This window comes from Mytilus galloprovincialis, chromosome 9 (genome assembly GCF_965363235.1).
Source record: "Mytilus galloprovincialis chromosome 9, xbMytGall1.hap1.1, whole genome shotgun sequence".
NCBI classification, from domain to species: domain Eukaryota; kingdom Metazoa; phylum Mollusca; class Bivalvia; order Mytilida; family Mytilidae; genus Mytilus; species Mytilus galloprovincialis.
The window spans coordinates 8826596-8961638 of record NC_134846.1 but is presented as its reverse complement, the minus strand read 5'-3'; the positions used below and the strand labels follow the sequence as shown (position 1 = coordinate 8961638).

General features: G+C 31.7%; 2 protein-coding genes and 1 long non-coding RNA gene across 3 annotated transcripts in view; all 3 read right to left on the bottom strand.

Annotated features, from left to right (window-relative positions):
- Positions 1 to 20399: 20399 nt before the first annotated feature.
- Positions 20400 to 110691, bottom strand: LOC143044367 (uncharacterized). The gene is made up of 21 exons (XM_076216322.1): positions 110666 to 110691; positions 107843 to 107895; positions 106711 to 106836; positions 98686 to 98814; positions 97521 to 97646; positions 96036 to 96161; positions 94218 to 94343; positions 93541 to 93666; positions 92211 to 92336; positions 50138 to 50266; positions 48926 to 49051; positions 47427 to 47552; positions 46719 to 46844; positions 46040 to 46165; positions 44707 to 44832; positions 32154 to 32294; positions 31098 to 31223; positions 28481 to 28609; positions 27568 to 27696; positions 23177 to 23308; positions 20400 to 20615 (listed from the first exon to the last, which is right to left on the bottom strand). The coding sequence occupies exons 2-21, from the start codon at positions 107889 to 107891 to the stop codon at positions 20578 to 20580; spliced, it is 2388 nt and encodes a 795-aa protein (XP_076072437.1). The 5' UTR covers positions 107892 to 107895; positions 110666 to 110691; the 3' UTR covers positions 20400 to 20577.
- On the bottom strand, positions 52887 to 67394 carry LOC143046615 (uncharacterized). Its single transcript, XR_012969185.1, has 3 exons — positions 67274 to 67394; positions 56733 to 56859; positions 52887 to 53021 (listed from the first exon to the last, which is right to left on the bottom strand). It is a non-coding gene; the product is annotated as an uncharacterized LOC143046615 (long non-coding RNA).
- A 21628-nt stretch (positions 110692 to 132319) lies between the features above and the next one.
- LOC143046475 (uncharacterized) overlaps positions 132320 to 135043 on the bottom strand; it is a 4922-nt gene continuing 2198 nt past the window's right edge. Inside the window, exons 3-5 of the mRNA XM_076219633.1 lie at positions 133941 to 134069; positions 133312 to 133440; positions 132320 to 132459 (exon numbers count right to left, since the gene is read on the bottom strand). Coding sequence (XP_076075748.1) covers positions 132320 to 132459; positions 133312 to 133440; positions 133941 to 134069 — 398 coding nt within the window. The remainder of the gene's footprint in view (positions 132460 to 133311; positions 133441 to 133940; positions 134070 to 135043) is intronic.

Here is a 135043-nt window from a genome sequence, read left to right as displayed (position 1 = left end):
AACTAATAATTATAACCATTAATTGATCACGTTGATTTGACTATTCATTATATAACTGCAGTTTAAATCTGTAAAAATACTGTGATCGTGTGTGTGTGCTATTTCTTTTTTGTAACGTCCGTTTAATGATATTTTTAATTGTAAACTATATTCTATCAGGATGATGTATATGACCTCTAATAAACATTTGAATAGTTATCAAAGGTACCAGGATTATAAGTTAGTACGCCAGACGCGCGTTTCGTCTACACAAGACTAAGACATCAACATGGTTAAAAAGTTAAAAAAAAATTTAATTCTGGAAAAACAAAATTATCCCCAAAAAGAACTCAAAAACAATTAAAAAAATTCTATAAGTGTCCATTACGTATATAATAAACCCTAGGGAATAAGCAGTTTTAATTTGGAATTAGTTTGACCAGTGTGTATATCCCGCTGGTTTTACAGTATATTGATCATTATTAAGACCGATTAATGTGATTCGTTAAACTATGGAAATAACTTTGCATGCATGAATGATTTCACAACTAGCTTATGTGTTTGACTGTCCCTTTGGTATCCTTCGTCCCTCTTTTATGAAAAGATGTTTTTATGATAATTTTCAAAAGTGTCAATTGCTACAGTAAATAAAATATATTAGGAAGCCTTACCGATTTATCTGACAGGTATATGAAGTTACGTTTTACATATGTATTAAACAGTACCTAGTGAAATTGCAGGTATCTAGTGGTGGTTACGATTTTTTTTGGAAGAGATGAGAGACAAGGGAGTATTACTAAGATAATAAATTAACCACAGCGGGACATAACAAAATGTTCAACGGGAAATATTGCAATATTTGCTTTGAACAGTTACACAATAAATTCAACAGTGAAATATTAACAACTGTTACAACTTTAAAAAAAAACAACATCATAAGTCGTAGAATGACTATAACTGATATGGACAGTAGTGTAGTGGTTGTGGTTGTCATGGTATCAAAAGTGCAGATGCATCACGGATGAAAATGTTCTATAGTATCCGTAATTATAAAATTATGAATTGAACGAAACATACTCTTGTTTCTTAATAGAACGTTTATATCACGTCAAAATTCTACAATAAAGCATTCAGATATTTCCCACGGTTAAATTGATAAAATTGAGAATGAAAATTTGGGAAAATGTAAAACAGACAACAACCCGACCAACAACCACCAATAGGCCTTTAACGCAGCAAGACATTCCCGCAACCGGAAGAGATACTCAGGTGGCCCCAAACAACATTGTGTTCTGGTACAGTGAACATGGACGTATTACAAGACATGTTAGATAAAGGACTATTTTTGACAATTGAGATTCGAGAGTCTACAATTAAGACATTTAAATAAGGAACGTTCTAAAAAAAGTAGAACTTATTATTGATTTAATCGGTACAGTGATATTTTTAAACATTGCTACACAGGCGCGGATCCAGGTATTTTGATCCAACTCCGGATCCGTAAATGCTACTTTATTCGACGATAATATTTTACCGTTCATCATCGTAGTCAAATTATATGTTATATATATATATATATATATATATATATATATATATATATATATATATATATATATAAACAGATGTGGTATGAGTGCCAATGGGACAATTCTCCATCCAGGTCACAATTTGTACAATAAAAACCATTATAGGTCATGTATTATATTTATATATATTTTTTGGAAATACAGATATATAAACAAACAAAAATGACTCATAAACTAAGAAATTCTGTTTACCTTAATATGAACCAGAACCAGATTCTAAGTCAACATCAAAAACCTTTACAATTTTAGAACTTGTCTCCTGATGAATTGGTCATTTGCGACTGGTGTACCAGAAATCGCCTTTCAATGGTCATTGTGTGGCTAAGAACTCAATTCTATTTGTAGTAATCGATCTAGTTCTGTGGCTTGGTGTTTCTTCATTCACTATTCACATACAATTGACGGTATAGATAGTTATCAAATGTACCACGATTATAATTGAGTACGCCAGACGCACGTTTTGTCTACATAAGACTCATCAGTTACGCTCATATCAACATATTTTTAAATCAAAACTAGTACAAAATTGAAGGGCATTGAGAAGCAAAAATTCCAAAAAGTTGTGCCAAATACGGCAAAAAAGGTAATCTATGCCTGGAAAAAGAAAATCCGTAGTTTTTTTTTTAAATTCAAAGTTTTGTAAACAGGTAATTTATAAAAATTACCAAATTACTGATATTCATGTCAACTCCGAAGTGTTGACTACTAGGCTGGTGATACCCTCGGGGACAAAACGTCCACCAGCAGTGGCTTCGACCCAGTTGTGTTTATAGTTATCAAAAGTACCAGGATTATAATTTAGTACGCCAGACACGCGTTTCGTCTACATAAGACTCATCACTGATGCTCATATCAAAATATATTTAAAGCCAAACTAGTACAAAGTTCAAGAGCATTGAGAATCGAAAAATCCAAAAAGTTGTTCCAAATACGGCTATAAAGGTAATTTATGCCTGGGATAAGAACATCCTTAGTTTTCGAAAAATTCAAAGTTTTGTAAACAGGATACTTATAAAAAATGACCACATATTGATATTCATGTCAACACGACTACTGGGCTGGTGATACCCTCGGGGACGAAACGTATTGTTGTTGTGGGAGATATTTTTTGCATTGGATGTGCACCCAGTATAAAAAGAACGAGATGAGGTATAATTGCCACTCAGACAATTATCCACCAAATGTCAAATAAAGTGAATGTAATCCAATACAGCCTTCAACAATACGAAAAAGTCATGCCACATAAAATGCCCATCCATGAAAAATATGCCTCATTCAATTGAGAATAAAAACAAATTAATTTAAAAACAAATATGACAGACATGGACCTGCAACAACTACATATACTGAACCGTGCATGCTCCTGATTTTAGACAGTCACATACAGTGTGTAGCGGGGTTATATATGTTGGTGAGCGCTCAATTCCTATTAAAAAGGACAGTGATGTAACAACACAACATAAGAACACACTGTAAAAAGCCGTTGAAAATGGCTGAACTCATTAGATCGATACAAAACAGGTTTCGATAAACAATCGAATCCTGTACAGAACATTGATTTTGATACGATCGACCAGGGATATTCAGATGGCATCCAGTAAAGTTTGACATTAATCAAACGAGTATGTATTAACTATCGTACTTTAACCTTTTTTTCAGATATTGCGACTTGGATGAAGATTTTTCATATTAGCACTCATATCACATCTTCTTACATCTATAATTTAACGTTACGCTACCTTCTAATAAAAACTCAGATGCTTGAAGAAGTAATTTCAATTAAGTATTAAGGCCTGTCTTCGGATTTTTTACAGAACTATAGGTAATTTTGTTAAAATTTGTTGATTCGATCAATATCTCAATACAATATAACCATTCAGTAAAATTGATGAAAGAGAGAGATTGAAAGCCCTGAGAATGGAAATGGGGAATGTGCTAAAGAGACAACAACCCGATCATAGAGCAGACAACAGCAGAAGGTCACTAACAGGTCTTCAATGCAACGAGAAATTTTCGAACCCGGAGGCGTCCTTCAGCTGGCCCCTAAAAAAATATATACTTGTTCAGTGATAATGAACACCATACTAGACTCCAAATTGTACACAAGAAACTAAAAGTTAAAATAATACAAGACTAACAAAGGCCAGAGGCTCCTGACTTGGGACAGGCGCAAAAATGTGGCCCGGTTAGACATGTTTGTGAGATCTCAACCCTCCCCCTATACCTATAGCCAATGCAGAAAAGTAAACGCATAACAATACGCACATTAAAATTCAGTTCGAGAGAAGTCTGAGTCTGATGTCAGAAAATGTAACCAAAGAAAATAAACAAAATGATAATAATACATAAATAACATCTGACTACTAGCAGTTAACTGACATGCCAGCTCCGGACCTCAATTAAACTGATTAAACAATTATGTTTCCATCATATGAAAATAAGACATAATTATCCACGTGAGGGTTTAGTATCATACCATCATAACATATATATGAGAAGAACATAACCCGTGTCATGCCAACAACTAGTTCAATAATCATAAATATGTTTAGTTCCGATGCAAAGACCCTATAAGTGAATCAATAATAACGCCAAAATATGCAATCTTTAATGACCTGACAACAGTATCGTAACTATATCCCTTCTTAATTATTCTATTTAAAGGTTTATAAAGAATATTTCCATAAAATATTGGATGTGAAATACCTGAACGTATAAGAAATCTGCATGTTGAGCTATATTTACAAATGATGTCCTTATACCGATGATAACATTTAGTAAATATTTGACTAGTTTGTGATATCGAAAACCCTGGTGTAATAATTTTTCAGTAATACATAAATTTCTCTCGTTAAAATCTAAAACATTGTTACATACACGAGCGAATTGTATAAGTTGAGAAATATAAACACCGTAAGATGGTGACAAGAGAACGTCACCATCTAAAAATGGATAATTAACGATAGGAAATGAGAAATCATCTCTTTTATCATAAATTTTAGTATTATATATATATTGATATTGATGTATTGATATATATATATATCAAGATCGAGAAAAGGGCAGTGGTCATTGTTAGTATTAGCTTTATTTAAAGTAAGTTCAACAGAGGATAAATTTCTTTAGTATGCATACTGAAGATTCTAACATGCATTCTTTTTCCATGAAAATGGTGATGTCAAATATAACGCAAGTAGGTTAAGGCACTTTTAAACGTAAATAGGGGCAACATATGATGTTTCAAGAAAAGAATTGTTTTAACAACAATTTATTAATCTTAGTTGTTGAATTTATAGATTCATGTAGTAAGGATTCAGTAAACCCAAATTTTGTTCAGGATCGCCTAGGTCACGAGACTTCCACATAGGGGTAAAATGCCTTAACCAAATTGGCAAAATAAAAACCGGGTTACTACACTAAATGAAAATCAAAAAACTCTTTTTTAAACGAATCATTGTGCTTTCCTGTTGCTTAAAAGTGCTGCGCGATTTTCCAGAAGTGAACATATTAAATAAAAATAATATTTTTTAGTTTACCCGGCAGCATAAAACATTAAATTTGTACACAGTTTCGTTCCTAATTTGATTACAGTTTCATATTCATTAAGCGCGCAGCACTTTTCTATTAGGTAATAACTATAGCTTTCTATCTAATTGATTTTTTTTAGAAATATCGTCTCTGGTAACCCGCTTTTTTGAATTTAGATTTCGTAGCTATGTTTTCGATAATTTGTCTATGACATTCAAGCGCACTGACGACCCAAACAATCATCAAAGAACCGCAACACTATTTTCACAGTTGACGATGCTGGAGTATTTACATTATTAAACCTCAACATAAATTGATCTTATTGACAATATCCGTTGAAATCGTTTGACTTTTGTAGTAACCGACGAAATTAAAACAAGTTGTGCGTGTTTGACGCACTTCTTTAGGTTTCAACTGTATGTAGAATGTCGAATATTCCTGGAAAAAAAAGACTGACAACATATGTGCAGTTCCACCTTCATAAATAATTTGTAATACCAATCTCTCTGCAAATTTGGTCGCTTAAACTTCCAAGAGTAGTCTTATGGTGTATATGTTGGTTATCTGAGTGCTATATATATGTTATGAGTTGTCCTTGGTCCTGTTAATCAACCATTTTTTTTTTCAAGCCCCAGGTGATTTATGACTATGTCAGACTATTAATTTTGGTGTAAAGCTAGACCTTGCTATATAAATCACTGATCTTTTGCTAAATAAATCCTGGATCTCAACATATTTAAATCCTTTCTATTAAATATAGATTTGTAAATTTATGCTAATAGTATGCATAAAATATTATATAAAAGAAAACAAGCAGTTCTGACATATTCAGTGGCAAATAGGTTTGAAAATAAGTAAGACAAATTCAATCGAAGTCTTGCAAAGTATAGAGAACCACTTGATTTTAAATGGAAGATAATTTGATATTCAGGGTGGCGCCACTTCAAAGTTTTCTATTATTTGTTGCTACACAGACATAATTTTTTCTGGGGTTGCTCACTTGCTGTGTGAAAAATTATTTTCACTTTTCCCCTCCATTTTGTGTTTCTCTAATTCTTACTAGGGAAGGATAACTCATTTCTTCAATTCTTACTAGGGAAGGATAACTCATTTCTCCAATTCCTACTAGGGAAGGATAATTCATTTCCAAAATTGATGTCCCAGTGTTTTACAGTTTTAAAGGTACAACGGCTTGCTTTAATCTGGTTCATATCTGTCATATCTGTTTTTTCATACATTAGGCTGTTTAAACATGTTAAAGTTTCTCAATTGATTTGTTTTATGTCCAAGCCATATATTTACCGTCAGGAGTCTACTTCTTCAAAATTATCTCCCCATTACACCAGTTAATTTTCACAATCGTAGAAATGGAAGCCATTGTAGGGATGACGCGCTACCAATTTTGCTCTTTGAAACCGATAAATTTATCCACATTACACCATTACGACCCTTATATGTCAGTTGTATTTTAAAAGACAAATGTATCAGCTAGCTAATGAGCATCAGTTAATGATCTTGTCTGCATTGATTCAACTTAAAACTATTGTCTGATCGGTTGTCAGGTGGAATTTTCGAAAATTAATAAACATTTAAAAAAAATTCTAATTAAATATTCCGTGGAAGGGCAGACTAGATTTTTTTAGTGGTTGAAGAATATAAACCCTAGTTATTACACACAAAACATTATAATTTTTCGAAGATATGCATTTTCATCATCCAACTTGAAAGACTGTCGTCAAGTACTTAGAGTAAAAAAAAAGCTATTCGAACCCACCTACTCTGTTTTTGTGATTCATTAGATAGGTATTTCACTTGACCCATATATTGCATCTTTTAGTACTGTGATTGTTTTATGTTATAAAGTCAACCTGTAGCTTTGATATATCAATATAATAGAATCTGAAGCAAGACGATGTATGAAATATTCTTGATTTGTACGATATTAAGACAAAATATTCAACTCAAACACGCCCTAACATAAAAAAGTGCACTCGATTTTCCTCTTTCGATACTTTTGTTACTCCTTTTTTGGATTTTTTTCTTGAGTCACATAATGGAAGGGCAGACACGAAAATTACTGAACTGATACATTGATATGTTTTCCGTCCGTGGTAAAAAAATGTTTTAAATCGGAGGTTATGCATTTTTTTCATCCAACTTGAAAGATACCCATGTCGTCGACTTGATATCTAATTGTTCTACTTAACTATGTACTAGATAAATGGAAAACTTATGCAAATGGTGTTTTTAAAATAAAACACCTCGTAATTGAGAAGACAATTGTAATTTTGTTTGTTTCTATTAACTTTTAAATTTTTTGTCACTACAGTACACATTACAGTACACATTTGTCGCCTTCTCTAACAAAGAGCTTGGATTCTTTTGTTGTATTTCAACCGGGTTTCCGACTACATTGTCACAAGTAGGTTAAAAAACTTATCTTAACAGTAATCAGTGTTTAAACAAACTACAGTAAATTTAATTAGATTATGCGCTTTAAAACCAACCTTTGCACATTTCTATATCTTCATCATCACCAGTTTTGCAAAATTTCTCATCATTACAGCGATCTTTTTGCGAAAAACAGGCAATACCATTACTACACTTCGTTGTATCAGTTGGACACGTTCGATCTGTTGGAAAGGTAGAAACAGTAATGTGACTTACAGTAATGCAATTACGATATCATGTTGTAAAATAATATTACTAAATACTGTTGCAGCAGTAGTAGCATTATAATGACTTAATAGGGATTTCCAATAAAATGACTTTACTCGACATAACCGACCTAACTCATCGTATTCCGTCCTATTGCACTGAAGCATGACGGAGGGGATAATCCACTGCATGAATGTTTTGCTCTTTTAACACGTATTTTTTGCTTGTATATACTTTATGCAAAAATCAACCCCAACTGTTTTTTTTTCAATCTTTGAAAATTTTGTTATTAAACTTTGAAAGATTTTATTGAAACAAATATTATAATGGAATAAGTAAGTTAGCAACTTGAAATCAAATGCACCCATCATTTCTTGTCATTTAACTTGACCCATATTTTAGTATATCTCAAATTATAAATTCTAAAAACTACCAAGACAATATTTAGCATGAACACATTAAAATAATGAATTCTGAAGCGAGAAGGTTGTCTTTTTGTTTTTGTTTTTACAAGGTTTAAGTTTAAATTAGATTCCAACACACCCCAATGTAAAAGGTGTACTCGACTATTTTATCAATATTATTTTTCTATAATTTAATTAAAGATAATTTGATGTGGGCAGATATTCATATCATTGATATATTTATCAAATGGTATTTTTCCGTCTTTATCTTTACTAATGTATGGGACGAGGTTTTTTGTCCTAATCGTGAATTCGAGGATACAGGGGTAGAGGGCATACTCCCCTCTTTCAATCGCTAGATAATGTTTAAAGTCTCATGTTTTCCATAATATCTATACAAATTGTAACCGTATAATCGTCAGCATAAATCCAATTATCGAGAACTACACCCTCTTTCAAATATCTTGGATTCGGCCATATTTACAAATTGTGTGACTCGAAAAAAACTTAAATCATTGTGGTTTGACTTTGATAAACACTTTTTAAAAGCATGAATTTTAAAAGTTTAAGACTACATTCTGAATTTTTATTTTTCAAAATGTGATACTGACATGTAGTGTTGCTTTTCTAAATTTCTTATACTTCACTGGTGATATGTACCAAAAACAAAGGTGTGGTATGATTGTCAATGCGACAACTCTTCACACGATACCAAATGACACAGAAATTTTAACAACTATAGGCCACCGTACGGCTTTCAACAATGAGCAAGCCCCATATCTCATAGTCAGCTATAAGATAGCACAACATGAAAATGGTAAGACAAATAAAACGAAAAACAAACGGCCAAATTAATGTAAAAAAAATGAACGAAAAAACAACAACAAACGTTTTAGCACTGAATCACAGGTTCCTGACTTTGGACAGGCACATCCATACTAGGACAATGGTGTTACAGCACCACATAATTGTTCAATATTATAAACTGGATAATTATTCTCTATTTATTACTTGTAGTTGTTTTTAAGATGGTGTTCAGCAGCTATGGATACTATCAAATAGGTGCAAGGAGTTTATTATTTGAAATACTATAAATTGCTGTTTTTATGTTTGTTTCAGTCTCACAAGTCAATCCCTTTCTTACTGTTATAATTTTCACATGATCATTTGATAAACATACTTCAATGATCTCTATTGGCTTTAACTTGGGCATTTATATGTAGCATAGATATACATGCGTAAAATAAGTTCCCGACATAAATTGCCTAAAATATCAGATAAGAATTAAGCCTCAAATTATAATACTAACGACGAAGAAACCTCAAGCTATATAAGTACTTACGACGGAGAATAAACCTCAGTCTATATTACTTATGATGATGATGATGATGATACTGTTGTATGTCTTATATCAAGCAACAAGTATTACATATATATATTAAGGATGATGAAATGATAATGATTAATCCATATATATCTTATAGTACATGCCCAACACTTCGAGTCCCATTTCACATGCTAGGTAAAAAGAGAGCGTAACCACTATAAAGATACATTTGTCTTTTGACGAGTAAACCAATAACTGTTCTTACTCATGAATGCATCATGCTTGTAGGAGAAGCCAAAAAAGTACAGTCTTAAAGTCATTCGTTCAAGGGGTCCAACAAAATAATTGAACCCGAATTCAAGCCTAGCCTGCTACCAGTCGTATTTTTTAAATAAATTGAGCCTACCACATTAACAAAATGCGTGTCTTTTGCAGTAAAACTAATAGTAAGATGTGGTATGAGTGCCAATGAGACAACTCTCTATCCCAGACACATTTATAAAAGTAAACCATTATAGGTCAAGGTCTTTAACACGAAGCCTTGGCTCACACCGAACAACAACCTACAAAGGGCCAAACAAATAAATCGTGTAAAACCATTCAAACAGGAAAACCAACTTTTGCACATGTCAGGATCGTCATCAGAAGTATCTTTACAGTAGGCGTAGAAATCACATAAATTAAATGCTGGAACACACTCTATCCCGTCTTAACATTTCATAAACCCTTTATGGCATTCCAAATCTAAATAAAAACAGGCAAATAATAAAATAAATGAGTAAACTATGTTTTGAATATTTGATTACAGAATTTTGTTTTAGCACCAATTGACCGGTTATATTTAGATTACATGCAGTGAAGACTGATATTTTTTTTAGTTAGCATGATTTAACGTTCAAGACGCGGCCGCTCGTTTATGTTACTTTCTAAATGAACCGGATGCTTCAAGTAGTAACTTCGTTAAACAATAAAGGCTTGTCGTCTTTTTAAATTGTAGGTCATTTTGTTGAAATCTCTGATTCGTTGAATCTCTTAAAATTATTAAAGGCCATTACGTATAAAATAATGAAAGAAAAAAGAAAAAAAAGCCTTGTTTTCATACAAAATATGATTTATACATTTTCGTACGTCATATGAATTCCTACTATGCATTCTTTTTCAGTGGAAATTATGACGTCACAGATCTTTATAGATAGCACGAAAACCCATAATACGAGGATAAGCAATTTGCCGTCTCAGAATCTAATGCATCCTGGGTAATATTTCCAAAAAGCGAACACCAAAACGTTGTGATTGGTAAAAACGTTCTAAACAATGAACATTCAACCAATGACGTAACGTTATTTTCATGAATTTATAAATAATGAGATTACCCATAGTCCGTTGATTCTGAAACGGCGAATTAAACAATTTTTTTATAAGCAAATTACAGTTTCCAGTTACAGCTAAACATTTTACATTGGTACCTCTACATATGTCCTCGTTTTCATCCTCTTCATTGTCACAAGTATTATATTTATTACAGAATTAACATATATAAGCACAGCTAGAACCGTCTGAACATTGTTTACATTCTCCATCGGGAATAAAATCCGTCGAACCACCTATTTAGATAAAACAATTATTGATTACACCATTTCTTAATCTACTACAACGCTTTCATTTCGCTAATGTGAAATTTCCCTGTGTGTTGCACACTTTAAGCAACGGATGTTTATAAAGTTTATATACGTATTTGCTTGACTGTTATATATGATCACGGACATGTTCTATTTGTTGTTGAACTAAAATCTAGTCCATATGATCATCGATCGATAAATAACCACATTCTGCTTTTCACCGAGGTGTTACTTGCAAAGAGTAACAGTACGATTGTAACTAGTTGGGCTAAGCTTGATATGTGTCTTAAAAATCTAACCGGTCTCTTATTTAGACGGTAGAAAGTGTAAATTATTTCTCTGATGATACAGTCCGAAGTAAGAGAAATGTGTAAGGTTGGCAATCTCGGATATATACCGCTTCGAATGGGCCACATTTGTGTCACTATAGCACAGGCCATTGATCCTGTTATTTTTTTTATTCGAACGTCAGTGATGAGTCTTTTGTATACGAAACGCGCGTCTGGCGCAAATATAAAATTTCAATCAGGGTATCTATGATGAGTTTATTTACAAACATTTGATGCCAAATTTTGCCTATAGAAAATACAGAAAATTATCAGAAATCAGAAATTTATGTTACACATTTTAATAGCTGTACGTTGCATACTGAGGTAATGATAATATTAGAGAATAGCAGTACAACATTACATGTCATGTATTATGTACTAAGCTTCTGCCTTAAGTAAGGGCGAGGGGATTTAAACAGCCTTTTTTGTGAGGAGGTCTTTTAATTTCAATATTAACTAAATCATTGAACTTTTTCTGACTTACAAACTGTCAAAATATAACAAAAGTACATAAAGAAGCACTTTCAAAAACCTAATTCCCCTGAACTGGATGGGTCTAAATATGTTAAACTTAAATGATAGTTAAACAGTACTCAGACGGATATGTACCATTAACAGTTACCAAATTGACATGAAAACGGACCGATTTAATGGCATTACATCATATAAATATTTATAAAAAAAATAGTTAGCATCTAATTATATAAATAACACCAAATGACAGTTTTATAAAATCAGGGTTAAATTTATATTTTTTTAGCCAACTTTTCAAAAAAACGATTTCTTATTTAATAAAATAGGCAATCAAAACCCCAATACAGACCTCATCTATAACTGACCAATGAATATTATGGCCAACAACTTCATGCTATATATACTTGATGTTTTTGATCTGTCAGTAATCATGAAATAAAATCGTAAAGCTCAGACCTTAGAAAACAGTTAGTAAACTCTTTCAACAATTAGATTTTTAAACAGCTTGTTTACAATGTAAGAACTTCTAATGGAACAGTCCTAGATGCATAAGGTCCTTCACAATATTCATACGGTATTAAAATGTTCCTTTTGTTTCTGATTTGGTAATTTTCCTACATTAAGATACATGCGAATGCAAAATAATTAGTTTTGTCTATTCAGTCCAATTAATTAATAGATCTTGCTTTACTTGGTTTTTTTTCTTTTAATTAAGAACTATGCATGCAAACTTCAATGAATACAACCGTATTAAACTAGGTTTCACTGTCCCTATCAAAACATTTTGGGTGAGATATATTCGCAAGTTCAATACAATATCTTAAAACAAACACTTTAATTTAGTCGTCCGTCGTTTTTCCCTTTTCATGTCTAAATGAAGCAAAAACACCTAAAGAAAACTTTTATCTTTCTTAGTTTTATCCTTGCCTGACAAAAAAAAATCGTATGTTATAAATCGTATTTAAACATTAGATAAGAACAATAGTAAACAAATATTTAAAACTTTTGAATAAGCAGTCAGTTATGGGATAAACTGAAGAGAAACCCCCCCCCCCCCAAAAAAAAAAAAAAAAAAAAGGAAGGAAAACAACATAAAAATTTAAATGGAAATTGTAAATTATAGCATTTTACAAGATCACAAACATGTTTAACTCTATTTGCATGCATATTTTGTATGTGCCTGTACCAAGTTAGAAGCCTATAGTTCCGTGGTTGTCGATGGTTCATGTCTGTCGACTTATTTTTGATTTTTTTGTAAAAAAAAACAAAATATAGCCGACCATACGGTATGGGTTTTTGTCATTTTGTCATTATTGAAGGCGTAAGGTTGGCTATAAATGTTATATCCCAATAGTCTAGATGAAAGCCATAAAATGCCGGGAAGCTCACCATATCTTATATGGCATATGGTTTGTTTTAAAGTGTTTTCATGTTGAAGGTAATAGTAAGTTCTAAGTAGGATTCACTGTCTAAAAAATGTACATTTAATTGAATTCGACTCGATTTATCCCCCACCTTTATATCGCTAAAAAAGGGGAATGCATAAATTGAAAACAGCAGTCGATCTTAAAGTACAAATGCAATAGAGCTGAAAATTTACTTGGCCTCACAGGCACTCTTGTTAAAAAAAAATTAAGGTATCAGTTATATTTTTTTCTGAAAAAAGAGACTGCGCTTGATCTTTTTTTAATCAATACAACATTCTGCACAGTTTTTAAACAAATCAATTGATCAGTGTTTGATTCAAAAGGAAAAATTATTGCTACGCTCAACATAATAGGAACGTTTTTGGCTATTTACCCAGTTAACAACGGGATCCAAAGCTTTTCGTGAATGACCGAGAAGTCGATTTTGCTATTCTCTCATGCACCGCTTGCTTGGATGCATTTATTCTTCTCGAGTGATTTTGCGACTAAAACAGCAACCATTTGATTTTTTTTGGGGGGGAGGGAGGTAAAGGGTATTGATTTTTCTTCCGGAAAGAGTTTTTTTTTAACAATCTATTATATTGGCGACAAGACGAAAGCAATTTTTCTCTCAATTTTAGCATATGCTGAGGACGAAACAAATATTTTTTTCTCATCTTAAAAACATTTTTTTTCTTCCAAAAGCTGGAATGAAAAAGATCCATAGCTCCACCCCCCCCCCCCCCTCCCACTCACCCCCGCCAGAAAATCAAATGGTTGCTGTCTTATTTCGATTTAGCATACTTTTGTAAATGTTCTTTTTTCATGTTTTTGGAGATTTTCTTTAGTCACTATGTTTTATTTGATCTTGGTAAATTGTGACTTTGAAATCTGAAATTAATATACAGATGGTCGAAATACGATGGGGTGGGTCGAAGTCCCCGGAGATGCGGCACAGCATGACCCCTCCAGAATTAGCAAAAGTTAAGTACTATCAAAAACTGAACTACTCAAAAGCTACAAATGGGATTGTGCTGCAAATAAAAATTGACCTGTATTTCTGATAGTGCTAAATCATTGAACAAGATTGAAAAACATCATTTGTTCCAATCTCAACTTGTCATCGATTTTAATGTATACATTGTATTCGACCTGTTAACACCACACAGTAGTGAAGTTTTCATTCATGCAATCGGCAACAAATGTACACATTGTATATCTATAGCATCGTTAAGGGTTAAAAGGTCGAAAACAATGTAGACACAATTACACATAGAAATTGTATTTGAACAACAAACACGTGTCAAGAATTTGAAAATTTTCCAACATGTGAGACCAAAATTTGTATACAAAATCGGCTTAATTGGTAGAAAAGACTGATTAAGTGGGATGACAGAGGGCCATAGTCCCCACTTTTTATATATGTATTTACATTAAGGAAAACATTTATTAATTTGAGAAAAGTATCAAAGTAGTTAAGAAAACGAGATTTTGATTGGATAAAAAAAATAATTAAGCATAAGCTGAATTCATTTCAGCATAATCTAAATTCATTTTAGCATTAGCTAAATTCATTTTAGCATTAGCTAAATTCATTTTAGCATAAGCTAAATTCATTTTAGCATAAGCTAAATTCATTTAGCATAAGCTAAATTCATTTTAGCATAAGCTAAAATCATTTTAGCATAAGCTAAAATCATTTTACCATCAGCTAAATTCATTTAAGCATAAGCTAAAATCATTAAGTATATGCTAAAATAAACTTTAGTCTTAATAATTATGACCTTGATTCCACGCCAACATTTATGTATACGCTAAACAATTCAGCTTATGCAAAAATGAATTCAGCTTATGCTTAAATGAATTTAGCTTAAGCTTAAATCAATAAAGCTTATGCTAAAATCATTTTAGCATATGCTGAATTATAATATGGCATATGCTAAAATTATTTAAGCTTATGCTAAATTCGATGTTTATGACCCTAATTCCGCGTCATATTAATATGTAAGTGTCGGTTTGTTTCATCAACTAAACTTAGATTTTTTTTATTCTTAATACTGTATTATTTACAATATAATTTATAATAGTAAAGCTATTTCGTCCAAATCTATTTTCCCTCATATACTTACAACGAGATTTCAATCATACGTTAACATTTTGAGGTAAATGCACTTGCACCTTAGCTCCTATCATATATTGTAGAAGCCAAGTTTTCCTGGTTCAAATACTGCATGCTATATAAATTTAGTAAGTGAACAGGCAAAGTTGTAATGTCATCATGTTAATATTGAAGTTCTTTTCTGAATCTCTTATTTACTTGTTTCCAATGTCGTATGTACGTAATGTAAAAGATACACAAAATATCTATGAACTCTATCGATGCATATATTTTGTTTTTATTTGCAGGACAAGTTTTTTTTAAATGTACCTGATAGAAAATCATATTTGGAATGATTCGAAAAAAAAGAAAAAGAAATCTTGCTGATAAAGAATCAAAAGAACATTTTTTCCGTTCACAAACAACATGATACAACTGACTGTAATTTGATCAACATGTAATTGAAATTGTTTCTTTTATTTCTTAAATTCTTGTGTTAATAATTTTATATCCGAAAGAGGTAAACGTTAAAGAAAATAAAAATTAATATGTTCTGACTTTTTTCCTAAAAAAATCATACCAAAAATGAATCTAAACAACAAAATTGTCTTTCAAATAATACGTATGATAACAGACAAATACATTGTTTCGTTAAACAACGCTACGTTAAATCAAATTAAATATTATGTATTTAAAATATTTTCACAACAGTCATCTAGTATAAGTTATCCTTATTAAACTTAAAAGGTTTAAATCGTTTTATCGACATTTATTTAGTTTATCATTATGTTTTAAAATTTGAGTGTATATAATTAACAAATGAAAACAACACGTTCATAAATTTCATGCGTCCGAATTGCTTTTCTGGAATGACCTTAATCAAATATTTAAAAGCCATGGACGTATGACATAGAAACAGTTGAAAAGAAATATAAGAATTATCTTAAATAATAGCCTTATACTTCTATGGCCAATCTTGCCTGAGGGCATTAAAACCTTAGTTTCAGGTAACAGGTAATATGCATGCACTACTCGTATCGGTATCGGATTCGAACCGTAACTGGTTAATTATTGGTAATATAAATTATGTGCAAAACAAAAAGGCCTACAATGTTGTAATTTTTAGTTATATATAAAGTTGAATTCGTCAGCAAACAAATTAGACCTCGTGTTTTTTTGAAGTATAGATATTTTACCCGCTTCAATATAGACTTACCATATTTGTATTTATATGAATAATGTAAATTATATTGCTTCAATATATTCATAATAATATACCGTTTATAAAAAAGAAAAAGATGGGGAAATATTTACACAAAAAAAAAGCATAAAGATATTTTTTTATCAAGTGAATAAAAATAAGAGAAATTCAAATATTGTGCAAAAACTTCATCAAAGCTTAGTTTAATAATTTTCTAACATGAATTGGATCATTACTTTGATAAGGAAAACTTTGCAAATCATAAAACGAAGAGAGCGAAAAAAAAGTGGTTGTGATTGTCAATCAAACATAAATACAGTATGTTTTCAATATATCAGCCAAGTAATGCGACTGCATATGCCGTCAAAGCATGGTTTTGACATACTTCTTCAATTTTATACACATTTTACCTGCACTACATCTCACAAACCAGTATGAAGATGTAAAAAAGCCCACAGTGGTATACCGCTGATAAAAAAATAAACAAAAATAATGTCCATGGTATACCTAGTCTGCCCCGGCCCGATCCCCATTTCAAAAAATGAAGTTCGATACATGCACAAGTTCGTGTTCTTTATCAATCAATTATGGACAGTAAGTAGGGCACACTGAATAAACAATAGCACGTACAACACTATAGTTATTCACATACAGAGCACACAAACTAGTCATTAGTGTGATCTTATCACTACAGATCACGACAATTGATTGAAATACGCACGCCCAGTGCGAGCAGTTGTAGACGTTCATCTCTTCTTCTGAAATCCGCTTCAAACAAGTCTTTCGAATTTTTTAGAAACTTTTGTTTGAAGGACTGCCTGAATAATATCAGTCGCTGAGCAACTTTAAATTATTATTAATTATAATTCTAAATTATGTATTGTTTCTTCGACGAAAACAATAGCCAATATGTAAAGATGTTTTCTTGTAACGTCAAGATGACCATTGTTTTTTTTTCTCTGAAGTCCTAATCGAATTTACCGTTAAGTGGTCGAAAATTGCCGACATTACCCTATATGGATTTTTGAGAATCGAAATTAAAGACGAAATATAAGTCGTAGACACAGAACCATTCTATTCATCTAAATGTAGATAATTATAAAATCATCGCATTTTCACGTGCAATAAGTAACACCATTGGTCATGTTGGTATCATAATAATATATGGGACTGAGGATTTCCCGAGGACACAAATTCAAGAAAGGTGTCTAATGAGGCAGTGTTGCTTAACTTTTTAGTTTTCACTGTAGTTTTGTATGGATATTTTTATTTATCTTTTAGGTAATTTTATTTTTCGTTACTGTCTATTTGTCTTGAACTTATGGAATTCGACTGTGTCTGGGTTTTTTCCTTGTTTATCAGTAATGGATTTACTGCCATGTTTATATCTTCAAAACATTATTATTGTTGTATTCCATGTTAAAATCTTGAAATCACTGAACATTGTTATCGTTATATTCTAATTATCATAAGATCAACAAAGCCAAATCCGACGAAAGTTCATTTACTAGGGTTTTGCACTAATCTTGAAATAGGACCTAGCATGAACATGAACTATTTGAATTAGTAATCGACTTATAAGAGGCGACTGTATACCCTTTATAGCAGAAAAACGTATATGATACGTTTTATCATCGACATATGCAAGGGCTTGTTTCAATTCTGTTGAATGTCAGCCAGGAAATGTGTGTATGACAATAAGAAATCCGATAACCACAGGTTTGAAGTGATTCATTATTAAAAATGCGTATCAATATATTAACAAACAGATTTGAAAGTCTTACACAAAAGACAATATAACAGAAACACTGAAGATTGCAGGGAAATATGTTACATTGAACAAGAGCACTTGTTTACACATACAGACACTAAATTTCGACATTTTTTTTTTACGCAAGTACTGTGAAAAATCATATTTAAAATCATAATTGTCTTTGAATTTTGATTGGATAAGCATAGTAAGTGTTCGCGTACACATATTTTGTTTGTCCTACCCTCTTGCAAAGAGACCAACATTGGTCACAAATGTGCGTAAATTACAAATTGGGTAACTAAAACACCGAAATTATACTGCTGAAAAGAAAAATCTTGAAATTGAAAGAAAGCTTTATTTCCCTCAAATAAACGTTTTAAGGACATTTTAACCACATGGTAGATTGTGGTTTGTCATTATGTCGTCTAATCATTTAATTACCAAACGTGACTTATTCCCGATTGTGACTGTTTTGATGAGTGTGAATTTGCATTACTATAAGACGTGTTACGGTACTTGTCTATCCCAATTTCATGTATTTAGTTTAAATGTTTAATGTTATATTTGTAATTCTCATCGGATTTTGTCAAATGTGTTGACGTCTTTTCTATTATACTTATGTGTTATGGAAAGAAAAATTAATAACCGCCTTCATTTATTAGATTTAATTTTGTTCAACGTAATCTGTACGATAATTTACGTTTGAAGTTGGATTCATAACAAACTGGACATACATGTATATATAATATAGTTAATTGCTATTAATAAGTATTGCAATATGTATTGTGTTTAAATATAATATAAGTATTTAGTTCTATTATAATCTTAAATCAATCCTAATTCTATCTTACTTTTGAGTTATAGTTTTTCATATGTGACGTCATTTTTGTGCTGTTTCAGAAATATCATAAATTAAAATATTACGTAATTTTTGTGCCTTTTCGCCATCGTATGTGACGTCATTTTTATCATTTATTGCGTTTGGGCCTGGACTGAGTCGGGTGTGTCTATTCTGTGTTGGCCTTTGCATTATGAATACGTGTTTGTTTTCTGTAATTAGTTAATACTTCAGTCCCATTATGTATATCTTTTATATTCATTTGATAAAAATTACTGTTTGCAATAGCATTAATTGTTCTAAATAATAAGGATGTTCTTATCCCAAGCATAAAAGCATAGCCGTATTTGACACAACCTTTTTTAACTTTTGATCTTCAGTGTTGTACAACTTTGAACTTGTTTTCACTTTCGATTTTTTATATCTGGGCGTCACTGATGAGTCTTGTGTGGACGAGACGCGTTTTTGGCGTATTGAATTTTAAACCGGATGCTTTTTGTTATCCATTAATCATGTGTTTCTTTGTCTAATACGTTCTCCTATTTATTTGTATTGTAGTCCTGTAATATTATGTTGTCATTTCAATGTTATATTTAACATTGCCATTAAAGTGCGAGGTTTGGCATGCCACAAAACCAGGTTCAATCCACCATTTTTCCTTTAAAAATGTCCTGTACCATGTCAGGAATATGGCTATTGTTATATTATTGTTCGTTTCTGTTTGTGTTACATTTTAACGTTGCGTCGTTTTTTTTCTCTTATTTTTGAGTGTAATTTCACATTGCGATAAGACGTGTCACGGTACTTGTCTATCCAAAATTCATGTATTTGGTTTTGATGTTATATTTGTTATTCTCGTAATGTTTTGTCTGATGCTTGGTCCTTTTCTGTGTGTGTTACATTTAAGTGGTGTGTCGTTGTTCTCCTCTTATATTTAATGCGTTTCCCTCGGTTTTAGTTTGTTACCCCGATTTTGTTTTTTGTCCATGAATTTATGAGTTTTGAACAGTGTTATTCTACTGTTGCCTTTATTTATCCTCATTCAATTTTCATAGTTCATGTAGATCAGTTGTACCATTGTGTTGAATTTCAGCTGATTCTTATATCGTCATGAAGGCCTATTAACAGTGACTGGAGACGACAATGACAAGACTAACGATACAAATTATACCGGTCGCAATTGAACAATTCCATGACATATTTCATATTTTGTTTATTATATAATGATAACATCTCAAGATTCGTACAAACCAAATTGCCATTCTAACTATTTACAGATACAATAAAGGCGTGTAGTTTAATTCACATAATTCAATTTTATATCTGTTGTCGTATGGTGAGGTGTTTTTACTTAAAATTCAATGAGACTGCTAGCTATGTCAGCCACGGCAATTCAATGGATCCTTTTAGACCTGAAAAGATAAATTAAGAAGAATCTATTTCAATGTCTTATCAATATATTTTAATATTATCTAACATTTTCAGATGAAAAAAGTATCTCGTGTTCTGAACCATTCTTTGGTTTTAGATGAAACGTTGTACACGTATACTACGACGAAACATTATACTTGAACAATTAAAAACGAAATTTGAAAGTATTATCGACCCCAAATTCATGTATAGACATAGGATACACATATATATACATATATATATATATATATATATATATATATATATATATATATATATATATATATATATATATATATATATATATAATAAAAACTATAAAACAAATTCCCATACGTTTCGGCCATTACGGCCTTCTTCATTGGAATAAATTACAACATTGAAACAACAATTACATCACTTGGATACATTACGTTATAATAACTTTTATGACGTTCATTTGCCGCGTTTTTCGCTTTTTCAATATAAATATATTTATCATCGTTCATACATTGTGTTGAGTCCTTCAGGTTCTAGAGTTTTTAATTTTTTTATCCAAAAGGCTTCTTTAGTTTTTCTGTAAGTTTCTGTCCCAAATACTCTTTCTATGGCGGTAACTTTTAAATTTGTTATTGAATGATTGTTCTGAATGAAATGGTTGGCTACTGGATCTTCTGTTTTCTTTGTTCGTATTTTTGAAAAGTTCAATAGCATTCGTTGATATAGTGTATCACCCGTTTGTCCTACATATATAACTTTTTCACATTTTGTACAATTAATCGCATATATCACGCCTACGGTTTTACAATTTATTTGTCCCTGAATGGTATATTCTTTGCCGGTGTTGTCACAAAATACCTTGGTTTCATTTAAATGTGAGCATAGTGCACATTGTTTACCACATGGTCCACATCCATTAGTTTGCTTATAAAATAATAAATTATGCTTTTTGTGTACTAAGATGTCTTTTATGTTGTTATCACGTTTAAATGCCACGATAGGCACCTTTAGTAATTACTTTTTCCAATGCGCTTCCAAATGTACATTCCATTCTTAGAAAAAATCTTAAAATTCTCCATCAATCCGAAAGACTAAAGAAAATATTTCCCGATCCGCCTATCGTGGCATTTAAACGTGATAACAACATAAAAGACATCTTAGTACACAAAAAGCATAATTTATTATTTTATAAGCAAACTAATGGATGTGGACCATGTGGTAAACAATGTGCACTATGCTCACATTTAAATGAAACCAAGGTATTTTGTGACAACACCGGCAAAGAATATACCATTCAGGGACAAATAAATTGTAAAACCGTAGGCGTGATATATGCGATTAATTGTACAAAATGTGAAAAAGTTATATATGTAGGACAAACGGGTGATACACTATATCAACGAATGCTATTGAACTTTTCAAAAATACGAACAAAGAAAACAGAAGATCCAGTAGCCAACCATTTCATTCAGAACAATCATTCAATAACAAATTTAAAAGTTACCGCCATAGAAAGAGTATTTGGGACAGAAACTTACAGAAAAACTAAAGAAGCCTTTTGGATAAAAAAATTAAAAACTCTAGAACCTGAAGGACTCAACACAATGTATGAACGATGATAAATATATTTATATTGAAAAAGCGAAAAACGCGGCAAATGAACGTCATAAAAGTTATTATAACGTAATGTATCCAAGTGATGTAATTGTTGTTTCAATGTTGTAATTTATTCCAATGAAGAAGGCCGTAATGGCCGAAACGTATGGGAATTTGTTTTATAGTTTTTATTATACAATCATTCAGAGACTTTATGTATATATATATATATATATATATTACATGCAACGATCTTCCATTTTTGGACACTGCATTACGTATCATTTTTAAAGTAATAGTATGAACACTTTGTTTGTGTCATGTACACAAATAAATAGTTGTAAGAAAATTAGTCCTGAACAAGCAAACACTTAAAAAGTACCAGTACCAGCTGATATGTATTGTTAATACTGAATATGTTAATAAATCAAGTATGAATAATAATAACAAACTCTCAGGTAATTTCAGGAGTCTCAGAAAGAAATCTATCAAACCAGACAAAACCAAACATAAGTCAACATCAACCAACAGAAACTAACTGTTATATTGTTTACTTTGAACAGGCATTGTCCAAAGAACACGATGGGTTGAAAAAGTCTAAACAACACAATCTAATCCCAAGGTCAATTAAAAAAGGGGAAGTATAAACCTTAAACTGTATTTTTCATATATTTGAGAAACTTTACATATAATGTATTTCATTTTGAAAAAAAAAATGAAAAGAAACATCGACTTATATTTAACGCACATTTGAGCAAATATAAAATGAAAAGTTCAAATTCACCAGTCTTGTTATTGTTCCAAGTTAACCCAAACGAACAAATGAACAAAGTGAGTACATGCGGTCGATATACGACAAATCGGCCTCTTTTTGCACATACAAAGTTAATAAGTTCGATTGAAGGAATGCTTTACATGGCGTTAATTAAAAATACACGAGTTAACATCTTTATGTACACATGTGTTTATCTAAATATCTTCTTACGATTAAGGCAACTATTCGGACTTTCATCCTCTCTGTTTTCGCAATCTGGTTGGTTGTTGCAGAACCAACTATCATATATGCAATTTGGGTCATTTGCGGAACATCTAGACATTCCAGTAGGGCAAGCTCTGTCTGTAAAAATAGCGTAAAGATTTTAATATACAATTCACATACGTCATGAAATTGCAGTAATTCCGAGTACAGTTATGGCCCCTGTTCCAATGTTATAACAGGAGACCTTAACATCGTCCATGACCGAGAGCTGAAATCATTCCTCAGCAAGGAACCTAAATATCGTCCCCAATAATTATCGATTGGAATGAGTGTCGTAATATCATCCACGATTCATTCTTCACTTACTGCACGAAATAGATAAAACAAGAAAAAGCTGACGTAAAGTCCTTAGATTCTTTTTGTTTAATTCAGTAATGAACGTAGTCGTATTCAACATGAAGAACATATTACTCCTTACAACAACCATAATAGCCCCATTCCTGGTATCAAATATAAGCTAAAAGACGTCGTCAAGGAATTAATTGATGCCCCGGGTGATAAGGGTGCCAATAATATCATTATTGTTTGACGTTAATTATTCATTGAGGTTCAGCAAAAGAAAATCATATATTAACCAACATTCCATCTGACTCCATTTTCAAAAAATGACATCTGTAACAAACATAAACATTTAGCTACCTCTTTTCAAGCAGAACGGAATAATATGAAAGTTTCAACTACGTACAGGCTTCAAAAAGAGAGCAGAAAGACACCAGAGGGAGATTCAAACTCATATGTCGAAAATAAAATGACAATGACTAAAAACGCTGCACAAAACACCTTACAAATATAGATTTATTTCGTCTTCAAGACATTGTTCCATTACTAAACTGTCTATTTTACTTACACTTGGTACAAACAAAAAACCTGGTAAGAGATTGTTCAAATACAGCCTTTGAAAATAGTGGAATTTATTACTTTTGGAGTGTCAAACATTCGTTAAAAATACTTGATAAATTGCATGCTCATATCGGTGACTTCAAATCTATTCAAAGTTTTGATTTGTCTACCCTATATACCACTTTGCCTCATTATCTCAATAAGAAAAAAATCACACACCTAATGAAACGGGTATTTAAAAATGCAGAATGATAATATATATATAAGTGTAGGATTCAAATCTATGGCGGGTTCCAAATCTATGGCAGATTCCTAATCTATGGTAAATGTGACGTTACAAACGCCAAACAACTCAAATCTATGGCAGATTTCTATTTTCTCCAAATCTATGGCAGATTTTTGTTTTCTCCAAATCTATGGCAGATTTTTAAATTGCGTAACTCTCCGGGGGAGAGTAACATATTATGACACAATTCAAGATCATTGAATAACGCCATATTACATCGTCTCTGCTGCAAACGATGGCAGAGCCCATAGATTTGAACACCAATCCATATACAGGTATTTACTCACACAACAATTTGCGGATGGTTTAAAGGAAGATGTCACCGAATATCCGGAAGAGGAACAAAATGTTATGTACAGGCCGATTTCCAAGATGACTAAGGCCACCTTTAGTACTGGATATTTTAGAAAAGGAGTTATAGTAAATATTATAGCGTATACGGCTTGCAAAGATCATAAAGTGAAAGATATGATTACCGGAAACCAATTTGATTTCAATCGTTATTAAAAAAAAAAGAGAAATATTAAATGAGAAGCCTAACTGTTATTGTTTTTATATATATTAAAACTGCTTTCTTGTTTGTTAAGGGAATTACTTGTTGGTTTAACGAACGGGTTAAACAGGTTACACATATTAGACAATGCTTATTTTTACGGGGCACATTATTTTAAATTATTTCACAAATGTTTGTAGACATCCTATCGTCGTCGTTCATAATGTAGTGCATTGTTTTCCATTTGCACAACATTTGCCATAGATTTGAAAACAACAAAAATCCGCCATTATTATAGATTAGGAAATTACAAAACTTGCCATAGATTAGGATTGTAAAAAATCTGCCATAGATTTGGGATGGTCAACGTCATATTTGCCATAGATTTGGAATCTGCCATAGATTTGGAACCCACCATAGATTTGAGTCCTACATAACTCTTTTAGTAATTTTTAGTAACAACAATCGAAAGAACTAGGTTAATTTGACCTGCTTTGATACATTAACTGCACTTGCATTTTTAATAGATACCATTTTTGTTCGTTATGGATATTCTGTATATCGTATATCGAGAAGTTGCAATGGGGACTTACTGTGCATCACTTATTGCGGACATGTGTCCGTATTGTTACGATATACAATGTAGAGCTAAAATCAGTATAGAACCATCGAAACAAAATTTAATAATACTTTTATATATTTGGATGCTATTTTGGTTAGCATTAATGTTGACTTCAGTATGTATACTTGAGATATTTATCCTGCTGAACTCATATTAAATAAAGCTAATACTAGTCATGAACACTGCCCTTTCCTAGGTCTCTATATCTGTTTCTTTAGCAGGACGGTTAATACCAACATTTATGATAACATAGATGATTTTTACTTAATGTACAAGGACATCATTCGTATGCATAAATTAACGTGCAGACATCCTATGGTCGAGTGGTCTAAGTAGTAACTACTGTAATCACTGGCCAGTCAACACTGAGGTTGTGAGTTCGAACCCCGCTCGTGCGGGTGCACTCGACTCCAACTCTAACGAAAAATCGAAACGGAAAATCCTTTATCAAAAGGCAAAATCAAAAGTGAAATCAAATCAACCAAATGAAAAGTGGTGGTAATTTTCCTGACCTTCGTTTAAGTGTTTAGACAATGTCATAATGATAGTTGAATATAATTATATTATATTGACAACGATGTGTTGGCAAAACAAACAGAAATAATGGGTAAAAGTGTCAAAATTTGAGGCACAACAGTCAATTATTGTATTTCAATCTTAATCACAATAGAATAAAATAACAAGTTTAACAAAGAAAAACTAAACGGTATATAGACAATGATAGTGCATTGACTTGACATATCAACGATATAAGGATGAGGCTTAGAAACGGGGAAATGCGAGACTGTGCCGAGCTATTTCCCCGTTTCGGGCCGAATCTTTAAATCGTTGATATGTCAAGTCAATGCACTATTATAAATATTGTCTTTATACTGCAATCTAAAAAAAAAACATTTTCAATTTTTGTGTAATGCGCTAAGGTTATTTATTTGATTTAAATATTGGGGGAAATACCCTTTAAAAAAGCCTCACATCATGCTCGCGGAGAAATATACAACACAATGAAATTTACATTTACATGTTGAAACCAACACTCGATGGTGAACGAAATCGTTTGAGAATGGACTTAAATATCAACCATAAGCATAAAACATATGATTTATAGGTTGCAAACAAAAAATATTAACAAATTAAATATGTTTTTCCAATAATTGTAAAAGAAACAATGTTGAGTCGTTCCACGCTACTTTGTATGCATTTGAAACAAGAACAGGTTGAAGAGGTCGTATGAATAATTCAATATTATTTCGGCAATTTCTATTTAAATATTCACGAGGAAAAGTGATATCGGGTCAGTGACTGTATATGACATAGAAATATACAGTCAACGTATTTTGACTGCTCAAATAGAACGAGTGCAGTATAAATATATATATATACACTTAGTAGACAGAGTACCTTAGTATAAATAAAACACAACTATATAAAAATGTCCACATCACAATAACACAAAGGCTTGATGTTTAAATACAAAGCCAAGACAACAGTATATTATATTGGACTATATTAGAATGTATACAAAGATAAATAAAAAGTTCACTATAACACGTTTTCCAGATGATAAACAACGTCAGTATCTATAATCTATATTTCAAGACCATCATAATTATATTATTGGTGAATTTGATACAAAATATGTATCAACTAGGTTTTTGAATCCATCGATTATTTTGTTTGTTTAACAAGGACTCAACGTTCTTTAACATTACCTTGGTTCATCAACTTTTTGTTTAGACACTAATGACGTTTTACAAAGTCTGACTAACAGCTGTAAGCTCTTGAATACGGAATGGGTTGGGAAAGTATATCCCATATAAAGGTGAAGTTGGTATATTGATTCTACGTACATAAAATTTCTAAACCAAGAGGACAGACAATAGCATGAGCGTATCTGATATATGTGTACAGTTTCTTTGGTCAATATCTATTTCTGTAATTCTTCCGACATGGACGTAATAATGTGTATTGCTAACATCTTGTCAAAATATAAATCATGACATAGACAGCTAAAAATAACCATTAAAATTTGTAAAAATTATTAGTACTGCGTACTAAAACTAGCATTTTTTTTCAAATAATGAATGATATGTTATTACCTTTTGTACAAATCTCAGGGCTTTCATCCGATTTATCCTTGCAGTCAGGATATTTACTACAAAACTGTATTTCATAAATACACTGAACCTTATCTTCACATTTCACCATTCCAACTGGACAAATACGATCTTTAAAAAAGATGTAAAGAAATTAGAATATACTTATGCATCTCAAACCCTTTGACTGATGTCCCATTACAATTCAACATGTGTTGTATGCCTGGTTAAGCTATATTTGGGTATGCACCAATGACAGCAAAGAACACACGTAAGTTAAGTAGGTTTCAGTACTAACAATATTTTTTACCGAAACACCAATACATCATTTCAAAAACATTTTTGTTAATAGTGGCTCGGCACTAGAAACAATATTCGTATTCCATTTGTCGATAAAGCTGATTTAAATGTTAAGTTTGAAATGTGGCAACCAACAAGTTGAAAGAATAAAGGTTTGTATGCTGTTCTTGTACTTCCAATGTGACTTATACATAACTAAATGTTACTTGGATCTGAAAGGTTAAGTGGGTTTTCTGATTTTCACACTAATATAGAAAACATTGATTTCGTCACATGTTTTGTGTTAGTACATTTTCATTTTGTTTGTGGTAGTTTACTTGAAACAAAGAAATGATCTCATAGAAACATGTTTATAAATTAATTTCTATTCCCTAAATGTCTAAATATGCTTGAATCGAAGACAACCTAAATATATGCTGGGCAAACACAACACACACTATATTATAAAAATATATGTTATTGGAACTTATCTTTGAATTGTTTGATAAATGAAAAAAAAGTTATCCTAGGCTTTTTTGAACCTCAAAAATCTTTTTCATTACTTAAACCTTTCGGCTCTTATTTGTTTTATTGATGTAATGTCAATCATTGATTCAGTCGATTCAAATAAACTTACTCTCTACACATAAGTCTGGATTTTCGTCTGAACTATCTGCACAATCTGCAACACCATCACATGTCTTGAAATTGAGCACACATTGGTATCCATTATCACATTTCGACATTATGTCACCACAGCTGCGTGCTGCAATTGTACAACGACATGAATATTCAATGTAATCATTTTCAATTTGTCAATGTGCAGTTATCATAAGATAAGGAGGATGATTTTCTGTTTCATCGTTAGATATATGTTTCAGGCAAACAAAAAAAGACATATCCAGAAGATGCGAAACGAGAAAAAGGGGTATTCAAACCTATAAGTCGAAGACAAACTGAAAAAGCAATAAAAAAAGAAACAATTACCAAATACAAACAACAGTCTACAAAACAAAACACGGAAAACTTAATTTTCAGAAATCCCACTGAAAACTAAGATAGGTGCCGCGAAATGATAAGCCGATGTGTAGAAAACAAATAATTGTAATTCAGACGCTATGTTTACAACAGAATAATTCATGCAACTCTAATAATAAAAAACAAGCCGTAGATGACCAACCATTACGCTTGTCTTTTCCAAAATATACCTAACATACTCTATTTTATTACGTTATCTTAAACCTCTTACATTTTCGATTTTAATGACTCTGAACAACACTGTTTCATTTCCAAATGTAAAACCAAATACTGTAATACCTATCAAAACTTAATAGCAGGTGCTCAATTTAATAGCAAATGTACTGAGCTCCAATGATTTGAATTGTAAATCAACAAATCTCGTCTACGGATAAGAGTGTTTGTTACCTTTAGGGATGGGTATATGTTTGGCAAACGAAAGGAAGGCTGGGGTTCGTGTTGTTTATTCTTTAGTTTTCTATGTTGTGTCGTGTGTGCTGTTGTTTGTTTGTCTTTTTCATTTTTAGCCATGGCATTGTCAGTTTGTTTTAGATTTATGAGTTTGACTGTCCCTTTGGTATCTTTCGTCCCTCTTTTTTAACAAACGTACGGGCGGCCACTGATCAGAAATAAACAAAAATGCAAAACAACTAATGGTTTACCAACATTTCAATCAGCCTAATCATTCAATCCTTGCTATGCAAGGTCGCATCATCGAATAAATATACCACATCACTGACAATCCTCATTTTGCAAATCCTCTCCGTAGACAAAAAGAAGACTACAGGATTCGACAACTGGAAACTGTGGTATATGTTTTTTATCTAGTGATTTCTGTAACTCAGTGAATGTGAAGATTATTTTCAACTTTACTCCTCAACGTAGATGCAGTCATGGTCATCGCCATTATGCATCATCTACTCTCAATGATGTCTCTATTAATGACCTTCTGTCATTTATACAAAAGCCGTTTGGTATTCATCACATTCGCACGAAGCTTTAATCATTACCCCTTTCAAAACTTCAGTCTCGATGCCATCATCTTTCACCATAAATCGATAATATAATTAATATCAGTCTGTACCTATTATTTTGTATACCAAACAAATTGCAACTAAAACTTTCAATTACAAACAAGTGTTTGGCATTAAGATGTGGAATACAATAACGTCATCTTTTTAATAGATATTTACAATGAGAGAAACACAACAAATGTGTTAATCTTAAAAAGTTATTATATTCGAGTTGCTTCGAAGAGCCTGTGTCGCTAGCCTGGGTCTATGTACTAGAAAAACAAGATCATCTTAAATGTTGATCTTGTATTGCTGATTAAAAAAAAAAGAATTAAACACTTGTCAATTAGGGACAATCAATCCTATGAGTCTACCTAATAGGTAGATGCGGATTTTTTCCTGTTGGTCGTTTTTGCTATATGAAAAGTCTAAATATATTTTTAAAATTTGTAAGACAATAGTCAAAACCTTACAGTATTAATCAACCTAGTCATTAACAAACAATAATTTCAATAATGAGTGGACTAACGATTTTGGCTTTGTTGATTTATTTGTAGACATATAAAAAATACGAAGATGTTGTATGACTGCCAATGAGACAATAGTCTTGTTGATCACGTTTGCTATCTAAAGTGCCTATCTTTCTATAATAGTTTTCAAGATAAGAGACCGAAGACAAAACATAGGTGGAAATGGTGATTTAATAGAAATTAAATAGTTGTTAAAAATATATGATACAATGAAATTTAAGTGCAGAAAAAATTAATATAGCAAGATTGATTCTGTTTTAAATGTACATGTACAACCATTATTCGGGTCCGATTATATATTATTGTAGTTTTGATATCAAATTGAAGCTCTCAGAAGTACATGTTTCTATACTATCCAACTTCCGGAAGTCACTGCGCTTTTCGGAGCAAGTCAGGATAAGGTTTGTTTTATTATGAAATGACTGCCACTTCATTTGAACATCAGTCAAAATAGCAATTGGGCTATGCATTAGTTATTATATTCCAGACAGGAAATACATACATTCGTACTCATTTCATATTGGTTTCTTATTAAACTGTTTTATTATCTATAGTAAGAATAAGTGAATGTCTAGTAATTGGAATAGCTCGTTTCTGTCAACAGTGAAATGTGAAGAAGTCTCTGCATTTTGCCTTTTTACTTGTAACGATAGAACATACGTATCTTAATAAAAAAAGTTAATTAATGAATTACTTTTACAATATTGTTGTTCATCTTCTGATTCGCCATCACACATCTGTTCCCCTGAACAAATCATTGACTGATGTACACACTGATGACCATTAGGACACTTTTCAGAAAACACGGGACATTCGTAAGCTACAATATCAAATCAAGAAATAAATACCTGTTTGACAAATTACTAATTTGGGACATAAAAACAGGTTCAGAAGAGTCATGCATTTCAGATTCGCATTAAGTGACAGGTAACAGAATCATTTTATACACTTTAGTGTGAATAAAACAAATATATTCAATTAATGAAATTCGATCCATAATATCGATTATGTGTATACTACCTTTGAATATGTCTAGCAAATGAATAAATACAAAATGAGGGCCTGGCGATGCAACACCAAATTGCATCCACTGTATGAATTAATTAAACAATTCTTACAACGTGTATTACCAATACAAACTAATGTTTGAGATTCTTCAAATAGTAAACGACTCATTTGAATGCACAGTTAACAAAGCGTTATATATCACTCTTTTAAAAATAAATGCTAACATTTTTTTATTCCAGATTTGAAAATCCAGGAGTCTTGACACCAAAATGGGGCAGCACAACAAACCAGACAAAATACAGTTACAATGAGTCAGTACAAACTATAGTTGAACTCGGATATTAAAGATAGCATAAATGTTATTATACCTTAAACTGCTTATAATTTCTTTTTCTCCAAATTAGAAAAAAATGAGTAAGATAAAATTTAATAGAAAGGATATATTCTAAAAGCTTGAATTCAGCGACAATATTCATTTTTTCTTTTCATTCCGTGAAATATTTACATGCACACTGTCACATCATATACAGCTAACATTGCGTTTGTTTTTTTGTTTCTGGAATTTTAAAGATGCAAATTGTCCCAGTTTATTTTATCGAGACTTTTGTTGACAAAGGATACTTTTTCGAAAGAACATTTTCTCCTTTTCATCTTTTTCAAAGAGAACCAGTCTGAAACGTTTTATACCATATAACTTTTGATTTCTAAGTTGAATCATTTTAAATAATTCACAAATTTATACCTGAGCAATGATCTGTATCATTATCGGAACCATCTTTACACTCTGAACCCAAATCAAAAACATCTCCAGAACACATGGAAAAAGCACGAATACACTGCAGTCCGTCTTTACATTTTACAAATCCGGCAGGACACTCATAATCTAGAAAGAAAAGCAGATTTCATGTTACAAATATATCACAGATTATGGCATTACTATGTGTTATATGGTTTGCTACTGACCCCTAACGGATCCATAGAGGGTTAGTAAATGTCATAGGGATGAGGCCGAAGTGTTCTAAACACACTTTCTTTATCTTAAGACGTAATATGGAATTAGGCAACTAAATGAAATTTTTCGTCCATTTTTGTCAAGTGATCTTGCGGTCAGAGCTATTAACATACATGAGGAACGTTTAATAGAAACCAGGATGTTTCAATTCAAAGAAACAGGAGAACTATATGACTAATGAAGACCTTAAGTAAAAACCTGTTTATGTAGAGTCAAATTTATCTAAGAGAGTAAGGACTTTACTTCCTAGGTAGTTTCTTTATTTATCACCAGGAAATGGTAGGAAAATATATCATACTCATTTCGATACCGAAACATTTGACTTCTAATCAGGAATCTGTTGTTCAACTTGTTGTTAGTACGAACATTTCTTAAACATTCGATTTAGTATAATCATATGATTAGAGTTTTGTTCAACCTGTCTTTAAATTAAATGCGTTGTTACAAATGCTAAATAAAGGCAACAGTAGTATACCGCTGTTCAAACTCATAAATCCATGGACAAAAAACAAAATCGGGGTAACAAACTAAAACTGAGGGAAACGCATAAATACAAGAGAACAACGACACAACACCACAATGCAACACACACAGAAATGGACCAAGCATCAGACAAAATCCCACGAGAATAACAAATATAACATCAAAACCAAATACAAGAATTTGGGATAGACAAGTACCGTGACACGTCTTATCGCAATGTCAATTTACACTAAAAAATAAGAGAAAACAAACGACGCAACGTTAAATTGTAACACACACAGCAACGAACTATAATAAACCTATTGTTAGATTTAATCCATATGACGGTGTATTAAATTTTAATTATATGAATGAAACATCCAATATGGCTGCTGTAGTAATTACAAAAAATGATTTAGGCTTGGAAAATGCGACGTTTTAGAGGTATTCATCCCTATGTGATTTTAACAAAGATCACCTCTGAAATTGTCTTAGATTTAAAAAAGACACACAAAACTGTTAGGATTTGAGTTGACAAACAATTGGAAAGGGATTAGACAAGACAAGGCGAATGATCGGTGGACTACATACAATGGTAATCTGATAACAGAAAGAAATTGGTATGTTGTATGTTATCACTTTCTGAGTAGTTCTGATTGTAAACACGGACTCGTTATTGTGCGGTATCCTTTAACAAATTATGGCGAACCAGTATTTGTTTTAATAAGAAATCTTACCACAGCATAAATGTACAGGCCATAAGTTATTGCCGAAGCAAGTCTTAACTAATTTTACTGTTTTTCGAAGTTCAAACATTTTATATACCCATAAGGAGTTATAGGCTTTCAGACCGATAGGTCATGCTTTCGGAGAATCAACCCGGACGATACCATGTTTCAATGAAATATGCTTCAAGGCATACAATAATGATCTGTGTGAGGTCACTATTTTCCTTGATAAAAATTTACTCCAACATTTAATTCGTTTAATACTACATTGCTAGTAGTTTGTTGTTGCCAATTGGGGAATTTTTAAAGTTCCATTTTTGACAGGTTTAACAAAAATTCGTCATTGACGCGCATTTTAACTTTAGAAACAAATAATGTAATGTTTTGTCTATTTTTCGATCCTTTATCATATATGTGAGATGAATTTTAATGTAAAACTTTTCATAGCACTTTTAAAACAAGCAAGATTTAACTCATTCGTGTGTAGGATTTTAAAAATCTTATTGTTTCACACTGAATACGAAATCATATTGTGTTTGACCTGCATGTATTGATATTCATTTTCGTGTTACGTGTACATGTACATGTATCTCGATTTCGTGATACATTTGTGTCAGTTCTTAACTTTTTACATCTATACATACCTTTTACTCTATCAAATGATCAACTGATAAAATATTTTTATATTCTATTGAATAACAGCCACGTACCGCACAATGGAATCGCGGGAGTTTAGAAATAAATTTTAATTCTCTGTTTTAAAAAAAAAATGTATTGCCATTCAAAAGAAAATTATTCGGAATAGTTCATTTGTTATAAATCGTTGAAAAATAATCACTTTTCCGCGATAAAAATGCCATTACAAACAGAAACAAAAAAAGCATAGCATCCCCTTCCATAAACTAAGTAGGTACATTAAACTACTTACAATGTGACTTGTATTTTTCATACACCGTTATCGGGTGGTAACAATTCATTTGTGGCTTTCTTCATGCAGTTACAGTAATATTTTATTGTGTTTGGTTAATGATTTCTAACGTTTATATCTAGATTAATTAGTGACTTTTATTTCACATTCTAAATGAGCCGTATGGCGATTTAAAACCTGAACGCATCAGAAAGGAATATCGCACTTCAGTTTGGTCGGTGAAAAAGGATGCTAATTCTGCAAATCTTTGCAGACAATAATATTTTTTTACGGTATACAAGTCAGATAATGCATATTTTAAGGTTTTTCTTGTCGTAGAACACATCTCGGGGTGTAAGGATTACCCAAAGAAAGACCTCCCTACTGTCGGTCTTTCATTTGATCAATCCTGCCACCCTTCGATGTGTTCTACGACAAGAAAACCCGTAAAATATGCATTATCTATAACTTATAACGCCCTTTATCCTACTGCTAACACAGGTACATTTTAATTCTGCCCACAGATACTTCGCACCGTACGATAATAATATTTTTCGAAGTTTTATGCTATCATAAATTTATTTTCTTTAGTAAAAACTATGAGTCAAAGAAGGATACAATGAGACAACTCGATCATATCTATACCAACAGGCTACACATATGTATAATGAAAATTGACTTTAGTAAGTGTTTTATGTCAGTGATTAAGTATAATTTATAGTGAATAAAAAGTCTCATATTTCTCAACTGAAACGATATACAAAGGCAAGCACCTGTTACTCAGAATTTGTGAAATTTAAGTCAGATAGACAGGGATTTTTTTAACAAAAGTCGTATACCCCTGTGTGGTTAGGGGATTGGGACTTTTTACTAGGGAAAGCAGTGTTCAGTGTTAAAAAATCAAAGATATATTGATGAAATCAATGATTGGAAAGTTTTGTGATTCCTGAAGATACTTCCGGTAAAGCATCCAAGGTCTAAGTAAGACATGATATATATAAAATGCACCAAGAGCATGCAGCATCCCCGTAGTATTTACATGTAGGTTTTAACATATACATTTCACCATGTAATGTTCTAACGTTATGCAAGTAATGATCGTTACAGATAAAACTTAAAAGACACTAAAAAAAAACGTCATTTTTATTTGACCCAGCCGGGTCAAACCAAAGACTTTTAAATTGGTATTTGGTGCGATTCCGCTAATCACTCGACATTAATGGATGAAAGGATAGGCTAGTCAGCTCATTGGCATAATAGGGTCTGAGAAGGTGTGATATGTCGTTCTGAGCACTGTTACCTTGTGTACAAACATGTCAAAAATCAGGCTCAGGCTGTCAGTCTGGTACAAAGTAGGGTTAATATTCATATATCATTAACATGTTCTAGTCTTCAAAAGTATCTCATGTCCCGCGCTGAACATTAAGCATTCATCCATCATCATCATCATTAGACAAACAACCCATGCAAATACACGATGTATTCCTTTGCTATTTTTTATTGTTTGTTTGAAAGCTGAAGGCAGGGTGTGCATCTTTTAGTCGACAAAGTTCAATTTTTAAGTTTTAGTAGTCACCAATGTATGTTATTGTTACGGTTCTAAATTTATTTCATCAACCGTAATAATTATCTAAAACTTGGCATGCCATATTTGATAGAAATGCAGACGTCAAAGAAAGCACCCATCAGCCAAGCAATTTCACGAATGTTAAAATGCGACGATTTCATCAATTATCAAAAACAAAATACGTAGAATTTGTATCGAGTTGTACTAAATTAACACCAGAAAATACATGTTTTTGAAGGACCCATTATAATGTTGATGTACTTATATATATATATATATATACAACTCGTCTAAACATCAACCCAACAATGTTAGATCTGTAAATTTGCTTTCGCAAATGTTTGGTTCTTCCCTCGCCGGGATTCGAACCCATGCTACTGTGATATCGTGACACCAAATCGCCTGAACTGCAGCCGTCCCGCTAGACCACACGACCACCTGGGCTCTCAAAAAAAGAGCTTTCGCTGGCCGTGTGTTACCTTTCCACGTCAGTTTTAATCTAGCGGCGTACTGCAGTACATGATATATAAGGCATGAAGATGTTATTGTTACAGATCAGCTAAATTATCTATAGTAAAGGATCCTACAAAGTAATGTAATATACAGTCACAGAAAATAATTATATTTATAAGTACGTCTGAGTCAGTGACAACTCTACAACAGATGTATCCATCGGATCGCCATCAATGATGGTGATACATGGCTGTGTACATAATGTATATACAACTCGTCTAAACATCAACCCAACAATGTTAGATCTGTAAATTTGCTTTCGCAAATTTTTGGTTCTTCCCTCGCCGGGATTCGAACCCATGCTACTGTGATATCGTGACACCAAATCGCCTGCACTGCAGCCGTCCCGCTAGACCACACGACCACCTGGGCTCTCAAAAAAAGAGCTTTCGCTGGCCGTGTGTTACCTTTCCACGTCAGTTTTAATCTAGCGGCGTACTGCAGTACATGATATATAAGGCATGAAGATGTTATTGTTACAGATCAGCTAAATTATCTATAGTAAAGGATCCTACAAATTAATGTAATATACAGTCACAGAAAATAATTATATTTATAAGTACGTCTGAGTCAGTGACAACTCTACAACAGATGTATCCATCAGATCGCCATCAATGATGGTGATACATGGCTGTGTACATAATGTATATACAACTCGTCTAAACATCAACCCAACAATGTTAGATCTGTAAATTTGCTTTCGCAAATTTTTGGTTCTTCCCTCGCCGGGATTCGAACCCATGCTACTGTGATATCGTGACACCAAATCGCCTGCACTGCAGCCGTCCCGCTATATATATATATATATATTAAACAAAGACTTCTTATTATCGGCTATCAAATTCAAAACACTCAAATTCCATGAAAGATAAAATGTTTGCAAAGGAGAGTCGAAAGATACCAAAAAATGTGCAATATTTGCCAATGGACGTTAGACAATCATCGTACAATAAGCATGATAAGCTTATGTCTGTCAACATATATATATTACAGGAAAATACTTTTTCATACAACATTAAACTTTAGTGGAAAGTATTTTGTAATAACAATTAAAAAAGAGCTCAACACATATCATATTAGTAAGATTATGGCAAACAATATTCAAGAAGATGAAAAGTTATGTCTCGATCATTGGAGTTAAGTCAATTTTTGCTTACTGGATATATAGTTGGGATAAGATTGCTTCCCAATGCTACATCATATTACTAAAAAGAACTACCGATTCTAGTGTTCGTGTGTCCATTCATTTATATTTTGTAAGAAGAGTTTCTCAACCTATGTATAAATGTCTGTTATAGATGTTCACTTTAGTAGCCAATGCGTTTGACAATTTCCTTTCTTTGAGCGGGGAATCTGTTCACCCTTTATTCTTGCTATGGGCTCACTAAGTCTTATATGGTGTCCGGACCATATGAGTATTTGGACCATACGCGTATATGGTCATCTGCTGTTGTCTACTCTTTGGACGGGTTGTTTGTCACTGTGACATATTCCCCATTTCAATTCTCAATTTTAGCAAGACCATATGCGTATACCTCATATGTTCCGAGAATTTACGTATGGTCGGACCAGATGAATATTACACTTGTTTGATTATTAACGGACTGGACTATATGAGTATATAGACTATGTAGCTTGTTGTTCGGTGTGAGCCAAGGCTCCGTGTTGAAGGCCGTACATAGACCTATAATGGTTTACTTTTTTAAAATTGTTATTTGGATGGAGAGTTGTCTCATTGGCACTCACACCACATCTTCCTATATCTATTTAGGTATTTTGAGTGCAGGCACACACAACAAAAATCATTGTCAGACTGTTATTGTATCTGTTATTTTTTATTATAAGTCACTAAAAAAAATCGTCTTTATACTGCCGATTTTCGCCCTTGAATGACATCTCATGCAGAAGGGACATGTTTTGTTTTCTATTTTCTTAGTTTTTCAATTTTAATTTTACTTTTTTCTTGCTCCTATTAATATTAACTAACTGTCATTGTAAGATGGGATTAAATAGTTGGTTTTCCCGTTTTAATGATTGTACACTTGATTTTTAGCCCCTGTATAGTTTGTTGTTCTGTGTTTGGCCAAAGTTCCGTATTGAAGACCGTTACGGTACTTATGGTTTACTTTTAAAAATTGTGACTTGGATGGAGAGTTGTCTCATTGGCACTCATACCACATCTTCTTATATCTATTAGGTTTACTTCTGTAATTATAATTACAGACACATCACTAAAATATAAAATAAAATATGTTTACTCTTATCAGATAGTGAAGGTATATCCTATTTTGAAACACTTTGCTTTTGCTTACAGACCCCACTCCCCCTCACTTCAATTTGTTGGTGATGTTCCGGAGTATTTCCGTCATATTATCGTGGCTCATCATAGATAGCAAAAACAAACTTCCGATACAAAAATATCTTAATGCTGTGCTTTTTGTATTTCCCCATTCGACTTCTGTTCTCTGATATTAAAAAAAATGTTCATATGTAAAAAGGACAAATTTGCTTTTAAACTTCACACTTTCAGGAAATGTATTCAATTTGAAAATGAACCTGCCTCACACCTCTCTTTTTCTTTCGTCAATTCCCCTCTATTAGGGTCTGGGGTTTATGTGGTTTGAGGGTAAAAAGCTTTATTTTGAGGGGAAGTGCTGCCCAAATTTTTTATGAAGCTGGACTAAGTAACTTTTCTGGAATTTTGCCCCTGGAAGTTATTTATCATTTTTGCAATGAACACAAAGACATCTATACATAAGTGGCTTTTTAGTTTTGCATCCAAAAAGGGAGGATTATGTTGCAACTACTTATTTGGTAGCAATTAACCATCAATGAAATTAGAATTGAAAAAGTAAACAAATACAGTCACAATGATTCATTTACAAAAATAATGTTTTACAAACTCAAAATATTAGTTTTCTTTATTTTATATTCAGAATTTTCATATTAAGTCATCTTTTGCATGTTATCAGAGACCAAGCGGTCTGATACCTTACATATTTAGTTATTTAAAAACACCTAGAATGATGTGTAAAATGCAGGATATTGCATAAAGGCAAAAAAGAAAATTCAGAAAGGACGCCCACCCTCATTCCACATTATTAGAAATTAATTGAGTCTGTGATCTATAACAATAAAGGTAAACATGAATTCACAATCATATTATATAAATATAAATTGAATAAATCAATTGTATATTCCAAATAAAATTATGAACTCAAGTCTAAATAGTTTATAGTTTATCGAAATTAACCAATACATGTGCAGACTGACATTTTATAACATATTTTTTCAGGAATGATACATACAGGAATATGTGCCACACATTTCAACAATTTCCTTAATGGATTGAATGTACTTTCTGTGAATTCATCAACCATACTTAAAGTAAAAGGAGAATGAAACTGGATAGAAAATATAAGAATCCGGTAAATAAATTTAAAAGAAGAAACAGTATTAAACATGGTTAATTTAATGAGTTATTGGATGGTAATTAAACCTTTAGTTGTATAATTTCAAAGTATTTTTTTGATAATTTTCCAAAGTAGATATAAACTATAATGAGGACCATAGTTATATTCATATTTGCCCTCAAGCAGTCATAAAAATGAATTAACAGATCTTGGTAATAATTTCAAGTTTAGGGTCAATATTTCAAATCATTTTGTGGTAAAGCATTGTGATATATACTTGAAGACTTTCATGTATAGAACATGACAGAATTTGCTTTAACAAAAATATCGAACTAGAATTAGTTACATTTGTATTTATTAAATGAAATCTATATTAATGGATAATTTCAACAAATTTAATGAAACCTATTAGGTTTTGAAAGCCTTTATACATTATTATTAAAAATTTCATTGTTAACAGCCTGAGTTTCCAGTTAATTTTAAATGTAATATGTTTTAGCTATACATGCTATAGTATTTGAACACTGCATGCACTTTTATTTATATATATTTGTTACTACTTTTTTCATTAGGTTGAAGCTAGTTTTGTTGCAGAATGGCAAATGTTTGGTACTGGTTAAACCATGAAAGTAATACAGGTAAATTTAAAGAATTTAGGCTTTAACTTTATTAATAGAAAAGATATTCCCAAATGCCAAGGTGAAAGTGGACATTGTAGATTCTAAACACCCATGTGAAAGCAACAGTCTTCTATGGTGATAGGATGCCATACTTAGCAATGCTCTTGTTATTATATGGAATATGATTTTTTTCTCAGTTTCAATGTGAGTGGAATTATAGTTATTTTATTAAAAGAAATGGATTTTTTTTATCATTATTTTCATTATTTTGATATTGAACAACCAAAATTGATAACAAGTTATATAAAATATCACTTATTAAATCCTATATTATATAAATTTACTTAATATTTAATTTTTGTTATATTTCTCATCAATTGTAGGTCTCATGGTCATCCTTTAACAGCAGGTTATTAGCAGCAGTTTTTCAGAAAAATGAAGGATGGCCGTCAAAGGTAAATACATACATTTTAGGATAATTACATGTAGTTACCTTTGAGAAAAAAAACTTGTGGTTTTATTTAAGACTTTTTAATCTGATAATGGTGAGTTGCAGGCTTAAACATTTATTTTTGGACAATATATTTAGTAGACTCAACTATAAAATGTAGGATCACATAAACTTGTACACAGTTGTCACTGACCTACATATTCCACTTCACTGATTTTGATTACGTTAAACATCCAATTTCATATACAACAAATGTATATCTCAGCAACTTTAAGGTGTCATATCATGCACACTTATGTATACACTCTCATAGTCTCAGTTAGTAACGCAGCTTCCAGGCCAGAGACGGTCACAGTGATCCACATTTTACACTATTGATTTGTACTTTATTTTATAATTTAAATATAAAGTATATTATGAAGACTACCACTAGTTCTTATGTGCCACAATTATGACAATGAAGCTAACTATGTGATGTAGATTACTAAATTAATGTTTATCACAAACTTGGTCACATGCTGTATATGTAAATTTATACCAAAAAGAACAGTTCAACTGTATTGATTTAAGGTAAATGGTAAAGGTCACAACTATTAAATATACATGTATACCTTTAATTTGCATTGGACAATATAATGCTCCCTATATCATATATATTGTCAATTATTGCATTCCAAATTGCCATTGTACACCACTAAAAAGGATGTACATCATATGCAGAACCAATATAAAATGCATACCCATCAGGTGACCTAATTATTGCAATCACTTCAAAAACCTGGCCATATATCATATTATAAAACGCTTAATGAGTGCCTTTGTTAGTCAGGTATAATATAATCTTTTTAAATTGATGTTATAATACATGATTGGATTAATTTTGAACTCACTGAAATATTATATAGATTTATTAGTTTATTAGTATATATTACACCTTTTCTTTACAAATAAATAAATTAAACTTTCATCTAAATGCAGCATCAGAACGTTCCCCAGGAAAATTTACGCCGAAAGTTTGGGAAAGTATGAATAAGAAGTTGGAGAGGCAAACAGATAACAGAAAACAAAGATTTTAAAAGAAAAGAATTGAAATAAAAAGAATAGAAAGAGGCCCCACGTAGTTCAAATGTTAAAGAAGGAACAACATATGAAATAGAAATTGAAGTAAATGACAATGCTTTAGTGCTTTTGACATTTAGCAAATTCCTTCTCATATGCTTTATAATATATTTTGTGATCAGTTTTATTTGGCAATCACCAGTGGCAGTCAGCAGGGTTAAAGAACATCAGTTGTTCGACCTGTTAGTCAAATGCGTTTTGTTTAAATATACTTCTTCACTTTTTTGGTCTTTTGGAAAATGTTGTATGTGTTGTATTTAGCATGTTTAGATCCTTCTACAACGAAATTTGTTTTACATGCACACGTATAAAAATTGCGGTTTTTATACAACGCAATCATAGGTTTGAACGTAGTTTTCAATTTAGACTCGTATATATATACATATATATAAATAGATCAATGTTTAATATTTTGATTTTCAAACAAGATGTCCTTCAAATTTTGTAACATCACTCAGGTAGCAGCTGTCAGTGGATCAAATCTATTCCAGGGATGTAATATGTAAAGATGTGGCATTTTAAATAAAGCGAGTAAAATAACTGGTATTTTCTTTCCGTAATGCCACTAATAGTAATATGATATATCTGACTGGGAGCAACATGTACTATTCAATATGGAAGGATTCAAAATTTTGACTGAAAACAAAGTGAACTCTAATAATACTTTGACTTTCAATCAGTACTTCATTCTTTTTTTACATAAATAAGACCGTTAGTTTTCTCGTTTGAATTGTTTTACATTTTCTTATCGGGGCCTTTTATAGCTGACTATGCGGTATGGGCTTTGCTCATTGTTGAAGGCCGTACGGTGACCTATAGTTGTTAATGTCTGTGTCATTTTGGTCTTTTGTGGATAGTTGTCTCATTGGCAATCATACCACATCTTCTTTTTTATATTGACTGAATCAGAGGAATACACTATTTACATATTTGTAAATATAACAGTTATATGTTTGCTTGATTATTGAGGCATTCAAAATAAAGAAAGTTGAAAAACCTTTGAAAAAGTTATTATTTCATCATTTGTTTGGTTATGTTACTATGACAACTGAAATATATAATGTATTATCATTTATGCTTCATCAAACTTAAATCATTAAATGAGGAAATGAGGACAAAGTCTTGACATTTTTTTAATCCATTTACTTGTATGACTGTTATGTATGAATCGATAATTTAAAATAAAAATATATGGTGATTTTCGCTAACTTCTGAGTAATTTATTTTGCTCATTTAAGACCACAGTAATGCAAATATCAGCTGCATTACAATGTATCGCAATATTTGTTTACATTTACATAGAAGCCATGTGTTGTTGCTCTGAAATGATGGTATTTGATCTCTTATTGTCTGTTAGGTTGTAACTCTTGCACATCAGAACAATGCAAAAAATTGAATTTTCCAACTTCATGTCCTGTTGCCATGGTAACCGTTGTTCGTGGAAACCAAAAAAATGCTTTAATTTGATTGCCATGTGAAACTGTATTATTCTGTATTAGTTTAACAAAGGATATGACAACATATGTCACACTTTTTTCACCGATCATGAAAGATATACAAAAAACTGCTGTTGATCACTGTTTCGTTAAGGGTCACAAAAACTTTTTTCGGGCAAAAAATAGTCTGGTGACCCATATTTTTTTTTAAAGCTCATTGTTTTGACCATCTTATGTCAAATTTAAAAAAAATATTCGTTGGACCATTTTTTGGGAAATTTAAGAAAAATAGAAATTTTTAACAAAATCTGTGTGTTTTGTGTAGAGCAGTGTTGATGAAGTTAGAGAAGAAAATAATGAATATGAATAAAACTGCCATTATTTGTGTTTTATTTACATTTTAAATAATAATTTTGTAATAAATGAAGAACAAACCTTTCAAAATACTTTCAAAGGCTTCAAAAAAATTTATACATACACGTGATGTACCAACTTTGGTGACCGTTACCACGGAAACGAGTCTGGTGACATTAACCCAAATTTGTATAGAGGCCATTGCATAGTATATGTATGCAAATTTTAAGAAAAATTCAATGGTAAAAAAAATGCTTTATCTGTAGGGATACACCTTAATATCTTAAAACACAATGTTGCCTGCTTTATTCCAATTTTCGACATTTTTATCAATTATGTGTGATTGATCTCCGTACATTGTTGTCAATATAATAGAATTTGAATTGACTGTCATAAAAGAGAGAGGTTCAGCTAGCTATAAAACAAATTTTCATCCACTATTTTCTACATAAGGAAAAACCTGTACCAAATCCGGAATATGACATTTGTTTTCTATTCGTTTGATGTATTTGCGCTTTTGCTATTGCCATTTGATAAGTGACTTTCCGTTTTGAATTTTCCTTGGAGCTCGGTATTTTTGTTATTTTATTTTTTTATAAGTTTTATATGTTTTAGTTTTCCCACTAATTAGTTAATGTTGAGTAATTTAGTTTTTGTAGCACATTTTACAAGCACAGTCCCTAATAATTATGAAAACCGAGATGCATATTTACCTAAGCACATATGTGGATCTTCGTCTTCTCCTGTTAAACACTCATTGCGTCCATCACACCACAGGTCTTCACTAACACATTGGTAGTCATCATTACACCTTCTAGAACCATAGGGACATTCTCTTGCTGAAAGAAATAATTCGATCAGGGTAAGTAATTAAGAATATAGAGCTACATATTTCAGTGGTATATTGATTTTTATTTGAAGACACATAGAAACAAGGTATCGTAAGTTTACTAACTGAGAAAATAACTTCATTTAATTATTTATACTTGATTATAGCGAACTGCAATGGCAATGGTCTCACATTCTGAATGTTGGTTATAGCGCTAGATTTAGTCTGCGAACGGACTTCGTACATTTTGTCATTGTTTGCAATCATTTACATGATCTATTAATCCCCTGTGAACAATGATCATGCCCATAACACTCCCTATGACAGGCGACGGTTGATACAATACTTTCATAACTTCAACTGGTCTATATTCATTAATGGAAAACATTATTAATCATCATTAATCACTACTGGAATGCATACTTAGGAGATAAATACATTTAACAGAGAATTAAAGAGGTATGGCGAGCAAAGTATTGAAACAGTTATTAAAATTGGGGAAACAAACCAACCTACGCTTGACATGAATATTTTGAATGAGATAGAATTTTTGCGTGTAGTCTTTCTATAGAAAATTAAAACCTTCTTGTAATGGTTCTTTAACAAGCACTGAGTAACTTATTACCGGCAGAAAATTTAACCTTTATAATCCGATCGAACGAACCTTGTATTTCTCAACCTCAAAAAACGACCCATATCAATGTTGATGTGTAAAATATTTTGCGGTAAGGATCTTTCTTATATTGAAATAAGATCAAGAAAAAGCTGCATATTTCTTAGTGTGATATTTCTGAGAGTATTAGAATATGGACCTAAGGTAAAAGGATCAATCGTCAAATACAGATACGATCACACATTACCTCTTTATTGTCTGAAACATTAATGCTTTTACATATTTAACTTGTTAAAAGAATCCTATATTAACCGACCACCTGCAACTTTTTACAGAAACAATTTTTAACACATGCCTTTTATCTTTTATCAAGAATTATATTGCACTTCGCGTAGAGGGATTTTCATTGTTGCATACAAAATATAGTATGTAACAAAATTTCCAACGACTGTTTGCGCAAATATGACATAAATTGACAAACCGAAACACAACCATGAAAATAGGGGTATTGACGACCAACTAATTGTTTCGAATGATAGGGGATAAACTCCTAGTTGAATATACTTCTTTTATTGTTTCCTCCTATGTTGTGATGAATGTTTACCTTTGCATTTTACTTTATCTTCGTCACTACCATCACGACAATCTTCACGGCCATCACAGATACTGTCTATACGCACACATTGTATTTCATCTGCACATTTCACTCTACCACTTGGACATTGGTATTCTAGAAAACAGATAACCAGAACAGTCCTTCAGAATAATAATCTGTTTGCCTTGTCGAATGTTCAGAATTATTTGTCTTTGACATTTATTAGAATTACGTTTACGACATTGATAACTTAAATAAAATTGAGAATGGAAATGGGGAATGTGCCAAAGAGACAACAACCCTGGTTCTAATTCAATCTTCTGTCCAGTTTGGATGTGATTGAGAATACTCTTACAATGTTTAACTTACCAAGTAAATACGTTTATTATCTAATGCAATATACCTTTCATTATCATATGTTCAACGTTTTCAACAGTGGTGCGTGGCGATCTTCCTGAAATCTTTATGGTGTAATAATTGATTATAAATACCAATTCAATAGTTTTTAGGAAAATATTTTTTTGCTTATTACTCAGATGATATACGTGGGAAATCAAATTTTATAATTAAAAACGTATTTGTTTCAAAAACTGAACCCCAAAGTCAAGAGCATGAAGTGCTTTACAAAAAATTAGATTGATGAAATATATCTGTACATAAGCAGTAAGTTAAATGTAAAAGAAAATACCTTTACAGGCAACTGCATCTTCATCAGACTCATCATTACAGTTCTTATATCCATTACAAAATTTATCTATGTTTAAACATTGATAATTGTCAGCACACTTTGTCTCATAAGGTTCACAAATTCTAGCTGTAATTGACGTATACATTCATCATATTAAAACACCTTATTACAATAGCCTGATAATTCAACCAACCCTCATATTACTCCTCTATATAGAATAATGATAAAAACAAATGTCGCAATATTTACCATGCAAGTGTCTCAATCCTAGTTTAAATACATCGCGTCTATTATGGGAGTCACGGGATGATACCGGGGCCGATATAGAAAAGGACTTGTTATAATCTATAATTGTTTACTTTTGCATATTCAGAATTGTTGTCTGAATCATTATTGCAAAACAAGTAGTGATAACATTCATCGTTATCCAGAAGACAAATTAAACTATGTAACCACTTTTTTTCCCAAAAGGATATCTATGTCGTCGGGTTGCATTCTGGCAGATATATCACCAAAGCCTCTTTCTATTCATGTTTAAAGAAAATAAGTTTAAAAATTGATTCTACTCCTACTGTTTAATAACAAAAACATCGCAATGAAATATAAACATGCCAAACTTTTAATGATTTTTTGACAACAAATCACCATATAGATACATATCAAAATTCCAAATTCTCAAAAACAGATACCTGACTCACAATATCTCACCTTTACACATATTTTCATCCTCATCAGATTTGTCATTACAATGTGTGTATTTGTTACATACATTTGATTTATAAATACATTGTATGCCATCATCACATTTCACTTTGTCGCTGTCACATTCCCTTGCTGCCAAAAAATTGTATATATGTTTAAGCAGATGTGTTTATTTTTTAGTTGTATATGTTCAGCATGAAAACATAATAATAAGAGCGATGCTATTTATTCTCTAGTTTTATCAAGCTCACATTAATTCCAACTAGCGTTTTAGAATGTCTTGAGTGACGGAGGAAAATTGTTCAATTTTGAATACCTTTCATCTTCACTATTGATTTTGAATTTGTGATAACCATGAACATTTGTATTTATTTATGAAATTAAAATGATGATTTAACGGGTATGAATAAACTCATCATAGATACCAGGATTACAAAAAATGTATTTTCGCCAGATGCGCGTTTCGTCTACAAAAGACTCATCAGTGACGCTTGAATAAAAAAAGATAAAAAGGCCAAAAAAAGTAGGAAGCATTGAGAACCAAAAATTCCTAAAAAATTGGCAAAGATAAAAACTAAATCAAACATATCAGAAAGAAAATTTGCAAAAAGTCAAGACTTTCACTGGTGGTCATAACAGTGTTTATGCTATAACTAGAGGTGTATTCATAAAATTGGTATATAGGACTGCAGAGTTAATAGATATCAGTAGCTCAAACGTATTTGTGTTTACCGTAATTAGTGAACGAGTGTATGGGCTTCATTTTATTTGATTGCATGTCATTTCTCGTAAGCTTTGCTGGTCAACTGGCTGTGATTTACAAGTGGAGCTTTATCATAAAAAACAACATTTTAACCCTTATTGATTTCTTAATCATACCCTACTCACATTTGAAAAAAAGACTAGGTGTCTGAAACCGATAGCAATACGTAATACCAATCTAGATTTCTTAATTTCTAGAAATCTTTTAAAGCAGATGAAAATAAATCTATCTTTTATATACTGCATATAACCATTTGTTGTATTATTTAAAAAAACAATTAGCCTTTTGATGAACTATACAGCATTTAAATAGTGTGAAATTTCCAATGAAACGCGTATAAGTAGGGTTTACCTTCTGCTTCCGTTTTAGAACAGTAGTCGTTGCCGACTATTTAAAGTTCTGTAAATGGTGTAATAAAATGGGAATTTCCCCCAATATGTAACAGTGTGGTTTTTTTAATGTTGCAATTAGTGTAGGAGAACGAAGAAAGGTGTATAGTGTAATGATATTTGGTGTATTATATGTATGTATGTGTGAGGTTTACACCAGTTAAGAACTGTCATGCAAAAGAAAAGAGCACCAATGAAATGGTGCAAATAAACAAGAAAACAATGTTAACGTGCAGGCTGTGTGTTTCTGCGTATAGAAATATTGTATAAACGTTATATGTGTTAAAAGTCACATTTTATTTCGCAAAACAATAAGAATGTTGAGAAAAAAAGACAGCCGGTTCCGAATATACCTCTACAAAAGTCTGGATCTTCGTCTGATTTATCTGTACAATCTTCGTGGCCGTCACATACACTGTTTTGACTGATACATTGTAATCCGTTTGAGCACTTTTGATTGTAATCACTGCAGCTGTAATCTAGATATATGTATGTAATGTAAAATATAATAAAATGATAATTTCAGACATGAAAAGAGTTGCTACACCAATCATATACTATTTTTCGCCGCTACAAATAAGTAAATGTGATTCAGTTGATATTCTTCTAATTTTATTTTCTTATTGTGAAACTGAGTTTGTTCCCAATTATGCCTATGTGTACGCATCGGACACATTATTGTATCAAGTTACAACATCATTATTACTGGTATAACTAAAGGCTCTCAAGAGCTTGTACCTACTGTGGTTTTGGGAATCATGTAAAATAAGGTGAAAGTCATAATAAATAGTATTAGATAGCCTAATAATGATCGAAGCCAAGTTTAGTTTAATTTAGACAGTAATTAAATTAAACACAGGTCATCCTATTGTAGTCTTACAATAGTTACTGAATATCTAGACCCCTTATCATTATCTAAATAAGTTTTCAAGTTGTGACCATTTTAATTTATTTTTTTTCATTTTCCCATATACTTCTTCAGTAAACTCCTAAGTTCTATTTTTAGCCATGTCGGCCATGTTGGTTAGATGGCAGGGTCATTTAAATGCTTTAGTTTCAGAGATATAAGCCAAAACTGCATTTTACCCCTTTGATCTATTTTTAGCCATGTTGGCTAGGTTGGTTGGCAGGCGGGGTCATCGGACACATTTTTTAAACTAGTTATCATAATGATAATTGCGGTCAAGTTTGGATAAATTTGGCCTAGTAGTTTTAGAGGAGAAGAATTTTGTAAAAGTAAACGACGGACGACGACAGACGACGATGGACAACGAACGCCAAGTGATAAGACAAGCTGACTTGGTCATTTGGGCCAGGTGAGCTAAAAACGGAATATATTACCATGTCAAATGTTATTTTTTTTTAAATTGCTGTGCTTTTTTAAACTTGCAAAAACACGGTTTTTGTTGATTTTGATGATTACCAAAGTATTATGGTATATTGAATATGATAATTAATTTGGACGATATTCTGAGTATATAGATTTAACAGCAAATCTCCTCAACGATATTAAGAAATAAAATCCTTGTTCAAGAAAAATAGTAAGCAGTTCATTATTAAAGTACCTCGACAAAAGCCTGGATCTTCATCTGACTTATCCTTACAATCTACATTCCCATCACACCAAGTATTTTGTTCGTCAACACATTGTTGTCCATCAGCACATTTCCTCTTCCACTCAGGGCAAACATATGCTAAACATACAATTTAAAAACCTGTTTAAATCACATTATCTGAGCATTTTATATGGTTTAAAAACATGTCATTAAATCTGCCAGAATCTGTCAGGAGAACTGTTCTAAGACAGTATGTAGAACTGTCAGCCTGACACCTTTGAGACAGTTCAAGCTAGTACAGTTCTAACTTAGATCTGATTTGGTCAGTTCTACCTAAAACTGATTTGGACATTTCTACCTAGAACTGATCCTGACAGTTCTACCCTAGAACAGTTTTAGACTGTTCTACCTAGAACTGACAAAATCTTTGATCAGTTCTACTTCTAGAACAGCTCTCAACTAGAACAGTTCTGCGGTTAGAATTGATTTATGAATTCTACGACTAGAATTGATTTATAAATTCTACGACTAGAATTGATTTATAAATTCTAAGGCTTGAATTCATTGATGAATTCTACGGCTAGAATTGATTTATAAACTCTACGGCTGGAATTGATTTATAAATTCTATGGCTAGAATTGATTTATAAGTAACAGACTCTATTTTAAAAGAGTAAAATCCATTTTATTCCTTTTTATAATCTTTTTCAATGTTTACTATAAATGAATACAGATTTCATTAAGAAATACACAACTTTTACAATATTCCATGTTTTTATTCTCATAATTGATAAAACTTACAATAAATGTTTGGGAAATTTCCCAAAATATATGATAGTTTTAAAATATTTGTGGTAAAAATGTATATGACAGCTATTTATTTGGGAAATGTCCCGAAATCAATTTCAACATTAAATTTTATGACATATATATGTTGGCAAAACTAACAGACCTGAAACACATTTCGGGAAATATCCCGACAAAAATAAACTAAGTACAAAATGTATAACACAGATGTCTTCAAATGTTTCGGGATTTATCCCGAAAATATGAAATGTATATGCTAGATCTCATGACTAATAATTTCTTTTCACATTTCGGGAAAAATCCCGAAAAATATAAAACTAATATCAGACACACACTTGGTGCATAGATTTTATTTACCCACTTCGGGAAAAATCCCGAAAATTAAATCTACAAGCAAAAATTATGCATTTTGATTTCTTTTTACCCATTTCGGGAAAAATCCCGAAATAAAATCTACAAGCAAAAATTGTGCATTTTGATTTCTTTTTACCCATTTCGGGAAAAATCCCGAAATAAAATCTACAGGCAAAAATTATGAATTTTGATTTCTTTTTACCCATTTCGGGGGAAAATCCCAAATAAAAATCTACAAGCAAAAATTATGCATTTTGATTTTCTTGAAACATATTGGTAAAAATCCTGAAAAAAAACAAAATCTTTTCACAACACAGAATTTTGATACATAAGAAAATTTGTATGTAAACTTGTTTCTAACATTTGTTGAATTATTATGATTCATAAAAAATATGTCTCACTTAAAAAAAAGTATTTTGATTATAACCTTACTTTTCATTATAGTTCAGAAAAAAGTATTTTTTAAGAAATATAAAGGTTGCTACATGCATATAACAGGTTAAACATAGAAAATAAAATTCAATAAGAATAATTTGTTTTTAAATTTATTTCTAAATTAAAAAGACTAAGATTGCTGAAAGGTATGGTATATGATAATGCATACATATGCAACAAGTGAAACTGTGAGCTACTGCTCACTGATGATACCCCCGCCGCAAGTGGATAATATTAATAGTGTAAAAATATGGAAGTGTTCGGTAAACAGGAAGTTGTCGAGTGATGAATCTGAAAACGCATCACACGGTATAGCTGACTTATAAAAATCCTGAAACCAAATTTCAGAAATCCTTGTATTGTAGTTCCTGAGAAAAATGTGACGAAAATTTTTAACTTGGTTATCATGTGTAAAATCATACAAGTGTTCGGTAAACAGGAAGTTGTCGAGTGATGAATCTGAAAACGCATCACACGGTATACCTGACTTATATTAATCCTGAAACCAAATTTCAGAAATCCTTGTATTGTAGTTCCTGAGAAAAATGTGACGAAAATTTTCAACTTGGCTATCATGTGTAAAATCATACAAGTGTTCGGTAAACAGGAAGTTGTCGAGTGATGAATCTGAAAACGCATCACACGGTATAGCTGACTTATATAAATCCTGAAACCAAATTTCAGAAATCCTTATATTGTAGTTCCTGAGAAAAATGTGACGAAAACTTTCAACTTGGCTATCATGTGTAAAATCAGACAAGTGTTCGGTAAACAGGAAGTTGTCAAGTGATGAATCTGAAAACGCATCACACGGTATGGCTGACATATATAAATGTTGATACCAAATTACAGAAAGGGTGGATGTGTAGTTCCTGAGAAAAATGTGACGAAAGTTTCATGGGACGGACTGACTGACGGATGGACTGATGGACGGACTGACGGACGGACTGACAGACAGAGGTAAAACAGTATACCCCCCCTTTTTTAAAGCAGGGGTATAATTACTACGCGCTAGTCAACTAATAAACTCAAATAAAGAACTACAATCATGATAATTTTTACTTAATAGTGATTGCATTTAAGGAGCTTAAAAGACACCAACAAGATTCAAAGGATGTATGCCTATACAAATAAGTTGATATTGCATTATTACATTTATGTAAAAAAGAACAGTTCGATAGATATCAGGAAGTCTGCAGTCCTTTAAACCATGTTTGTCATTTTTTTTCTCTTGTTTATCTTCAAATCTGTGCCTTTTAAGACTCGCACCAATTTGTCCTTCAAGATTTCTATGTATCCTACAAAGAAAAGGATGTGACTTATTAGTAGATCTTATGGTGTTGATCATTTTTACTATACAAAGTTTCCCTCTCTGTACAAAATGCTGTACAATAGTTTTCAATAGGGCTAACAACAAAAAAGATGCGTTTTGATTGCCCTTTCAACTCTAATTTATCGGCTTGGACACCCCAAAAAAAATCGATGTTAAACAAAAAATTAAATGGGGAATGTATCAATGGATCACAGTTGATGCCCCCGCTTATATATATTATATAAAGTTATAAAAGGACATAACTGAAGAACAGTAGAAGTGACTCTACCAAAAACACTTGATTTGATTTAGTGGTAATAGGTATTGTTTAAAATATCATAGCATTTGGTTGAGGCAAGCTAAAGTTAATGAATGGAAATGAAAATTTCAGCAATCATTCAATTTGTGAAGAGGCATAATTCTAGAAAAGTTAAAGTGACCCCCATAAAATTCAAACTTGATCTGTATTTTGTGGTAACAAGCATTGTGTATAAGTTTCATTGCATTTAGTTGAGGCAAACCAATGTTAGAGAATGGAAACTACAAATATAAGCATCTTTTTTCATTTGTTAAGGGGCATAACTGAACAACAGGTAAGTGACCCTGTCCCTTAATTCATACTTGATCTGTATTTTGTGGAAATAAGTATTGCTGTGTATTAGTTTCATAGCATTTGGTTCAGAGGCAAACTAAAGTTAGAAAACGAATAGAAAAATTCAGCAATTTTTTTTGTAAAGAGGCATAACTCTTGAACGGTTAAAGTACATGATGCAACCAAAATTCAAACTTGATCTGTGTTTTGTGGTAATAAGCATTGTGTATCAGTTTCATAACATTTAGTTGAGGCAAACTGAAGTTAGGAAACGGTAACAAACTTTGGGAGGTATGGAAGGACGTACATACAGACGGTCAAGGGTAAAACTACTGCAGGGGCATAAAAAAGGTCTTCCTTAGCATGTCCCTTAATTGCACAAATGAAGTTATTTGTGAACATGGATGCTTATTAACAATTGTCCAGCTATTGTGTGATTGTAATATGTATATATATATAAAATGCAACATTCAAATGTCAATTAAACTAGAGGCTCTAAAGAGCCTGTGTCGCTCACCTTGGTCTTGTGCATATTAAATAATGGACACGGATAAATTCATGACATAATTGTGTTTTGGTGATAGTTATGTGTTTGTACATCTTACTTTACTGAACATTCTTGTTGCTACAATTATCTCTGTCTATAATGAACTTGGCCCAGTAATTACAGTGGAAAATATTTTCTACAAATTTACAAAAATTTATGAAAAATGTTAAAAATTAACTATAAAGAGCAATAACTCCTTAAGGGGTCAATTGACTATTTTGGTCATGTAAACTTATTTGTAGATCTTATTTTGCTGAACGTTATTGCTGTATATAGTTTATCTCTATCTATAATAATATTCAAGATAATAACAAAAAACGGCAAAATTTCCTTAAAATTACCAATTCAGGACAGTAACCTAACAACGGGTTGTCCGATCCATGTGAAAACATCAGGGCAGATAGATCTTGACCTGATAAACAATTAAACCCTGTCAGATTTTCTCTTAATGCTTCGGTTTTTGAGTTATAAGCCAAAAACTGCATTTTACCCCTATGTTCAATTATTATCCGTGGCAGCCATTTTGGTTGATTGGCCAGGTCACGCCACACATTTTTTAAACAAATTACCCCAATGATGATTGTGGCAATGTTTAGTTTAATTTAGCCCAGTAGTTTCAGAGAAGAAGATTTTTGTAAAAGATTACTAAGATTTACGAAAAAATTGTTAAAAATTGACTATAAAGGGCAATAACTCCTTCAGGGGTCAACTGACCATTTTGGTCATGCTGACTTATTTGTAAATCTTACTTTGCTGAACATTATCGCTGTTTACAGTTTATCTCTATCTATAATAATATTCAAGATAATAACCAAAAACAGCAAAATTTCCTTAAAATTACCAATTCTGGGGCAGTAACCCAACAACAGGTTGTCCGATTCATCTGAAAATTTCAGGACAGATAGATCTTGACCTGATAAACACTTTTACTGCTGTCAGATTTGCTCTAAATGCTTTGGTTTTTGAGTTATAAGCCAAAAACTGCATTTTACCCCTATGTTCTATTTTTAGCCATGGCGGCCATCTTGGTTGGTTGGCCGGGTCACGCCACACATTTTTTAAACTAGATATCCCAAAGATGATTGTGGCCAAGTTTGGATTAATTTGGCCCAGTAGTTTCAGAGGAGAAGAGTTTTGTAAAAGATTACTTAGATTTACGAAAAATGGTTAAAAATTGACTATAAAGGTCAATAACTCCTAAAGGGGTCAACTGACCATTTTGGTCATGTTGACTTATTTGTAAATCTTACTTTGCTGAACATTATTGCTGTTTACAGTTTATCTATATCTATAATAATATTCAAGATAATAGCCAAAAACAGCAAAAATTCCCTAAAATTACCAGTTCAGGGGCAGCAACCCAATAACGGGTTGTCAGATTCATCTGAAAATTTGAGGGCAGATAGATCTTGACCTGATAAACAATTTAACCCCATGTCAGATTTGCTCTAAATGCTTTGGTTTTTGAGTTATAAGCCAAAAACTGCATTTTACTCCTATGTTCTATTTTTAGCCATGGGGGCCATCTTGGTTTGTTGGCCAAGTTACCGGACACATTTTTTTAACTAGATACCCCAATGATGATTATGGCTAAGTTTGGTTAAATTTGGCCCAGTATTTTCAGAGGAGAAGATTTTTCTAAAAGATTACTAAGATAAGATTTACGAAAAATGGTTAAAAATTGACTATAAAGGGCAATAACTCCTACAGTGGTCAACTGACCATTTTGGTCATGTTGACTTATTTGTAGATCTTACTTTGCTGAACATTATTGCTGTTTACAGTTTATCTCTATCTATAATAATATTCAAGATAATAACCAAAAACAGCAAAATTTCCTTAAAATTGCCATTTCAGGGGCAGCAACCCAACAACGGAATGTCCGATGCATCTGAAAATTTCAGGGTAGATAGATCTTGACCTGATGAACAATTTTACCACATGTCAGATTTGCTCTAAATGCTTTGGTTTTTGAGTTATAAGCCAAAAACTGCATTTTACCCCAATGTTCTATTTTTAGCCATGGCGGCCATCTTGGTTGGTTGGCCGGGTCACGCCACACATTTTTTAAACTAGATACCCCAATGATGATTGTGGCCAAGTTTGGTTTAATTTGGCCCAGCAGTTTCAGAGGAGAAGATTTTTGTAAAAGTTAACGACGACGGACGCCGGACGCCAAGTGATGGGAAAAGCTCACTTGGCCCTTTGGGCCAGGTGAGCTAAAAAGTAGATGTGGTATAATTGCCAATGAGACAACTCTCGGCAAGAGCCCAAATGACAGAAATTAACATTTAAGCCAGCTTTACTTGTCTGAAAATTTGACGCTATTTTCAATTATCAGATAAACTTGATCCATAAATGATCAATGCATGAAAATGAAGGCATTGGTGAGTTTAACTGGTCAGGCAAATACAGCTTACAATCATTTCATACACCAATATAGTGGCCTTATTGCAATTGCTACATAAGTGTCTAAGACACAGAGTATTTTATTTGTGAAACAGCACATTTTGTTAGAAATAACATATTTTTGCACACTTGCAAACTTTCAAACTTACCTTTCACATCTTCCCATATTTAGACTAAGAAAGACCTTGAACTTCACAGAGAACTGAATCAGAGACCTTTCTCTTCCTGTTTGTCTACATGGTCTAGGGTAACTGCATGTCCTATGGATATGTCAATCTGAAATAAGAACAGAATGGCATAAAACATGTAAAACTTCATCATTCATGCTGAAAATATTTACTGTGGATTCATTATAATTCATGGGATACCAGTTTTGGCGTTTTGGTGGAAACAGCTGAACCACGAATTTAAATGTTAAACGTTAAACGAATTAAAAATTTGCCATCGGGTTGTAAAAATACTTTGACAAAACCAAAAAAACAAATATCGGCGAAATATACAAAAATTTCTTTAATCTTTAATTGATACCCATGAAAATAAATGAATCCACAGTAACATCCTAAGCATTTTGTTTTTACACATGAACTGCTTAAAGGCACATTGATTATAAATTGTGATTTGCACTAATCATGCTAATGGATATTAATTTCTATGAAATTCTGTCTATGAAATCAGGACAGAGTTATGATTTTCACCTTATTTAAATAGGTGGATATTGGATCAATTTCTATGAATTTATGTCTAGAAAAAGAACAAAGTTGAAAATAGATACAATATATCAATCGGTACGAATAATAATTCGAATTCTTCAGCAGAAAACTTCGAACAGTATTCAGGAAATACCGGAATCTTATCAAAACAGATTCTACAATTGGTGACAAAATCAATAAAAACCTATCAATAGGATTCAAAAGAAATAGAAACATTGATGAATTAGTTAAACAGCTATAAAATAATTAGTATGAACTAAAAAGTTCCTTCTAACATTTAACATTAAAGGGCAATAACTCCTTAAGGAGTCAATTGACTTTTTTGGTCATATCAACTTTTTTGTAGATCATTATTGCTGCTTATACAGTTTACATCTATCTATAATAATATTCAAGATAAAAACAAAAAACTGCAAAATTTTGTTATAACTACCAATTTCAATGGCAGCAACCCAACAATGGAATGTTTGATTTGTCTGAAAATTTCAGGGCTGATAAACCTTGACCAATTGAACGATTTTACCCCATGTCAGATTTGCTTTAAAAGCTTCAGTTTTTGAGATATAAGCCAAAAACTGCATTTGACCCCTATGTTCTATTTTTAGCCATGGTAGCCATGTTTGTTGATGGATCAAAACTTCGGATACAATTTATAAACTTGATACCCTAAGGAACATTTAGTTAAAGTTTGAAGTTTAAAGTAGTTTCAGAGGAGAAGATTTTTTAAATAGTTTACGAAGACAGATTCCAAGTGATGGCATAAGCTCACATGGGGCCCTTGAAGGATCCCTGTGAGCTAATTATTACAAAATATATACCCATTTAGCCTAAGTTTGGTTAAAAGGAATTAATTCAGTAGTTTCAGAAGAGAAGATCTATGAAAAAGTGTACACCAGACAATGGATGATTCAACAATTAATGCCAAGGGATGGCAAAAGCTCAGATGGCCTCTTTCTTAGGTCAGGTGAGCTAAAAAGAAAAAAACACTTTTGACAAACAGAAAAAAAAATCATAAGTTGGGTATTACATATATATTGAAGCACTCTGTTATTGTAAGTGCCAGGATTATATAATGGTTGATTGACAAAATATATGTATGCATACAAGAGTCCCCAAGTCCCAAGTCAGGAGCCTCTGGTCTTTGTTACATGTAGTCTTGTATTATTTTTAATTTTAGTTTCTTAAGTACAATTTGGAGTTTTATATGGTGTTCATTAATTGTCACTAAACTAGTATATATATATTGTTTAGGGGCCAGCTGAAGGACACCTCTGGGTGTGGGAATTTCTCGCTGCATTGAAGACCTGTTGGTGACCTTCTGCTGTTGTTTGTTCTATGGTCCGGTTGTTGTGTCTTTGATACATTTCCCATTTCAATTCTTAATTTTATGTATATTATTGTCCTCTTTCTATAATGATAAAATTGTAAAAGGAAATGGGGAATGTGTCAAAGCGACAACAACCCGACCATAGAGCAGACAAAAGCCAAAGGCCACCATGCAATGGGTCTGTATTAATTCTTTGAAAATAAATGAAATAAAATTCATCTCTAAAACAGTGTTTATATAATGTACTTAGACTTGCTACAATTCCCTATCTTTTTTTTTTTTTTTACTAATTTATATGTTTGCTGATAACTGCCTGTCTACAGATTGCCCCTGCAGATGTCAGTATAATGGTAATCTCCTAGTTATAGCAGTGAAATGTTAAAGGGGCAAAATTGAAAAATAAATAATTAGGAAGGAACATGTAGCAAGTCTAATAATGTTCTGTACACATAATCTAATTTTTTTGCTCTATTAATACATTAACCAGTTTCATTTATCAGTCAGGGGCATTACTTAAAAAAAAGTAACAATTAAAATTACCTATACAAGTTATGTTGAAAACGAGGCTATTTTAAATATTACTTATATATGTAACTTTTCTAAATATTATTTTTATAGATGTCCAATAATGCAGATTTTACTAGCTTTAACACATTTTCAAAGTCATCTGGTTATTTTTCCCCATGAAATATAATCCTTCTGAAACACTAATTAACTTTATTGAAAAGCACTTTACGCCCATATGGACCAATGGCTTAAAACATTATACATAATATACAGTTTACATAAAACAATGAAAATAAACAATGGACACACTTTGAACTATAATTTGTCTTTTTTTTTAAATCAATATATATATATATATATAAGAGATTCAAATTATATCAAGGACTCCCTGCCCTCAGTCTTAGTGACTTTTTTAAAAAGGAGCCTAATTTGCAAGTGTCCTGTTTTGTTTCAGGATTGAGAATATGTTTTAATTTATCTATATCATTTAAGTTATTATATTTATTTTCATTTAAAAATTCTTTTCTTAATTGTTCATTTATTTTACATTTAAAAAAGAAATGAAACTCATCATCTAGTACATCACAATGTGTACATAGTCTTAAATCTCTGGGAATTTTCCTGTATCTTCCAGTTTCTATTAATAAGCAGTGGTCACTTATTCGAAATTTAGAAATTAGATGTCTATATTCAAAGTTTTGAGAATAACATACTGACACACTTATCACTTATCTTGCATACCCATGGATGCTTCTGGGTCAAAGTTGGTCTCTTGGGACTATTAAATTATCATTTTCCTCCAAAATCTTGAAGATAGACTGACACAATGACTGATATAAATAGATACATACTTGTGAATTAATTAAGATTTCAAGTTCTTTTTAACTGCTAACCCAAATCATGGAAGTATTATGTCAATATAATACTTCCATGCCAAAATCAACTACATGATGTGTTCCTTAAATAAGTGTTATTACTATATTTTTCAAAAATGTATAAAACATTGTTACTTACTGTATTCAAGTAATTTGTCATTATTTTTAATTTAAACCTTTATCTCCATACTCCTTCTAAAATCTTATAAATTTTTTTTTGGATAGAAAATGATACAATAACTTATTCAAACTACATTTAATCTATGCTTCTATTAGAATTTAAAATCACTCTATTAAGTAATTTTATTATTTTCAAAAACAAAAATTACTTAAATATATAAGTAACTTAAAAATATTACTTGTTTAAGTAATGCCCCTAACTGTTTCTAATTTTTTAATTTGAGGTTCTAAGTTTTGTATTTTATGTATGAATCATGTCTTTCTCAGTCTTTCTCAGTTTTTCTCTTGATTATCAAAGACAAAGTTTTTAATTTTGTAAATTATTTGGCCTTTAATTTTTTTTTTTATTGGAGATCAATCGAGTTACTTATGAGTCTTTTGCAGACAAAATTCCTGTCTGACCTAAACACAATTATCAGAGTATTTGTCATTTATGTGTTAATATGGCTTGATTTATTAAGGTCTAGATAGGGGTTATGCATACCTGTAGCCAGGAGGGTTCAGATGAACCCCCCTTGAAACCAAATAAGCACTGTTAAAGTCAACGTTCTGTTCAAATTGTGACTGTTAAAGTTGAGTTCATGAGTCCAAATAACCCCCCATTGGAAATTCCTGGCTACGGGCCTGTTATGTATACAATTTTTACATGTATCTTTATTCTTTAATACATGTATATTAGATTGTTTTTCTTTAATCTCTATTCTTTACATAAATTTCATTACAGCACTTATTCTCTAATATTTATTTAGTTTTAGTTTTCCTTCTTTTCCCTATTTATTATTTTTTTTCCTTTATTCTGTACATTTTGCCTGTTATTCTCTATTTTGTAAACCTCATCTAAACTCTCATCCAGGTCAAATACAATATACTTTCAAGTGGCATACTTGTATGCAAAATTCTTGAATTTTAAATTGTAGGCAATTATCAACTCGTGAAATTCAGAAACTTAATTCTTAATACTTTGCATTTAAGATCATTTAAGGTGGTACCCAACACTTTTACTAAAAATTATTTAGCTCGTTTAATTTTCATAAAATTTGGTCAAAGTATTTAACAAAAATATAAAAAATTCAAAAATTTTGAACCAACCGTTTTGCCAGAAAAATTACACTGGTTATATAGCAGTTTGACATTTAACACTAATTTTGATCATTAAGAAGCTTAGTATTCTTTTGACAACACAACGTAATTATAACACTTTTTTTTAAAGGGACTTATCATTATTTATCTGGGAGGGTGGGGTGGTCAAAATACAGGGGGAATCAAGTTTTTTTCTGTGTGTGGAAAAGGGGGGTTCAAATTTTTTTATAAATTCAAAGTGGGGGGATCAATATTTTTTACACATGGAAATAAGTATTTCACATACTTCAAGAAACAACATCATGAACATGTCAAGAAGAACATTGCAACAGTCAAATAGAAATATATTTTTAACACCATTCATATACAGTTAATTAAGACACCACAAGAATTTGGTGATGTAGGTGCTTCATAATCCAAATAATTCAGTCGTTATACATGTATTTCACTCACTTTGATCACTAAATTAACAAGCATAACTGCCAAATTTTGTTTTAATCAGCTTAATAGTTTGAGAGAAATTAAGTATAAATTAAGGAGAAATCTGCAGCGATTTGTGCAAAATTTTGTCCCAAAACACAAAGTATGCCGCATCATGAAAGAATAATGTGTAGAGTAATTAATTCTCCAATAAATGATAAAATATTCATCTTAGAATCTGCATACAAACAGTTGTATGAATACAAAATGATTTTAAGATGATGAACACCACTAATGTAACTTTTTAATTTCATTACAAGATCTCTTTGGGTCAATTAATTTATTTATACCTCTTACTCCCGCAAAATTTGTACTTTTAGGCTAATAAATCAAAATGTTACATGTACTATCACACATATATGAATGAAATGTGACAATAAATGAGTAACTTATAATCTCCATATAAAAGTTTAGCAACTCAATAAGGCCTTACATAAAACTTAAGTTTAAGCAGTGTTCAAGAGAAGGCCATATATAATAGATTCCATTTAGTAAATAATGTGTTGTTACTGTTTCAAAAAGTTATCTTTTAGAGTTACTTAAGATCAAGTTTTCTTTAATAGCACAATACAGGAAATTAGAAAAAAAAGTCAGAAAAAAATTACTCAAAGCACTGGCTTGCGCTACCTATCATGCTTATATTCATGGAAGAGGCCTCATGGAAGTGCCCTATTTCAAGACAATTTTCCCTCAAATATGTTTTTGATTCAATCCACTGAGAATATATCATTTTCAATATTTTCATGAAATAATATGATAAGTGTTTTGCATGTTAAAATTTTGGCATGTTTGATAGGGGGGGGATCATTTTTTTTTAAATGTTTTTACTGGGGGGATCAAATAAAAAAAAGTGAAATATAATAGGGGGGATCAAGAAATTTTGTATGTTTGATTTCAAAATGACCAGCCACCCCCCCCCTTTCCCAGGTAAAAAATGATAATTAAGTCCAATAGCTGACTTTACAGAGTTATCTCCCTGTAGTGTTAGTGCCACCTTAAATCAATAACAATAATGTTTCCATAGTAAACAGATGACCCACTATAGCTAGCACTATCATTTTTATAATTATGTTCAGTGGACCCTGAAATTGGGGGCAAAACTCTAATTTGATACTGAAAGCCTTAGATGCCCAACAGTGAGACATAAAACATCTATAGGCAAAAATCCTTAGGTGACAGATTATTAAATTTATCACTAATGCATGCATGCATATCAATATAAATATTTTTTTAATTGATAGATATATTAGAATTTTTTAAAATTATAAAACATCCTTAATTTCTGTATATGTCTGTGGTATGCAGTGGCAGATCCAGAATTTTTTTAAAAGGGACCCGCTTAAATCATGCTTCAGTGATTTGATCCCGAAATAAATTAATCAAACAATTATTTTTTTTAAAAGGGGGGCCCATTACCCATTAGCCCCACCCCCTTAATCCTCCTCATAATAAAACTTTAAGGAGACCATACACAAAACATAGAAATAAACAATTATTGGCATTAAGTATGAAATTATTACTTACAATAAATTTTTCTCAAAATTCTATCCCTCTGTATGTCATTGGAACATATACTGCATGTGTATTCTAATCCTTCTAATTATTCACTTTTATTTACACTAATAGACCTATTACCATTATACTTAATTAAGTCCATTGAATCGATGACATTGAATGTGGTGAGAGTATATATATATATGGTATAACATTTACTTGTGTTTTTATATTGAAGTACAGCATACACACAATATGTACAAGTAAATGTGACCTGTTTTTATCCAAAGATTTTAGGAAGACATTAAATAAATTTCTCTTTTATCTCATTGGTTACTATATGGATTTATATTGATGTCATGACCTCATTACTTGGACATCATAAAATGTGTAGAGCAAAATAAATTTATGTTGAAAATCACACAGAGTTGTGCTACTCTTATAACTCTTCAATTTATTACAATATTGTTTTTGTGGTGATTTTGTGAAGAACCTGATTATGCAGTGGAGGAAAACAGTTCAAAGAAGAAAATGGCAAGTTAATTAATTTCACTTTGAAGTTTAGTTACAGTAATATATAATATAAAAAGATAATGTCAACAATTCTCTATGGAATATTTCTTTAAAAGTTCAACAACCGTGGGTTTGAAGTTTAACAGTAATTCATCATTCCCTAATTAATGCATATTATGACTATATATTATATAGAAATGTAATGCTGTCCTGAAATAACTGCATGGTTCAGGATAGTTTGAAGTGAATATTTTGACATATATATATATATATATATATATACATGGACAAGTATATACAAATATATCCATGGACATGTATATACAAATCTAAATTGAAAACTACGTTCAAACCTATGATTGCGTTTGATAAAAACTGCAATTTTTATATGCGTGCATGTAAAACAAATTTCGTTGTAGAAGCACAAACAACATTTTCCAAAAGACCCAAAAAGTGAAAAAGTATATTTTAACAAAACCCATTTGACTAACAGATCATACAAATATATATCCCATGTTCATGCCTTATATGTATCATGTACTGTATTACAACGTTAAATAAAAACTGAGGAGGAAAGGAAACACAGGGACCCGGCCATCGGAAAGCTTTATTTTTGTGAAGCCCAGGTGGTCAAGTGGTCTGACGCGTCCGATAAACATGATAAAGTGCAGGGGCCAGTTTCACGAAGCTGTCTTAATAGGACTAAGACATGTCTTAGGATGGTCTTACGACATATCTTAGTCCTATGTGGGTTTCACAAAGCGGTCCTAAATTGGGACATCTCTTTATATTGGTCATAAAGTTAGGACTACACGAGAGGTGTCTTATGATGGTCTTAGGATAGTTGTACGTTTATTTATACAACTTTCACTCATTTTAATATCAATTTTGCAAATTTTCTAATATTATTTTATTTCTCTTTTCCTTTTCCTGCTTAGTATACCTAAATATTTATAGGTTGACAGATCAAATATAACAATTTGTCAACATTGAACTATCAAGAATACACGATTTTATCCTTTAACTTTTTTATAACCGATACAGTGTTGGGTTAAATTTAGAGGAGTTGTATAATATACATGTGCATACCTTCTCCAGATGATTTAAATGATCTTGCATGTGTATGTTTTTTAATAGATCTTTAATAAAAAAAAAATTGTATCATAAATATATTGCTGATCAATGAAGTCTGTTTAGTTTCTCTCTATCTTCATAATCTTATTTAGCTCTTGATCCAAACACAAAAGAGTATTTTGTCTGATCATTTTTGCATTTTTTAAAGTTTCTCTCTATCTATTTTAGTTTTCAAGATAATAGGCAAAATTTGATCGAAAAAAAAATGACCTTCATTGCACCTACTCCTTTGATTCCATATTGTATATTGTATTGTATTGTATTTCATGTATTTGGACCAGTAGTTTCAGATTACAAAAATTTATCAAAAATATTTAAATAGACTATATATAACTCTGGTCATGTTGACCTAATTGTAGATCTTACTTTGCTGAACCTTATTGCTGTTTAAAATTTATCTCTATCCATAATAATATTCAAGGTAATCAATGTTATTTTAGTAAATCAGCTGATTATGTGCTTACCAGCTGCACATGGTCAATCAATTAAAAGCAATAAATTTCTTCAGTTTAAGTGACCACAAATAATTGCTCCCAATCAAGCATTAAATTTGTCTGACCCTAAAATGTTGTGGAACAGTATCATTATAAATCACAGCTTTATTCTGTTAAGCTCCTGTGCATTTAGCATGTCAGTTTATACAGAAGATTTAATTATGCTGGCTGAAATTGTAGTTATCAGAATAAATATAAAGTTGGAAGAAAATATTTTAGAAGATGTAGGAACTTTTCAAAAACGTCACAGATACTGGTCAAAAACTATACAAAATCCCTTGAAAACACATAGAGAAAATATAATAAAATGCATCAAAAACTAGTGCAAGAATAAATAAAGGTAGCTTTGTTACTCAAATATTAAATAGTTGTTTCCAGATTATTAGGGTTGGTGATATGATGATATATTTCACTTTATTCATCTAATTGTCATAATATTAATTTGTGTGTTTATATAATTATATTCAATAACAGATTTTGATAAAAAAAAAAAAATGAAAACAATTAACACCTTTAATAATTTATTGCGTCCGAAGCACTTTTCTGGATTTACCTTCATCAGGAACGCTCAAAGCCAAACATTTGAACTCCGAAGATGTATAAGTACCAAAACCATTGAAGAGCTATATATATGTCAAAAATACCTAAAATTTATAGCCAAATTCATCTAACATGTCTAAAGCCAACTTTGCCTGAGGGAGTTAAAACCTAAGTTTCTTAATAATTTCAAAATTTGTAGACCGACAATTTTAGTAAAGTTTGTTAAATCATGTCAGTTCCGAAATACTGACTTCTGAGCTGATGATACCCTCGGGGACTGATAGTCCACCAGCAGAGGTATTGACCCATGCAGTGATGTAAAAAATTGAAAACAACACGTTTAATAATTTATTGCGTCCAAAGCGCTTTTCTGGATAAATGTTTGTCTAAAATTAATACCTATGGTCCAAATAAATATTAAAGGGGCCAGTTAGTCCTAACTAGACTGTACGAGTACACTCATAAATATTGGTGTGACCATACACATATGGTCTGACCACACGAATATAGGTGTACCATCCAAATACTCATGCATATATGGTCTGGAGCATATATATACAATATGAAGTTTTGTTTGTTTTTCGTTATGTTGAAGACCCATTAGTTGCCTTCTGATGGTTTCTGCTCTTCTGGTAGCCGAGTTGCTGTCTTTTTTACACATTCCCCATTTCCATTCTCAATTTTCATACAAAAAAGGCAGGACCGAATAGAGTGAAAAATACATAACAACTAATAGAATGCAGGACAAAATTTTTCATCCTAGACCCCCATAAAACCAATTGGTAGCTAGGTCGCTTATCTATACCTTTCTATGACAGAGGATGGTAAATGGTTATTTTTGTGCGAAGTGATTGTCGTGTTTTTATTTTAGTTTCTATGTGTTTTAACTTTTTTATTTGACGTTCTGTCTTACAAGATTTTCAAATGCTTATAAATTTTGCATAATTAAATCTCCTGTAAAATTCAAACGCTTAAATTGGCAGGGATTGTCAAGAAATACTTTTTTAAAAGCTGTAAACCAATTATATCATAAATGTGTATACTAAATCGGGAATATCAAGTCAAACGTGAAGTTAATATATACAAGAAGCAGCGACTCAGTCAGAAAAAGGTTCACACCAAAGTATTTTTTTTTTCGTGCACCGTTCATGACATGATGACAGAAAACTTTTAACGTGAAATTATGTCTTATTTCATGCTTATTCAGTGCAAGCACCACCACCCTTACCACCCACTTCACACTTAATGACCCCCCCCCCCCCCCCCCCAAAAAAAAAAAAAAGAACAAAAACCAAAAAACTAGTCCCTCTTTAAACGTAAATTATACTCTCACACTTGTTTTAACTAAATGTTTACCATATAGGACCATATATATTGAAATCATTTCAACAACAGGCTACCGCCGTACTGTCAAGTTTTCATTCAGAATTTTAAGCTCTGCATCTTCAAGTTCAAGGTCACAACCAGTTTGTCTTACCTGAACTGGTTCCCTGATTGCATTTGGATAACAGACGTTCTTCTATCGCACTGCATGTGTTGATCACTGACTGTAAGTAGTAGAAGTTGAACTAAAAAAACAGTTTGAAGGTGAGGATGTTTGTTTCATCCACAGACCTGGTACCCGTCACCTATTCTGTAAATTCCACCTTTCGCAGACGAACCACTTCGGTTTGGAAATCCTCAGCTTACCTGACAGCTAGTGACAGGTATAAGGAAAATTGGATTCAGAATATTTTTTGTCATTTGCTTGACCACAATAATGTCAACTGTTCAATGCTTATTAAATAGAACAATAATTTCTCTTACACAGTTTAAAAAAAAAACAATTTAAAATTCAGAAATAAAGTAATACATGTACTACCAAATATAGACCTATTCAAGTACACCTTTGGCTTAATTAAGAAGTTCCGGGTCAAGTCAGATACCGATACCAATAGTATATTCACCTGTTACCTATTACCTTATCTGTACGTTCCGCAACTGACAGGCGCTCCACCAAACGGTGTATTCAGGATTAATATGCTTAGTATACAAAGGTCATAATCACAGGGTTGACACTACTAAATTGTCAAATTGTTACCTATTGTAGTATTTTAATCAGTAAGACTTTCTAAGATAACAATACGAATACTAAAAATCTGGACTAAAAATAAGGCTTATAGGTACAGTTTTCAATTTGTTAGCGGGCATGACGTAAAACAGCGAATCAAAGAATTCAACTTTATTTATAACTAATATAGGACAATGCTGTTGATTAAAAAATACTCCATTCCAGGACCTTTTGTTTTCCAAATAATTAATATTACCAATAATTGATAAGTTCGACGGGTTCAAACAGAAAGATTTGAAAGCAGAGAAAACTGTGTATCTTATAATCGGCATGACTTTATCAGATGACAATACTAATACTAAAATAAGGCTTGCGCATAGTTATATACTTTAATTCAGTCATGGACCCGCGATATCACAGGTGTGTTCTAGTTTAATTTAAAGTTCTGTAGGACTCTTTGTAAACAATAAATGCTGGTATAATTAACATAATACTTATTTTAGTGACTTAATCACAATGAAAATCTGTAATAGATCAACCTAATTAAAAGTCTCTGTTTTTTTTTACAAAAATCTAAGCTTTACTTGCATACAACACCTATTTTCTATTCGTTTTTTTCTTTTTTTTTCTACTCTATTCTACCATATAGTAACCGCCTTCAACAAAAGTAAGATGTTGTAATTGAGATAATATTGATGGTTTGAAATTGAAGATTTGAAAGAGTCTACTGAAGTGCAATTTACAATGTTATCCGGTAGTTTAGATCAGGCCATGCAAAAATGATTGTTTGTTTCCCCCATCCCTGCTGGGAATGAAGATGAAAAAAAAGAAAGAGTTGTTTTGGTTTTAAAATTGTCTGATATTTTATAAGTGTTTAGTTTAAACAATATTTATTCAGATAAATCAACATTTAACAATATTATACAACATGCACAAAAGAAATAATATGTATTATTGAATAGCAATATAATATTTCCAACAAAAAGTAACCAAAGGTTATATATAGCGTGCAATAAATTCCAATATTGCACTAGTGCAATAAATCTTCAAAATTCATGACGTCATGCAATGTCTTTATCTACTGTGGATTCATTAATATTCTTTGGATATCAATTTCCGTGGTTTTCATGGGTACAGGCCTAGGTGAACTACAAATTTAAAAGTTCAAATTTTCTCTATTAGATTGTATGCAGTAACTTTGCCAAAACCATGTTCTAAACAAAACAACACAGTGATAATTTAAACTGTTCAATAAAACATTACTCTGGACTTACTAACTATTATTATTGCATAGCAATATAATATTTCCCACAGATAGTAACCAAAAGTAATTTAAGTGTGCAATAAATCTTCAAAATTCATGAATCTTCATTTAAACCAATTTTAACTTTCAAATATTATATTGCTATACAATAATAAGGTTATTGCATGAATATTGGGGAATATTGTCCCTTGTAGAACATATTCGATTGCACTCGCAATCTCGTGCAATAACGTAATTCTACTCTAGACAATATTCCCCAATATTCATGCAATAACCCTATATTATTGTATAGCAATATAATATTTCCCACAGAAAGTAACCAAAAGTTAGCGTGCAATAAATTCTAATATTGCACTAGTGCAATAAATCTTCAAAATTCATGACGTCATCAACGACAAAATCTTAGTTTAAACCAATTTTTCCTTTTAAATATTATATTGCTATACAATAAAAGGGTTATTGCATGAATATTGGGGAATATTGTCCCTCGTAGAACATATATTGCACTCGCAAGCTCGTGCAATATAAAATTCTACTCGGGACAATATTCCCCAATATTCATGCAATAACCCTATAATATTATTTTAATTTATCGGATGCTGTGAAAAAGTGTTCTTCAATTGGACATTATTTCATGAAAAAGTACTATTAAATTCTGTCCTACAAGGTTGACTTTCAATAAGAGGACTTTTTCACAGTGAAAGGTGTCCTTTAAAGGGAGATAATAAAAAATTCACTGATCATTAATTCTGCTAAGGTTTTTTTTACCTATTCTGAATCAATTAAAGAAATTGAAAGATCTAGTCAATGGATCACAGCTTATTGGGAACCACAAGCACCAAATCTGAAGAAACTTCTTACATGAACAAAATTCAGTACACAGAAGGTGGCAGAAATACAAAAATGCAGGGATCCCAGATGTGGAATGTGCTAAATGCTAGAAGTGAGACAAAGTAAAACTCTGAAATCAGGCACAGCAATTAAACCAAAATTAAAGCATGAACGGGGCCTTTTATAGCTAACTATGCGGTATGGGCTTTGCTCATTGTTGAAGGCCATACGGTGACATATAGTTGTGATTGTCTCTGTCATTTTGGTCTCGTGTGGACAGTTGTCTCATTGGCAATCATACCACATCTTCTTTTTTATATGAACTGTAAATCATAAAAAAATATTTATTGTGCAACCTGTCCCACTTGTAATCATAAGTACATAGGTCAAACCAATAGGCCAATTGATAAAGTGAGAGTTCACAAAGTGACATCAGATAAAGGACCCGTCAATTAGAAACTCTCCATGTTCAGGAACATTTTGACCAATGTAGAAAGGGAAAATTTAAAGTATATCCCTTTTTAGCTCACCTGACCTGAAAGGTCAAGTGAGCTTTTCTCATTGTCTGTGCCGTCGTCGAGCTGCCCCTGAATTGGCAATTTTAAGGAAATTTTGCAGTTTTTATACGACCGCAAAATTTGAAAATTTTTTCGTCGTATATTGCTATCACGTTGGCGTCGTCGTCGTCGTCGTCGTCGTCCGAATACTTTTAGTTTTCGCACTCTAACTTTAGTAAAAGTGAATAGAAATCTATGAAATTTTAACACAAGGTTTATGACCACAAAAGGAAGGTTGGGATTGATTTTGGGAGTTTTGGTCCCAACATTTTAGGAATTAGGGGCCAAAAAGGGCCCAAATAAGCATTTTCTTGGTTTTCGCACTATAACTTTAGTTGAAGTTAATAGAAATCTATGAAATTTTGACACAAGGTTTATGACCACAAAAGAAAGGTTGGGATTGATTTTGGGAGTTTTGGTTCCAACAGTTTAGGAATTAGGGGCCAAAAAAGGGCCCAAATAAGCATTATTCTTGGTTTTTGCACAATAACTTTAGTTTAAGTAAATAGAAATCAATGAAATTTAAACACAATGTTTATGACCACAAAAGGAAGGTTGGTATTGATTTTGGGAGTTTTGGTCCCAACAGTTTAGGAATAAAGGGCCCAAAGGGTCCAAAATTAAACTTTGTTTGATTTCATCAAAAATTGAATAATTGGGGTTCTTTGATATACAGAATCTAACTGTGTATGTAGATTCTTAATTTTTGGTCCTGTTTTCAAATTGGTCTACATTAAGGTCCAAAGGGTCCAAAATTAAACTTAGTTTGATTTTAACAAAAATTGAATCCTTGGGGTTCTTTGATATGCTGAATCTAAAAATGTACTTAGATTTTTTATTATTGGCCCAGTTTTCAAGTTGGTCCAAATTGGGGTCCAAAATTAAACTTTGTTTGATTTCATCAAAAATTGAATAATTGGGGTTCTTTGATATGCCAAATCTAACTGTGTATGTAGATTCTTAATTTTTGGTCCCGTTTTAAAATTGGTCTACATTAAAGTCCAAAGGGTCCAAAATTAAACTAATTTTGATTTTAACAAAAATTGAATTCTTGGGCCTCTTTGATATGCTGAATCTAAACATGTACTTAGTTTTTTGATTATGGGCCCAGTTTTCAAGTTGGTCCAAATCAGGATCCAAAATTATTATATTAAGTATTGTGCAATAGCAAGAAATTTTCAATTGCACAGTATTCAGCAATAGCAAGAAATCTTCAATTGCACAGTATTGTGCAATAGCAAGAAATCTTCAATTGCACAGTATTGTGCAATAGCAAATATTTTCAATTGCACAGTATTGCACAATAGCAAGAAATATCTAATTGCACAATATTGTGCAATAGCAAGAAATTCCAATTGGATTTCAATTGGAGTTATCTTTCTTTGTCCAGAATAGTAGTTGAATCAACTTAAATCATTGTTTTATACAATATACAATGTATATTCACTTTTACTACCAACTGATAGATTAAAACAATCTTTACCATTCAGTAATAACAAGCACTTTTTTTACATTTTAATATTTTATGATGTATTTAAATGAGTAGTTATTGTTGCAAACTTCATTAGAAATTTGAATTGAGATCAGTTTTGAAATAAGGGAAAGGGGGATGTGAAAAAAAAATTGGGGGGTCAATTTTTTTCATTTCAGATTTCATAAATAAAAAGAAAATTTCTTCAAACATTTTTTTGAGAGGATTAATATTCAACAGCATAGTGAATTGTTCAAAGGCAAACATATTTTTTTTAAGTTCATTAGACCACATTCATTCTGTGTCAGAAACCTATGCTGTATCAACTATTTAATCACAATCCAAATTTAGAGCTGAATCCAGCTTGAATGTTGTGTCCATACTTGCCCCAACCGTTCAGGGTTCAACCTCTGCAGTCGTATAAAGCTGCGCCCTGCGGAGCATCTGGTTGGTTATTATCTTGAACATTATTATGGATAGTGATAAACTGTAAACAGCAATAATGTTCAGCAAAGTAAGATCTACAAAAAAGTCTGCATGACCAAATTGGTCAGTTGACCCCTTAACGAGTGACTGCCCTTTATAGTCAACTTTTGTCAATTTTTTCATAAATTTTTAATTGTAATTTTTACAAAAATCTCTTCTGAAACTTTAAGACAAATTTAACCAAACTTGTCCACAATTATCATAAGGGTATCTAGTTTAAAAAATGTGTCCGATGACCTGCCCGGCGAGCCAAGATGGCTAAAAATAGTACATAGGGTGAAATGCAGTTTTTAGCTAAAATCTCAAACACCAAAGCATTTAAAGCAAATCTGACGAGTTCAATTTGTTCATTAGGGTCATTGAAATTGCCAGACTAATCAGGCAACCTGTTGTTGGGTTGCTGCCACTGAATTGGTAATTTTAAGAAAATTTTGCAGCTTTTGGTTATTATCTTGAATATTATTATAGATAGAGATAAACTGTAAACAGCAATAATGTAAAGCTGAGTAAGACCTACAAATAAGTCAACATCATGATGAAAATGGTCATTTGACCCCTTAAGGAGTTACATGTATTGTCCTTTATAGTCAATTTTTAACAATTTTCCTAAATTTTGTAAATCTTGTAAAATTTTACAAAATATTTTAACTACTGGGATAGATTCATGGGTTCAACTTCATTATAGATAGAGACAATTGTAAGCAGCAAGAATGTTCAGTAGAGTAAGATCTGCAAACACATCACCATCATCAAAACAAAATTTTGTCATGAATCCATCTGTGTCCTTTGTTTATAATGATATGCACATAGACCAAGGTGGGCGACACAGGCTCTTTAGAGCCTGTAGTTTAAAATGTGGACCGAAGATAAAATTCCATGTGAAGCCAAGGAACCCTATTTTCTTGAACTGTATAAGCTGACTTTAAATAGGAAGTGAAATTCGGTCCGTAAATAAGATTCCGTAATCAGTCCGGGGACTTACTTAAACAAGTGATTTTCTAAATCACTGATTCAAGTAACATTATTTCCATAAAGGTTGGAAGTTAGAGTTGTCTTTCTTTAATAATCACCTATTTAAGTAGTACAAATTAATCACTAGAAGAAGTGATTTAATTTTATTGTAGCTTTAAATATAGAATACTAATGATCAAGGGACTAATTCATGTAATTATGTTTCTAAACTTACCAGAATTCAGAACCAACATCTGTGTTGTCTAGGATGACCAGGTCATTTCAGGTGATGACCTGTACTGAATTTAGGATAATGACATAAAAATCACTTGTTTAAGTATCACACCTCAATTTCCTTCCCAAAAATCACTTCTTTAAGTATCATTCTTTTAATAACTCCCACTAATTTCAACACCCCCCAAACAGTGAAATTTTTATTGAGAACAGTAGAATTTTATTACATAATCTGAAAGATGAAACCTTGAACTTCACAGGAAAAATACTCCCACTGCTGTGAAAAATCTTTTAAGAAAGTATCAGTGCATTATGAAAAGCCATTATTATAGCATTTTTTCAACTAAAATAGAATTTTCAGCTAAATCATAGCATCAAAGGCATAAACCTTGCTACTTAAAAGAAGCAAAAAGTTCATATTTTTTAATTTTACTAATTAAAAGATATTATTTAAACCTATTTGTTTAAAATTTTGAAAAAACTACAAAATCCCAATTTGTGACAAAACCTCAAATTTGCTACTCAAATAAGTGATTTAAAAATCACTTATTTCAGTAAGTCCCCTGACTGGTAATATATACAAACTACCGCATGATGTTACTATTAGGTAATGTCACAAGTTGTTACTAGTAATGATAACAGTTCTGTCTGATGAACTCTAGGAGATATGCGGTGAAAGTGCTAACAGAAACGATGTTTGATTTATAACGTGATTTTTGTCAAGCCTGCAACTTTTCTTTTGTTGCAGAAAGCTCGACATAGGGATAGTGATCTGGCGGCGGCTACAACGGCCGCGGCATTAGCTAACTTCTTAAAAGCTTTATATTTTAAAAGTTATAAGACCTGGATGCTTCATACTTTGTATATAGATGCCTCATGTTACGAACTTTCCGTCAGTCACATGTCCAATGTCCTTGACCTCATTTTCATGGTTCAGTGACTACTTGAAAAAAAAGTTAAGATTTTTTGTAATGTTAAATTCTCTCTTATTATAAGTAATTGGATAACTATTTTTGGTAAGTGCGTACCTACAAGGTCCTCATGCCCGTCAGACAGTTTTCACTTGACCTCGACCTCATTTCATGGATCAGTGAAAAAGGTTAAGTTTTGGCGGTCAAGTCCATATCTCAGATACAATAAGCAATAGGTCTAGTATATTCAGTGTATGGCAGGACTGTAAGGTGTACAAGTCCAACTGGCAGGTGTCATCTGACCTTGACCTCATTTTCATGGTTCAGTGTTTATAGTTAAGTTTTTGTGTTTTGGTCTGTTTTTCTTATACTATATGCAATAGGTCTACTATATTTGGTGTATGGAATGATTGTAAGGTGTACATGTCTAGCTGACAGGTGTCATCTGACCTTGACCTCATTTTTATGGTTCAGTTGTCAAAGTTGAGTTTTTGAGTTTTTGGTCTATTTTTCTAATACTTTATGCATTAGGTCAACTATACACATGGAAAAAAGTATTGCAACACCTAGATTTTTCAAAAATTGAAAAATCAGCCTTTTTTTTTGGATGATATATAATAAGATATTTGTATAATATTATTGAAACATAGTTTATGATAACATTGGCATTGAAACGAACAAAAAATGTTTAAAAAAAATGATTTATATAACCACAATTTTAATAACAAAATGAAGCGTTTTTTGTACAAAAAAATGCATTTTACAACTTTGACTGTAGTCGAACTTTACAATGTCAGACATTTCAAAATTAATCTTCAGATGACTGTTCACATCATGGTTGATCGTTATACGCCAAAGAATTAGTACTTTGTGCGCAGCCTCCATTCAAACGGATAACCGCATCTTAACGTCTTCTGATTCCTGCCAAAAATCGACTAATTTGTTGCTAAGGTAGCAGCAACCATTTCTGATGAAGGGCATTGTTTATTTCATGATGTGTTTGAACTGGGGTGTCCTTTCGCACACTTCCCGCCCAAAAGTGTCCCATATATGCTCGATATGGTTCAAATCTGGGCTACGATCCGTCCACGGAAGATGACCCGAATTCCATTGGAACAATGAATCTTCCTCCATGATGCTAATTTTCAATTTTAGCGAGCTCTGCACTACATTGGATACGGAAAACTGTGTGTCTGTTAGTGAACAAAGGTCTCCGAAATGGTCTTATCGCACGATAACCAGTAGCGATGAGTCAATCTCGAACAGTTCTTGTTAAAAGGTCCCTGTATGCCAAACACTCTCTTTTTTGGATTGTATTGTATGCAAGGGGTTTCCTTCTGACCAACCTTTTTTATGCTTGATTTTCCCTAGCAAATGGTATAGAGGGTCTTCTTTATTTCGGAAGGTCTTTAACATCGTTTAGTGCCATTTTTAATTCTCAAAACGACTTCTAGTGGAATGGTGATGACCAACAATACGTGCAGTTATTACAGCGACCTCCTGCTTCACTCATGCTGATAATCTGTCATCTTGCTGCAGTTAAGAGTTGTCGATGACCCATTACAAGGTGTCAATCACATAACTTTAAAATTTTGGTTATTTAAAGTGTTGAAAACAATGAGGATGAAAACACCTGTTTTGCTGTTTACGGGTACAGTAGCTGCATGTGCAGATAAAAACTTACCGAGTCGATATTTATTGATTAAACTCGGGTGATACTTGAATAATGTTTAAGTAGTTCTATTTTACCAAATTATATCACAAAAAAATAAAAAGTGTTTTTTTAATTTCAATTTCAATTGGTGTTGCAATACTTTTTTCCATGTGTATATATTTAGTGTATGGAAATATTTTATGATCTATATGTTTGTTACACAGGTTTTATTTGACCTTGACCTCATTTTCACGGTCCATTGCTAAGTGTTAAGTGTTTGCGTTTTGGTCTGTTTTTCTTAATTTATAAGCAATAAGTCAACTATATTTGTTGTATTGAAGAATTGTTTGCTGTACATGTCTGCCTGGCATGGTTCATCTGACCTTGACCTCATTTGCGTGGTTCATTCATGATTGATCAATGTTTCGTTTTCATGGTTATAGTGTTGAGTTTAAGTGACAGTTGTAATAAAGCTTTATATTTAGGTCTATCAACATAATATCAATGATTAGTAAAGAAGGCGAGACATTTCAGCGTTTGCACTCATGTTTGTGCTTTTTATTTTTAAGCTATATATATATGTATGTTCTTTGAAAATTTCTTAATACATTATAGGTCATCAAAAATGTGTGTCATTAATATTTACATGTACTTGGGACCTTTTAAATGTTCAAAACTTTTCTATTTGCTTAAAAGTAATCTGAAGCAATTTCTAGACATGCTTCTATCATCAAGGTAAAAAGCCTTGTGACCTAAATATTGATTAATCAGTTAAGCTAGAAAAAAATATTTTCATTAATAAAAAAATTTACAGATGATTAAGTATAAAACAATGATATATCTATTTCAAGGAAACTATAAGAATGTTTATAAAATTTTAAAAAATCACAGAATCTTAATAAAAAAAAAATTGCATTATTTGTTAAACATGTTAAAGGGACGTACGTACAGTTATACATTTATATAATGGACTCAGTTCATCATTATGATTGGAGCACATGTCCTGTGCATGCTGTGTATATAGTATAATAGATTTATTATGTCTAGTCTATCTTAAGGTAGATGGGGTGTCTAAATTATAATCCATAGAATCTTTTAATAATTTTCCAAAATGTAGTTCATATCCTGCTTGTTTAAAAACATTAATAAAAAGAATGGGTCACCAGACTTATTTTCACACTACAGGTTGTGCAAAATTGTAAAGATTTTGTATAGATTATGCATGGAAAACCCCTTTTTCCGCCATAAAATGCAAACCACACCATAGAATTTTGAGATAAAATATGAGAAGATAGCTTCAATATTATGCTTTCAGATAAGAAAAGGAAAAAATGGGGTCACCGGACTCGTTTTCTTGCTACGTGTAAAAATGGGTAAATTCCTAACACATTCTATTGTAAAAATAACACTATCTGAATTATCTGCCCTTGCATTTGAGTTGCCTCCCCTTATTTGACAAAGTTGGAAAAAAATTAATCAAACAAAAGAATTCTTATTTTTGTAAAATACAATCATAAATATGATCAAACATGGCATTTTCTATATCATAATGAAAATTCTTACACATGAATTACCTACTACTATAAAAATTTGCACATTTCATCAGAGATCAAGACCTTGTTTTCTAGTATTTCAAAATCCAAAATGGAGGAAGACACCCTATCTACCTTAAGTTTGGTTAAACTGCCTACTGGGAAAACATTATTACATGTTTACATTCCAAATTACTACTATTAGTCAATTATGTGTTAAAAATTTCAATTTCATGGGTTTTAATCCCCCAGGATATAAATGAAGAGATATAAAACTTTTATTCTCAGTACTGTCTCAGTTACTTACTTAAAGACAATAAAAATATAAAATTAGGGTAATATAATATTCCCCCAAAAAATGAACATTGAGAAGTTCTCACTCTGATACACATTTCAAAGATCAATAAAATCATATATATCTTTTATAAATTAGATGTGAGGACATGATGGGTAATTTATAAACTCTTTCCTTACTTAGAAAAAGCACCTGGTTTCCTTAAGAGCAGAACATTTCAGGGGGAGGATGCAGAGCCTCTATATATTTACCATTCTCCTTGATACTGATTTGTGAACATGTAAAAATAAGGCAGATAAATCACTCATGTAACCTCAACAACGATAGCGATAGCGACAAATGTATAATTTTATTTACTTTTTTCAATTTCTCATTGATGTGATGTAAATTTTCTCTTAGAAACTCACACGACTGTCTATCTAAATTAGTGTGACAGTTGCACAAGACTGTTTTATCTTAATTTTGCAGATTTTTTTCTAGGTGTACAACTGTGCAAGTATTGAACATCAGCTTGTACTGCAATGTGACCTAAAAGACAGCATAATAATGGACAGATGTAAGTAATGATAAAATAGTCAATGATATGGGAAATGTATGAAATTGTAAGAAAAAAGTTGACACATATTATTTTACACCTGTCCCTCCGTCGGTCAGTTAGCTATAGGTCAAAGTACAGCCTTCAACAGTGAGCAAAGCTCATACTGCATAGTCATATATATAAGCCCTGAAATTACAATTGTAAAACAATTCAGAACTAATGACCTTAATATTAATATACAAATAAAATAACTAAAAACAAATATATGCAACACAGCAACATACAACAACCACTGATTGTCCAGGTTCCTGACTTGGGACAAGCACAGAAGATGGCAGGATTAAACATGTCAGCTGGATCCAAGCCCTCATAAAATCATGTATTTTAGATATTCTCCTCAAGAAAATCTGATACATGTATATCAGAAATGTAATTAACATTAACCATTGTCAACACTTTTAAAAGTTGTATTTAACTTTATTTGATTTATGCTTATACAAAGAAGATGTGGTATGATTGCCAATTAGACAACTCTCGACAAGAGACCAAATGACACAGAAATTAACAAATTAAGGTCACTGTACTGCCTTCAACAATGAGGAAAGCCCATACCACATAGTCAGCTATAAAAGGCCTCCAAATGACAAATGTAAAACAAGAAAACAAAAAACTAACTGCCTAATTTATGTACAAAAAAATGAACAAAAACAAATATATGTAACACATCAACAAATGACAACCACTGCATTAAAGGCTCCTGACTTGGAACAGGCACATACATTACATTGTACCTTAATATTTTAATTCACATATTGGTATAAAATCTATTATGTTTTTGTACGACCCAAATTTTTTTTTTAGATTGTATAATGGTATGATGTCGTGGTCATCACCGTCTGAAGACACATTGTTTTCCGGATAATAACTTTAGTTTAAGTGATTAGATCTTTATGAAATTTTCTCAGAAGGTTCAAAGTACCACAAAAGGAAGGTTGGGAACAATTTTGTGGATGATGGGCCCAAAACAAGCATTTTTCTAGTTTCAGGATAATAACTTAGTGTACAAGTATTTAAATTGCTCTGAAATTATACCTCAATGTTGAGACCACACGTAGAAGGTTATGATTCATTTGAGGGATTATGGGGCCAAAGTTTAGGAATTCAGGGCCAAAAAGGGGCCAAAACAAGCATTTTTATAGAAGCTTCCCTTCTGTTAAGGGGTATGTTAAGGGGCATAAAGAGGGGAGGGGTTAACATTAGAACACTATGGGATTTTATTTAAAAAAAAAATCAAATGACTTGAAAACTGTAAGTGATAAACCCATGCAGTCTTCAGAAATGATCACAGGACAATAAAACAAATCAAATGAAATATAGGGTGAGTCCCTGGGGGAAACCCCCACCCCCTTCAATTTGAGAATGTGCTATTATCTTGTAAACCGTCCAGACCCCCACCCCTAAACCATATATATTCCTGTATGGGACAATAAAACAAATCATATAAAATAAAAGGGAAGTCCCTGGGGGTCACCCCCAACCCCTCTTGTTTGAGAACTTGTAAATGATCAAAATCCCCACCCCTAAATCATATAATATATTCTTGCATGGGACAATAAAACAAATCAAATGAAAGAAATGGGAATTTTCTATGGGTCATCCCCACCCCCTCTTGTTTGAAAACTTGTAAATGGTCCAGATCCCCAACCCTAAACCATATATATTCTTGCAAGGGACAATTAAACAAATGAAATGAAATAAAAGGAATTTCTCTGGGGTTCACCCCCACCACTCTTGTTTGAAAACTTGTTAACCATCCAGAACCCCACCCCTAAACCATATATATTCTCGTATGGGACAATTAAACAAATCAAATGAAATAAAAGGGAAGTCCTTCAGGTTTACCCCCACCCCCTCTTGTTTGAGAACTTGTAAACGGTTCAGATCCCTACCCCTAAACCATATATATTCTTGAATGGAACAATTTAACAAATCAAACCAAATATAGGGGGAGTCTATGGGTTTACCCCACACCCTTTTGTTAGAATACTTGTAAACAGTAGAGATCCCCACCTCTAAACTTTATATATTCTTGTATGGGATAATAAAACAAATCTAATAAAATATGGGACCATGGAAATGGCTAATTATGGGAGCTTTGTTTGGGAGATTTCGTAACAGCATCCTGTTACAATTACTTCTTGTTTATTACATATTTTAGTGTATTAAAGTAATTATACTGCTTCGACCTTTCAAAATTCTAAGAAAGCTCTATCTCTTTAATGGATAAATAAATGAAACTAGTCAAGAACTCAACAGATAATTTTTTTTCAGGTTCTCTGATTGCAAGTACCTGTTGGCCACACACATGAATACTCTCATTGATCCTGCATTCAGCTAAATATCAGAAAAATTAAGAACAAAGGAAAATATGCTGAAACTGTACAGTCACTGGTCAGGATTATTTCAGAAGTGCAATTATAATACAATATATGTTACTGGTTAATTTCTATGATTTGTAAATTTAAACAACACACAGAGGCTTTGCATTATTGTTTTACAAGAAAGACACCAAAAGGTGCAGTCAACATTTATCATTTTTATCAAAATACGCTCAGGACAAACCATGGGTACACTTAGCTTGAAAGATGGTGCTTTCATACCAAAATTGCCTGGAAGTAAAAGAAATAAAGAACCAAAATTCATGTCAGCAATCAGGGATAAGATGAAAGAATACAGAATAAGGTACTGTCATGTTCAGTCTTTATAAGAGTCCTGATGCTCTATATATACAAATGTATATGCATTGTGTTATGCCCCGTCATAGCGGTAGGGGCATTTAGTTTTATCCTTGTATGTTTGTACATAATATTAGATTTAAGAAGATGTGGTATGACTCCCAATGAGACAACTCTCCATCCAAGTCACAATTTGTAAAAGAAAAACCATTATAAATAGGTCAAAGTACAGTCTTCAACACATGTACAGAGCCTTGGATCACACCCAACAGTAAGCTATTATTATTTTTAAAAAAATTACTAGTGTGCAACCAGCTTTGAAACATTAAACCAAAGGTTTATTCTATATAAAAAAAGAAAAAAGAGAAACACTTATAGTGCATGATTTTCTCACTTTGTTGAAGACCCATTGGTGGACTTTGGTTGTTGTCTGCACTTTGGTCGGGTTGTTGACATATTCCCCGCATTTCCATTCTCAATTTTATTAAGAAGTTATTGAACTTTATTCTTTGAAAATGTGATGGAGGTATCCTGTGCACATGGCGAATCTGTTTATTTGTTTTAGTTCACTATAAACTTAAGTTTGCTTAACCAAATGTACTGAAACTTATACACAATGCTTTTAACCACAAAACTCAGATCAAGTACTCATTTGGGTACTGTGTGTCATTTTTACCATTCTTAATTTATGACCCCTTAAAATGTTATATGCAAGCAGGGGCATAATCTGTGTCCCATGGACCCATTCACCATTTATTTATTCACAGAATTTTGAAAGAAATAAATTATCCATGATGTTCATATAGATAAAACATATATTGTTTCAAGAATTTTTATCTGTTTATTACAGATGAAACGAAACTCTAACAACATGAACAACACAAAAAATAACTAAATAGCATAGATGCAGTTTTGACCTATATCATGTATATTTATATAAAAATAATGATGATTGCCAATGAGACAACTATCCACCAAAGTTTGAATAAAGTGGATATAAGCAGTTTTAGGTAACTGTACACCCTTATGAATGATAAAAACCTGTACTGTACATATAGTCCGCTGTAAAAGGTCCCGACAAGAAAAAATATGAACAAAAACATTTAAGAAAACTAAAGGCCTAATTTATATAATTTACAACAAAACAAGTTGCGAAAATCAAATGTATAACATAAGTAAACCAACGACTTATGGAATTACTGGCTCCTGACTTGGGACAGGCACACAAAGAATGTGGCAGGTTAAACAAATTTTTGGTTGCTCAAACCTCCCCTAACCTGGGACCGTGGTGTTACAGCACAACATAAGAACAAACTAAAAAATCAGTTGAAAAGGTTTCATCATATTTGTATAGGTCAACTGTCTTGAAATGATCAACAGGTGATTGTAGAATTGAATAACCAAAAACACACAAACATCTACTGTCAACACCAAATTCCCCAAAACAACAGCTTTAAGGGGGATCGCAGGCATAAAACAATTTTTGTTTTTTTAACATAGAATTTTGCTATTTTTTTTCTAGATATAAACTTTATATATCCTATACTTAAATAGAAAATAAAAGTATAGGGTCACCGTTCATTAAAGCTCACAATCTGCCTTCGAAAGAAGCATGTATTTTTTGCTAAGTACCTTTTACTGTAGAACTAAAACATGTAATAGGACAAAATGTAAGAGGAAAAAAATGTAATTTCAAAATATAAAGAACTAAATTACAGAAATTGCTTAAATTTTACAATAGTTGAGTTTTAGTACAGCTTATTTTGAGAAAAAATAATGAAAAATATAAGTCACCCATGAGTTGAAAAAGATGTTTCAATTTTAATGCCAAAAAATGGCATTTTTTCATCTAAGGGAAATAATTTAGAGCTTTTTCAGTGGTATAAACATTTCAAAAATCATCTGGGGCCAAGACAAATAGATTTTTTGGTTGATGTTTGTACCATATCATATATTAACCTCTAATAGTATAAAAAATAAAATTTGTAATGAAAAAAAAAATGTTTAAATTTTTGCTGAATTTTTATACCCTCATGCATCCTTAAGATACAACTTTAGGTGACAGGAATGGTCTTGACTTGGGAAAGCCACATGCAAACTCAATGTTGCTCCCCTTGTAAATCTCGATCAGTCTTTTTAAAAAGAAAAAAAGTAAACATAAAAGAATGCAGGTTGTCAGGAACATTCAATTGAAGAAAGGGAAAAGAACACAACTTTACACTAAATAATTTTGAAAACTTATTGCCTATACTATCGTTATTGATAACAGACTGAGCCAAAAATGTTTTCATCTACTAGTACGGACACTAAATATCAAAACTTGTGCCTTTATAACTATATAAAGTTTTGAAAATATTCAATAGTCCGAATCAATATTTACTAGTCTGGGGCATTGGACTAGTGGCTAACAGTGCAGACTGTGATAAAAAATTTCAGAAACATTATGTACATTATGATCATTGTGATTGTGTTAAACATCAGACAATTAAGGCAATCAAAATGGTCAGAGGGGGCAAAGAAGTTTTGTTAAAAATGTCAAATGGTTATAGTCTCAACCTATCAACATGATCAAAATTGTTGATTTCACAGTTAATATTTACTTTTAGCATGTTCAGCGGAATAGAATGTTTTTGTTATATTTTATTAAATGTTAATTTACTTTGTTCTTATTGGCAGGAGTGAAAGGAAGAGAAAACAAGGCATCAGTAAAGAAGCAGATCAATTTATATTGATATGTAATAATTCCAACTGAATATGTTACAAACATTGCACATGCTATGAAGATTTATTCCTATGTATACTATGATTTGTAGTTATCTTTTATTGTATGCTTTTGTAATATTATAAAGTACTGCTACATGTATTTTTATATTTTGCTGTGGAGAATATCAAAGAATTTTAGAAAAATATAATTAAAGATAGTTTCTTCCATGTTTTCTGTGACAAAAATAAATTGTGCAATTAGGAAAATGAAATGAGGCTACATTATTGAATATTTTTGAGTTTGAGTTTGAGGTTTTTTTTTCATTCCTATTTTAAAATTTCATTAGCATTTGAATGAGTTGAAACTAGTTTTTATCAATTATTTTGTTTTCAAGATGTACAACAGTACAGTAGGTAAAGGTTTTTTTGTACAATAGTTTACTATGATGTTATGGTCACTCAAATAACTTGAAACTTTATACTTTCAAGTGTTCATTATGAAGTCAGTATTTTTTAAACAATTACAAATAAGTTACTGAACATGGAAATCTGATTGTGGAAGAAGGGTACAATGTGTTATGGACGCATATCTCAATTGCCCTCCTCACCAGCCTCTCAGTAATGGAATTTTGACTGAAAAATTGGCCTGATATTATATTTAGAAAATTACTGAAGCATGACAAAAGGGATGCAATAGAGAGCAACCTTAATATTTCTAAGAAAAGTAATGAAAAATGTGGTCATAAACAAATACATATTTTTTTCAGTTAGAAACATATTTTTTATGAATCAAAATTTTTATGAATCAAAATTCAAAAAAATAAATTTATGTAAAAACTTTTTTTAGATGTATCAACATTTTGTGTTGTAAAATCTTAAAGATTTTGTTTTTCAGGATTTTTCCCAAATATGTTTAAGAAATCAAAATGCATTATTTCTGCTTGTAGATTTTATTTCGGGATTTTTCCCGAAATGGGTAACAAAAATCTATGTAACAAGTGAGTGCCTGATATTAGATTTATATTTTCGGGATTTTTCCCGAAATGTGAAAAGAAATTATTAGTCGTTAGGTCTAGCATATACACTTGATTTTTCGGGATAAATCCCGAAATATTTGAAGACATCTGTGTACATATTTTGTAGTTAGTTAATTATTTGTCGGGATATTTCCCGAAATGTGTTTCAGATATTTTTGTTGAAACGCTCTGCCAACATATATGTTATAAATAATAATGTTGAAAATGATTTCGGGATATTTCCCGAAAAAATAGTTGTCACATACAGCTTCACTATAAATATTTTGAAACTTTCATATATTTTCGGAAATTTCCTGAACATTAAATGTAAATTTTATCAGTTTTAAGAATAAAAACATGAAATATTGTAAAAAAGGTGTGTTTCTTTATGAAATTTGCATTCAATTTATGGTTAACATTGAAAAAGATTAGAAAAAGGAATAAAATGGATTTTACTCTTTTAAAATAGAGTCTGTTAAGTTTGAATAACTCTGTCTTAAATATAAGGCTTCGGCAAAATAGCGATTTATATAGAAATTTGCTATTTTGCCGGTCTTATTTCAGATTTTCTAATGAAGACAACATGTTTAATCCCGCCATATTCTGCATGAATGTGCCTGTTCCAAGTCAGGAGCCTGCAATTTAGTGATTTTCTTTTGTTGATGTGTTACATAAATTATTTGTTTTTTGGTAATTTTTTGTACATAAATTAAGCCGTTAGTTTGATCATTTGAATTGTTTTACATTTGTCATTCCGAGAGTCAGCAGGGTGACTCGTGTAACACAATTAGTTGACCTCATTAACCAAATGCAATAACTTGTTTCCCAATCCACTATTATAAATAAATATGTTTTTAAAATAAACTTTAACTGACCGTATTTGCATATTTGTAAATCTATATACATGTAGCCGCACACTGCAGAAATACAGTTATATTTTAGGCAAGGATAGGTTGTACAAATGACAGCAACTATATTGGAAAACAATGACTTCAAAATTTTGTTTGCATAAATTTATGGTACCAGTATGTCCTCTTTTTATTCAAAATATTGAATCGTAAACAAATATGATATCTATTTACGAGTAGTGTTCATACCTCGAACGGACCCGTTTAAACAAACATTTTTTGACTGCATCAACCTAAACTGACATTATTTTCACTTTTTTCTTCAAATCTATATAGCTGCACAGTAATTCAGTTATAATTTTAGGTCATGAGGGACTGTAATATACAAGTTACAGCAATATTAGAAAACAATGACCACAAAATTTTGTTCGCATCAATTTATAGTGCCAGTATGTTCTCTTTTCATTCAAAATATTGCATCAGAAACAAATATCAGTAGTTTTCATACCTCAGACTGACTCGTGTAGCAAAATTATTTGTCCGCATCAACCAAAACTGACCATATTTGACAGCATCAACGAAAACTGACCATATTTAACCGCATCAACCAAATCTGACCATATTTGCTCTTTTTTATGTGCTATTTTTATGTAAGGATGGATTGTATAATACAAATGGTAGCAATATTGGAACACAATGACTACCAAATTTTGTTTGCATTGATTTAGAGTGTCAGCATGTCCTCTTTTTATTCAAAATATTGCACCATAAACAAATATCAGTAGTTTTCACACAGACTGGTATAACAAAATTATTTGTCCGTATCAACCAAAACTGACCGTATTTGCACTTTATTATATAAATCTTAAGAGCCGCAAAGTAAATCACCTACTTTTTTTTTTATATCAGGATGGATTGAATAATACAAATGACAGCAATATTGGAAAACAATGACTACAAAATTATGCGGGCATCAGTTTATAGTGCCAGCATATCCTCTTTTTATTCAAAATTTTGAATCGTAAACTATTTTCTGTAGTTTTGATATCTCAGACTGACTCATATAACAAAATTTATTGTCCGCATCAACCAAAACTGACCATATGTGACAGCATCAACCAAAACTGACCATATATGCACTTTATTATGTAAATCTTAATATATATATATATAGCCGCATAGATAATCACTTATAGTTACATCTCACGATGGATTGTACAATTCAAATGCCAGCAATATTGGAACACATTGACTACAAAAAAATTTCCACATCAATTTAGAGTACCAGCATGTCCTCTTTTTATTCAAAATATTGAATCGTAAACAAATTTCGGTAGTTTCGATATATCAGACTGAGTCCTTTTAACAAAATTATTTGACCGCATCAACCAAAACTGAATATGTTTACACTTTATCATGTAAATATATATGGCCTTATTGTACATGTTGTAAACCAATAATACTTCTATGTCAGGACGGATCGTCTGATAAAGATGACACCAACTTTGAAACACAATGATTACCATGACTACAAAAGTTTTTCCACATCAATTTAGAGTGCCATTATTTCCTCTCTGTACATGCTGTGTCCATAATAATGAACCGTCACTAAAGTCAGTGGTTCGTGATTGTTGTTTTTTTAAAAACAAAACTATTTAACGGCATCATCTAACACTCACATGACTGATGCATATACTTTAAAATGAAAAGTACATGTATGAGAAGTGTTCCTCTTGAAATAGTATACTGTTAATATATTTTGAAGAAGGCAAAGAAGAATGATGGATATTGTGTGCAGCCTAACGTCCAGGGGCAAATGTTTCATTCATGTTCAGATCGGGTATATTTTTCTGACGTCCAAGACTCCAGATATCATTCATAATCGTTATGGATAAGTCTGTCTAAATTGACGAGATGGTGCAAATGTACATACTTATACAACACGTATTTCATTAAGATCCTATAATTCATCCACTGTTCAGTTTTCGTTTGAACATTTGTCAATAAAGAATCTTAAATCATGAATGTAAATTCGAGGCAAAAAAGGTTAATTACGATTAAAATTCCATGAATTAAAAGCAGAGTTATATATAAGAAGAGACTGTTAAAAACGGGGAACGAAGTAAGGTAAACCATGATCTTTATATGCAATCATATCAAAATATTTCACCGATGAGTTGGATAACCTTTCTATCCGCTTCAATATTTGTAACGTTACATGTAACGTTTGATCAGTAAAAATATAGAAAATCTGCTACTTTACAGTTAAGTAATTGGAACTGATTTTTTTTTTCTAAATTCTAAGATGCCCTTACTGTAGTGACGTCATTTAGAACTGTTATACAGTCCTGTCTGATTTAGTCAGTTCTGCGGACAGTTCTACGTTTAGAATTGATTTGGACAGTTCTACCTAGAACAGTTTTAGACAGTTCTACCTAGAACAGTTTTAGACAGTTCTACCCTAGAACTGATCCTGACCGTTTTACCTAGAACTGATTTAGTCAGTTCTACCTAGAACTGATTTAGTCAGTTCTACCTAGAACTGATTCTGACAGTTCTAGGGTAGAACTGTTCTGGGAAGAACTCATCTAGGACAGTTAAGAACAGTTATATGACAGATTCTTCTGACAGTTCTAATGAGAGGTTAGAAGTGATCTCCACTGTATATAGATATTATACAAATAGTAACATTAGATCAAAAGGTTTAAATGTAGGACTTAATGTCACTGCTCGGTTTCATAAATGAGTAAACCCAATATCTTATTGTAAGCATATTGTCGATATATAATCTGTAATTGTTTTGAAAAACACCTGCACTGAGAAGCAGCGCGAACTGAAACGATATAAATTATATAAGCTGACTGGGTTACACACAACAATTAAAGCGTTTATTTTTCATGTATTGCTGAATCATAATATTGTTTTGCTAAACAAAAGACCCGCCATTTTTCTCCCTAGTTGAAACAAACTTTTCCTACAATGGTTAATTATCGTTTGCATTTCTGTGAAGTGTTTTGTGCACTCGTTGTATTTTCTTTTTATCTTGTCGTTTACCTTTGATCGTGGTAAAATTTTATTTGTTTTTTTTTTTACTAACGTTGATTGACTCTCGCTTTATGAGGCCTTCACTGCGGACAAGCCACTTATGTTTTCAACAGTTTAAAAAGAAATTATTTAAAAAATCATTCCCGTTTGTCTAAAAAATAATTGAGAATTAGAATAACATATTATATAATTTTATCTAACATAATGTCTTTTTTTAAGCGATAAATTAACAAAACTTCAAATTATTTGTATCGACAGTTAAACTGTGCATTAAAGGCGATTGGTTCTAGTATTTCAATGAAATTTATGGAGGAAATAACCGTTTTATCTCAAACCTTAAAAGAATAGTTAAGATTGTTAATTGAACAGAAAACTCGAAATTGGAAGCAAAACAAGACTACTACTAAGTGATTTAAATAATTTTACAAACTGTAGTTTGCATTTTCGTTTGTGTTAATCATAACATTACAGCGTTCATACGTGTAGCCTTTGAAACACATTTGATTGACAGATGGGCGCAGTCTTAACATATACACAAATTGACTTGGAGTTGACTTTTTGGCTGCTGTCCAAGTTAACTCCAACAAAAAAAGAAGGCAGACAAGCCAGGTAACTTCATCGTTGGTAAACAAGACCTAAATCTGCTTTTTCAGGACTGCTACATGCTTACTGACATGTCTTTTTCAGACCAGACCTGTGAATATGAATGCTTTTGAACTGTTCTTATGTATGATCAGCTCCTGAACTTACATAAGGATAGGTATGCTTAATATAAGTCATTGTCAACTCAGAAATAATGCTAGCAACCTAAAATCTCATTTGCTTAATCAGTTCCTATCCGAGAACACTTTTTGTGCAAACTGTAATCCCCTTTTGAGTATAACCAACATTTCTTTTTTTATTTGCCCTAAGTACAATGATGTAAGACAGATCCTACTTGATTCCATTTACTCCATTGCTGATAATGTTGACAAAAATATTGAATTATTACTTTTTGGAAACAGATTATTTTCATATGATATGAATATTGCTATTTTTAAATCTGTTCAGAAATATATCAGTGACACTGAACGTTTTGTTTGAAATTTACCTAATTTTTGTTTTATTTAGTTTTTTTTTTAAATTTTTTTCTCCTCCACTTCAACATTAAGTCATTTATTCCACTTAGCAAGCTTACTGTCTCTTTCAAGCCATATACATATATTTCTAATGACTTATAAAGGATATTTGCATGTTTCAATGTACTTGAATAAATGATGAGTAATTGCCTATATACTTAAATATACTTTACTTTTAGTAAGTAGCACTGTAAACATATATTTGCTCGTGTGTGCTCATAAGTAGCATGCATGTTCCACTATATTATATTACTTTGAATACAGTTGTTAATAATTGAATTATACCTTGTACATGTAATATGGAGAGAGCTTTTATAGGTTGTGTCTGTTGCTCAATCCTGTTCATATCTTAATAAATAAAAATATGTTTATAATCAAGTCTGCTTATGAAGACATGGGCTAATAATTGTTAACACTTTCCATATCAGACATGACCTTTGATTATATAAACAATAATCGTATTGTTCTATTTTACAATACATCGAAGTACTATTCTAGTTACCCTGTGACTCATTTTGTTTTCTCTGGTATGAATATATAGGCGTTGTATAGTGTTCTGAATCATTTACGAACCTTCTAGCCAATGTCGGCATATTTACCTATTTATCATACAGCTATAACATTTTTATTATAAATTACGAATATGGTAACTTTTGATCGAAACGAACACAGCGGTTTGTTATACAAACTATCCCGATATATCTGAACTATTTTATTTTAGTTACGGTTTAGTTTTTTTTTACCAAAAAGAGGCAGAGTTTGCAACTCGAAATTAACGCGGACAAAACTGTGTAGTTAGCGTGTACCAATATCGCTTTCATTTGTATTTTACAATCATCCTTAGTTAACAAATTTTACTGATTTATGAAACCGCCATATCATTTATATTACGAAGTATAAATATTGTAACCTTTGAATGATGCAGACAAAATGATTCTACAAACCATCCTGAGATATCAAAACTACTGATTTTTAATGACGGTCCAGTACTTTGACATAAAAGAGGAAATTGTGGCCACTCTAAACTGATGCAGACAAGTTTTTGGTTTGAATGTGTACCAATATTGCTGTCATTTGTATTATGCAATCCATCATGAGTTAACAAATTTACTAATTTATGATACCACTATTTGGTTTCTTTAACTGAAAATATGGTCAGTTTTTGTTGATGCAATCCAATATTGGTCTTATACAATCTATTCTGAGATATGAAAAATACTAATTTTCAGTGTCGGTTCAGTAATTTGAAAAACAGAGGAAGTGCCGGCATTCTAATTAAAATTAATGCAGACAAAAGTCATAAGTCGAAATTAAATGTTTAGAATTTGGGATCTTAGTTTTAGAGGAAAGTTAATCCTCAAAGGGCAAAGTGTAACCGAGGAAAAGATAATTCGGCAATTGTAAAACTCTTTTCAATGGTATTTGATTTGTTTTTGTGTTTGTTTATCTTTGTATAGTTTAAGTTTAATAATTGTGTACAATTATTTTTGAAACATTTCATAACATTGATTGGATTCATGTTTTTGGAAAGTATTTTATTTTATCACTCATCATTTTTCTCTCACCCTTATCAACACTACAAATAAATGGGACATTCAATACCTACTCTACACTAACAAAACCGAAAACATTTAAACCTTTAATTTCAGTTATAAGTTAAAAAAAAAAGTTTGCTTGAATTTACATATTACTCATTGAAAGTAAAACTAAAAACGCTGGCTATGCTATGCAAAATAAACAGTTGATTTCTTTTAACGAACCTTTACACACCTCTCCATCTTCATCAGTATTTTATGACAGAATATGAATATTTGTATATATGACAGTTGTTTTCTATTCGTTTGATGTATTTGAGCTTTTGCTATTGCCATTTGATAAGTAACTTTCCGTTTTGAATTTTCCTTGGAGCTCGGTATTTTTGTTATTTTATTTTTTTATAAGTTTTATATGTTTAAGTTTTCCCACTAATTAGTTAATGTTTAGTAATTTAGTTTTAGTAGCACATTTTACAAGCACAGTCCCTAATAATTATGAAAACCGAGATGCATATTTACCTAAGCACATATGTGGATCTTCGTCTTCTCCTGTTGAACACTCATTGTGTCCATCACACCACAGGTTTTTACTAATACAACGGTAGTCATCATTACACCTTCTAGAACCATAGCGACATTCTCTTGCTGAAAGAAATAATTCGATCAGGGTAAGTAATTAAGAATATACAGCTACATATTTCAGTGGTATATTGATTTTTATTTAAAGACACCTAGAAACAAGGTATCGTAAGTTTAATAACTGAGAAAATAACTTCATTTAATTATTTATACTTGATTATAGCGAACTGCAATGGAAATTGTCTCATATTCGGAATGTTGGTTATAGCGCTAGATTTAGTCTGCGAACGGACTTCGTACATTTTGTCATTGTTTGCAATCATTTACATGATCTATTAATCCCCTGTGAACAATGAGCATGCCCATAACACTCCCTATGACAGGCGACGGTTGATACAATACTTTCATAACTTCAACTGGTCTATATTCATTAATGGAAAAAAATATTAATCATCATTAATCACTACTGGAATGCATACTTAGGAGATAAATACATTTAACAGAGAATTAAAGAGGTATGGCGAGCAAAGTATTGAAACAGTTATTAAAATTGGGAAAAAAAACAACCTACGCTTGACATGAATATTTTGAATGAGATAGAATTTTTGCGTGTAGTCTTTCTTTAGAAAATTAAAACCTTCTTGTAATGGTTCTTTAACAAGCACTGAGTATCTTATTACCGGCAGAAAATTTAACCTTTATAATCCGATCGAACGAACCTTGTATTTCTCAACCTCAAAAATGACCCATATCAATGTTGATGTGTAAAATATTTTGCGGTAAGGATCTTTCTTATATTGAAATAAGATCAAGAAAAAGCTGCATATTTCTTAGTGTGATATTTCTGAGAGTATTAGAATATGGACCTAAGGTAGAAGGATCAATCGTCAAATACAGATACGATCACAAATTATCTCTTTATGTCTGGAACATTAATGCTTTTACATATTTAACTTGTTAAAAGAATCCTATATTAACCGACCACCTGCAACTTTTTACAGAAACATTTTTTAACACATGTCTTTTATATTTTATCAAGAATTATATTGCACTTCGCGTAGAGGGATTTTCATTGTTGCATACAAAATATAGTATGTAACAACATTTCCAACGACTGTTTGCGCAAATATGACATAAATTGACAAACCGAAACACAACCATGAAAATAGGGGTATTGACGACCAACTAATTGTTTCGAATGATAGGGGATATACTCCTAGTTGAATATACTTCTTTTTTTGTTTCCTCCTATGTTGTGATGAATGTTTACCTTTGCATTTTACTTTATCTTCGTCACTACCATCAAGACAATCTTCACGGTCATCACAGATACTGTCTATAGGCACACATTGTATTTCATCTGCACATTTAACTCTACCACTTGGACATTGGTATTCTAGAAAACAGAAAACCAGAACAGTCCTTCAGAATAATAATCTGTTTGCCTTGTCGAATGTTCAGAATTATTTGTCTTTGACATTTATTTGAACTACGTTTACGACATTGATAACTTAAATAAAATTGAGAATGGAAATGAGGAATATGCCAAAGAGACAACAACCCTGGTTCTAATTCAATCTTCTGTCCAGTTTGGATGTGATTGAGAATACTCTTACAATGTTTAACTTACCACGTAAATACGTTTATTATCTAATACAATATACCTTTCATTATCATATGTTCAACGTTTTCAACAGTGGTGCGTGGCGATCTTCCTGAAATCTTTGTGGTGTAATAATTGATTATAAATACCAATTCAATAGTTTTTAGGAAAATATTTTTTTGCTTATTACTCAGATGATATACGTGGGAAATCAAATTTTATAATTAAAAACGTATTTGTTTTAAAAACTGAACCCCAAAGTCAAGAGCATGTAGTGCTTTACAAAAAATTAAATTGATGAAATATCTGTACATAAGCAGTAAGTTAAATGTAAATGAAAATACCTTTACAGGCAACTGCATCTTCATCAGACTCATCATTACAGTTCGTATATCCATTACAAACTTTATCTATGTTTAAACATTGATAATTGTCAGCACACTTTGTCTCATAAGGTTCACAAATTCTAGCTGTAATTGACGTATACATTCATCATATTAAAACACCTTATTACAATAGCCTGATAATTCAACCAACCCTCATATTACTCCTCTATATAGAATAATGATAAAAACAAATGTCGCAATATTTACCATGCAAGTGTCTCAATCCTAGTTTAAATACATTAGTTTAATATCGTTAAAAAGTACTTAATTGAAAACCTTAATACTGTTTAACAAAAGGAGTTCTTATCCGTAATGAACTAAGTGTAAGAAATAGTATCCGAATAACATTATGAAAAATGGACTCCAGGAAAAATAATAGCAATATTTATGTGCGTGTCAAAAATAGAGATCGAAACACATTTGATTTTCTACAATGTAGTCAATTCTCAGTAGGCAATTTTTTAATCAGAAAATACTTTTTACGAACCGAGTCATCATAAAAAATATTTAAACAAAACTGAAAAGTATGACTTGTTTACAAAACTGAAAAAATGTATGTCTTTTTTTAGTTTTACAATCACTGGGCCGAGCCCGTCTATTTCTAGATGTTTCCTCCCTGAGGGTAACAATCGTTCGGTGGTCAGTACTTATGCGTTGACCATGTTGACATGAAATATCCTTTGCTAAAAGGTCATTTTTCGATAATATATTAATCCTTAACTTACAAATGATTTAAAATACGATTTGTTTGAAATAGAGGCATAGATGACCTTAGAGAAGTTTGAGAAATCCTTTTTGAATTTCCTTCTCTTCATCTTGGAAATGTATTTTTCTTTTTATTTGCCTTTTGTTGATTTAGAATCACTTATAACTCTTTGTTAGACTTTCTGGCGATCTAAAGTACACACATGCTTTACTGTGAATTCTTTATTATTTGGTGGGTACCAATCTACGTTGAATCGGTAAAGACCAAATGCAAGCACAAATCAAAATGTTCAACGGAATACAAATATCTTTAAGGTGTGTATGCAAACTTGGACAAAACCACGAAATTAAATGATTAAACGAGACCGGAATGTGTTAATGAAATTATGAAAACTAATGCTAAAGGAAAATTTCACATTGACAGTATAACATGCAAGTACTTACAAACGGCTTGGGGACTCCGTCATAATGAAGTTATTTCAATGGGGGACACTAGTTGCATGATCTTGCCAGATGAAATACTAAAATTCATTCTACGTTTGTAAACGTTTGTGTATACTATGTGATAAACAGATTATAACACGTGCTTTTGCATATGGGCAATGGTATCATCCCTCGACCCATATATGCCCTCGGCCAGGTCCTCGCGTCTATTATGGGAGTTTCGGGATGATATCGGGGCCGATATAGAAAAGGACTTGTTATAATCTATAATTGTTCACTTTTGCATATTCAGAATTGTGATCTGAATCATTATTGCAAAACAAATAGTAATAACATTCATCGTTATCCAGAAGACAAATTAAACTATGTAACCACTTTTTTTCCCAAAAGGATATCTATGTAGTCGGGTTGCATTCTGGCAGATATATAACCAAAGCCTCTTTCTATTCATGTTAAAAGAAAATAAGTTTAAAAATTGATTCTATTCCTACTGTTTAATAACGAAAACATCGCAATGAAATATAAACATGCCACACTTTTAATTATTTTTTGACAACAAATCACCATACAGATACATATCAAAATTCCAAATTCTCAAAAACAGGTACCTGACTCACAATATCTCACCTTTACACATATTTTCATCCTCATCAGATTTGTCATTACAATGTGTGTATTTGTTACATACATCTGATTTATAAATACATTGTATGCCATCATCACATTTCACTTTGTCTCTGCCGCATTCCGTTGCTGCAAAAAAATTGTATACATGTTTAAGCAGATGTGTTTATTTTTTAGTTGTATATGTTCAGCATGCAAAACATAATTATGCTATTTATTCTCTAGTTTTATCAAGCTCACATTAATTCCAACTAGCGTTTTAGTATGTCTTAAGTGATGGAGGAAAATTGTTCAATTTTGAATACCTCTCATCTTCACTATTGATTTTGAATGTGTGATAACCATGAACATTTGTATTTATTTATGAAATTAAAATGATGATTTAACGGGTATGAATAAACTCATCATAGATACCAGGATTACAAAAAAATGTATTTGCGCGTTTCGTCTAAAAAAGACTCATCAGTGACGCTCGAATAAAAAAAAGATAAAAAGGCCAAAAGAAGTAGGAAGCATTGAGAACCAAAACTTCATAAAAAAATTGGCAAAGATAAAAACTAAATCAAACATATCAGAAAGAAAATTTGCAAAAAGCCAAGACTTTCACTGGTGGTCATAACAGTGTTCATGCTATAACTAGAGGTGTATTCATAAAATTGGTATATAAGACTGCAGAGTTAACAGATATCAGTAGCTTAAACGTATTTGTTTTTACCGTAATTAGTGAACGAGTGTATGGGCTTCATTTTATTTGATTGCATGTCATTTCTCGTAAGCTTTGCCGGTCAACTAGCTGTGATTTACAAGTGGAGCTTTATCATAAAAAACAACATTTTAACCCTTATTGATTTCATTATCATACCCTACTCACATTTGAAAAAAAGACTAGGTGTCTGAAACCGATAGCAATACGTAATAACAATCTAGATTTCTTCATTTCTAGAAATCTCTTAAAGCAGATGAAAATAAATCTATCTTTTATATACTGCATATAACCATTTGTTGTATTATTTAAAAAACAATTAGCCTTTTGATGAACTATACAGCATTTAAATAGTGTGCAATTTTCCAATGAAACGCGTATAAGTAGGGTTTACCTTCTGCTTCCGTTTTAGAACAGTATTCGTTGCCGACTATTTAAAGTTCTGTAAATGGTGTAATAAAATGGGAATTTCCCCCAATATGTAACAGTGTGGTTTTTTTAATGTTGCAATAAGTGTAGAAGAACGAAGAAAGGTGTATAGTGTAATGATATTTGGTGTATTATATGTATGTATGTGTGAGGTTTACACCAGTTAAGAACTGTCATGCAAAAGAAAAGAGCACCAATGAAATGGTGCAAATAAACAAGAAAAAAATGTTCTCGTGCCGGCTGTGTGTTTCTGCGTATAAAAATATTGTATAAACGTTATATGTGTTAAACGTCACATTTTATTTCGCAAAACAATAAGAATGTTGAGAAAAAAAGACAGCCGGTTCCGAATATACCTCTACAAAAGTCTGGATCTTCGTCTGATTTATCTGTACAATCTTCGTGGCCGTCACATACACTGTATTGACTGATACATTGTAATCCGTTTGAGCACTTTTGCTTGTAATCACTGCAGCTATAATCTAGATATATGTTTGTAATGTAAAATATAATAAAATGATAAGTTCAGACATGAAAAGTGTTGCTACACCAATCATATACCATTTTTCGCCGCTAAAAATAAGTATATGTGATTCAGTTGATATTCTTCTAATTTGCTTTTGGTACGCTGTGTACGCATCGGACACATTATTGTATCAAGTTACAACATCATTATTACTGGTATAACTAAAGGCTCTCAAGAGCCTGTACCTACTGTGATTTTGGGAATCATGTAAAATAAGGAAAAAATCATAATAAATAGTATTAGATAGCCTAATAATGATTGAAGCCAAGTTTAGTTTAATTTAGACAGTACTTAAATTAAAAACAGGTCTTACAATAGTTACTGAAGATCTAGACCCCTTATCATTATCTAAATAAGTTTTCAAGTTGTGACCCTTTTAATTTTTTTTTTCATTTTCCCATAGACTTCTACAGTAAACTCCTAAGTTCTATTTTTAGCCATGTCGGCCATGTTGGTTAGATGGCAGGGTCATTTAAATGCTTTAGTTTCAGAGATATAATTCAAAAACTGCATTTTACCCCTTTAATCTATTTTTAGCCATGTTGGCCAGGTTGGCAGGCGGGGTCATCGGACACATTTTTTAAACTAGTTATCATAATGATAATTGCGGTCAAGTTTGGATAAATTTGGCCTAGTAGTTTTAGAGGAAAAGAATTTTGTAAAAGTAAACGACGGACGACGACAGACGACGATGGACAACGAACGCCAAGTGATAAGACAAGCTGACTTGGTCATTTGGGCCAGGTGAGTTAAAAACGGAATATATTACCATGTCAAATGTTATTGTTTTTAAATTGCTGTGTTTTTTTAAACTTGCAAAAACACGGTTAATTTGTTGATTTTGATGATTACCAAAGTATTATGGTATATTGAATATGATAATTAATTTGGACGATATTCTGAGTATATAGATTTAACAGCAAATCTCCTCAACGATATTAAAAAAATAAAATCCTTGTTCAAGAAAAATAGTAAGCAGTTCATTATTAAAGTACCTCGACAAAAGCCTGGATCTTCATCTGACTTATCATTACAATCTACATTCCCATCACACCAACTATATGGTTCGTCGACACATTGTTGTCCATCAGCACATTTCCTTTTCCACTCAGGGCAAACATATGCTAAACATACAATTTAAAAACCTGTTTAAAATCATATTATCTGAGCATTTTATGTGGTTTAAAAACATGTCATTCAATCTGCCAGAATCTGTCAGAACTGTTCTAGGACAGTATGTAGAACTGTCAGCCTGACACCTTTTAGACAGTTCAAGCTAGAACAGTTCTAACCTAGATCTGATTTGGTCAGTTCTACCCAGAGCTGATTTGGACAGTTCTACCTAGAATTGATCCTGACAGTTCTACCCTAGAACAGTTTTAGACAGTTCTACGTAAAACTGACCAAATCTTTGGTCAGTTCTACTTCTAGAACAGTTCTCAACTAGAACAGTTTTGCGGTTAGAATTGATTTATGAATTCTACGACTAGAATTGATTTATAAATTCTACGACTAGAATTGATTTATAAATTCTACGGCTTGAATTGATTTATGAATTCTACGGCTAGAATTGATTTATAAATTCTACGGTTAGAATTGATTTATAAGTTTGAATAACTCTGTCTTAAATATAAGGCTCGGCAAAATAGCGATTTATATAGAGTTTTGCTATTTTGCCGGTCTTATTTCAGATTATCTAATCAAGACAACATGTTTAATCCCGCCATATTCTGCATGAATGTGCCTGTTCCAAGTCAGGAGCCTGCAATTTAGTGATTTTCTTTTGTTGATGTGTTACATAAATTATTTATTTTTGGTCCATTTTTTGTACATAAATTAGGCCGTTAGTTTGATCATTTGAAATGTTTTACATTTGTCATTCCGGGAGTCAGAGTGACTCGTATAACACAATTATTTGATCTCATTAATCAAATGCAATAACTTGTTTCCAAATCCACTATTATAAATAAATATGTTTTTAAATTAAACTTTAAATGACCATATTTGCATATTTGTAAATCTATATACTGTAGATTCATTTATATTCGTGGGTACCAATTTTCGTGGATTAAGGAAAACTAACATGTTCGTGGATATTTAATTTCGTGGTTTTGCTGAAATCTGTATACAAGCCTTTATACAATTTGGTATTCGTTGAACATTTAATTTCGTGGTTCACCGGTGTCCACGAAATCAACGAAAATTGGTATCCAACGAATAATAATGAATCCACAGTACATGTAGCCGCACACTGCAGAAATACAGTTATATTTTTAGGCAAGGATGGGTTGTACAAATGACAGCAATTATATTGGAAAACAATGACTTCAAAATTTTGTTTGCATAAATTTATGGTACCAGCATGTCCTCTATTTATTCAAAATATTGAATCGTAAACAAATATGATATCTATTTACGAGTAGTTTTCATACCTCGATTGGACTCGTGTTACAACATTATTTATCCGCATCAACCAAAACTGACCATATTTGCTTTATTTTATGTAAATCTATATAGCTGCACAGTAATTCAGTTATAATTTTAGGTCAAGAGGGACTGTAGTATACAAATGACCGCAATATTGGAAATCAATGACCACAATTTTTTTTCGCATCAATTGAAAGTGCCAGCATTTCCTCTTTTTATTCAAAATATTGCATCGAAAACAAATATCAGTAGTTATCATACCTCAGACTGACTCGTGTAACAAAATTATTTGTCTGCATCAACCAAAATTGACCATATTTGACAGCATCAACGAAAACTGACCATATTTAAACGCATCAACCAAAACTGACCATATTTGCTCTTTTTTATGTGATATTTTTATGTAATGATGGATTGTATAATACAAATGGTAGCAATATTGGAACACAATGACTACCAAATTTTGTTTGCATTGATTTAGAGTGCCAGCATGTCCTCTTTTTATTCAAAATATTGCACCATAAACAAAGATTGCACCATAAACAAAGATCAGTAGTTTTCATACAGACTGGTATAACAAAATATTTGCACTTTATTATATAATTTATTATCATTTGAATTTATATAAATTATTATTTGATATCTCAGACTGACTCATATAACAAAATTAATTGTCCGAATCAACCAAAACTGACCATATTTGACAACATCAACCAAAACTATCCATATGTGACAGCATCAACCAAAACTGACCATATATGCACTTTATTATGTAAATCTTAATATATATATATATATGTTACAGTGAATTTGTATAATCAGGGATTATGTAGAATCCTTATTTTTTCAGGGATTATGTAGAATCACTAGAATCATGAGTGATTATATAGATTCCCTGAAAATGACCAGTGATTTTAAATAATCACTGATAATTTTAATTATTATTCTACAAATTCCCTAATTTGATTTCAGGGATTATCAATAATTAAAAGCTTCAAAGATGATACCTCAAATCAATTACACTATTGGTTCCAGCAAGGATTTGTATAGTCTTACTGTACAAATAATTGGTTCCTGGAAAGGGAGATCCCAAAAAACTAATGGTCAATATTCACGAAAAGAATGAAGAAGGATATCGCCTTGCTAAATAGCATGGAATCCTGCTCGGATCTTTGATACAAGAAATCAGTTTGAGGTTGATGATTTCCCTTCATTGGTACAATTTGTACCTTCTGATGTTTGTGCTGAAAACTCTATTTCTCTGAGACGTGTCGTACAATCTGATTTGATGTGGAGGACAAGGTTTTTTTTTTAATGTTGATATTGTGGTAAAAGCAGATGTGAATTTGATAGATATGCCAGTAGAAAATCAGGGCAAATGTGTAATAGTCGATGCCATCCAAATTTAGTTTGTAAATAATTAAAATAATATTATGCATAACATTAACATTTATCAAAACGACTGTACGCATAAAAATAGTTTTAATGACAGTTTCATTTTATTTCATATTCTCAACCTAAAAACAATTGCTACAACAATACGATAAAAAGAATAATCATTATGCAATTTAATATTTTCATACTAACTTCCAAAACCCGCCCGTGTGGGCTCGCTTGGTAATATTAATACTAATACAGTCAATATCAAAAAGGGCTCGCTTGATATTATTACTGATAATAAAGTCAGTATTAAAAACAAAACATCAATTATTTGATATATATTTTGCTTATCATTTAATTATATTGTGCTTATCATTTAATTATTTTGTGTATAACATTTCAATATTTTTGTGTCTTTCATATTAAAAAATTATGCCCAACGTTTTACAATATTAAGGTTATTATTAATATATAATCCCTAAACTAACCAGTGATTATTCATAATCCCTGAAAATTTGAGGGATTCTACATAATCCCTGATTATACCAATTCACTGTAACATATATATAGCCGCATAGAAAATCACTTATAGTTACAACTCACGATGGATTGTATAATTCAAATGCCAGCAATATTGGAACACATTGACTACAAAAAAAAATTCAACATCAATTTAGAGTACCAGCATGTCCTCTTTTTATTCATAATATTGAATCGTAAACAAATTTTAGTAGTTTCGATATATCAGACTGAGTCGTTTCAACAAAATTATTTGACCGCATCAACCAAAACTGAATATGTTCACACTTTATCATGTAAATATATATGGCCTCATTGTACATGTTGTAAACCAATAATATTTCTATGTCAGGACGGATCGTCTGATAAAGATGACACCAACGTTGAAACATAATGATTACCATGACTACGAAAGTTTGTCCACATCAATTTAGAGTGCCATTATTTCCTCTCTGTACATGCTGTGTCCATAATAATGAACCGTCACTAAAGTCAGTGGTTCTTGATTGTTGTTGTTTTTTTTTTTAAACAAAACTATTTTTCGGCATCATCTAGCACTCACATGACTGATTCATATACTTTAAAATGAAAAGTACATGTATGAGAAGTGTTCCTCTTGAAATACTGTTAATATATTTTGAAGAAGGCAAAGAAGAATGATTGATTTTGTGTGCAGCCTAACGTCCAGGGGCAAATGTTTCATTCATGTTCAGATCGTGTATATTTTTCTGACGTCCAAGACTCCCAGATATCATCTATAATCGTTATGGATAAGTCTGTCTAAATTGACGAGATGGTGCAAATGTACATACTTATACAACACGTATTTCATTAAGATCATATAATTCATCCACTGTTCAGTTTTTCGTTTGAACATTTGTCAATAAAGAATTTTAAATCATGAATGTAAATTCGAGGCAAAAAAGGTTAATTACGATTAAAATTCCATGAATTAAAAGCAGAGTTATATATTAGAAGAGACTGTTTAAAACGGGGAACGAAGTAAGGTAAACCATGATCTTTATATGCAATCATATAAAAATATTTCTCCGATGAGTTGGATAATCTTTCTATCCGCTTCGATATTTGTAACGTTACATGTAACGTTTAATCAGTAAAAATATAGAAAATCTGCTGTTATACAGTTAAGTAATTGGAACTGGTTGTTTTTTTAAATTCTAAGATGCCCTTACTGCAGTGACGTCATTTAGAACTGTTATACAGTCCTGTCTGATGTAGTCAGTTCTGCGGACAGTTCTACGTTTAGAATCGATTTGGACAGTTCTACCTAGAACAGTTTTAGACAGTTCTACCCTAGAACTGATCCTGACAGTTTTACCTAGAACTGATTTAGTCTGGGAAGAACTCTTCTAGGACAGTTAAGAACAGTTATATTATAGATTATTCTGACAGTTCTAATGAGAGGTTAGAAGTGATCTCCACTGTATATAGATATTATACAAATAGTAACATTAGATCAAAAGGTTTAAATGTAGGACTTAATGTCACTGCTCGGTTTCATAAATGAGTAAACCCCATATCTAATTGTAAGCATATATATAATCTGTAATTGTTTTGAAAAACACCTGCACTAAGAATCAGCGCGAACTGAAACGATATAAATTATATATGCTGACTGGGTTACACACAACAATTAAAGCGTTTATTTTTCATGTATTGCTGAATCATAATATTGTTTTGCTAAACAAAAGACCCGCCATTTTTCTCTCTAGTTGAAACAAACTTTTCCTACAATGGTTAATTATCGTTTGCATTTCTGTGAAGTGTTTTGTGCACTCGTTGTATTTTCTTTTTATTTTGTCGTTTCCCTTGGCTCATGGTAAAAAAAAAAAAAATTCGACTAACGTTGATTGACTCTCGCTTTATGAGGCCTTCACTGCGGACAAGCCACTTATGTTTTCAACAGTTTAAAAAGAAATTATTTAAAAAATCATTCCCGTTTGTCTAAAAAAAAGATATTTGAGAATTAGAATAGAATATTATATAATTTTATCTAACATAATGTCTTTTTTAAAGCGATAAATTAACAAAACTTCAAATTATTTGTATCGACAGTTAAACTGTGCATTAAAGGCGATTAGTTCTAGTTTTTCAATGAAATTTATGGAGGAAATAACCGTTTTATCTCAAACCTTAAAAGAATAGTTAAGATTGTTAATTGAACAGAAAACTCGAAATTGGAAGCAAAACAAGACTACTACTAAGTGAATTAAATAATTTTACAAACTGTAGTTTGCATTTTTGTTTGTGTTAATCATAACATTACAGCGTTCATACGTGTAGCCTTTGAAACACATTTGATTGACAGATGGGCGCAGTCTTAACATATACATAAATTGACTTGAAGTTAACTTTTTGGCTGCTGTCCAAGTTAACTCCAACAAAAAAAGAAGGCAGACAAGCCAGGTAACTTCGTCGTTGGTAAACAAGACCTAAATCTGCTTTTTCAGGACTGCTACATGCTTACTGACATGTCTTTTTCAGACCAGACCTGTGAATATGAATGCTTATGAACGGTTCTTATGTATGATCAGCTCCTGAACTTACATAAGGATAGGTATGCTTAATATAAGTCATTGTCAACTCAGAAATAATGCTAGCAACCTAAAATCTCATTTGCTTAATCAGTTCTTATCCGAGAACACTTTTTGTGCAAACTGTAATCACCCTTTTGAGTACAACCAACATTTCTTTTTTATTTGCCCTAAGTACAATGATTTAAGACAGATCCTACTTGATTCCATTTACTCCATTGCTGATAATGTTGACAAAAATATTGAATTATTACTTTTTGGAAACAGATTATTTTCATATGATATGAATATTGCTATTTTTAAATCTGTTCAGAAATATATCAGTGACACTGAACGTTTTGTTTGAAATTTACTTAATTTTTGTTTTATTTAGTTTTTTTTTTAATTTTTTTCTCCTCCACTTCAACATTAAGTCATTTATTCTCCTAAGCAAGCTTACTGTCTCTTTGAAGCCATATACATATATTTCTAATGACTTATAAAGGATATTTGCATGTTTCAATGTACTTGAATAAATGATGAGTAATTTCCTATATACTTAAATATACTTTACATTTAGTAAGTAGCACTGTAAACATATATTTGCTCGTGTGTGCTCATAAGTAGCATACATGTTCCACTATATTATATTACTTTAAATACAGTCGTTAATAATTGAATTCTACCTTGTACATGTAATATTGAGAGAGCTTCTATAGGTTGTGTCTGTTGCTTAATCCTGTTCATATCTTAATAAATAAAAATATGTTTATAATCAAGTCTGCTCATGATGACATGGGCTAGTAATTGTTAACACTTTCCATATCAGACATGACCTTTGATTATATAAACGATAATCGTATTGTTCTATTTTACAATACATCGAAGTACTATTCTAGTTACCCTGTGACTCATTTTGTTTTTTCTGGTATAAATATATAGTCGTTGTATAGTGTTCTGAATCATTTACGAACTTTCTAACCAATTTCGGCATATTTACCTATTTATCATACAGCTATAACATTTTTATAATATATTACGAATATGGTAACTTTTGATCGAAACGAACACAGCGGTTTGTTATACAAACTATCCCGATATATCTGAACTATTTTATTTTAGTTACGGTTTAGTTTTTTTTTACCAAAAAGAGGCAGCGTTTGCAACTCGAAATTAACGCGGACAAAACTTTGTAGTTAGCGTGTACCAATATCACTTCCATTTGTATTATACAATCATCCTTAGTTAACAAATTTTACTGATTTATGAAACCGCCATATCATTTATATTACGAAGTATAAATATTGTAACCTTTGAATGATGCAGACAAAATGATTCTACAAACCATCCTGAGATATCAAAACTACTGATTTTTAATGACGGTCCAGTACTTTGACATTAAAGAGGAAATTGTTGGCACTCTAAACTGATGCAGACAAGTTTTTGGTTTGAATGTGTACCACTATTGCTGTCATTTGTATTATGCAATCCATCATGAGTTAACAAATTTACTAATTTATGATACCGCTAATTGGTTTCTTTAACTGCAAATATGGTCAGTTTTTGTTGATTCAATCCAATATTGGTCTTATACAATCTATTCTGAGATATGAAAAATACTAATTTTCAGTGTCGGTTCAGTAATTTGAAAAACAGAGGAAGTGCCGGCATTCTAATTAAAATTAATGCAGACAAAAGTCATAAGTCGAAATTAAATGTTTAGAATTTGGGATCTTAGTTTTAAGGGAAAGTTAATCTTCAAAAGGCAAAGTGTAACCGAGGAAAAGATAATTCGGCAATTGCAAAACTCTTTTCAATGGTATTTGATTTGTTGTTGTGTTTGTTTATCTTTGTATAGTTTAAGTTTAACAATTTTGTACAATTATTTTTGAAACATTTCATAACATTGATTGGATTCATGTTTTTGGAAAGTATTTTATTTTATCACTCATCATTTTTCTCTCACCCTTATCAACACTACAAATAAATGGGACATTCAATATTTACTCTACACTAACAAAACCGAAAACATTTAAACCTTTAATTTCAGTTATAAGTTAAAAAAAAAGTTTGCTTGAATTTACATATTACTCATTGAAAGTAAAACTAAAAACGCTGGCTATGCTATGCAAAATAAACAGTTGATTTCTTTTAACGAACCTTTGCACACCTCTCCATCTTCATCAGAACCGTCTGCACAATGTTTCACTCCATCACAAAATTTAGAATTATAGACACATTGAAGACCATTTGCGCACTTGACCTGGTTGTATTCACAAGGAAAGGCTGAATAGAATAATTATAAATGTGTATAGTCCTCATCAATTCTTCAATTCTAAACAATAGTAATCAAAGGTACCAGGATTATAATTTAGTACGCCAGACGCGCGTGTCGTCTACATAAGACTCATCAGTGACGCTCATATCAAAATATTTATAAAGCCAAACAAGTACAAAGTTGAAGAGCATTGATGATCCAAAATTCCAAAAAGTTTTTTTTTTGGATCAAAAAGGTGTCGAAAATAATTAAATAAAGGTATTACGCAAAATATTAGATTTTAGCATGTTTAATGTTAGAGTTGGTTTTGTTATATTTATTGCTTTGAGTATATACATTTAAGGACGATAGAATGTGTGAATATCAAAAATTGTCAACAGTAAAAGATTATTTTTCTGACGGTGCAGACTGAAGTGAAAGTAATTTGTAGGGTTGGCAATCTCGGATATGCACCGCTCTTGTACATGTCTTACTGTAGCATCAAATAATTTGTCAAAACAATTAAGCCAGAGAATTATTTTTAATGGAAATGCCACATATGATCTCCTATGTACAACAAATGACGACTCTTACTGTAAAGTATTGGTGTCGCGGACACGGCCGTTTGTGAATGCTTGCCTCGACACCAAATGGATTTAAAATATTTGTTTCTTTGTCACTTTAGCCCACAGACCAGTTCTTAACTGAAAGTTTTGTCTTTTGTGTTTACATACGTCAGCAACGTCATTTTGATGGGAGATGACTCGTGTAAAAGTCGAGAATCTGAAAGTTTTTTTTATCGGGGAATAAAATGGTTATTCATCGAACATCATTACTTTTTAGTATTATTCGACATACATTGTATTAGAATGATAATTAACAAACAGTTAATATTGATCCTGTGTCATTCTTCCGACAGTCGTATTTAACATCAGTCAGTTATCGACCCAATATGACTGTACTTGAACATAATACAGTTATAATATGAAATCACCCATTTAAGTGCAACCTCGCATAGATACAAGTATACTTTACCTGTTATTGCAGTTAAAAACAACACAACAAAGAAAAGATAATTTTCCATTGCCCTGTGAAAAATAAGTTTATAAATATTACTTAGTAAATAAGTATATCAAATTAGCACATCTTTCAAATGTACTGTTATTTTTATCAAGTCTTGTCGTGACATCATAACTTAGCTTAATGTAAAATTGTTGAAAGGAAAATAAGAGTGACTATTAAATAACACCTAACCCAATAATATAAACTTCCAAAACAATTAATGATGTTAAACACGACCTCAAAATTAGCATAAAGATGTATGATTCAGTCAATCTGTTGATTTTTTGGCTACAAAACCAAAATATCACAACTGCAATTAGGTTTCGGATATACGTTAAAAAACAATACCTGTCCAAGGATATAAGTACCAACAATAGTGTTTTTTAGACATAATTTCAGTTCTCGGTTGAATGTTACAAACTATATTTTTCAAAATGAACATATGGATGCAAATTTATGCATTGTTTAATCTTATATATGTTTCACAAGCAATGCTCACAAGCCAAAATCCCGATAGCGTACGTGAAAATATGCATACAGATTGATGTGCAATTTGTCATTTTTATAGTTTAAGGATGTTGGATGCTCTATGTCAAAATAACAAGCCTTTTCAAAAAAATTTGTACATTGATAGTATATAAATAATGAAACTAATTGACAAGACAAAATGAAAGGTCCGTGTCCTTTTTAATTTTTACTCACAAAACATTGAACATGTTGCAATAAATGGTTCTCTCAATATTTTTGAAATGAATGAATATCTTGTTGTAGGAAGCACTAAAAATGTTATAGCAAGGAAAACATATTTACAACATGGTGAATGATATCCAGATTAGACCAATACATTAAAAGCATTATAAGAACACAAATAACATTAAGCAACAATATGTGATCTGATTGACCTCAAATTATATGATTACGCAATTTCCTTTATACGTAAAACTGAAAAGAAACTGTTATAAATATTGTAATTGAGTAATGTTTGGCCAAGAACAATAACTTTTGTCAAATATTAACTTTAAAGGCCTAATTGATCTATAGGCAGGGCATTCTTATAAAACATTCAACATTGATACACTTTTATTCTTTCATAAACAATGAAACAACAATAAGCATTGTTTAGGATCTTCAAAAATAATTGTGTAACCTTAATGTGATAAAATTATGGAAAGGAAAGTAGGTTTGATCCAGCCGAATTCAAATTGCAATTCATCGATCAAACTAGAGGAGTCAAAATATCTGACAAAAGTCACAAAAAAGAACAACGAACATCCTTCATTTAAAATCATTGGATCAGAATTCATACAAAAATAATAAGATGTATATAATATAATCATATTGGTTCCATATGGGTCAATACTTCATATGTATTAAAATTATGAAAAGAAAAATAGGAGTAAGCGGCCCAATTTTTTAATGGCAAATCGTCGAAAAACTAAGAGGAATTCGAATATCTAACAAAATGTCAAACACATGAACATCGAACCCCCTAAATATAACAACATTTGTATGACTTCATAAAACATGTACATGCATGTTATCGAATGGTTCACATTGCGCAATACTTTATAAGTTTGTATTGATGAATCCCGTCGACGTATATAAGTTTATACGTTTATCAATGTAAACAGCACAAAGGGAACTGGACAATGAAAAATCAATCTTCAAAATAAAATTTGATAAATTTGGTCAAACGGAAGAACATCTATGAATTAACATTTGTCAATTAACGTTTAAAGCAACAATATCTATGAGATATAAAAATAACGGGTATTCGACCAGAAATCATAAAGTAAATTACCAACCTTTAATGTCCAATTTTGCCTATAGAAAATACAGAAAATTAGCAGCTATCAGAAATTGATGTTACAGATTTAAATTGATGTGTGCAACATAATGAGCTAATGATAATATCAGAGAATAGAAGTCCAACATTAGAGGTAATGTATTACATATACGAAGCTTTTGTCTATATTTGATGTCATCAGGAACCCCCAAAAGGAAAGCCAGGAATGCATAGATACATAAGGAGATAAGTAATTAAAACGAGGAAATTTTGATATGAAGTGCAAGCCCTGGAATACGTGTCAATTGGGAGATACATTATCCGTATATATTCGTTGTTGGAATGTTGCTACATAAAAAAGGAAAGTTCCCAATTGGGAAGCTGAAATCATCTCTTATGGCGTAAAGTTTTGTTTTCAACCGACCCTCATTGTCATTTTCTAGATGTTAGTCAGGATATGAGGCAGACTTAACTGTATCTGTTGTATCCTGTATCTCAAGTTCGATGGGATAGATGCGTTCAACATAGTTATCAAATTTTGAATTTTTAAGTGAAAGAACATCATCTATATAGCGGATATTAAATCTAAAGGATACAGTTAACTTTTTTTTCTTTCTTCATAAGAAGTCATTTGGATTTCGTTGAGTACATGGCTGGTGATGCCGTCGGGGATTTACGGTCCATCCGTAGTTTGTTGGCACATACGTAGAAAATGAACCATGATGAAGTTGACACTTGTAAATTTGTATCGAGCCTATTAATGATCTTTTTAGCATCCAACTCTAATGTTCAGTGATGTATGTTTGTTTTTTTGACAGAGCATTTGGACACATCATCATGTGTTATTGACTTTAGAATAACATTTTTTACAACTTGTGACAGTGATTAATGGCTTTTCCCATCAATGTTTTACTCAGATTAATTTCTAAGATTAACTGTGGTTTGCTTAACGTATAGTGTAAAAAATTCCAAGAATTATCTGACTTAAAAATAATAAAATGTTTACTTACACTAATATGTAGAATTGAAGCTTACATTCGAGAAGTGAATTTTCAAATAAATCATGAAGTGAGTAGGAGACGTATTTAAATTTTTACAACCAATTACTGACCTTTCAAAAAGTGCCGATTATCCTGGTGTAAAACACTTATCTCTTTATAAACCAATTACCTTCATTAAATCATTATCCGACTTTCTAAATGGAATTTAGTATTAACAATAAACGTTCACATTTCACCTATAACCATCATTTTAAAAGTTTTATTAAATTAATTGACGATTCAAAAAAAAAAAATAGTTTGACAAAAAAATAGCATGGGATTAATGTAAAATCATAATACTTATCCCCATTGATTTGACTATTCATTATCTATATTATAATTCGTTACCTCAAAACGAATATAAAGTATTTATTAAATAAAAACAAACACTTGCTTCATAGATATAGCTCGCCAGCATGTGCAGATATTTTCGACAAAACAAAGAAAGGCGCAAACGCGTTTTTTAAATTTTTACTTTTTTAGTTGCTGTCAGACGTTCAATGATGCTACCTTTGTCGTATCCGTCCTTAACCCGATCTATTTTCCGGCTACCATGTTTTTTGAAGAGACGATCTTCCACATGCGCATTTGCAACGGCACTAGTGGCTGCGGACCTCAAACTATGCAAACGAAAATACTTGTTTGTCTAATTAAATAGATGTTGAAGCAGCTAACAAAATTTATATTGCAGTTGTATAACATATATAACGTCGCTGGGCTTCCAAAAGGTCGTATATGACTTTTTTGGCTAAAAATACATCTTTAGTATTACAAAATAGCATACAGGTAGACCAATTAAAACGTTTGAATTAAGACATTTTACAAAATTGCCAAGGTCAGTTGTTTGTAAAGTTTTTGTACAATGGCTTTGGGAATAAAATAATTGTATATTTCTTTATTTCTGTGAAAATAATATAAGTTCTCGGATAATCCAGAAATATGATTTCTTTCAAGATTTGCTGATTCCGAATACCTTACAAAAAGAACCAAACTTATAAAAAAGACACCTACAAGGTTTTCTTCATATTTAAGATTAACTTTCTCGTTACAATGTAGACTAACAATTTGATGCAAAATTTCAGGTGTAATAGGTTCTTTATTAACAACAATGACTCCAACAGATCCCAAAGATCATTCTTTCACAGAAATAAACTTATCCGATTTACACGGATTCTCAACTTTAGCTAATCTATGAGCCTAACTTATAACATAAAAAAAGCTTCATTTATGCTGCTAGTAGATTTACTAACTTTTGTTAAAAAAAAATATGATGAAACAGAACTAACTGAAGCCGGTAATGTGTTTGAAATATTAATAGATAAACACCACTTACAGAAAGCGTTGAAAACATATCTATACTGTCGTTGAGTATTGTTCGCTCAATAGATGACACACAAAAGGTTGGTATCTGATCTACGAGGAGCTGTATAGATGGGGATGGTGTCTGACGAAATAATCAATATCAATGCATCTCCCGGTTTTAAAGACATCCGAAAAATGTGTTACCCTATAAAGGAAAATTAAACAAATATTTATACAGTTATCTCTCGTTGTCTCGAACTCGGTTGACTCGAAATTTCGGATGAGTCGAAGTCTTCACGTGGTCCCGAAATTTGTTCCATATAAAATGCATATGACATTAAAAGCTAACGACCATGTCTACTACAATAGCATACTAAAACATATGATACAAGATCCATGTCGCTAAAAATCTTCCTTTTCTACATTATCCACTGAATAATATGTAAAATAAAAAAAAACATTCACCATTTCTCTGCAATACCAAAATTGATATGCGAATTGGCTGTTGATAACTATTGAAATAGTAAGCTGGAGGAGAAGCAGGACCAGTAGCAATATGTTCAACTGCAGGATTTGGTCTGGCTGTATACGGCTGAGGGCGGGTCTTTTTCTCTTTAAGGGCCCGTCTCTGCGTGGCGAATCTTTTTCTGGTCTTCATCATTATCGGCGATAGTATTGCTCTCATATTCATTAACAGTAGCCCATCCCCCGTCGGAGTTATCAGCAATCCTGATGAGCTTATTTTTTTCTTTATGTTTACCCAGCAATAGAAGAAAGAGACGAAGAAACAGATACAAGGTCCTTGTAGATCGTGTTAAAACCCTCAATAATATTCTCGTTGAAACGGAACTAAATACGATTCCCTTCTTATTTAAACTTTTGGCCATATCTCTGTATTTCTTTGACAAATTATCGTGCTCTTAAAGAATGTCTGACTTTAAAACAGCACGTTTCTTGTCTAGGTAATCTCTGAAAAGGTCGAACGTGTCTACTAAGTCACAGTTTTGTTGACTTGCTTGTAAATCGGAAGCGTTAGGCCGTTCAGACTGACTGCATGCGGGGTCCCGTAACAATTCGTCTTAATTCAAATCTATGACTGGCTCGGTCATATTTTCGTCTGAACTTAACTGCAGTGTATACGAGCTCCGAAAGACAATATTCCTTAACCTACTTAACACGAAAACTATTCGCACTTAAACAATCCCGTTCTATGGACAAATATTTACCAATCCGTCGACATATCATATATTTCAACCACAAACCTGTTTATTTAATATCAACACCAACAGATGACCACTATACAGATCACACTGACGTGTGTTTTTTTATCACATGTAGAAACACGTGTATTCTCAACTTTAATTAATACATATAACTGCAGTTTAAAATCAAGCTTAAGGAAAATGTTATGATCGCGTGAATGTTTTTTTTAACTGTTTCTATTTTTAAAAATGTCCGTTTAATATAAAGCATCTTAGTTATAATTTCTATAATAGTATGACATTCTATGTCAGGATGATGTATTTGACCTTAAATTAACACTAATTTTGAATTTATTCTGTTGTTTTAATTTTGCATTTCACCTGTGTTGAATCGAGCTTTCCTGATGAGTTGTATAGTAGATGAAAAACGAGTATGACCTATCACATTATTAGTATATATGTTGAGATTGTATATCTGGGGCATAATTCTTCTCTAAAAGTAACCGTCGAGTATTATTGACAAAAATGTATTTGAACTTTAATTAAGAAGAATGTGTATGTAATTGTTTGCGACTTTTCGTAATTAATTGTTTGTCTTTATAACAATTGGATAACCCAAATACAATATATGCTTCTCCCATAATTCTGTCAATATAATAGAATAATGGGAATAATGACTCGGTTGATGTTGTCGAGCGCTTTTTGTCAGTTTTTTATTCTTTTTTTATGAAATTACCTTGGAATTTGGTTTTGTGTTAACACGTTTTGAGTAGTAGTAATAAATATCAGAGTATCTTTGTGGTAACGATTAAAAATGAAAATGTATGGTGGATTCGTCTGTGTTTAGTTGTTTAATGTTTGTCAAAAGGGTAAACCATGTAATTACTGTGAATTTACTTGTATCCATGGGGTAGTGGTTTTTATGAGTACAGGTAAACAACGAATGCATATGTTCTACGGTATCCCATATTATATAATGATAATATTAAACGAAAACCATCTTTGTTTCTTAATAAAATGCTATATACCACATTACACAGTTTCTAAAATAAAACATGTAGACATTTTCGACGGTGTAATTAAGACGCTCGGGTTATATTATTACCACTTTGGCTTAGACACTGTTCTATTAAGTCCTTGATTTTCTAACAAAGATTAATCAAAATCTCATTGTTTTTAAAACGAGTCTTTCTTTAAAAAATATTAATTTATATACATGATATACGAAGGAATTCGCATTTGAAGAGATAACTTGTAAGTAAATAGTTTAGTAAATTAGATCCAATATCTGACATTTCAAAAACTGTTATCTTACAGAAGTTTGAAAGGCTAACTAGCTTTTTAGTAGCCAATTACCTTCATTATAGTTTTAGAAATTTTTCTAGCGGAGACGAATGTTTCGCCAGGGAACATAACTATTGTTAAATTAACCATTATAATCATTCTGACAATTCATTTAATCAAATTACAGTTAATTAAACAAATTTTATCACTAGAAAGGAACGCTGTGAAATTCGTGTTGTTCATCAGTGAGCTTACCTCAAAAAAGTACGACTGTATTTGAACATAATGTATTTATAGTATGAAATCACACATTTAAGTGCAACCTTGCATAGAAACAAGTTACAACGTAAAAACCATAGCAACGTAGGTCAAATTTCGCATGAACAGAAAAATAGGAGTGACCGGGCCAAATTTTAAATTGCACTTGGTCGATAAAACCAGAGGAATCCGAATATCTGACAAAAAGTAAAACAAAAGAACATAAAACACCCTAATCTTTATCGAATCGGTTTGCATGGCTCAATACTCAATACAATTACATGTATGTTTCATTATGATACGTTATTTTGATTGGCTAACAGCAATTTCGCATCATTTGGAAATTGAGATGAAAATGAAATGAAACATTCATAATGACACGTGCTTCCACAATAAAGTACACAGGTAAATAAAAGGAAAAACTTGATAGAAATCGTGTTTTTATGATCATAGCAAAAAAATGTAATGTTAGTATTAAATGCTAACGCTCTACATAATGTAGTTCGCTCAACACTTTTACATCCCAATAAACTTACAAAAAGAAGCAGTCAATTCTTAAATACAAGTTTTTAGAGCTGAAATCCGCTGCTCTTCAACTTTGTACTTTATTTGGCTTTTTTAACTTTTTTGGATTCCAGCGTCACTGATGAGTCTTTTGTAGACGAAACGCGCGTCTGGCGTATATACAAAATTAAATCCTGGTTTCTAGGATGAGTTTATTTACAACCTCTGGGTCGATGCCACTGCTGGTGGAGATTTATTTCCCCGAGGGTATCACAAGCCCAGTAGTCAGCACTTTTTTGTGCTGACATGAATTATCATTGATATTGTTATATTTATAAATTAACTGTTAACAAAATTTTGAATTTTTTGAAAAAATAAGGCTTTTCTACCTCAGTCATAGATTACCTTAGCTGTATTTGACAACACTTTTAGGAATTTTGGATCTCAATGCTCTTCACTTTGTACTTTATTTGGCTTTTTAACTGTTTTGGATTCGAGCGTCACTGATGAGTCTTTTGTAGACGAAACGCGCGTCTGGCGTATATACAAAATTTAGTCCTTGTATCTATGATGAGTTTATTTGCAACCTCTGGGTCGATGCCACTGCTGGTGGAAATTTATTTCCCCGAGGGTATCACAAACCCAGTAGTCAGCACTTTTTGTGCTGACATGAATTATCATTGATATTGTTATATTTATAAATTAACTGTTAACAAAATTTTGAATTTTTTTAAAAAATAAGGCTTTTCTACCTCAGTCATAGATTACCTTAGCTGTATTTGGCAACACTTTTAGGAATTTTGGATCTCAATGCTCTTCACTTTGTACTTTATTTGGCTTTTTTAACTGTTTTGGATTCGAGCGTCACTGATGAGTCTTTTGTAGACGAAACGCGCGTCTGGCGTATATACAAAATTTAGTCCTTGTATCTATGATGAGTTTATTTGCAACCTCTGGGTCGATGCCACTGCTGGTGGAAAGGACAAGGTATGATAAGAGGCGTTTTTGGCCCCCTTCCCAAATAAGTTTATATATACATCATTGATAGCCTCAGTATAGACACTATTCAAAACTATGATTTTTTTATGTTCCGGTGAAAGGAAGGTTGCCTAGCAACGATTTAAATAAATAGCCAAATTATCACATATGCATTGCTTTCTCATTACACATTAGCATAATTCAAAATAATATTGTTTGTTTAACACTAACTTGAGTTTGCAAATGAAAAGTCACTTCAATTTCAGTTTCAAAAATGCTGAGCAACAACCTAGCAACAAAAATTTTGCCTAGCAACGGTTCAAAATTTGTAATTTCGGCCATATGAGGTATAGATATATCAATATTTAAAGATTTAGCTACTGTATATGATATTCTTTTATATATATGATGTCTGAGTCATCATTATTTTTTTTCTCAAGAAAATGAAATTGACCATAGCAACCTAAAAGTTGCTTAGCAACAGCCAAAAAAGATAGAAATTAAATTGAACTAGAAAAAAAAATTGTACAAATTAGAGTAAAATCAGGTTAGTTAGATTAATACATGCAAGAATAACTAGCAGTAAGAAATGAAAGCAAGTCAATTGTATATCATGCTGATAAAAAGATTAGCAACCAAAATAGTGCTCAGCAACTGTTAAATAATGTTGTTTTTTTTTGTAAACCGAAGTAGGTTTTTGGCATTATTATTATATCTTGATGATGTAAATATTAAATCATATGCTGTTACCAAAAACAGGGTTGAGATCTAAAAAAAATGTTTAACTCCGCCGCATTTTTGCGCATGTCCCAAGTCAGGAGCCTCTGACCTTTTTTAGTGTTGTCTGATTTTTAATTTTAGCTTCTTGTGTATAATTTGGAGTTAAGTATGACGCTAATTATTAGTGAACTAGTATACATATTTGTTTGGGGGCCAGCTGAAAGATGCCTCAGGATGCGGAAGTTTCTTGCAGCATTGAAGACCCATTGGTGGCCTTCGGTTGTTGTCTCTTTGACACATTCCCCATTTCATTCTCAATTTTAGTATTAGATAAAAGATAGCTATCAAAGAAATGGTCGGTTTATTAAAAAAAAAGGATAAATACAAATCATATTGTCACATAATAATTAGTAAGTATAAACATTAACAAGTTAATAGGTAAAATAAACAAGAATGTGTCCCCAGTATAGTTTACCGTGAAAATGGGGCAACATCTCTAATTTGGCATTAAAATTAGAAATATCGTATTATAGGGAACATATGTACTAATTTTCAAGTTGATTGGACTTCAATTTCATCAAAAACTACCTCGACCGAAACACATCACCATGAAGCGGGACATATGGACGAACAAACGGACGTACGACGGATTAACGGACGAACGAACAGACGGCCGCACAGACCAGAAAACATAATGCCCATAACTGGGGCATAAAAAAAACTTTTTATTTAAGTTATAAAAGAAGTGGCGCACTTATAATTCATACATAATAGTTGAAGTTATGAATATAGCATTTCACATTTACATGATGATTACCGGTACATTAAAAAATGCAAATGAATTAAAACTACTATTGAAGATTCAGTATCAGATTTATACAGTATGTATAGCAAATATGCATAGCCTGTACAATATCATTGTTTGTCACTTAAAGAATCGTAAACTGTGAACTTTTTAACACTTAACACAATATTTTAAAGACTGAAATGCTGAAAACAAAGTTCAAAGTTTTCGGTGAGGTCAGGGTTCATGACGTTAAAAACTCATTAAGATACGTAGACGAAAGAGGCATGAACATCTTCAAGCTTCTCTAAAAATTCATTATTTTTACGATATATATCCTGAAATTAGCACATTGATCCCCAGTGTATAGTATCATGTGCAATCATACCACATCTTCTTATCTTATCCAAAATTTTATGCTTTTTTTTTAAATGAAACAGTTGTTGGTAAGTAGTATTTCATAAAACCCCAAAACATTCGAATTTGATTCCAAACGTAGACATACTTCATTAAAGGGTCTCGGTGGCCGAGTAGTCTAAGAAGTTACTTCTGTAATCACTAGCCAGTCAACACTGATGTTGTGAGTTCGATCCCCGCTGGTGCGGGTGCACTCGTCTTCAACCTTAATTTCTCCTTTCAATGTTGATCTATTTATTATTTTCATTCTGAATGTCTTCACTTGCAGGACTGAATGTCCAGCCAAAAGGTTTCAACTTTCAAGGTTTACAACCGATTTCATTGAGTGTGAAGCCAAAGGTAAAATCTTTGGTAAGCTTGCTTGTTAGCTGAACCGTGAAGTCATTATTATGTAAGGTTTACTACCCTCCTTTCGAAATAGCATAGTCCATCAGACATATAGATTGGTAATCTGCTGGACTAGTATATTCATCTAAATAAACGAACGTGCTTGACATTTTGTTCCGTGAGGGGAGGGGGGAATGGACAATAGTGTACATGTACATTAAACAGATAGGTAAGAAGTACCAGTGCACTCCATGAATCTGTATAGGTTTGGCATGAAATTTTGTCACTTACATAGAACTCCAGACACACAAAATACATATGTTTTTTTTGCACATACTTCATAAGTTTGTTTGCCATGGGTCTTATCCAATTTGTATTTATGCAAGTATTGTATGATACAAGTGATTTTTCTATTCTTATTCAGTCTGTTCAAATAACTATTAAATTATAGACATTGCACTGGTGAAGTCCTAAACCTTCCGGCAACAAAAAAGTGCACGAAATTGATATGATACATAAATCTATTTTTCTGTAGATGGTTAAATAGAAAATTTCAAAGTGCAAAATATATAGGTTTTGATGAAATGATTTTCTTCAGAACTACAAAAAGAGTTTGAATATATTGAGAATTTATTATAAAATTCATTTGTGAGATTTCGTTGAATATTTGAAAATTATAATGAATAAAAATTAATTCACCGTATTTCAAGGGACACAACTCTGTATTTGGCTGCACAGTGTTAGACTATTTTGTTCATTATTGGTCTAATTTCACGTACAACATATTTCTTTAAGAAAGTGACATGTCTTGATGACTTGATATGACATAAAACAATCCGTACGTGATATTTTGATCAGTTATGGATCCCGGAATGATTTCGTACCCGTGCCGTTCACTGTGACGTATTATAATGACTTGTCAAAATATGTAAACAATCGGATTATTTTTCAAATTTTTAGACATGAGCGCCAACGTAGACCACCATGATATTTTATTATGTGAAAGATACATAAGAGTACAGTTGATGGTTGAAAATTTCAAGATGGTCTACGTTGGCGCTGATGTCAAATTTTGTCTCCGAACATGACGAAATTGTAGATTTTTTACACTTTTCGTCGTTTAGGGCTTTTCAAGGTCTCAGTTTGAACATATTAGAGTACAAAACACCTTACAATAAGATTCTACATGGACGATCAGATACTGCAGTTCATTGCACAGGCGTGATGGGTTTCAACTTTAAAGTTTAAAAATTCTCGAAAAAGGGGGGCCAGAAACGGCCCTTATCATACCTTGTCCTTTATTTCCCCGAGGGTATCACAAACCCAGTAGTCAGCACTTTTTGTGCTGACATGAATTATCATTGATATTGTTATATTTATAAATTAACTGTTAACAAAATTTTGATTTTTTTTTAAAAATAAGGCTTTTCTACCTCAGTCATAGATTACCTTAGCTGTATTTGGCAACACTTTTAGGAATTTTGGATCTCAATGCTCTTCACTTTGTACTTTATTTGGCTTTTTAACTGTTGGATTCGAGTGTCACTGATGAGTCTTTTGTAGACGAAACCCTCGTCTGGCGTATATACCAAATTTAGTCCTGGTATCTAAGATGAGTTTATTGACACAATACGTTAATCAACGTTAACAACACAACGGGAACTGGAAAATGAATAATTAATCTTCAAAATTAATAATCAAAATAAAATTTAATGAATAAGTTGAAACAGAAGAACATCTCTGAATAATCATTGATCAACAAACGCTTAAAGCAAAAATATCTATGAAATAGCGGACATTTTAAAACCTATTCGACCAGAAATCTTAAAATAATAGTTATTAAAGGTACCAGGATTATAATCATCACCCAATTTTGTCTACAGAAAATACCGAAAATTAGCAGCTATCAGAAATTGATGTTACAAATTTTAATTGCTGTGCGCAACTTACTTAACTAATGATAATATCAGAGAATAGCAGTCCAACATTCGAGAATTTCAAGAATTGCCTGATTTAAAAAAATAAGAAAATATATACTTATACTATGTAGAATAGAAGCGTACATTCGTAAATTGAATATTTAAGTAAATCATAAAGTGAGTTGGAGACGAATGTCAATGTGAACAATTAACCACTGACATTACAGAAACTTCCGATTATCCTGGTTTGAAGCACTTATCTATTTATAAATACCTTCATTATATCATTATCCATCTTTCTAAATAAAATTTTATATTAACAATGAACTTCCAAATTTTCCATTCACCTATGATGACCATTCTAAACGCTTATTACTTTAATTGGCGATTCGGGAAAAAAATAATTACATAGAAATAGCCTGGAATTAAAATAAAATTATAATAATTATTATAATTATCACCATTGTAAGACTGTTCATTGTCTGATTAAAAAAGTCTAAAATCCGTGGAAATATCATGATCAATTGCATAGTATTTTCAATTGTTTCTTTTATAATCAAGTAGCTCTGTAATAATTTCTACAATTTTAATGATATATTTTGTCAGGATTATGTTTTTTTAACCTCCATTTTAACATCTGAATTTCTTTTGTAGTTTTGATTTTTAGACTGTAAATTTAATCTATTCTACATAGTATAAGTATCATGAGATATGACAAAAAAATGTTTAACCATTGGAAATTTTTATACTTTTTCCTACCACACTTCATCTTGATTTCAGTTAAGCTGTATAGGAAAAAATATTTATCTTTTAATGGGAAATTTTCAAACCGAAGGAGACACATGTGTCACTTTTATATAACTAAAAGCCATTTTTTTGCTCAAAACAGTCAACTTTCAAGTTCTTGAGCACTTTCTAGTAAATTTCATATGTCAACGCTAATGTTATTATGTCACAGTAGGAACCAATAGTACAGTAATATAACTCCTTCCTAAAAAACAACTATTTAACTTTGACTTGTGATTGTAAAACATTGTTAAATTATATCTTGAATAGTATTATAGATAAGAGATAAACTGTAAACAGCAAAAATTTCAGCAAAGTAAGATTTACAAATGAGTCAACATCACCAAAATGGTCAGTTGACCCCTTTATGAGTTATTATCTTTATAGTCAATTTTTAACAATTTTTCGTTAATCATAGTAATCTTTTACAAAAATCTTCTCCTCTGAAACTACTGTGCAAAATTAATCCAAACTTGGACGCAATCATCATTGGGGTATCTAGTCTTGACCCTGCCAACCAAACAAGATTGCCGCCATGGCTAAAAATAGAACATAGGGGTAAAATGTAGATTTTGGCTTATAATTCTTAAACCAAAGCATTTAGAGCAAATCTGACATTGGTAAAATTGTTTATCAGGTCATCATCTATCTGTCCTGATATTTGCAGATGAATTGGACAACCAGTTGTTGGGTTGCTGTCCCTAAATTGGTAATTTAAAGGACATTTTACTGTTTCTGGTTATTACCTTGAACATTATTATAGATAGAGATAAATTGTAAACAGCAATAATGTTCAGCAAAGTAAGATTTACAAATAAGTAAAATCACCGAAATGGTCAGTTGACCCCTTAAGGAGTGATTGCCCTTTATAGTCAATTTTTAACAATTTTTCGTAAGTCATAGTAATCTTTTCAAAAATTTTCTCCTCTGAAACTACTGGGCCAAATTAATCAAAACTTAGCCACAATCATCATTGGGGTATCTAGTTTTAAAAAAATGTGTGGCATGACCCTGCCAACCAAACAAGATGGCCGCCACGGCTAACAATAGAACATAGGTGTAAAATGTAGATTTTGGCTTATAATTCTAAAACCAAAGCATTTAGAACAAATCTGACATTGGTAAAATAATCTATTAGGTCAAGATCTATCTGCCCTGAAATTTTCAGACAAATCGGACAACCCGTTGTTTGGTTGCTGCCCCTGAATTAGTAATTTTAAGGAAAATTTGCAGTTTTTGCTTATTATCTTGAATATTATTATAGATAGAGATAAACTGTAAGCTACAATAATGTTCAGCAAAGTAAGATCTACAAATAAGTCAACATTACCAAAATTGTCAGTTGACACATTAAGGAGTTATAATTGCACTTATAGTAAATTTTTAGCCATTTTTCTCAAACTTTATTCTTTTACAAAAAGCTTCTTCAGAAACTACTGGGCCAAATTTAACCTAATTTGGCCACAATCATCATTGGGGTATCTAGTTTTTAAAAAAATGTGTGGCGTGACCCTGCCAACCAACCGAGATGGCCGCCATGGCTAAAAATAGTACATAGAGGCGAAATGTAGATTTTGGCTTATATCTCTGAAACCAAAGCATTTAGAGCAAATCTGACAGGGGGTAAATTCTTTATCAGGTCAAGGTATATCTGCCCTGAAATTGTCAGCCAAAACAGACAACCTGTTGTTGGGTTGCTGCCCCAGAATGAGTAATTTTGAGGAAATTTTGCAGTTTTGGTTATTATCTTGAATATCCAGTAAAGTAAGATCTACAAACACATCATGATCACCAAAATACAATTTTGTCATGAATTTATCTGTGTCCATTGTTTAATATGCACATAGACCTAGGTGAGCGACACAGGCTCTTGAGAGCCTCTAGTTATGAAAGTAATTGATATTAATAGTTAATAATCATTCAAGGTTCACAAATCAAACAAAAACTCTTGTAAATAGTTATCAAAGGTACCAGGATTATAATTTTATACGCCAGATGCGCGTTTCGTCTACATAAGACTCATCAGTGACGCTCAGATCAAAATAGTTAAAAAGCCAAACAAATACAAAGTTGAAGAGCATTGAGGACCCAAAATTCCCAAAAGTTGTGCCAAATACGGCTAAGGTAATCTACTCCTGGGGTAAGAAAATCCTTAGTTTTTCGAAAAATTCAAAAGTTTTGTAAACAGAAAATTTATAAAAATGACCATATAATTGATATTCATGTCAACGCCGAAGTGCTGACTACTGGGCTAGTGATACCCTCGGGGACGAAACGTCCACCAGCAGTGGCATCGACCCAGTGGTGTAAATAGTTATCAAAGGTACCAGGATTATAATTTTATACGCCAGACGCGCGTAAACTGAGGAATGTATATCATACCAATCGAAACTGTCAAAATGTTCTCAAAATATATACTTACGTTACTTCAATCTAAAACTTTCAATCGGACACAGCAGGCAAATGGCGCGAAATCATAGCATAAATAATTTCGAAATTTTTCGGGGTTTTTCACCATTCTGATCATTCTACGTACAGCTGTATACCCCGCTGGATTGTATTACAGTCAGCAATATTTTATATTTGCGTAACCGTTAAAGAATAATTATCAGAATTTTATTTGGTTATTGCAAGGACGTTTATTAGTTAGTTATACGTCCTTTGGTATTACAAGGATTTGTATAATATTACTATGTTATTTCTATACAAATATTTTTACAGCTCTTATTCATGTTATCTGTTATCTATTTATGGAAGAGAAACGTATGTTAACAAAGACGTGTATCTACAGTCCAGTTGCCAATTACGTCTCGTTATTATTTAATGTTATTCATTAATTATTTTTGCGTGTTTTTATCATTTCGATTCCTCTTCTTATCAAAGGGAAGCAATCCTCATGCAATTTTATACAATGAAAAGTACTGAACAACAATTATATCGATGAACTGACGTGTACTAAAATAAACTTAACAGTACTGGATTTAACACTAGGCGTTTTATCTTAATTACCTGAACCAGTACTGACTGGTACTTAATCGATCGATCGCGATAGTTGGTGTACTGAACAACTGATAAAGATCTTGACATTTTCTCTTGAGTTGCGTTCAGGCATTTAAGAGTTGTTCAGTTTAAAATGACCGTTTCAGTAATAAAAACAGTTACTAGTGGCACTGTCTGTCAAACGAGTTAAACATGTAACTACGGTGGATTTATTTGTAGTCCTGGTGTAGCCGTTTTCATAGCTTCCATGGGTACAGATACACTACGATTGCATATGATTTATGGTATTCCATACTATTTAATAATAAAGGAAACGATGATTATCTTTGTATCTTAATAGAATATCATATATCACACTGCAGACACTTCAAACTGCTGAGAGTCTGAAAAGATCAGATTTTACTTGACAAGACTCGACATAATCTCGACAGTACTAAACAGTACTTAACTGCTCTTTGGTCTCGACTTTATATAATAAGTCTGATTGAGTTTTGGACAATCTTGGTATAGTTTGAATATGGTCTCAACAAAAACTCGACCAGTCGAGACCAGTCTTGACCTTTAAATTAAGTCTCGAATGGTCTGAATCAATCAATATAACTCTATTACATATTGATCTTACAGAATTCCAGGTTATTTGGTAGTTTGGTTCACTGATATCAAATAAAAGGATATAATTAGGTTAAAAAAGCTAGACTTTTCAGTTCTGATTCAATCATTACTTTTTCAAATCAGCTTGAATTTATATAAAACTTTGCAGCTTTTTCAAATTTATATTAATCTAACAGAATGCCAAGTTGTTTGGTAGTTTGTTGTATTGCTGTCAAATTTAATGATCTAATTTATAGGTAAAAAGGCTAGAATTTTAAGTTCGCACTAAATTCAGAAAAGCAGACATATGGTCTTTACTGATTCTGAGCAGTTTGTAGTGAGAGTTTCTAAAATAATGCATTTATACATTTTTGATGATGTTATTAGCGCTCGGAATATATTGTTTCCCCTTTGGCTAATCTATATACTTACATAGAAGAAGGAATTTTAATTTGATGAGTTAATATCTAAGTAAATAGTCTGGTGAAAAGTTAAATAACAAAAATACTGAACTCCGAGAAAAATTACAAACGGTTAGTCCCTAATCAAATGGCAAAATCAAAAGCACAAACACATCAAACGAATGGACAACAACTGTCATGTTCCTGACTTGGTACAGGCATTTTCTTATGTAGAAAATGGTAGATCGAACCTGGTTTTATAGCGCTAAACCTCTCACTTGCACAAATTCCATTATATTGACAACTATGCGTGAACAAATCAAACAGACATAATAGGTAAAAATGTCAAAATAGGGGTACAGCAGTCAACACCGTGTCACAATCTTAATCACAACAAAAACAAACAAATATTTAACAAAGAGGCACACAAAGCATATATCACTTTTAACAACATCGTTCATTGCTTACTTATTTTTGTATTTTATTTATGTATGCCAAATGAACCAATAAAGGATCGAGGGATTTTAAGCTCTGGGACCAAATAGTAATTTTAACATTAACTCTGGCGTAGAATCGCGTGTTTGACGTCATAATGAAAACGTCACACAGGTAGAGATATACAATAGTTTTGTCTTTCTAAGTATGAAAGTGCTACCAACTTGTAACACTACATTGAATATTTGACATTTTAAAATAGTTAACAGAAGTTCGAAAGGCAAGCTATCCTTCTATTAGCCAATTGCCTTAGTTAAATTAGGATTACCGTACGTTATGTCCATCTCGATCTTTTTTACATTTAATCTATGCAAACTATATTTGTTTTAGTTTGTCTTTCAAAATAACACCAAATAACTATAGTTGTTTGCGTTGATATATGTAGGAAATTTCTGCTATCATAGTGTTTGTCAATAGAATAACAAAAACATACATCGTGTGTTACTCTGAACGCTTACCTTTGAAGCCTAAATTAATATAACAAATAAATGTTTGTTGAATTTAAACAAAATAAAATCCAAAACCCCATTAATTATTAAAACGGAAATATTTAGAGTAATGACATATCAAATCAATACAAAATCCCGTGTATTGATTCGAAATTGCATGTGAACACTATACATTTTTTTTTAATATTTCTTTAATACAGTCTATAAATTGATTTTTCCCCAAATATCTAATTAATTCAATCTCTGGAGATATACATGATACATATATCTTTATCCGTATACAGATGCAGTTTAACGATCCTTTATATATCTTCAACTCAATTACGGTAAGGTTTGCATGAAACCTGGATATTTTTCTTAGTGATATTATACCAATATGATACATCATTTTGTTCAGGGAGGAGTACCCAATCATTTAATGAAGAAAAATCGAACATCGCCCGTCCCGTTTTTTCAGGTGAAAAGCTCAAAATTCCGATTTTTGACGATTTTTAGGGAAAATTGTATTTGAATTTTTCTGAAATAATAATGTATGCGAGTGACTATAAAATAATAAAACTAAATAAAACATGTATAAATAATTGTGGTCCATTCATTAATAATAAATTTTAAATAAAATATCATAAAAAAAATCCTAAAAACAAGATTGTTTTATTTTTGGGTAAAAAAAAACCTGTTGCCATGGCAACAAAAAGCCAAAAATATCCCTTTTCCGGGTCCACCGTTTTTGTAAAAAACTGTGAACTTAAGGAATTAACTATTTGAATTATAATGAGTTAATAAAATTGGTATGTCCCCGAATTCCTTTTACGGAAATGGCCGTTATATGTGTTCATCTTGTCATTTCTGTAAAACACAAAAGTATTTTTTTTGTTGATCTGCAAAGAAGAAAGTCATCTTTAATAGCATCTTTTTACAAAGAATAATTTTGTCTTGTAACACTGGGATTGACCATAATCAATGGCAGAAAATAGTGATTAACTTAGGGATGACATCAAAAGATCAATGTAGGATGAAAACTTAATTCAAATAGTATGGGGTGGGGGGATAAAAGTTGCTGCAAGTTTTGTTAATCTGACATCGATTTTACATATATCCATATCGGTTAATCAATTTTCCCAAATTAAGTTAAGAGGGACAGGAGGAGGGTCAGTGAACAAACTATGTGAATTAAGTTTTTTTTTTTTTTTTATCCTACATTAAACTTTTGATGTCGTCCCTTAACTGTTATGCCCACAACTATCAGTCGGAAGGGGAGGTGTTTAACTTTGGTCATACTTGTGTATTGATACATGTACAAGACTCTGATTTTGAAGGAAACACTTATATTCGTTCAGTGCTTCAAACTGTAATATTTTAAATTTTAGAAAAGCATTCAAATTGTCATTAAAAGTAATGAAAATTGCAATTGCTTCATTGCCCCATGTTTGGTAAATTGTTTGTATGCAGCAATTGGATAAAAAGACATCAGTTTTGACTATAGTAAAGTCATTTACAGCAGCCGTGTTTATTCCATTCATTTAAATCTAGACATCAACAAATATTTATGACTAAGCAGGGGAAAGCCTTGCAGGAGAAAAATAGATTACTGGTATGATTTGTCCAATTGTTGCACATGATGTTCAGATTTGGGGTCTTTGACCGAACAAACAAACTACATGATCCTATACATGATGAAAGGCGAAACAGACGATGGCCTCGGAATACAAATGACCAGCAGTATATGTATTGTTGATATTTAAAATAAGAAATGCAGTAATGTAGACCTGTAATATGAAAATCTTCCACATTTCAATAAATTAAAATCAGTTCAATGAAGTTCACAGGAGTAACGGCACTGTAGTTGAGGAATCCCCATCGTCAATTGGCGATTTGATGTTCGCAAATGCAGTTTTACTGTCCACGCGTAGGGGAGACAGTAAAACGGAAACTTGTGACCGTCAAATCAAAATTGATTGTGGCTACTCTTCAACCACAGTTATGTAATTCCGATTATAATGCATTACAAAAAGAAATAATATGTTAGAGCTTGGAATAAATCAGTAATGTGTTCATGGGACACTGATGACGTCAACTCTTACATAAACATGAAACATTATAAAGCATTACGTATAATTTTTATAACATTTGGTAAAAGCAAACTAAAGTTGGAGAACAGAAACGAAAAATTCAGAAAACGACCTCACAAAAATACTCCGAGCGTCGTCACTACTTTATTATGATCTCTTATATACAGAGAAAGACTGAAAACTAACAATTTCCCGGATTTTATAGTGAGTCCGTGCATGTGTAGAGACACATTTTACCATCCTTGTTTTTAGATAAATTGATTCAAAGTTGACTGATATGAATAGAAGTTTGTTTGATTAGAGGTTGTAAAATGTCTAGTGGCAAATACTTCAGGCATGTTCAGGACGACACAATACAATAGTTGTGTCTTAATGCATCCATTAAAAAATTACTATTAGAACTCTCCGTCAGTTGTAAAAGTGATTGATAAAATAAAATATATTTCGAATGATGTAAACGTGTTGGTTGTGTGCATATTTGAGGACAAACCTTACAAACTATACATTTGAAAAGTTCAAGTTCAACATTCTGTCATTCGTAAAAATTATGCAATAAAAATATTTGAGAATATATATATATATGCATCCTCTATAAGTAAAATACATGGCGCTTTATGTAAATGTTTAAACTAAATTGACTAAAAGTGTCACAAAAATGTGCCGTTTCAATCCTGCGTTTCTATAATATGTATTTATACTGTAAAAAAAATCGGAAACGGTGTGCATCAGACTTACAAATTCAATAAAAGAGACAGCTTAACAGTCAGTGAAAAAGTTACCGGGGTTCTTGAAGCAGAATAAACAACACTTCTATTTGGTGAAAGGACAATAAGGGAACAAGCCATAAAAACACAAGATATTAGACCGATTTCTATTGAAATGAGCTTCCCATACATTAGGGTTTTTTTTAGGTTTTATGGCGGGAGACAAGAGAAAGGGGATGGGAGAATGGAGAAAGGTATCCCCTGTCCGACCCCTCATAAATCTAGAACTGTAAAAGTGACGACATCAAAATTCAAATCTATTCTGTGTTTTTGTGGCAAAAAGCATTGTGCATAAGTTTTATATCAGTTGGTTGAGGAAAACTAAAGTTAGAGAATGGAAACCAATTTTGTAAAAACAGACGTACACTATGATACGTACATTCGGATCGACGTACAAACAGACAAGGATATAACTCAATGCCCCCTTTGCTACGCCGGGGGCATAAACATGTACATTTATGAAATAAAATAAAACTCCGCGAAACTTCATGAATGGTTTTTGCACAAAGACGTTATGGCTAAACGTGACGTCATATAAATGAAAACTAACAAACTGAAGGTCATCGTTACTTGTACGATTCAAATTTTGATAAGATTACATCAAAACGGCGATTTTGAGGTAAGTGTTGTTTTATTTTCGATGATATTGTAGTTATCGAACATTGGTTAATCAAAGCAATTCAAAATGGCGGGTCCTTCCTTTTTTCAATTATTTGAATTCGAGTTATCTCCCTGTGTACGCATACCTCACCTTAAACAACGTTGATCTTATATTGATTTTTTGCAATTTTTTAGGTTCTTTTTGGTCTTATAGCTCTTTAACTGTGTCAGTCCTTCTTTTATATATTTGCAATTGGTTTTGTGCGTTTCTGATAAAGGTAATCCAGTAAAGCGCTTTGGACGTATGGAATTTATAACGTGTTGTTATCATCTACATACAAATTACATCATTCTAAATACTGCCCAATAATCATGATAATGTATATTTTACATTATGATAACAAGTCACAATGCTATCATTTTCTTTATTTGGTAACTGTTATAGAATATTTGTTATCTCAAATATTTTACACTTGTGGTTGTCATAATACCGTTTTCTGTTCATAAATGATGACAAAATCTAACTCGAATTATCACCGTATTTTCACTTGTAATAAGCATTACCAATAAAACGTAAAGAAGGAACTGGGGATCCTTTCAGAGCACCAGTTCAATACAACTGTTTGATTTGGGCTGTGTTGCTAAATCTTAAGTTTTCTTTGTAGTGTTGTTCGGATTTTAGGTCTTTTATTAGTTCTTTTTTATTGTTGTCTGTTTTATTGAATGTATAGTCTTTGACTGTCTCTGTGGCAGTTTTTCTTCTATTTAACAGTTATCAATTTACTGCAATGTAGATATCTTACAATCACTCAACTTTGCTATTGTTATATTCTAACGTTTATAAGATCAAGGCAATTACTATTATGTTTCATTCACTAGTGTTTAACAAACCGTTCCATGAATTTATGACTTGACATTTTCTATTCTAGAAAAACCCGTATGCAGTACATACTCGAGGACAGAGTTCAAGTTTTTGAATGTCAATAAGATAATGTTAAATTAGCAAATTTAAATCAAACAGCCATCATTTTTTATGCATTAATTTATTTGAGCATCAGTACATGAAATACATATTTTTACACAAACGACAAAACACTGACGATTGCAAGAAAATGTGGTACATTTTACAGCGGCACATGTTTTAATATACAAGCACTGTTAAAATTCAACTTTTAAAACAAAATTGACGTTTAAGTTTCATCTGATAAACATAATTCATGGTCGTGTAAACAGGTTATATATACCCTAGCCTTCAGTCTATTTAATGTTATTTTTTTTTACATTTAATGCAAATGGTGTTGTCGCAAATAATAGTTATAACGTTAGTGATTTCTTTCGTCTGATATGTATCCCGTAATTGAGGCAAAACATATTAGCAATGTTTTTTTCACAATCGATACAAATAAATTCATCGAAATTTATCAAGGTCATGGCCAATTTCATAATGTTTTTATTATATGATGATACAATTTCAATACAAATTGTGTACGAACAAAATTGCAATCCCCTGTGTTTTCAAGCATAGTAAAGGCATGTAGCATGCATACCATAATGGATTGGTTTTCTGTCTTTGTATGATTAAAGGAAGTTTTTTTTACTAAAAATCCAATCCATTTCTACGTCAGCCACGGAAGTATTTTGGATCCTTTGGAACCTGTCAAAGAAAATAACAAACTCATTTAATGTCTTAAAAAGATATCGTAAATCTTTCATGACTTTTAAACATTTGTATATGAAAATAGTTTATCGTACTCTGTACAGTTCATGCATTTATTTTAAATGATACATTCTACAAGTTCATTACTACGAAACAGTATACTTAAAACATTTATACGAAATTTAAAAGTGTTAAAAAATCATAGTTGACACAAAATTCATAAATGGGCCTAAGATACACATAGGTATATACAAAACCACTTGTGACGGTGTTGCCTGTCTTTAATTGATACTGCAACACACAGTGTTGTTAAAGTAACTATATCGACACTTTTATGTCGGTCATGAACAAACATAAATAGTTGTAAGAAAAATTTAAATAAGAACAAACCATTATTTAAAAGGTATCTGTATATTGATGACAACAGTATCACAAAGTATTAAACTGTACTTTATCACAATGTTAGTACAGTATACATAAAATTTTGCTCAAGAAATATTTTCTAAACATTTTCTAACAGTTGCACTATTACGGAAAAAATCACAAAAGAAAAAAACCACAACTGATATCTATAGTCCATACTAAACGTTTAGAAAAAACGCTAATACATCAAATATTAACATAAACACCGAACTCGCATGTAAATTTGAAAGGGAGAAATCCATAAACATGATTAAACCTGGCAATGTCCATTAGTATGTCAATCAACTTTCATATATCTGGCTTGGAACAGACATTTTCCAAATATAGTGGCGGGTTGCAAAAGTTTAAACTTAAATATCTTGCTCTAATATAAACTGGGAAGGGGAAAGTCTAACCATAATATCGCATTCGTCAGATATTTAAGACACTTTGAAATATATATCGAAGTAAATAAATAATTTTTTGTTCATATTCACCTGTAATCATTCCAATTCAACCCAAACGAAAGCAGTGAGTTAATAAGGTCGAGATATGAGAAATCTGTCTCTATTTGTACATAAAGAGTACATCAAATTATTTTAATGCAGGGTTCTTGTACCTCATAAAATATGGTAACGCGTTATACATGCTACATATGGCGTAGACAACATATAAAAGAGAACATCTTCATGTCCACATGTGTTACATTAATAATCTACTTACGATTAAAACAACTACTCGGATTTTCATCCTCATTGTGTATACATTCTGGTTGGTTGTTGCAGAACCAACTATCATACAAACACATTGGATTATTTTCAGAACATCTCGACATTCCAGTAGGACACACTCTGTCTGTAAAAATAGCTTTGTTTTAATACCGGGACATATGCTATGTTCAATTGATAAGTGTATGAATCGCAATAGGAGAGACCTGTAAGTCAATCAAATTTGTAAGCGTCAACGCATCGACAATACATGTACCTGTCTTGTGTGCATGTGATTTACTATATTTGACCTCGATAAAAACTGCAATCAGCCCATTGAAGAACAAAACTAAGGTCACATTTTTATATCGTAGTTGTGTTAAATGATAAATAGACAATATACGACTCAACAACATATTATGTATAAAAACCTATAATAGATATAAACTTCAAGTAGAATATATGCTTACCACTTGTACTCAAAGTAGGTTAACGCCATATTACATTTACAACTCGGTACTGTTTGTCGTTCTTAAGTTTCAAAGCTCAAATATGTTTTAGTAATTCTTCTGACATTGACTTTCTAATGTATAGTAAACTAAACTAACAACATTTGTCACGGTAATGACAGCTAGAAAAGCGATCAAAGATACTTGGTTTTTAATGTTGTATGCATAAAGGCAACAGTTGTATACCGATGTTCAATAGTCATAAATCGTTTAAGCAAAAACAAATCCGGGTATTAAACTGAAACTGAAGTAAAAACATCAACTATAAGAGGAAACAGAACAACACAACACAAACACTGAACTACAACAAAAGTAAACGCCAACATTCATACATAGAAATGAACTGTAGATAGCAATTGCCATATTCCTGACTTGATACAGGACATTTAAAGAAAACATGGTGAATTGAACCTGGTTTGATGGCTAGATAATACATTACTCTTATTGGTAACTTTAACAATAAGTTTGTGTAAATAATGATCTTGTGTTACCTTTGGTGCATATATTTGAATTTTCATCCGAATCATCGCTGCAGTCAGGAAATCCAGAACAAAACTGCATTTCATAGATACACTGAACGTTATTTCTACATTTAACCATTCCAACTGGACATATGCGATCTATAATACAAATTGGAAAGATATAATACTCTGTTTATACACCTGAATTCATTCAACTGATTATTCTATTTCAATAAATGAACATTTCTTTTTCATAGACACTGCATGGTTTAGTTGTATTTAAGATCTGAAAGGTAAAGTTGATTTCAACATGCCAATTAAATGTTGTAAATAATTCAAAATTATAAGACCATTATAAAATGAAATATATACTATAACACGGTAATTGATTCCTTTTGTGTTATAGGAATAACGACATTATTATCAATGCAGGTGCATCATATGTATGATTACAACTATGTGTTATGTTTGTTTATTAAATCAAATAATTTGTAAAAAATATAATCACTTTAGCTTTACAGTAAATACTATCGAACTCTTTTTTAATAATTCCGATCACTCTGTCTTGAAAACTCAACCAACATGTTTATTACTTAAACATTTCGACTATCAGCTGTTTAGTTAATTAAATATTACTCAATGAATCATGTTAAACATACTTTCTATACAGAGGTCTGGATTCTCGTCTGAACCATCTAAACAATCTGCGTAGCCATCACATTTCATGAAATTGAACACACATTGGTATCCATTATCACATTTGGACATTATGTCACCACAACTACGTGCTGTAATTGAACATAATCTCTTTATCTCATCTATTTATTAATAATTTCGAATGTTTGATTAATATGTAGTCAGGTTGACGACTGTCTATTTCATCCTTAAGGTCTAAGTAAACACCAAACAAAAATCAAAATGACAACAATCAGAATAACAACCGTATTGACAATACATACGCAGATAGAATAACCATTTGTTAGGAAACTAAACATTCCGGTTTACATATACATATAGTTTCACATTTAAAGACATGTTTAATCTTTGTTATAAATGACATATACGAAAGATGTAAGCTGATGAAGAGGACCGGAAGATTACAAATGGATTTCCAAACTCATAAATCGAAATCAAACTGAAAACGTCGTTAAAAAAGCAGAAAACCAACGACGACAAACAACAGTCAACACAAAGTTATCATTGGAATCTACAGACAGAGCAACAAGAACCCCACAAAACGAGAAGGGATTGAAGTGATCTCAGGAGCTCCCAAGTAAGCAGATCTGCAAAGTGTTCTATGTGCGATCTATTTAAGCGAAAACTCAGCATACTTATTTATTTGATAAGTTTCAAATTCAGATTGAAAGATTGTTCTTCAAAGGGGACATAGATGTGTAAATAGTCATTCGAAAGTCCATGCTGAATATTTAAGAATCCAAGAAAATCGTATTGTATAATGACATATCAACAATATAATTGGATTACAAATTTCGTTACTATGAAAATTCTTAATAGTAAAACATTCTAAGATTTCTGTCGAAAACAACGACTTTCTAAGTCATTTGATTTGGAATATAAAAAAAAGAGATCGTACAAAGTCTATGACACAACTAATAATCGATGAACCCATACATAAGTCTCGCCTTTTCACGTGTTATCAGTGTCTCTAAAGGCAAAGTTAAACAGAGAAATATATAATATGTTGTTAATTCTGAATAATGATTGAACATTACATAGCGTGTTGTTTCAGTCATAACAATAA

Excerpts from the sequence above, each read along its gene's own strand:
- LOC143044367 (XM_076216322.1), bottom strand. The coding sequence starts at position 107,891 with ATGGAAAATTATCTTTTCTTTGTTGTGTTGTTTTTAACTGCAATAACA. Across the intron at positions 96,162-97,520 it reads AGATCCAGACTTTTGTAGAG|CAACGGAATGCGGCAGAGAC; the intron begins GTATATTCGGAA and ends ATTTTTTTGCAG. Across the intron at positions 93,667-94,217 it reads AGATGCAGTTGCCTGTAAAG|AATACCAATGTCCAAGTGGT; the intron begins GTATTTTCATTT and ends TCTGTTTTCTAG.